The sequence below is a fragment of the Colossoma macropomum genome, unplaced genomic scaffold (assembly GCF_904425465.1).
Source record: "Colossoma macropomum unplaced genomic scaffold, Colossoma_macropomum, whole genome shotgun sequence".
NCBI classification, from domain to species: domain Eukaryota; kingdom Metazoa; phylum Chordata; class Actinopteri; order Characiformes; family Serrasalmidae; genus Colossoma; species Colossoma macropomum.
This window is the reverse complement of record NW_023494801.1, coordinates 16,237,508-16,356,119: the sequence shown is the minus strand read 5'-3', so window position 1 is coordinate 16,356,119 and position 118,612 is coordinate 16,237,508. Positions and strand designations below refer to the sequence as shown.

The following is a 118,612-nucleotide window of genomic DNA, read 5'->3' as shown; positions in this document are numbered from 1 at the left end:
AGACGTATTTTGGTGAATGTCCCTCAAAATGTCATGTTGTTGGCCTTATTATCAACATACTAATTACACATTCATTATTCCTTTGTCATTTTGGAAATAGGAGACCTTTGTCTATGTGGTTAGGAAGATAGGCAAAATGTGTTATCACATTTTGAAAATGTCATGCTCTCTGAATCTCGCGTGGCTCTCAACCCCAAACCCCTCCCGGCCTGCAACGGCCAGTGTTTCTCACCTCTCAGACACTTCCACACGTACACATACACATGTAGGTTAAACAAGTCTTCTGATCAGGAAAGCTAACAAAGACCACAGAGCAAAGCCACTGAAAAACAACGCTTAGTTATTAACAAGTGTTGATTTTATACGCCCCTCACGTATGATCAATCTGTTTACTTATGTTGGAGGTTTTGGAAGTTTGTTTGGTAGATTACTATGTACCAGTCCCACAGTACCCTGTCTCAGTTCAGCAATGTAAATTAAATTCTTACATAAAATGAACCCATTCATTTATGTGCAGATGTGCAGATTCACATCCTGCAATTAGTTGTTTTTTGGATGTACTATACTTACAAGGAACTTTATCAGTATGACGAAGTTACAGGGAGTATTCCACTGCTGGGCAGTACTGTTTATTTCATGAGAGTACCTTTTCACAGCCAAGATATATGCCATTCATTATTCTACTCTTTGTTGTAGATCATAGGCCTGTTTCCCAGACCCAGATTAAGCCTAAAATCAGATTAGATTAGACTAAATTAGATGTTTAATAGTGAATTACAATTGACATTGCAGTTTAGTCCAAGATTAGACTTAATCTGTATCCAAGAAATCATTCCCACAAGTGTATTTCTTTTATACTAATATATTAATTTACTCTGCAGTCCTATAGAAGCAGGGCCTTTTCTTGTTATAAACAGTGTTATCAGTTGTTTGTTTTTTTTTTAATACTGTTTCGTTGTTCATGATAATGGAAGGAAAAAATCTCATGAGGAACTCATCACTTTGCGTCATAAAGTTTATATTTCTTTTATTTCATTTATTATGTATGATAATGTGCAAAAGTCAGAGACCACCCTTTCCTTTATTTAATTTCCAGTCAGAACAGATGGTAAGTAAAGTTTTTTCAGTGTCAGGAAAAAAAGCTGGAAATATATTTAACAGAAAATTGAATTGAATTGAATTGAAAAGCCCCACAGAAGCCTCCAACAGTATTATAATAAATTCTAACAGTATTTAATTTGTTCACTCTCTCATTTGTGTCCTCCCAAAAAAAGCTGTCCCCAAAGGAGTTACTGAAAATATGTTCCTCTTCAGAGATAATCTAACATTCACACAAGCAACTACCCAAACACTGATTTTATTGAGTAATATGTGTTTAATGAATTCAAGAAAATCACACTAAAGTAATTTAAGTACATTCTAATTATTACATTCATTTCTAAATTTCCTTCAGAATCAATAAAGTATCTATCTATCTATCTATCTATCTATATTTATCTATAACTGTTTTTAGTAGCTTTTTAGATGCTCGGTAGAGTAATATGTACTCAATATGATTATGTTTCGCTAATTAAAGTAAAAAAGGACATAAAGTCAATGGGCCTCATTCACCAACCATTCTTAAGAAAAAAAATCTTATTTGGGATTTGTTCTTAGCTAAGACCAGAATCTAAGCACACTTAAGAGCACAAAGGTGCCAACAATTCTGCGCTTTACGAACACGTCAAGAATCTGATGTAGATTTTTTTTAAGACTTTTCTCAAGAACCCATTCAAGAAAAGACTTAGGAAGATATTGGTGAACGAGGCCCAATAAGTTTAAATCGGATCTTCATAATCTGTCTTACATGGATTTGTTAAGTAATATCAACGAGGGAAAACTGATTAAAACCAACAACTGAGCGATTTCATATTTTTGAGTACAGGAAAGTTGCTTTTAGTTTTTTAAAGAAACCTGCACAGATTTTTTTCCTCACATGTAAAGTTCAGTCATAAAATTTGCTTGCACTTTCTTCTGAAGTTCAGTCTTAGGTCTGGACTTTGGATCTGGACTCTGAGATGGCCAGTCCATTATTCTGAAAACATAAGCAGCTTCTATGTTTGATTTGCAATTTTTCTTCGTTTTTGTCTATTTTCTTTGCTTAGTAAGGGCTTCTTAACAGCTACACATCCTTTCAGACCCATAGTGTTGAGTTGTCTTCTCACAGTGGAAGGATGGACAGAAACAGCTGTGGATTTTTTCAGATCTGAAGCAAGAGTGGAGCTTGATTTTCTCCTCTCTCCTAAAGATGAAAGCTTTAAATTCTGTTTATCTGATAGTGATCAGCTCTTGCACGGTTGCTAGGAGCGCCATTTTCTCTGTAACTTGAACTCCTGTTTTAGAAACTCTTGATTTTTCACTTATTTTCTTTTGACCTTCCCCAAGCGAAAGGTCGCATACTAAGGCCTCCAAATGTTCAGAAAAAGCTTTGTATGGAGGCCAACATGTTTTATAGGGAACAAAAACCATCTAAAGCATCATATGAAAGTAACAGCTAATAAATAACGAAAGAGTAAAATAGCCGCCGTTGTTGGGGTACAGCAGTGGACAATAAGCTAGAAATAGAAAGAGAAAGACAAGGGATGCTTACGTAGACAAATGTCCCTTTCAATCAGATTGCCCTCTCATTTTTCATTTTGGATACCCTAGTTAATTATGCTTTTCCTGGTCACTGCTTTTGTCTATGGAAAGGTCTTTGGTTTTACCTCACTGGGTTATCTGTGACACCTCAGTCAGGCGGCACTGGAAGTCATGAGCGCAGAGTGTGTGCGTATGTGCTTTGAACTCCTTTATAAGGGAGATGAGAGTTTCAGAACAGACAGAAATCTTCACGGTCAAGAAACCAGACACAACAGCCAGCATAAGAAGACCAGAGACTGACCACTTGTCATTCATCTCAATCAGTTTTTCATCCATCCTCTTCTTGCTTTTTCTCTGCCTGCTCCGCGATGTGGAAAGCTGCAGTTCTGGCCGTGTGTCTGTTGCTGGCTGGAGTGAGGGCGATGGACGGGCCCACGTATGGGGTCAAACTGTGCGGCCGCGAGTTCATCCGTGCAGTCATCTTCACCTGCGGAGGCTCTCGCTGGAGACGCTCCATCACGAGCACAGGTAAAGATATCAACCCAATACTTTACACTCATTATGATCAGACTTTTCTTCCTGAAACCTTTTTGTTGATTCTGTGCTGGGATGATGAATTTGTTATGTGGAATTAAGTCTTCAAATTAATAAATGCTAGCAGCTCCATACATACTGTCAATCTCTGTTGAGGCAAATTGAATACAGGACTTTTTTAATACCAGTTGTAATGCAATTCAAATAATTAGCACTACAATGTCAAACGCTAATAACGAAGAGAAAATTACTGAGTCTAGAAGAGAGGCACATTTTGTTAAGGAGATATTAGGCATTCCGTGTTATAAAAAAGTAGCAAACTGTGTATTAATACATAAGATACAATATGACACTGTTATATATTTAAAAGGAAATACCACCAGTTCTTCAAAATTTTTGCATTATTCAATCACTGAGTTGTAAACAAAATCATTCAGTGTGTTTTGGTGTGAAAAGGCTCACTACAGATAATCGTGCTGATTTCTTTACAGCAGTGGTGATGAAAATTAGGGGTTTTGACATCTACAATGTAAATATAACCATTTTGTTTTCTTTCCTGAATATACACAGAGAAAATTCAGAAGACATATCTTCTGAGTTGTTATATGGAATGTTTATAATGGTGAAATAGTTGTAAATCTGAAAAAATAAAGTTCTTTTGTATACTATTTCTCCTCTCTGCCATGAATGGATTTTAAAAAGAACTCACAGCACACAGCAGTTTAGCCCTGCCCATTCACACTGAAGTTATAAGGAGTGTTTAAGCCCACATTGCTTTTAAAATGAGGCACAATACAGAACAGCCAATCAGAACAGAGCGTAATTACATACATCAGTCTTAAAGCTACAGTAATAAAAACAATATGCTTAATTCTAAGGGATAAAGAGAGGTTGAAATATGGGCAAGTAAAAATGAACTATGGTTGCTTTTGGTACATGAAAGCATACAAACATTTTAAGTGTGCTGCGAGAAAAAACAATAAATAGAAGGAAAAGACAGGATAGGGGCCCTTTAGTTAGTTCAGCTTTTTCTGTGGCTTTTTTTTTCTCTCTGTCAACATCTTTGTGGCTCTTTGTCTAGAGTTACATCCTCTTTTCTTTTGGATAAGTTTGCAGTGTGAAACAACTAACCTGATTTCTCTTGTGAGTTGTTTTGCATGAACAGTAAAAGATTTCATATTCATCAACTACATTTTGTATGTTTATTAGGAAAGATGCCATTTAACTCATTCTGATTGGTTTAAAGGGATGATTTTTTTAGATTATTATTCTTTAGATGGACATCTAACAGTACCTATTTGATTTTTTTATTTAATGTAATTGTCATACATTTATACACATTATCGTTTTATTAGAATCAGTGCTTCCTAGTGACTGAATCAAGACTGAATTGTGTTGAACACATGTTTTGTGCTCAGGCAAGCTCAGAGAAAAAAACAGACCAAAGGAAATGAAAAAGTTCAGATATGGACATTAACAAGTTAATTATTTTTGCTGGTTTATTTACAATAATAACTTTTACAGTGTAACAGTGTATATTTCCATGTCATAGACTAGACACAAAGAAGTGTTGGATATTTAATATTTTGTGTTCATTTTATTATAATGTCATCCTCAATATTATACAGCTTTTATAGAATCATTTAGAGCTTCCTTCATCATTCTGAACACATTAAAAAAAAAACACATTTCTCTGCGAATAAACTGGGATGGTACCAAAAAGAATTGCTTCCATGCTTTGTAAGAGTAGTGTATATTGTCTATAATATCCCATCCTCTGTTCTCTACAGATGATTTGACTCTGGACCCATTTAGCACAGAAGACAGAGATGCTGCAGACGGCTGGGTGCTGCCCTCAGACCCGGAGTTGTCTATCCAGCAGGCCGCTGAGTCCACCTCTTTGGGACTGACCCGCGCCAGTCAGGAGGGCGCAATGTTCAGCCGCCCCGCACGCTCCCTCATCTCAGAGGAGGTGCTGGAAGCCCTGCGCACGTCCAGCAGAAAGGGCCGTGATGTGGTGGTGGGACTTTCCAACGCCTGCTGCAAATGGGGCTGCAGCAAGAGCGAGATCAGCTCTCTGTGCTGAAAACTGCCTCATCTGAGCCTGTGTGTATGTGTGTGCGTATGCGTGTGTGTCTTCCTGTTTTTACTGAGAATTTGATTTTCTGTGCTGACACAGACACTTCAGGATCACTGCTTTTGTGAACTCTCGCTTTTAGGTGGCACACACTCATGTCTCAAAACGGCTTTCAGTTGAATTGTGTTCTTATGCTTGTCACCAAACACAAAATGTTCTATTTCTCAATCTACTGTATTTTACGTTTGTAATATAGTGAACTCTGGAATAAAGACATTGTTGAATCAGTCCTTATAGCTACACGATCATGTGTTTTGGTTGAGATCCTCATTTTACAGTCAAAGTTTTGACACATACAACAAGAAAGGCATTGTTGCTTCTCAAGAATGGGCAAAAATACATTTAAATGCATTTTGATAAGAAATGAAAAATACCTCAATGTGAAATGTAAACATAAACTACTAGATAGTATAACTACAAATGTATTAATGGGCGTGGAAGACTGAATTTTCTTCACTTTTTTTAAATAAGAGAGTTCAGTGTGGTATGTCAGCATAGTTACAAGCTATACTCAGTAATATTTTTGTTTAAAGGGAAAGAAGTAGCATTACTGAAGAGAAAAAAAACACATTATAATATGGCGTCTGTACGCTGCTGCAACTCGCCCTGTAAAGCTTGAAATAGTAATGTAAAAGTCAGAGGTGACGGGTTGGATTTTGTGGGAATAATTTGCACCACGTCTTTATGTATTAACATCACATGCATGTTTAGGTTTGAAATGCAAAATCAAAATTATGCACATATATGTATGTGTATATATATATATATATATATATATATATATATATATATATTTTCGCTGCTCTCGGAAGAAAACCTTGTAACTCCAAAATGATAACTAAACCTACTTTACTTTTAATTAACTTTTTTTTCCAAGTTATTTTGGACCGTTTCTTTTGGTCCATTCTTCATGAAGTTTACACACAATGTAAAGGGTGACAGACATTTTTAAAAATCATGTCAAAAACAACAAAAATGGAGATACAAAGTTTTCTTCCAACAGCAGCAAGATAGCAGCGTGTAGTAGAGCTGGCAATGTATTTCACAAGAGCAAAAACCTCTGATGAGTAGATTAGAAAGAATGCTCTGAACACAAGCTTCAATAGAAGGGATAAGATCTGAGCTTTTTGTACAAAGGCCTTAACATGGTCAATATCACAAATGTGCTTCAGTTTGCTTAGTGACCTAGAAATCTTGAATAGTTTTTCTCCCACTGTGTGTGTGTCTGTGTATATATACTGATGTCCATTCCTACATATTGTTCTGTTGTCCTGTCTAGTTAGCATCATGCATATTTATTGTCCTGCATGTTTATTGTCTGGTGTATTTATTGTATATTTGCATTCCGTGTAGTCCTGTTGACTATGTTTACAGTGTTTACAAGTTATATTGAGGAGTGACAATAAAGAACGCTTGACCACTTAAAGGCACAATAACAAAAACTTTTTTTTTTCTTTATTAAGTGCTTTTTGGACAGGATTAGTTTTACATAAAGATTAATTGTTGTCAGTGTTTCACAGTGTCTGTTTGACCTGAGTCATTTTTATAGACTGAGCACTTCTACACCCGTAAAGCTTCCAGCGCCTGTATAAAATGAACAGGTTTTATTAATCTTGTGTTTATTGCCATGTAGAGATGGGTGATGTGGCAAAAATATAATATTGTGATACTTTGAGAAATGTTCACGGTACAGGATATGTCATGATATTTATTTTTACAGATACCAGATCAGCTGAAACAGAGAAAAAACAGAACCATCAGTGTTGCAAAAAATTACTATCAAAAACTGTGAGCACAATGATTTTATTTCATATTTGGCATAATGTGATGCACTAAATCCAGTTAAACACAACTAATTTTGCTCTCTTTATTATCAAACATTCAGTTGGTCAGTGTTCTACAAGTAGTGACAATATGCAGGATATGTTAGAAAAAACATTTTGTATTGTGTCATAATTTGTCATGATAACAATACATATCAAATTGCTCAGTCGTACTGCCATGTCATTAAATATTCCATCATATTCTGTAGAAAAGGAGTTTTTCGCATTGTAGCTATGCAAAGTGTAAAAAAAAAGTTTTTACAAAAACATTTTATACTGATATTGAGTGTTGGCTGTAAATTCCCAAGCTTATGACAACAGCTAAATTTAAATGAAATGTGTGGATAAGTTTTCTACTTATGAGCAGCTGAAATATTGCACATTAAACTTTGATGTATAAGCAATACATGAATCGAGAAACCATTCACATCTCAATAATTTGTACAGAGATTTCTTACCCCATGCGAATCAATCATAAACATTAGAGAAGTCATGTGGTACAATTGTTTTACCTCACCTTCCCATGTAAAACTAATGCTAGTTGATTAGTACTTAAAGGAGAATTCCACCAATTTTTGAAAAACTTTGACATAATTAAATAGTTGAGAGGTAAACAGCCATTCAGAGTGGTTTGGTGTGAAATGCTCTGTTCTAGAGAAGCTTACAGAGTCAGAACTGTTCACAGTGGAGGTGATAGGAACCAGACGTTCACCTCTAACAGCTCCTTCACAGAAAGTTATTACAAGAAATGCTGCCTGATGTCTTGGGAATGTATTTTAATTCATTTCATCCATTCATGGCAGAGGAATACATGAAGGGCATTATAACGCAAGACAGTCCCCAGAGAAAACTTATTTTTTCAGATTTATGCATATTTTACCATCATCAACATAACAAAATAAAAATAAATAAATAAAATGGCTATATTTGTGTTGTAGTCATGGCGACCCTGGTTCCTATCACCTCCACTGTAAAGAAATCAGAGTCTCTACCATCAACCATTTCCTACCAAACCTCCCTGAATGCCTTATCATTTCAAGGACTGAAGTATTCAGAAATTTTGAAAAAAATAGTGGAATAGCTGGGAAATTGACATTTAAAAATGAATCAGGCTGTATTTGGTACATAAACCCACGCAAACTGCATAAGGGAACTCAGTAGAGGGAAAATAGGCCATTCAAAAACTAATAAACGTCATGTGAAAAGAAGAGTCAACATGCCTGGGCAACCAACATGAGTGCACTGCTGTACACCGCTCTCCACCACTGGGTGGTAATGAGTTTAAAATGCCCCAGATTGATTCCGTGCGTTAATTTCCTGACATGTGATGAGACCCTTTGGGGTTGAGTATTTTCAAACCACAAAATAATAGAACTCAAAAGGTTTTTGATACACAATGCTTACAGTTTTGTCCCTGGATCATCAAAAATAAATGATAAAACAGTATTTTTTATTTTAAATACGTGTTTCGAGGAAATGTATCAGAAATAGGCTACCGCCCACTGCGGGTTGCCCTCCGCTTTTTCTGAACGACTGATTATCGGTAAAGAAAGGCCACATGTCTTCCGGTAACACATAATGGGTGGAGCCTGTGACGACACATCGCAGACGACTTCCATGAAAGCTGAAATGGTTTGATCCAGAAGCGGGTTTTTACGTTCCAGGGGCAACCATTAAAACATTAAAGACGCCCCTTTATCCGCTTTTGAACCAGATATACGAATCAGAGATTTCACAAAAGACCTACAGCCAACGAAAAGGACAGAGCTGAATATGCGATATTTATGTAAACCTGTCGGAATCTGCAGTAACGCCCCCGAGACATGTTGTAATGGTACAGGCGGGGAAGTGACAGTGTAAACAAGCACGTACTGCAGAGAAAGTTTAGTTTGGCATCGCCCTCGGAGAGCTGTGTAGAGCTGGCGGGAGTTCAGTGGATTTAGGAAAAAAAAAACAAGTTATACCTCCTCCTATGTGTTCGTCGGGTAGGATAAGATGTTTGTAAAGACGTCTGTTTTGAAATTTCAACAACATTTATTTGTGAGTTGTCTAAGTTAGATAAACTGTACCAGCTCACGCTGTTCACGCTCGAAGGCGTTCCTGACTGGAAATGGGATTAAACTGAAATGATGTAAACTGGAAGGTTAGTCACTGGAGTGATGCAGTGAGTGATGGCATGGCAGAGTGGCACACTGGTCCTGCCTTTCTTCACTCTGTACTTCTTCGCCTGTCTTTGTTCTTACGGTGAGTGAAATTATTAATCCTGTTTCTGAAGTACTGAAGTGTTGAAATGGGTGGAAATTTGTTATACATTAGCATGTATTGCTGAGAGTCAGACTGGTCGCTAGTGTACCTTGCGGAGCTGCAACATGTTTAGCACTTGTCTGGGCTTCGCAGAAGAGTGTCTGAGTGGTTTTATGTCTAGGGCAGGTTGTTGGGAGGCGACATGGCAAAAATGTTATGATACTGTGAGACATTGTCACGATATGCATCACGATATTTAGTTTTTTTTTCTGAGATTTAATAAGTTGGAACACATAATAATAATAATAATATTATTATTATTATTATTATTATTATTATTATCAGGATAATGCTATTGGCCACCCCCACCCACCAGGACAGGGTATCGTTCAGCTTTTTCGATACTGTTATCTTGAAGGATACTTTTTAAATAGATCCTTTTAAATGCAAATAATTATGTATAAAAACATTAAGTGACGATATCTATAGTAAAAATCAAATTATACGAAATAATAGTACGTATGTTCCTTTTTTCTTAATTGCATTTAAACGAAAATACAAATCAAATTCTAAAAAGTACCAATCACAGTATAATGCTCAACATTCACGTCTTTTTTGTTTTTGCATTTTGAGATATTTACTCTGTATCACAGTATTAAACTTTTCTGAGGTTTGATAAGTTGAAAAGAACAAAAAAGAACCAGTAGTGGCACTTAAAAAACCAAAAAAACCAAAACAGAATACAGTGATTTTTATCACATACTGCTGAACTAAATCCAGTTAAACAGGCCTAACTTTGCTCTCCTTGTGATGAAACTCGGAGTTGGTCAATGTTCTTTATGTACAGATGATATTTATAGTATACTCTGAAAAGCATATTGTAACAATGTGACGTAATTGATCTCAGTAACAATAAATATAGTCATAATGCCCATGCTTGTATTGTAGTTTATTTTTAAGTAATGCCATAGTCTATTATATATACAAGTTATTGAGATACTTTTTTTGATACACTTGTTTCTCTATTTCATGTTTAACAAAATTCTTTCTGTTTATCTTTCTTTGTTTATCCAGCCTCCCTTGGGCAGGATGTAAGTTGCTGGTGGAATAAAGGCGTATCTGTCAACCGTAATGTGTCTATTGAGTGTCAAGCAGACCCACTGAGGTCCCTGCAGAAGTGTGATCGCTGTCAGCTTCGTCTTATCGCAGCTGAAAACTCAACACTGGCTGTGCCCCACCAGTGCACCCACAACACTGCAAATTTCACCGCCGTTTTGTCACCACAAGCCCTGCAGGACATAAGCTGTGAGCTTTTGTGTGGAGGGACACCTAAAGCCTGCACGATAAAAGAAGGCTGTGAGTATTACGCTGCAGAGATCTTATCATGTGCATATCACAAGTGGAAAAAATATCTGTATTAAGAGATAGCGAGCATCATGTAGACTTCACTGGACTGACCAAACTGTGTGGTTTCCATTGAAAATTAAACTCCATTACTGATACCGTTACTTATTTAATGTAAATGAAAAGTGGCTTATTCTTTAAATAAGACCAGGTTGACTGTGTTGGTTTGTGGGCAGGAGCATTTAGCCACGTGTATTTAAAAGAGCATGACTGTGTCCCAGTAAATGTGCTCTAATAAAAAGGCAGGCCAGGAATTGTGAAACACCTGATATAGTCTTCAGCCAGTAGGGTGAAATACGACCAAACTGGTTTTTGATCTAGCCCACTGTACGGTACAGCCTTTCAGAATTTTATACAGATGTGTGCCAGCATTTCTCAACTTTGAGGTAGTTTAGAGGTGAAAGGAAGAGCAACAACTTTTATACAGTACACTGATGGTATCAGTAATGTCTCTCTGTTGCAGCATCTGCACGTTACAAACAACGTGTGTAGGAAATATGCATTAGCAAATTAAATGTACGTGACTGATAGGCACCAATATATCACAGTAAGAGAGTCAAAAGTCATTTTTGAATGTCAGAAATGCATACTAACAATGTGTAGAGTTTTACATCCACTATTGAGGGATTTATGAGAGTGTTTAGAGAATTTTGTTTATCAGTACATGTGACTTTTTGGATTCATGCACAATCAACTTGACCGCGCTACTGCGAAGACTTCAAGATGTATAAAGGGCCTTCAATTCTTGAACATCAGGACAACAGTCCTGCATCTTATACACTTACAGCAGAATCAGACACATTATGTCTGTAGTGCTGTACCTTGCAGATGTACAGTTCTGTTATTTAATTTCCAGTCAAACACAAGTACAAGACCATTAAGTACAAGTTTTTCATTTTCAGGAGATATTTCTAAGGAGATAAGAAAAAATGGGACTAACAACCGTACAAGACCTCATAGACCACCAAAAATGTCACCATCAGATAGACAGTTATTAAAGCTTTTTTCTTTGAGAGAAAATCAAGCTCCACTCTTGCTTCAGATCTGAAAATCAACAGATGTTTCTGTCAACTTAACACCAAGGGTCTGAAAGGATGTGTAGATGTAAAGAAGCTGTTACAGCCAAATGGAAATAGACAGAAAAAGAGAGAAAATTTGCAAATCAAACAAAGGCAGTTGCTGGTGTTCTCGGAGCAATGGACTGAACACTCCAGTGTTTATTATAGGTGTTTGGGATTGCTTGGATTGTGAGAAGTAGAAAATGCAACCAACTTTTAAGACTGAACTTTGGAGGTGTGGAAAAATGTCCCTGCAGATTTCTTTGAAAACTGAAAGCAAGTCTCCTAAAAAGAGTGGAAGCTGTAATAAAGGCAAAGCGTGGACATAGTAAATAGTGAAAAAAATTTTAGTTATTGAGACTTCTGTGTATGTTTCTGTTATACATACATATTTTCGTTTTTTTCTATACACTGAAAAATGTGTACTGTATTGCTGTTTGGATCAGTAATTAAATAAACACAGGCTCTCTGCCTTCTGAACAGTGCTGTATATGTATTCACTCGCAGCAGTTACCATAGATTGAAGTATCTTTTTTGTACATTTGTACTTGCAATAAACTGCCAAGCTATCGGCAATGCAGTAGATTCGAGGACATTTTCAGCAGTGGACATCTTAGGGTTACCTGAAGTCACTAAAACCACCGGCATATGGTTAGATTATAAGTTCTTGATGATCAGTGTTATTATTGGATAGTAATATGATAATCCTGTTTTGATTTAGGCTTTCAGAGTGTGCTTATCAAAATGATTGGTGTTTGAGATTTGGAAGGAAAGAGCTAAATCTGGTGGGAAAAAGTTACTTTACAGTTAACGTCTAAGCAAGTGTATGATGCAATGTTTTTACCACTGAAAAAGTTAAATGTTGACAGTATCCAATAATGTATACTTGATGAGCACATGAACAGTATGCACAGGTAGGCGTTGGCAACACGATATTATTGTTATTTTGTTGAATTGCATCCTGAGTAAATCATGGGTTTCATCAGTACTTTTAAAACACTGAACTACTGTGTCAAAAAAGACAGATTTAGACCAAACGACTCGCAAAATAGTCCCAGCCACACACAATAGTTTCTGACTGCTACTTTCTCTGTCAAGTGAAGGCAAAACTCAAATCCAAAAAACTTGCAATGAGAGTGGTGTTGGCTATAAATTAGTCAGTATTATTAAGCCAAGAGAAGGTTATTGTAATTGTAATATACTCACTATTTTTATTTCATAAGCTGGAAAAAAATTAGATTAAACTGTGTGAAAGACCACACTCACAAATCAATGTCACAACAGGCTAGTCTCAGGCAACGTGGTACATTGACAATTTCTATTGTGTTTCTATTGTCAAACTCCTCTTTGGAAATAAGTAATTTATGCAATTAGTGCATTCCCATTATGTGTTGAAATGTATGTTTTAACATACTTCCCATAACATAGCCCTGTTATGAAAGACAGCAAAATCATCTGACAGTGTTCTTCTGGGGTCTGTGCAGCATTTGTGTATGTGTTTCAGCTCTTTGAGTTCCTAACAAAAGTAGGTATATTCAGTAACTGTAACCGAACTTGAATACACTTCAGCATATTTAAATGTAAAAGCTTTATGTTTCTCTCTCCATACGGCTTCAGTAGTGATGCCAACACAGAAGAAGTTGCTCATGTGAAATGCTGCTGTACTTTCAGCTGTGCTATACTCCCAGCAGTGGCTGATAAATCAATTACAGCTTTTTAGCGCTTCTTAGCTACTAATAGTAAAAACAAGAACAACACGGGATCGATTTCTATTACCTTTAATAAAATACGGATTTGACCTGATATTATTCTAATCCAGAGACGTTGTGTACTTTATTGATCCTACAAAGAAAAAAATTATTAATAGGTATCAGAACCAGCTAATATAAGCAGAAAATGCGTGATATTGAAGGGAAAAAAAGAAAGCATCTGATTCAATCCTGTAACAAATCTAGCCTGAAATAGCACACACTCACATTGTGTGATGTGTTGTTGGCTGTAGTCATTCCTGTGGGGTAGTACAGCATTTGAGTAGCTTGAGCATGATAATTTACTTTTTGATAGCAATGCTAGAAACTAGAAACAGAAAGAATACAATTTACTTTTAATATTACATGCTTAAAGTTTATTAAATATGAAAAGTTTATAATATGAAAAGTAAGCTTTATTTAATATTAAATATTAAAAGTAAAAAATAATATTTGATGGTTTCCATAAGGCTTCTAAACCCACATTTCAGAGCACCTGTGCTAAAGCAACAGAAAACACCTTGTTTTTTTTTTTACATGAAGAGCACATGGATGTGGATTTGGAACTCCCACCTAGCAGTCTGAAGTTTCTACAGCAGGGGGTGCTGTTTGTTTGCAAGTCATTTTAGTGTTCGTCATTTAGAGAAGAAACAGCCATAAATCTATGCATGATTTAACAGATGCACAAATTTGCAGTAACTAAGGTAAAAAAGAAAGTTTGTTGTCAAAAGCTATTGAGTAACTCAGAGTTATTTATCTGATTTCCATTAAATAATTTTTATAATAACAAATAATAACAAGGCGTGCAAGCATGTAAAACAGACCATTTAGCTGCTGCTGCTCAGTCTGTTTTAACTCATCTGTGCTAACCTACACAGAAAAGCAAGGGAAGAAACAGCATTGTTAATCATTATTACTCATTTTCGTTAAAGGTCAAATTATTTGTTAAATGTTAGATTTTGACACTTCAATGTAGGCCTATTTACATTTAGCAGACGCTCTTATCCAGAATGACTTACAAAAAGTGCTTTGTCTACCTAGAGAAAGTATCTTTGCTGAGCTCAGATATTGCCAGAGACAAAAGCCCATGTTGATACCTAGAGAGAAAGGAACAGAATTAAACACAGCACAGTGCAGTAGATTTCAATAATTGCAGTACAGGACATTACAATAAATAGTAGTTAAGATGATACTCAAAGTTTCGATGTTGGTATTGGAAAAGAAAAAAATTGTATCTTTAAAAGGAAAGGTTTCCTGAAAAATCTAATTTACACAATGTCACTCTTACCCTGGACATGGTGTTTGGTTAAGTTTGAACCTGAGCTTTGAGGCTAATTACTGGAAGACTGTGTGACTTATTTCGGAGCCCCAGTGTAAAACTTGAGAAGTATGGACACCAGTTAGGTCTTTGATGATCAGCTACAGTTTGGGTGCGTGAGACATTGTGTACTTCCTTTAAGTAACCTCTGAGCTAAGCTAAGTGTTCTGCGGTTCTGCTTTTGCTTTTCACTGTACTGCCATGTACTGAGGTCCTTGCATTTGTCCTTGTAGGGTGACTACATTTTTTGTCTCAGATGAATTAAAATGCCATCAGAGCTGACTGAGGAGTGTAACACTTGTGCATATGCAGAACTTAAGTGATTAAAAGAATATGGCTTTAGAGTAAGTTCATGTGGTGGGCTTGCTTTTTGCACACCAGCCGACAAGACTTCCTGTGTACATGCGGTCTCACATTTATTCACCCTCAAATTGTTGTGCAGGCACTTTTAGTGAGGCAGTAAAACAGCCTCGGTTTGTTGGGTAGGGTGGGTGATTGAACCAGAGTGACAAAGTCCAGCTTTTCTTTTACCTTTTTTTGTCCTTGTTTCTGTCCCCTGTCACTTTCGTTTGAATTCTTACTTAAATTCTCTTTGTCTCTACAGATCCACCTCCCACTTGCTTAATTCCATTGTATGATGTACAGCGAAATATCCACTGCCGCTGGACCAGCTTATATAATCTCCTCAACCCAGCCAACTTCACCCTACATTGGGAAGAGGAAGAGGAAGAGGCTGATGAAACAAAGTAATGTAACTCATACCATCTGAATCAATTAAGTGAACTTCTATTGGAAATCTTTATTAAAAAAGACATACAGCATCATCAAGTTCGATTATGAAGAGAGCATTATTGTAGTGTTTAATAGGAGTTAGTATGGTGCAGTGTGTGAAATATTGAATAAAAAGCATTGGATTCATAGTATTTGATAATATATATATATTTTTAAATGAGGCAATACTTTGTTTGTTCCAGTTTATCAGGTGTCAGAAAAAGTAAATATTGTGAAATATTGTATATCGTGAAAACCTCTTGTACTATTGTGATATTATATCTTTGCTATATCGCCCAGCTCTGCTTCCAGCAGATAGCCACCATTCTTCTCACACCAGTAGAATATGTTGAAGTTGAACAGGAAGTCTGAACTTGATTCTTGGTTTTCATATACATGAAAAGTACAAAATGTGTTTTTCTCCCTCATATATATGCACTTAAGGGAGGATTGTGCAAAGTCTAGAAGAGTATGGGTGAAAATATTGAGGATGTGCAGCTGAGTACATCTTTCTTTAGACACACTGTTTGGGTTAGATGGCTATCATAGAATTTTCTTTGCCTCTTAAAAGTAGTGATAGTGTCTGAATAGCGTGTAGCATTGCAGCTAGATGGAGGCATGGATGTTGAAAATGTGCTGAAAGAATGTCTTCCTACAGAATAGCATCAAAACTGTATTTTAAATGGGAATTCCACCAATTTTTCGAATCTCTGAATAATTCAGTCATTGCGATGTAAACAGTCATTTAGAGTAGTTTTGATGTGAAATGGTTCAACTTCCAAACTCTGGATTTCTGGATTTCTTTACAGTGTTGGTGATGGGAGCCAGGGATCACAATGTCTATAATGTAAATATAGGCATTTTATTTACAATCCAAAACCAACAGTGAACCTACATATGTCTGAGGTTGTATATGTAAAATAGCCATAAATCTGAAAAAATAAGTTTCTTTAGAGTCTGTTTTGCCTTACACTACCCTGTATGTACCCCTCTACCGTCAATGGATTAAAATATATGAATCAAAATTCATTTTAAGACAAAACTTATCATAAAACACACACAGCCCCCCCGCAGAATTTCTCTGAAGTCTCAGACATCAAGTGCTGTATGTCTAACCATTTATGGCCAATGTAATAGCTTTCTGTAAAGGGAGATTTCAGAGGCATTAAACTCTTCCGATATCTGGTTCCTGTCACCACCACTGTGAACTATTCTGACTTGGTAAGTTTCTTTGAAATGGAGCATTTCACAACAAACCGCTCCGAATGGTTTTGTTTACATCTCACTCATATGTAGAATTTTTAAAAAATATGATGAGTTTCCCTTTAACTCACAGGGTAGCTTGTACGTACATTACACAGCACAAATGAGCCTTGATGTGGTCACAATGTGTGCTCGTAGTGTTTGTTTCACAAATATTCTTTCTGTGCAGTGAACCTCTGTACAATGTTTTGGTGGGAAAGAACGGATGGGTTGTCCTACATCCATGGTTTTACGAATGAAGAGCGAGAGTTCTTACTATTCTATAGCGCTGTTTTCAGGCAGCACCACTGAATAAGTTTAAATCTTTCCACCACCAAAGTGACATCTTGGCCTCAGCCAGGCCGGGATTGGCCCACGGCAGGGTATCTCCCCAAGGTAATAATCTTGGGGAGATACACTGGATTGGGACATAGCGTAACATGTCTCTTGTCAGCATGAATCATGCCTGGAAAATTCTTAGGAAAATTCTTAGGATGGCATGCGGGGATTGCAGCCAAGTATACTTACGAAGTGGACAAAGATAGCCCTTTATCAAAAAGACTCCTTGCATCAGCGCTCAAATGCATTACACTCCTTGCATCAGAGCTCTGGTTGTAGGAGCTCTGGCTTTCTGTATAGTCTCCATCACTGATAAAGGAAGTCCATCTTTTAGAAGATGCTCCCGTTCAGGTTCCAAGCTACCAGCTATGTCTGAGAGGGCCAATGAGGGGCTATCAGAATAAGAATTCTAATTCTAACCTCTGCTCCCTACGGAGACCCGGAGGGGACGGAGGTAAAAAAAAATAATTAATTCGAGTCAACGTTTTTGCAGTTCGTATGCACATTTTCTTTTATTCGTGGTCACGTTTTCTTAAATCGTTCCCTTGTTTTTTTTAACGTGAGCACATTTTCTTTATTTCGTGGGTGTTTTTTTTTTTATTTGTGATCACGATTTTCTAATTTGTTCTCTCGTATCAAGTGCTGATATGGGAAACGGAATCCCATATGCAAACATGTTTAGACATATATGTTTAGACACCTTGCCAACTCAGATTGGAGTAAGTGTTACATATGAAGCCCTGAGTTGATTCATAAATATGTATTTTGCATCAAGTAGCTATTCAGTTTATTGGCCCGGGGATTTCAAATCAGAAAAAATAACTGTGTTTGACTTTCCAAAGTATAAGTCTCAACAGTGTATGTGTGGTTTTGTTTGTGTATAATTTATGCAGGAACCATGGCTCTCGTGTAATGGGGAATAGCGACTATGGCACAATCCGACGTGATAAATACACGAGGAGCTTTCACGTCAGAGTGTGGGTCTCTGCTGTGAGTGCGCTGGCCACTGTGCAGTCAGAAGCTGAAACCTTCAACACAGACAATATTGGTTGGTTTTTTTCTTCTCTTGCTTTTCTACTGCTGTGTAGCCCTTTCTCACCTCATACTTTGTTCTCTACCTTCACTCTTGAAGCCATTTTAGGTAATTTCACTGTTTTCACCATCCTTCACTTTATAACCCTTCATATCTTCAGAAGAGCCACTGTCTCCGTTATTCACCAGTCACACATGTGATCCCTTTGAGATCTTCTGGTATGTGGAGGAAGACGACTACGAGACAAGCTCACAACAAAGGATATGTGAGGTCCAATACAAGGATGAATGTGACCTGGACTGGACAGAGGTGAGACGCAAGGGGGGGGATAAAAGATGTTTAAGGGTTTTTCTTTGTATATTTTGCTTTTAAGTGATTGGAGAGCTGTGCCCTCCTCCAATGGAAAAAAGAAGTGCTCCCAAGCTGCACAACTGAGATTTTTGCTCATTGACTTTTCTGTTCTCTGCTCACAAATAATGTTCTTTCATAGCTGCTGTTGTGAAGTTGGACAAAGTTTACAGAATGTATTAGAGAATGCAAAAATTCCCATCAGTCTAGTTAGAAGAGTACAGCATGTTTCAGAATGTTTGTTGGGTATTAAGTTGTTGTCTCCAAATATGAATCATAAAATCTAAGTAGTTTTTTTTTCCATGTTACTTTTGCTTTAATGTCAGATATGTCTGTGTGAGTGCTGAGCAACTCTAAGAGAACTAAAATACAACTAGAAAGAGAAAGTCTGTGAAACCCGAAGACGATGCTATGAAATCCCAGGTGGTTGCTACATTGTTGCTAGGCTGTTGCTGTGCTATCCCAGTTGGTCAATAAGGTGTTGCAGGGCCACTGCTATGTGAAGCCAACTTAGTAATATATAATTTTCTGCTTTGGTCTGGAGAACTAGTTGCAAGTATTAGAATTTCTCATTAGGCTGAATGAGACCTTAGCTTGTCTAACCTCAGTGGCTATAAAAGAACACATTTGTAGCCAGAGTGTAGATAGGTCAGTGGTCTCCGTTCTCTGGGTGGGCATGCTGGCTTAGTGTCACAATGAGTGCAATAAAACACAAGAACAGTAGTGTGCTTGGATCATGGGCAGACTCTTTCAGTCAGTCTTCAACATGACATGCCATGTCTTTCATTTGAAAATATATTAGAAATTTGTTGCTGATTTTCTGTGTGTGTGCGTGTGTGTGTGTGGTGGGGGATATAGGTTGAAGAAACCTTTGACTCAAGCTTTGTGCTAGATCATCCTGTGCCATTTCCCAAGTTCCGTGTTCGCTGTGGTGTTCGTGGAGAAAGGATTATTATGAGTAACTGGAGTTTATACACCACCAGGACTCCTCCTAGAGGTAAGCGATTGTCATTTCTCCAACCACAAGGGAGTTCCTCAGTAACAACTGTTGTGAGGTTGCATACGTTTTACAGACCGCTGGCAATAATCCTATTCAACCTAATGAGCACACAAGTTTTGTCAAGATACCTACATTTTGTAGAACTTTGAAATGAAAAGATGTGAATACAACCAAAGTATTTTGAAAAAGAAATTGTTGTCTACCTTAGATTTACAAGCAGAATTGATAACTGTAATGTCCCTTTTACTGGGCATGCTAAGAAAACAGTCCATCTACAGCTTCTACAATATGCAGCAGCATGAATCCTAACAGCAGTCTTGGTCTAATCTCGGTCTCGACCTCATTTGGTTTCAGTCTTGTCTCAGTCTTGGGGTAAGGTGGACTCAGAAATTGTTGAGACCAGCCTAATATGTAGACTTCTCTGACTACAGTGCTACAACCAGTATGTTCTCCTTTGAAATTTCTGTTTAAGAGTGGAAAGGATGTTCCTTCCCCAGTCCTTCCCCAGTACAGTACACTGTTCATTCCCCAGTACCGTTTCAACTTCCCGGGTTGCTAGATATGAAACAAATTGGCATGCAAATACAGCGTGATGCAGCTATGGAAGCAAGCAAATGAACTGGATCCCGAATTTTCTGCATCCACCAGCAATATAATAAAATGCAAGTAAATATTGGTGATGCATTTGAAAGATGGAGACAGCTTAGAGCCCAGAAAGACTTTAAGGCTGATGCTGAGTTTGCAGATTTTCTCCTGGGCAGATAAGCATTGAGCTTCAGCTAAGGTTAGCTAACCAAAGCTAATTTATCATGCCTACTGGTAGGGATGGACATCTTAAGTAACTTTAACATTTCAGTACTCGCATTCATGCTCTGTGGTCCATGTGCTGAAGTTGGCTTCCTCTTTGCCAGCTTCTTGTTCACATTTTCCCTTCCTACCTTAAATGGTACAGCAGTTACAGTCTGACGCCTCAGGTTCCAGAATGTAACTGCTGCAACATTTAAGGTGGAATGGGAAAATTTGAACAAGAAGCTTTTACTACCGTACCTAACGCTAACACAGCTAAGCTAATAAAAAATCCATATGAGTTTTAATTTGGAACTAATAAAAACATTGCAAACATATACATTAGCTGCAGTCTGACTTGTCGTCGCTTGCTATTGTAAAAGTTCGGCGTAACACTTGTTCATATAGGTTCAGTGTCCTCAACCTGGCAACCATGTGGGCTTCGAGTCTGGGGAGGAGGGGACAGTGGCAAACAACCTTCTCCAGTATTTTGTAATTGGACTGCATTTTAAACGCTTGCTGTATGTTTTTTGCTGCTTTAAATTTTTACAGCTTTATAAACAAAAATAATTTGTTACATAAATAAAATGTTATTTGTTAGTTTTAATTAATTTTGGCCTTTTTGGACATATTCTGTAGGCAGGATGAATAGTGAGACAAGAATGTTCATTGCACTTGACCTGAAACAAATTAAAAATGGGTTATATCTGACATTGATTGGGCTAAGCTGGCCATGGAGCCATGAAGAGTGCAGAGTAACAATGTCTGTGTTGTTTTACTAGATCTGGCAATACCTGAGGTGCTACTCAACGTGACAGGCGGGAGCCAGTTTCTGGATGTGTCGTGGTCAGTACCCTCACAGTTCATTGAGAACATACAGGAGTATGTGGTGCAGCATAAGCCTATAGGACTACCTCACACACTTTGCCCAAACTGGGACAAAGTGGACAGAACCCAGAACTCGGTCACATTCGGAGGTAGGATGTGTATGTGTGTAATAGCAGTTTGCCTTATGTTAAAGTTGTTGCATCTCCAAACAACCATTGTTTGCTTTGACAGGAAACGAGTACATCATTTCCTCATAACACGTTTGAAAGCACAGTTATGACTCACAATGGTCACATGCTACTAAAGTTAAAACACTGCCCTAGCGTCAGTGTGTACTCCCTTCAGAAGTGAAACTGTGGGTTACATCAGTTTTCAATACCGTAGCTCCCCAACTCCTTTTACACCGCAGAGGTTTGTGTATTCCTTGCCCTAACATTCATTATTATTCTTGAGATTCAGCTCAAGAAGGGGTTAATAATAGCTAATGATATGATTCAGATGTACTGGGAAAACAAAACTATGCAAAGCAGGACTGGAAACAAAAACAGTGGAAAAACTAGGCCATAGATATTAGCATTGTTGTGCTCAGGGTGGGCAGAATTAAGAATAGGGTACTAAGAATATGCACAAAAGTATTTAATTGTTTTTAATGAGGGTTTCCACTGATATTTTGAAATGTCTGCACAATTAAATGGGTAAGATGTAAGCAGTGTCATTCAAAGTGGTTTGATGTGAAATGTGCTGTTCTAGGGAAACTAGTGTCAGAGTTGTCCACGGTGGTGATAGGAACCAGACGTCTGAAGAGTTTAATGACTCTAAAAGTTATTACACTAAATACTTCGGCTGATGCCTGAAACATTGTTTTATAATAGCTTTGTGAAGGTTTTGGCTTAAAACTTACATGTTGAAATATATTAATAGTTGAGAGGTACATACAGGGTGTTGTAAGGGAAAATAATCCAAAAAGAAGTTATTCTTTCATATTAATCACTATTTTACCATCATCACCATTACATATAAGAAATCAGAAGATGTAGGTTCGCTGGTGGTTTGGGATAGTAAATAAAATGGCTATATTTGTGTTGTAGATATTACAACCTCACCACCACTTTAAAGAAATCACTAAAGTCAGTAAATTTTTGTAATGTGAAATTTCACATCAAACTGCTTAGTTTTTGTTTACATCTCGACCACTGAATTATGCTGAAATGTTGAAAGATTTTATCCCTAAAAATGACTATAGAGCTGTCATGATTACTTGATTACTCACTTAAACAAAGAAGGAAAATGTACCTTTTTAGTGCAGTGATTAGTTTCATAATGATAATGCATATTTTAAGTTTTCCTACAGCTCTCTCTTACAGTATATATGTATAGATATATACTGTATAGGCAGTAAAGATGCGTGATGGACACACTTTTATATGAATTTTTTGCCACTTACTCTTTTTATATTTTTTGGTGACGTTTATATTTTTTTGCAGTAAAATATTGTGGAATCTTTGAAAGGTGCTGCATAGTTTGGTACTGTTCAGTTTTCAAAAGAGTCGTTCAGAGTGGTTTGATGTGTCAGAGTCAGAATTGTTCACAGTGGTGGTAATAGGATCCAGACAGCTGCAGAGTGTAATGCCGCTAAAAGCTCCTTTACAGAATGTTGTTGTCTGGAGTAGTTTTGAATATGCAGCTTTGTGCCTGAGACGTTGTTTTCTGAGAGTTCTGAGAGGAACTTTTAGCCTAAACATATTTTTTTAAAAATCCATTCATGGTAGATGTGTACATGTAGGGCATTGTAAGGCGAAGTAGTGCTCAAAAACATTACATATAAAATTTCAGAAGATACAGATTCACAGGTCATTAAGGATAGCAAATAAAATACATATTTGCAAAGGCTGTATAGATTTGTCAGTGGTCCCACTGTTGGTCATTGTATCCCTGTCCTTTCACACAGTTTCAAAAAGGCTTACTTCTGGTTGGCCTTCTCAAGACACTCATGACATGCGATGCCTTACTTCTGTCATTTGTCTCCATCTCCAGATCAGTCTTGGAACTACACAGCCTACAATGTATCTCTGTTCGCTGTGATCAACAACTGTAGCCATTTACTCCAGTCTGCTACTGCATACACAGTTCATGAAGGTATGCTGATAAGATTATTACTATTGTGATGTTCTGCTTTTAGATACATAATGATTTTGTTGAACTGAAACAAATCTTACTAGACAGCAAAGTACTCATGAGCCCAGTTCATCACATTTGTTCAGTTGAACATTTAGCAGTAACACTCTGCATGGAGTTACAAACTTAGTCATCATTGTAGTACTTCAGGCCAGAGTTCATTATTGAACTGCGTTTGTGTGGTTTACTTATCTCTCATTTTCTCTCTCGTCTCAGTGCCTCCAAAAGTCACAGACGTTCGTGTTACAGACATCTCTGCGTCTAGTGCAATTCTGACATGGGAGCCTCTTCCACTTGATAAGAGAGTTATTCTGAAGTACTTAGTGGGCCTCAGTGACCATAAAGGTAAGGATTCTACATAACAAAAGAATACATGATCATGCTTGTCCAAATGATTTTGGTAATTGTAATTTCAGTGTCTTTAGAAAGCTTACAGCAATAAACCTAAATCAAATGTTTCTGTACAAATAGGACATGTGGCCACTTATAACTGCTTATATTGTAATATTTACAGTTGTGAGAAAATGTTTGTGGACTTTCTGAAATTGTATGGGTCCCAAAATGTGATCTGGTCTTTATCCTATTCATAATAGTGAATAAGGACTTTTCAGAGTTAAAGAATTTTCAGAGCAAAAATAAAAGGTTATGAATGTAAATGTGGTTCTTTGAATTGCGAATGACCACAGTGACATGACCTAAGATGTAACAAGTAATATAAAAGCCCTCATCATGTGGAATCTTCTCATAGATTCCAAGTTCTTGCATATCTGACGGGTGCTCATAGGACCATAATTACATTCGCAGCTATCATTCTGTTTCATTTCTGCTGACTGCTAGAGCTGATGTGAAGTACAGTGCTTGACTAATAGGTACAAATTCCATAGGAAAAGGTCTCGGTGAGAATAAATCTGAGGTAGGTTTAGGTGCAAACCAATTAACACAGGAAGAGGGCTTTTCTTAAGTGTAACCTGCCATAATGGACTCCCTAGGAGGAACAGCAGCATTGACTGCATTACAAATCATGGTGTTGTAGTCAATTATAATAAAACATAGAATGTGAATCCTGTCTAATGTCTCCAAGATAAGGACAAGTGGAAGCATAAAGCAGCAGATGTAAAAAAGTCTTGGCCACTCTGTGTAAGGAGATATTTCTTAGTGGAACACCAGATAGGAGATAATGTTACATCTATGGCATCATATATTGATGTAAAATTGATGCTGAGCCTGTGTTGTGAGTCCACTGTGGTTGTAAAGCCACATTAGGAACCGGCAAAGCTGCAGTAAGTTCAGGGGAATGACTGCACAGGAGTGAAAGGTATGTCAGGCAGCTTGACGTAAGGCAGAGGATTGAGAGTGCTCTGAACTGGATGGTTTAAGACAGCGTAAAGTAACTCTTGTGCCGTTGACCATTAGACCCTGTACTCTGAGCCTGTGCCATACAAGCCTCCTCATGCTTCTTGACCTCAGCGGGGACAATACCTGCCCACACCTGGTGAATATCCTATGGATCAACAAATCTTGAGCTTGAAGTTGGTATGCAGGCCTTGGAGAGCAAACGGATGAAATCACTTGTGGCTGGGGGCAACAGGCTCATGAAAATCGCCATTCTTTAAGTGTACAACCTTGAATCATCTCTTTGGCCTAACAGTACGGAAAACCAAGGCCATGCATAATATGTGAAATTGTTTTCTTCCTGGGGAACCAAAAATAAATTGAGCAGAACCCCTCAGACTGAACAGTGATTGTGCATCTGTGGAGGAGAGATTGAACTTCGTAGGAGAGGTGCTGCCAAAGAATTTCTAATGAGGAGAATCACCACTCAGTATTGTTGTCCGGGTTGGACGAACACTATGAAATGAAAATGAATTAAATGAAATGAACCTTTTAGCCAACTGTGTCTGAACACATCGGAATTAGACCTCCGCATTTAACCCATCTGTGCAGTGAAACACCACATACACACTTGTGAACACACACACACACACACACACACACACACACAAGGGGCAGTGAGCACACTTGCCCGGAGCAGTGGGCAGCCCTATCCACGGCGCCCAGGGAGCAGTTAGGGGTTGGGTGCCTTGCTCAAGGGCACTTCAGTCACGTACTGTCAGCTGAGGGGATCAAGCCAGCGACCTTCCGGACACAAGGCTGGTTCCCTAACCTCCAGCCCACGACTGCCCCATCTAGACTAGAGGGTGCTCCCGAGATGGTACTAAATTGATAGGTTCTTATAGAGCTTTTGTACAAAATCATAGTTTGCAAATGCTTAATTATAATTAAGCATTTATAATTATAAATAATTTATAATTATAATTCATTTTTTGTAAACACAGAACAGCATAAAATATTTCAGCACAGCTATTATATTTGTGATCAGTTTTGAACACTAGTTATAAGACTTTCTAACAGTGCCTTATGTACATTTTTGATGTCAGTGACTGCAAACAGCTTCATTCACTGAGCAACCAATTAGCAGTCAGTAGCAGTAATGTTAACTTCCTCCAGCCCAAAACTTGTTTGCTGTAGAAAAACAGAGATACTGTTAGCGTCGCTTTTATTTTTTTAATAGAATACACCCTTCTGCTTTCCAAAATTAAAGGACATTCCTACATAATGGCTTGTGATTTTTTTCAATAACGTGTAATTTTTGGTTTGTAGTTGTTTAGCTTCATTCACCTCTTGTCATCAAGGACCCCTCCAGTGTTGTGCTGTCATTTTTCTGGTATGATGTGAGAACTAGGAAGTGACCAGGCTCCCCTTAAACGTACAGCGTCTGAAATCAGAACTTGCCTTTAGTTGAACCATTGCTTTAAAATTAAGGGCTTCAATGGGGGAAACCACCAAAAAAGCCTTTCTATGCCATAATATCCTTGGTCTGCCATATATGCCAGCATTCATGACTGGGCATATGGGCAAAAAGGAGGATTTCTACACAGTAGTAGGAAGTAGGCTAATCCCGGCAACCCAGAATACCAAACTCAGGATCTGCAGAAAGTCTAACATATTAACTACAGCAGTTTGCCAGAATGGGTCATCTAGGCACAAGGAAGCTAATTTCATAATGCCTAGCCGTACAGCTTCTCCACTAGACTCAGCAGAAAAAGAATGATGCAGTGTGACTGTGCTAAACCAGTGGTTAGCTACATGGCTAAAACAAAACTATTGTAAAATGCATGCTAAACTAATATGCATGCTAAACTAATAAGTCTGTTTTTGTAATATACTGGAAAACAAGTAGGATTTAATGCTTGCAAGGGAGATTAATGGACACCTGACATTACCATGATAAACAGAGCTTCACTATTCATCAATAGCAAGCTAGTATGTATTCCCAGATTCATGAAGAACAGGTTAACATCTTGGACTGTTTAGAAGCAAACACAACTGGTCCTATCTGTGGACCTGTGGAAAGAGAAAGAATGATATTTTCTGCATGAGCAGTATGAGCAATCGCTGTGCTTTGCACTGCCTCTGGTTGTCACTTGAGATGAAACGGCTTTCAGGCTAGTGGGCAGTGTCTTAGTCTGTGGTTTAAAGCTTTTTGTCTTTTGAACAGTGTTGAATGTGAGCAGTGATGAGAACAGCGTCCTTCTGCCTGAGCTGAACCCTGCACAGCAGTATGAAGTGTGGATCAGTGCAGTGACTTCTGGTGGGCAGGGAGAGAGTACAACTATCTTATTTACCACTAAAAGTGCCACTGTCATTTCTGGTATGGTATAGGTTTGTGTGTATGTATATATGTATGTATGTATGTATGTATGTGTATATAAAATCTTACAGCATATGTCCAGATGCTAAATTGTCAGGTGAAAGTCAGAATATTATTGGAGTCATCTTTTTTTCCTCTGATATACAATCTAGCATTTTGTGCTGTTATCAACCCTAACCTGATACTGGGGATCAGATTGGTGCAATAGTAATGACTCATTAAAATCATTATATGTACTCACCTGAACCAACCCTTCATATATTAGCATCGTTGGATTACTGCAGAAACATCACTAAACAAGCACACTTTAGAAAGCTGTTTGTACCCAAGGCTAATGAATAACGAGAACACAACTTGGACTTCTGAGCAGTGTGAAAAATATTAGTGCCTGATGAAGCCATAATGTTAAGCATGGCCAACTGTAATCATAGGAATGCACCAACATGAGAATTGTAGGATCTAATGTTTTTATTTATATATTTTCTGATATGTTTATAAAATGTGGAAACTGGAACAATATCCACCTGGATTAGTTAACTAGTCTACTATCTTAGTTAATTAGTCTACTAAAGGCCTATTAGGGAGTTTTAAAGACACAAATCTTGGTCTTTATCAGTGAAAAAGGATGTAATACCTGCTATTCTTTTAAAATAGGCAATTTATTCTCCAGAGTGCCATAACTAAAGACTTACACCTAATAGAATTCATGGAAACTGAGTTTTCTACAGTGTTGATGCTCCCTGTAGTACACCAGCAATATTTGAAGATATATATGTTTTAATAGACTTTTGTAGACTCCAGTAAGCAGCTTTCTTCATTTTAACATGAAATAGATGCCACTGTCCCATTACGCTGTGCCATATTTGAGCAGCTTTGTTCACTGGCTCATTTATTTTGGTCCCATATAGTGATTGTTTCTAAGGTAACCCGCCCAACAAGATTTGTCTGTGAAGCCAGACTACCTAATGGGATTTAGCAACTGTTAACAGGATAGCCCTCAGTCTGCTACTATTCAGAGGAGACGAGTTATTGCTCTGATCAATACACATACTTCATATCTGAATTTCTCTTTTATTTTTTATAATATGTCATCTGCTGCAGTAGATACTATATTGTGGATACTGAATAATGTTTGATGTCACTATATCTGTCGTTTTTGTTTTTCAGATTACACCATTACAGTAGTGGTGGTCACAGTTTTGGTGTGTCTCACATTCCTTATAATGATGATATTTGTTTTCATAATTTGGTGAGTGCTGTTAATAATGTTCTTTTATTTACCCTAATGCAAACAGATCTTCTATCCATCTGTAATAAAAATTCAAAAGACCTTGTCCTCAATTCAGATTTTATGGGATTGTAAGTTGTGCTGATTTCATTTATAATGTTAAATAAAATAAATGCTGGTCAGCATCGAAAGAATGCATGTCATGGCTGTATTTGAGCTGATATCTTATTTCCAACTATCTAGCTATTCCTCATGGCTCCAGGGCAAAGTATGGCTGAAGATTCCAGATCCTATCAACAGCAGCTTGTTTCAGCAGAGGAACAATCAGGTCAGTGTGGGTAGCAGTGTGGCAGGAGTAATCTAGTTCAGTTTAATCAACAGCCAGTGCTGCAGTAGTCATTTTTCCCTGCTCTAACATGCCTCGTTCAGCTCATGAAGAGTGTGTTAGTTATGTGATGAGTTGAATCATGTTGTGTGTACAGTAGGAATAAAAAATGACTTTAACTGCATTTAACTGTGTATTCTTCAGATTAAGCGTGCAGTTAATTCTATAAGTCAATTATATATTGAAATGCTGATTAGTTTAACAAGCATATGGCTTAATGAGATCATTAATTTACCACAACTCTTACATGATCTGTCCATGTGTGTCTTACAGTTCCAGCAATCATGGCTGGTACCTCACAGACCCTCAGAGCATGCTCTAATGATCTCTACGGTAGATGTGATCTTGATTTCTGACAGCCCCTTTGACCCAGAGGCTGAACTGATAGTGGAGTTACCTGAGGTGGAGCAGCAGCAGACTCGGCCAGAGGAAGACAGAGAACACGGAGAGGAGGGAGAAAAAGAGCTACAAGAGCCTGGAAGATTAGACAGGAATGATTCCATGCTACTTCAAAGAGCAAATGAGTACAGACAGGTGATTGACAGCAGTGAGGAAGAGGCAAGCAGAGAAAATGATGATGATGACTGGGATGAGCTGCCATCTCCTTCAGACTATGAGAAACATTTTTTGCCCTCTGTTCAAGATATGTAACTTTTTTTGTACTTGGGACCCTGATTTGTAATGGAAAGTTATTCCAAACTTCTTGATGTCCTTCATACTGTATGTTTTTCAAAGATTTTTGAACATTCAGGGAAAACTGAACATTTATTACCTTCAAAAGACATTTTTGTGACCAACTTTTTTGTATCTTGCATCTCGATTCATATAGTCATAATAATAACTGAAGCATACTCAGTAGTTCTCAATGTGCTATAGTTCTTTGTGCTGTGTTTTTTGTTTTTTTTTTTCGTTAAAAGACACTCGGGGTGCCTTAAGCACATTTATTAGTATCAGACTGACAAAATTTATCGACAAAAGTTATGCAAGCACGTTGGCCTTTATTCATCAAAGCTGTAGAAACTGTATGAATGCGTATTTGACCTCCCTGAATAATGTGCAAAGTACTCTGCATCTGATTTGTGAAACTGTTGTATGACATGAAAACAACCAATGGCTGCATACTAAATAGAGTAGTAGAACCACTAATAGTACTGTATTTAGAAACAGAGTGTAGAGAATCCAGAGGATCTGTGTGTTAGTGGACCCTTTGGTGGTCCTCGGGCCAATACTGAAGGGGGCAGAGGTTCATAGTGGGACAGTGATGGTACTTTGTCATAAAAATCAGCGAAAAAATAATTGACTTAACAATAAAAAAAATGTTTTTAAATGGTAAGCAATATTAATACAAGCCCTACAACAACACCACACAAAGCAGCTTTTTTCCCCCTCTGGTCCCTTGCCTCTAGAAACAAACTCCTGCACTAGTGAACTAGTAATTCATGAAGATGTTTCAATAGGGAGCCAGTGAAAGAAAAACATTCAGCAGAGTCATGAGCCAATGGTTGTCCTCAGGTGGAGTTTTGGGTCAAACAGGGAATGCGCTGCTCCCCCTACTGGCCAGAGGTTAAATAACTTTATGTTTTTTTAAATTACAATTGAAGAGAATCAATTGTGAAATGAATAAAATGTCATGGCTTTATTCAAGATGGTATAATGACAAGGTGTAGTATGATTATTTTATCCACTTTAGGATTGCCAAATGCTAAATTATTAGTAATATATTCTCTTTTTTTATTATTATTGTTTTTACTGATATTATGAATGATATTTTTAATAATGATGATTATCTAACTGTTTTTATGTATAGAAAATATTACGCTCAAATTTACCTGCCCTCCTACCAGACTTGAGTTTGACTGTACTTGTATACCAAACATGAAATAATCTGCTGGTCAGATTTGCATGCACTCGTTTTATGATTAGCTCAACTTTGATGAATAAGGGCCAAAGACTTGTACACATGGAATACTTAATGGTCAGTATAACTGATTATAGATATTCATGGATTGAACTGTTTGTGGTTTTGAAACCTTTTATAGATGCCCATGACAAGTGCTGAGATCAGAAGTATAACTTCATTGGATATCAGAGGCGCCTGTCCTACAAGCAGTCAGAGTAAATTTTCAATGTACGATATTAGTCCCAGCTTCTGGAACAAAGACTACAGCCAAGTGACTCAAACTGACTGCCAGCCACAGTTACTATGCAGAAATGATCCCAAAGTCCTTGATGCACAAGCAGTGTTTGATAGATATTTTGCATTCAGGGCATTTTACAGGGAAGTTTACATTTCACTGTTTACCTTTTTATCTAATAAATGTTCCTATATTTTCACAAATGTATAAGATCATTATTTTCTATTTCTTATGCTGTAATTGTTTTACTGTAAATCTCCTTAGAATTTACTAACCAATAGTGCAAACTGTATATTATTACACTATATAAATTAAATGCTGTTAATAATAAAGATGATATCCCTGTGTAAGCCTGGAGTTTCATCATGATATATAAAGCAGTACAGTGGAATGTGGAGAAGGCATAGAGTGCTTCAGAGGATTTTTTTAAACGAGTATTTTTTTTTTTTACAGCCTTTTTCATTTTCATGCACTATGCGCAATCATTCCCAGTGATGCTGCTCACTTCAGTACTGAATAAAGGATAGTGCTAGACAATCAAAGAAGAAAAACAGTGAGACAGATCTAAAAGGTTGTTTTAAATGTATTTACTGTTATTCATAAAGTATGGTGCAAGGCAAAATTTCAATTCTGCCATTGTTGTTATTGTCTGGCCTTGATAAGCAGTTTCTGAACAGTATCAGCTAAGATTGTAACTACTTCAATACAGTTTAGAAAAATCTAAAGAAAGACTGTATTGCTGATATGCTTCTGTCTCTTCCAACAATTTCTCATTTGCCATCTTTCATGGAAACCATCTCCAACAATAACCACTACTAGGCATTGGGGTGCATCTTGTCTATTTTTGTACTGTTCATAGTTCAGTTGTATTGTTACATTACATCACAGTTTCATAAGGATGTGCCACTTAGATTTGGTTCAGAACAAAACAGTATTTTATATCAGTGTTTCCCAAGCCTGGTCCTGGAGGCCTACATCCCAGTATGACGATATCGGAATCATATCGATATCAGCAGATAACTGCTTAAAAATGATCAGTCTCAGACATGTTTACATTTGACTGAGATTTCAAACCGATTTGATGGTATATCTATTGTGCTGCAGAAGAACCGAATATGTAGTAGCTGGGTTGCTGTGCTAAAATACCTGTATTTTTTTATTGTACTGCATTTGTAGCCCTATATGTGAATCTCTATAATGTTAATTTAAGCAGATTCAGTCTCAAGTTATATATTTTATAAACGTTTATGTATCTGCATTGGCAAAAAGGAGCATTAAAAATATTGGGTATCAGCTTCGGCCCATAATTCCCATATCAGTGCATGCTTACATTTTGTGTTTTTCTTACTCCCAATTCCACTTATAAAGCTAATCAGCTAATTAAAAACCCCTTACTGACATTAAGTGGGTGTGTCAAAAGCTCTAAAATGTGCAGGGCAGTGGCCTCCAGGATCAAGACTTGGAAACACTGTATTATATCAACTATATACTAACTAGTGCTATGAAATGGTTAACTGTAAAGAACCTCTATTAAAGCAGGGGTGTAGCCAAAATGTTAACAATGGGGTGGCCAGGTAAGGCCCAGTATTTTTAGTGAGGTGTCAAATTACTTGGAAAAAAACCCAAAATGAAACAGCAGATAAGATCATTGGGCCTCATTCACTAAATACGTACTAGTTTTTTTCTAAATTTTTTTCTTGAGAAACGTCCTCAGAAATAGATTCATGATGTGTTCTTAAACGCAGAATTGTTCATACCCGTTGTTCTGTTGAGTGTGCACTGATTCTTTTCTTACCTGAGAAAAAATCTCAAATAAGAAAACACTGGTGAATGTCAGAATCTTCGTAAAAACTGCGCAAGTCGGTTTTAAGAAGAAATTTCTTGTTAGGAACAGTTAGTGAATGAGGCTCATTCTTCTGTGCCCATATTGGGCCTACTTTACTAAAGTACATTTCTTTTTAACTGGTTAATCACATTTTTCAAACAGCTGAAACAGATTTTCTTCTTATTTTTGATTAGATTCTGAGAAACATACTGTCAGTTTTGACCCTTGCATCGTTTTTAATGCATATACTGTCGCTTATGAAAATTGTGATCCACAGCATGACGTATAACAAAACAAAAATAATCTACTATGCTGATGTAGAAATCTATTTAGGTGACTTTAATGCTGTTTCTCTAATGTAGAAGTTCACAATTTCCCTTCAGGATCAATAAAGTTCTATCTATCTATCTATTTTAGCTGCTTCTTTAAGCAAAATAAAGGAGGCTAACATTAAGGTTTTGACCAGTGTTCACTCGTCTGTTTTCTCAGCAAAGTAGCTTCTCAGAGCAATGACCAGATGATTGACCACATGACCAGTGCAGTATTATCTGAATATCAGTAACTGCCCTGACAGCAGGTTTTCATTGTAAAGTATAAAAATTCACACAGATTAGTTGGAACCTTTCGCTGGTGACTGCTTTATTAATGACGGCTGACTGTCTCACTTTGATAACAGCGGTGGCCAGAAGGGTGGCCATACCTCATGCTAGGTTAGCACTGGCCACCTTTTGGCTACACTCCTGTTTTAGACTCAGTCTTGAATCGATCTTGTCGTAGTCTTAGTCTTGTCATGGACTCGCAAAGGTGGTCTTGACTACAGCCCTATAGGAATACCTTTTATATTATATAATTGTGTATATATATATATATATATATATATATATATATATATATATATATACACAATTAGAGCTCTGTAGAATCAAAACATTAACACATAAATGATCAAAAATCAAAAATCTTGCCCTCTGTATTTAAAAATCTGAAAAGCTAATAAAACCTGAAATCATACGTGTCATAACACTTCTGGTATCAGCACAAAGGTTTAGTCCAAAGCATTAACAGTTCCTATTCATATAACTCATCCATTTCTGTGCCACTGCGAGCGTAGAAAATTAATATTCTTGTCTGGTGGGCTACCGTATGAGCTCCCATCCCCCCATGTGCGCTCTCAGCCTGCATTCCGCCCTGCAGTGAGGCTTCTACTAAGCATGCGCTGAGCCGCTGAGGCTGGTGGGGGAAGGGGGCGCTAGTGAAGCGCTTATGGTACCTTTACTGAACGCTGCAATAAGACAGGAGATGGGGGGGTGAGAGAGGGAAAAAAAGGAACAGGCTGAGCTGCTCTTTGTTTCTAGCTAGCTAGCTTAGCTGAAGAAAACGGGGGAGTCACCGGCGAAAGCGGAATTCACAGACTGTAAGTAATTTATAGACTTTTTATCAGCTCAGAACATCGACCCACAAAAGCGTCTTTAAAAGTAACCAAATAAGTTGTAAACGTGTAGCTCCTTTAATCAAAACGAAGTCGTTTAATGTCGGTTGGGAGTCGCGATGAAACCGACATTACAGCAGCCACGGCGGTGGCGACAGAGGGGAATGAATGAATGTTTTTTTGGAAATGTGGCTTCAGCGGGGGACTGAGCCAAAGGTACGGGAGGCGGGTTGGATCAATCAGCTTAAAAAGTAAAAGATGCTTCCAGTTTCACCTTTAGCTCACCGCTTTAAAGCGCAGTATTTGGTTCAGCCTCAAACATATCCACACACAGAAGTGGGGGGAGGAGAGCATGGCCGGCTGTGTAAAGCAGACCTCGCGCATTGACTTTATTTTAATTTTTTAAATGTATCTAGAATATGTTGTAAATGTGCGATGGTCGAAAACAACCCCAACTGTCTCCAAACAAACTAGGAAGGGTATAGTTGGGCAAAATCAAGAGAGAGGGGAAACTTATCTAGCTAGCTAACCCTAGTTGGTTTCGTGTGTTGTTTTCACTGCCACAGGGTTCGCTGATTTTCTCACACAGCGAGCTAACTTGGTGAAACACAGGCTAATGCTAGCCATTATAGCAAGATAGCTAGTTTGTTAGCTATATAGTATCTTACAGTAAGTTAGTTGCTACGCGATATATGTAAACTTAGTTATGAAATTGCCTTTTACCAAAATATTCACAAAAAATCCCTTTGTGTATATTTTTTGGTTTTATTCCTTTTCTAACGTCAAGTTAGTCAACTTGCCGGCGCGTTAACGCTGGCTGTTATCATAAACTAACGTTAGCTCCTAGTGTACTGAAAACTGCCAACATAACAAACATGTCCTTTACTAATTTTTATTATGCTGTCATTATAAGTTCAACTAATATCAACTGCATTACTTTATACTGTTTGGAAACTTTTAGTTACTTAAAAATGGCTAGCATTTTTGTCCACAAGGCAAATTATTTGGTTTAGTTGACTAGCAAGATGTGTACACTTACTTGTTAGCAGTAAGCTAACATATAATGGACGCTTAATCGTCGTTAGTTATCTTTGTCAATTTTAATACATTTACTCGGAAAATATTTGCGTGTGTTCTTATTTCGTCTGATAAACTCAGCCAAGCACCCCGTCATCTTCCTGCTACATTTGCCCACATGACTAACGTTAGTTACTTAGTAGATTCAGTCTGAACGTTAGTAGCTCTTTGTACCAAAGTCGCTCTTTTACTCTGTGTTCATGTTAGCCGATGTCTGAACTGACTGAGGGGGAAAAAGTATCCAAACCGAGTCTTCTGACCAGGTTTGAATCTTCAAGACTAACGAGATACAAAGAATTACTTTTGTGTGCGGTCGATTACACAGCTTTTTCCAGAAAAATCCCGTGATGAGTTAAAGCCCGCGTTGGTGTCCAGTGACAGTTCAGTTCTTGGCAGTGAATTACATTGAATTAATCGAAGACTTCAGTCTTGTCGCTTGTAACCGTGCCTGTGTTTGATTTTTCTGTTTTCCTTCTGAAGTTTAGTTGGTATTATTAAACGTCGTATGTGGCAATGCTAATATGTTCTATATAATTAGAGGAAAGCTCTTCGGTGAAATAGATGGAAACGGGACTATTTCTGAATGTGATCTTTTTTTCAAACTCGTTATGGTTGCCATGATGTTGTCGGGAAGGGCAGTACTGCAAAAATAGGACATACATGCCTTAAGACATTTTCACGATATGCAGTATGCATCATGGTATTTTGTGGTTTGTTAGAAGGGACAGAAAGGGCTGGTATGAAGTATACAGTTGGCCAGTGTTCTTTAAGTGCTAACAATATCTGGGATATGCCCAGAAAAGCGCATATATGTGACAGTTTATTGCAGTAACAAGTGTAGTCATATTGCTCACCCGTCATACTGGTGTGATTTTTAGGATGGACTGTGTTTTTAGTAGAACTAAGCTGCTTTGCCATTACCTTGTAATATCCCAACTTGAGGAAGTACAAATGAACCAGTATTAGAGCTTATTATTCATTTTCTATCATATCAGAAATCAAAATTAAGCATGGCCAGTATAATTTGTTGTTTTGTTCACCATTTTTTTTTTTTTTCTGTTGAGAAAAGCCCATAACGCATACTAAACAACTGCAAGGAGATGTTAGTTAACTTAAAGAGAAGGACATGGAGATGGTTAAATGCATCATTCAAAATGATGAAAACAAATGTATCTTTACCCTTTCTGTACAGAACAGTGCTTTACTTCTCTCACTCCTGTCGGATCTGCTGAGAGATGTCCACTCCGGACCCCCCCATGGGAGGGACCCCTCGGCCCGGCCCTTCTCCAGGCCCTGGGCCCTCTCCGGGGGCCCTGCTGGGTCCTAGTCCTGGACCTTCACCTGGCTCCGCTCATGGAATGATGGGTCCCAGCCCAGGGCCACCATCAGCAGGTCATCCCCTACCTCCTCAGGGACCCTCCGGCTACCCTCAGGACAACATGCATCAGATGCACAAGGTGAGTGTATACAAATATGATGTAGACAAGAAGTACCCAATCTGGTTTGTGGGAATTGTTTCAGGCATGGAAGATAAACTAGTGTTTTAATTTGACATCAAATTTGACATTCACCACTAGTAAATATGTAGGTGTGACTTTATGGTTTGATTTAACATTAAGGCTGCGTGATATGGACAAAATGTTACATAACATACCAGATTATGATTGTATCACTACATATCACTGTATGCCTTGCAGTGTTTTAAATAATAATGTGGTAGTTAAAGATTGCTTGCATTACTTTGAACAAAATGATTTACTTCTGTTAGATGTGTGAATGTGCTAATTCACCTAAATTCTGACAAACATCTGTGACTGGTCGGGATGCTCACAACACACACGAAACGTTCTTTGATTTGCATATTGCAGACCTCTCACAACAGATTTGCAAAGGCAGATATAGTGATAAAAATAGCAGTGAAAATATCATTTTACGAGCAACGTATGGTGTTTATCAGGAAAGAAGTACATTTAGGGTGGAATTTTTTTAAACCATTTTATTTTAGTCTGTTCTAGCTGTACATTGATAAACAAACATTAAACTGATATCCTGCTCTTCCTTCCTATAGCCTATGGAGGGCATGCATGAGAAGGGCATGCCAGACGACCCTCGCTATGGCCAGATGAAGGGCATGGGCATGAGACAGGCTGCTCACAGTGGAATGGGGCCACCACCCAGCCCCATGGATCAACATTCCCAAGGTATATACTTGGCATAGCATGAGTTACACTAATAAACACTATAAAAATAAGCTAATGCAATTTTCTCACCTAACAGGCACAGTGCTTATTTTTCTTTTGCGCATTATAATACAGAAGGTATTCAGTGGGGACTGTACACAAATTCAGTGTAATCACTTATGTATCTCCACATATGAAAAGTCAAATGTTAAAATTGACAGATTAGAAACCTGCAACGTCAGGTATCTTATTCTTGCAGCGGCTGTTTTAACACTTTTTGTGAAACTGTGGCAGTTTGAATATGCTCACCTAGGAAAAGTACATTTTCCCCATCCAGACCCCTTAGATGCATGTACAGTGAACATTGTATTACTGACGAGTATTCTTTAGCTTATTGCCATTTGAGCCTGCATTTAAAAGATAGCTTCAACAAATTTATCTTCAGAACTCACTTTTACGCTCCTAGGCCCGTTCCTGAAGATGTGGGTCTCAAATTACTTGTGTGGGATTGTGTTCCATTTTGCCTAATCTGATACCATTTTATCTTCTTTGAGATGATTTCTTCCTGGATATAACAAACATGTCTACATTCTTATATGAAGTTTGGTCAATTTTTGATAAAATTACAGTGGACCAGTTTCCCATCTTTGAAAGCTGTTGAATAAATGCCACCAGTGTACCTGTGTCACACTGGCTTTTTATTCAGCAGAATCAGTGTTTTTGATGCAGCCATTAAGTTTTATTTATTTGGCAGCATTTTAAACTTAATTATCCTTAATTGGTAAGAAAAAGTCATGTTATGTTTGTTAAAGTGTTTTATTAATTTAAAAGCTTGAATCTGCTCTGGGGTATAGCTGTAAATGGTGGTTGTTACTTTAAAAGTTTTTTGCAGTTTGTGTTAAGAGGTTTATTTTGTTATTTCCTATTCCTATCCCCACCATTATTTAACTCAATACAAGTACAATATTTGAAACAAAGGTTGTTTTATAGTCTTTTTAACGTTCTAGCCAAAAGCTAATATGTTAGCACCAAGCTAACATGCTAGTCACAGTACAGCAATACAGTGTGAAGCACTGTGAAACAGTTTGATGCAGTGTGGTAAGTTGTTTTGTTACATCCCTGTTTACAAGCCAAGTAATATTGTGTATAAGACCCAACTGGGACAGTGATGTGAAACTTGTTGGACTGTACTGTAGGTGTCTGTTTGCAGCGCTTGTGTAGTATGTCGCGGTGTATATAATGATTTCAAGGGTTCGTTTTCTTTTCTATCTTAAATGTTGTCTTCAAAGGCCAATTCTTGTGTGATGAATTTTTTTGTGGATAATAATATGCCTGTAGTTACAGTGCAAAGAGAAGCAGCAAAGATTAACATGATGTGAAGGTTGTTGAATGTCATGGTTATAAGAATTCGGCCATACTTTTTTCTCTCAATGTGTGATGAGTCTTCCACGCTTGCCTACTAGAGTTCTTTAGCAGATTACTGTATATTTACATCATTACATTGCCTGACTGTCTACATTTTGATTTGACTTTAGGATTTAGCCAAATCTAGATTTGATTTTAAGATTTTAGTGTAATATTTTTTTTTTTGTGTGTGTCTCCAGCCTCTTCGGTTTTGTTTCTCTCTCTTTATTTACCTCTTCTTTTTACTCTCTGCAGGTTACCCCTCTCCACTTGGTGGTTCTGAACATGCTCCTAGCCCTGTGCCAGCTAACGGACCACCCTCAGGCCCTATGATGCCTTCAGGCCCTGGTGGTGTCCCCATGGAGGGCAGTGACCCTCAGGCCATGGGCCAGCAGAACCGTGGAGGCGGTCCTCCTTCCGGGCCAGGCTCCGGGCCCGGTGGAGGACCTGCAGGTGCTGGTGGACCAGGTGGTGCTGGAGGACCCACGCCCTTCAACCAGAACCAGCTTCACCAACTCCGTGCACAGATCATGGCCTATAAGATGCTGGCCCGTGGGCAGCCCCTGCCTGACCACCTGCAGATGGCGGTGCAGGGTAAAAGGCCCATGCCAGGCATGCAGCAGGGAATGCCCAACATGCCACCAGCATCAGGACCTGGAGCGGGCCCCCCTGGACCTGGAGGACCTGGAGGCCCTGGACCAGCAGGCCCAAACTACAACAGACCACATGGTAAGGATGTGGTAGTGTTGCTTATGTTTTTCAGGCTTTTTATTTCCATAATTTTTGTTCACATTATTGCGTTACTGCATGAAGGTAGGATATTTGCACTTTAGTGATGCTTGCTGGTTGAAGCTAATATTGAGCATGTATTTTGTCAGCATGGATGAAAGTGCTGGACCAATAGTCACCAACCCTGATCCTGAAGATCTGTTTTCCCGCGGAGTCTAGTTCTAACTGCCATATGCCTGACATATATCGCCGCTGTCCCAGCTAATGAACTTCTTCAGAAGTCCTTGATTGGCTGGATCACTGTTTAGACTTTAGTGTTGGACAAAGGGGGAGTGGCATGCTAGATGCTGGTTGTAACAAATGTCTGCAGGAAAGTAGATCTCCAGGAGGAGGGTGGGTGATGACTGCACCAGACACAAACCTTACCTGTATAAATGCACATGCCGCTCCAAATGGGTTGTTAGGTTTTCAAGTTTGAGTGAACCTGTGAAAATATTGGAATGTACCAAAGAACAGAATGTGTAGTTGGAGCCAGTGGGGTTAATCATCTGACCACTTCTTACAGGAATGGTAGGACCAAACATGCCTCCTCCAGGACCCTCAGGTGTCCCCCCAGGCATGCAGGGACAGCCCCCCAATGGACCACCTAAATCATGGCCTGAAGGTGAGACCGTAAGCTGCTGTATGTTTGAAGCAAACAATTTATAAAATAGCTTTTGCTTATACCCAGTTTTCTGTGCCATCTTCATGAATTTCACTTTTAATAGCGCTCATTTTCCATGTGTAGTTATTGTGGAATCAAAACACTGAATATTTTGGCTCATGTTGTTCACAAACATTTCAGTAAACTGTGCGGGCACTTGTTCTTGCTAAACGATACTAAGTCTAACCCTATAGGCACTAGTAGGCTAATGTCCTGTTTGGTATTTGTTTTTTTTTTTGTTTGTTTTTTAAGGACCCATGGTTAACGCTGCTGCTCCAGCCAGTGCTCCTCAGAAGTTAATCCCTCCCCAGCCTACAGGTCGGCCCTCCCCTGCCCCACCCTCTGTACCCCCTGCTGCTTCTCCTGTCATGCCACCTCAAACCCAGTCTCCTGGGCAACCGGCCCAGCCTCCGCCCATGATGCTGCATCCAAAACAGAACCGCATTACGCCGATTCAGAAGCCCCGTGGCCTTGACCCTGTAGAGATTCTACAGGAGAGAGAGTACAGGTGAGGGGTGGAGGGAGTGCTGCGGTTGTATGTGAGAGATAGAAATGTCACTGCCAACTTTTTTGGTATTGACCGATACTCTTTTCAATGCTGTCCTTTGTTAGACTGCAAGCGCGTATAGCTCATCGCATCCAGGAACTGGAAAACCTGCCAGGTTCACTGGCAGGAGACCTGAAGACCAAAGCTACGATTGAATTGAAGGCACTGAGACTTCTCAACTTCCAGAGACAGGTAGGATTTTAAGCTTCAGCCACAACAGTCCTTCTTTGACTTCAAGAAATTAAAAATACTTGTGTTCCATGGTTACTCATGCTAAACTGCAAACATGTAATATTTGCCTAATACTGTCTGTTTATTACAAATCTGTTATGTTAACGTTTATTTTCACTTATAGCTACGTCAGGAGGTGGTAGTGTGCATGCGGCGTGACACAGCCCTGGAGACGGCACTCAATGCCAAGGCCTACAAGCGCAGCAAGAGACAGTCTCTGCGTGAGGCTCGCATTACTGAGAAACTGGAGAAGCAGCAGAAGATTGAACAGGAGCGCAAGCGTCGTCAGAAACATCAGGTACTGATGAAGCGGTCACTGACAGATGATACAGATGGGGTTGTTTCAGTAATTTTGATTGTAGTTTTTTTTTAATGTACATTTATTATGTTGTCCAATGTTATATTTACACACGTGATGTTGGATAAATTAAAACACCTGTTGTTTTTTTTTTTTTTGTTTTTTTTTGTTTTTTTGTACTCCAGGAATATCTAAACAGTATCCTCCAGCATGCCAAGGACTTTAAGGAGTACCATCGCTCCATCACAGGAAAGATCCAGAAACTGACCAAAGCTGTGGCCACCTACCATGCCAACACAGAGCGGGAGCAGAAGAAGGAGAATGAGCGCATTGAGAAGGAGAGAATGAGGAGGCTAATGGTGAGGAAACATGCACACAAAAATAATGCCCATATGTAGCCACAAAATGAGACTCTCCTGTACTGTATTGTGTACACTTCTAAGTAACAATAATTGTGTTTCTTATAGGCAGAAGATGAAGAGGGTTACAGGAAGCTGATTGATCAGAAGAAGGACAAGCGTTTGGCCTACTTGCTGCAGCAGACGGACGAGTATGTGGCCAACCTCACTGAACTTGTGCGTGCCCACAAGGCTGCACAAGCACTCAAGGAGAAAAAGAAAAAGAAGAAAAAGAAGGTAGCACTAATTTGTGACACAGTTGTTTGGTTGGTTAATTCGATTCTGGATTTTTTTTTTTCCTTGGTTGATGTTTCATTTTTGTTTGCATAGAAGACGGAGAATGGCGAAGGTGGAGCTGCTGCTTTGGGTCCAGATGGAGAGGTAAAACTTAAAACACATGCATGCCTTCCCTGAAACATATGGGTATGTGAAATAGGTCCAGTACTTTGCTGTGGGTGGATGAAGTTTGTAAATCTGCTTTTTTCTGCTTTATTTGCATTTACGTATGAGTGCTAAAGTTTGAAGCCATTCTAACGTCTGTTTCTTCCTGTGTGGTAGCCTCTGGATGAGACCAGTCAGATGAGTGACCTTCCAGTTAAAGTCATTCATGTGGACAGTGGCAAGATCCTGACGGGTGTGGACGCTCCCAAAGCAGGCCAACTGGAGGCCTGGCTAGAGATGAACCCTGGGTGTGTGTGGGGGGGAGACAAGGGAGAGACATCACTTCTCTTCTACATTGCAAGCATAGACATGAGTTTAAATATTGTTACATCAGTATTTTGTTTAGTGTCCTGGTAAAGGTCAGAAAATGAAGTGCTGTTGCATCAAAGTATTCCTTAGGAGTCTGTAATCATGTCCACTCCTGTTTTTATTGGACCTATCTTGGACTAAGTACAGTGCACAGTTGTATGCAAAGGTTTGGGCGTTCCTGTTAAATGACATGTTTTGTTGAATATGTAATTTTTTTTTTATTTTTTTATTTTTAGGTAAAGTAAGTTAATGTCCTCTACAGAGAACACATTTCTATACATATTAATGCACAATTACTGTTTATTTGTTGAATTTAACATTCTGAAGAAAAAAATTAAAATGTACTGTTATAAAACTATTCTTCCAGTATGTTAAACTTTTTGCAGTAAAATTAGCAGGAAATGCCATATTTAAGTTTGTTCCCTATAGAGGATGTTAATTTATTTTTACTTAGAAAATCAACATATGTAATTTGGGAGTGTAATTTGGGGAGACTTTGTGTATGACTGTGTATAAATACATTATTTCCTTACGAGGTGTACTGTATGTCATTTTTAAAGAAATTTGAAATGATGTCTTTCTGTAGGTATGAAGTGGCTCCACGTTCTGATAGTGAAGACAGTGGCTCAGAGGACGAAGAGGTACTTTCTCTCTCTCACTCCTGTTTCTCTAGGGGATGTGTGAAGAGAAAACCATGCAATGGCAAACTGTGTCTGAGAGTCTGTTCTGCATCAGTTTACTTTGTCTAGCCTAGAATATTGGAAACAAAGCTGTTGGAAAGTAGACCATTATCAGAATGGACCATGTCTACCCTTGTGCTAGCATGCTGCTTGATATAGACTGCAGAACACATACTCATAAAAGATCTTATTTCCACCTCTCTTTTTCTGCAGGAGGAGGAGGATGAGGAACAACAGCCTGCTCAGGCCTCTTCATCAGAAGAGAAGAAGAAAATTCCAGACCCTGACAGCGAGGACGTGTCTGAGGTGGATGCCCGCCACATTATTGAGTTAGTATCATTTATAAAATCTCTGTGTGTGTGTGTGTGTGTGTGTGTGTGTGTGTGTGTGTCTGTCTGTCCCTTTCAGTCATTAGCTATTACCTTTGGCCCCTCTTTATTTGGATAGTCCTCTATAGATGATGTACGTATGCTAAATTATTGTGTGAACATCAGTCTTATGATATTCAATTTCAGTAGAATTAGAGTCGAGGTTGAATTTGGTTGAGGTGAGGGTTGCCATTATAGATGTCAAGGTGATGGATATTAAGTCAACTTAAGATGTCAACTTAAAAGGGCACTCTGCATGAAAATTGGTTGTGAACATGTCTTCTAAATTCCTCCAGTGGTGCCACAGAGTGAGTTTTTGCCTCATTTAAAGACTAGGAAACCCCCTTCAGATGTATTTTGAGGCTGGAGGAACCTCTGAAAAACTATCAGCGCTTTGGGGCAGATACATGAGGCCAGGCTGTTTTTGAACTGTGGGTTTTGTGTTTTTTTTGTTTTGTTTTTTTTTTTCTCTCCCCCTTCCCCCCCCCTTCGCCCCAGTAGCTGTCTGATGCAGGAAGCCAGATTCACATTAGTGGCTATATTAGCAATCAGGATTTTTTTATTGCAGAGGGTGGGAGGCATGCCCAATGGTTGTATGGTGTATTTGCATTATGTATGCGGGGTATTGTAGTGAGAGAATGTTGATGAGAGCAAATACAGAAAAAATATGAAGGATACAAATTGTGCTTAACACAACATAAAACAATTATAACACAACAAATTAAATGCTACTTTTTAGGGGCAGAATGCAAAGCACATCTGCAAAGCACCAGACCCAAATCCAGATAATGGTACTTTTTGTTTTAAAGTTTAGTGCTGTTGATGCTGCTGGTAACTCTAGACTAGAGCTGCCCAACTCCTTCAGTCTTTGAGGGCCAGAGTCCAGCTCAGTTTAGGGACCTTTCCCTGCTCTAACTCACTCACCTAATTAACTGATGAGTTGAGTCATTTGGTGTCAAATATGTGTGCTAGCGTCACCAAACAATCTAATTGGACTGAGATTCTAACTGTTCATCTGTCACATCTTTTGCAGGCATGCTAAGCAGGATGTTGATGATGAGTATGGCAGTGCGGCATTTGCTGTGGGCCTGCAGTCTTACTACTCCGTGGCTCATGCAGTCACTGAGAAAGTGGACAAACAGTCCTCTCTCATGGTCAATGGAACACTCAAACAGTACCAGGTATATTACATACAACAGTAAATAGACCATAAGCTGTTCTAACATACTAGTTAAAGTACTAAACTACTGCTCCTGCTCTCTCTGACAGATTAAGGGTCTGGAGTGGCTGGTCTCTCTGTACAACAATAATCTGAATGGCATTCTAGCTGATGAGATGGGCTTGGGGAAGACCATCCAGACCATTGCACTCATTACTTACCTCATGGAGTTCAAACGGATTAATGGACCCTTTCTTATCATCGTACCTCTCTCGTAGGTCTTATTTTGTTTCTTGTGCATCATGTGCCTAAGTGTCTATTTACATGCACCTTTTAAAGCAGGAAGCAAACTGTTGAGCAAAACGGGGTATGCAGTGCTGTAAGCTGGAGAGCTATGGAAATCAAGTTCCCAGTTTAATTTTGTTGTAGGACTGGGCGATATTGTAAAAAATGTCATATGGACTTGGACATTTTCACAATGTGATACATGTTATGATCTTTTAACACAGACACAATGCATTAGTAGTGCCACAGTTTAAAAACCACCATTCAAAAATCCAGGTATATTGATATGTATTCAACTTCTCTCATACAGTATTGCACTAGTTTTAATTGAGCAGGACTAAATATGCTCTCTTTATATTGAAACATGAAGTTAACCTGTGTTCTTTGAAGCTACACTTTGTAATTTAACAATGTGTAGCGTTGGTTAGCTTTAGACCCCTTTCCTAGAGTGGGTGATTCTGATGATTGCGTGTTGAAATTGTATTCAAACAGAGCTCAATCAAAACTTGAACTTTCGAGGATGCAAGTAAATTATGTACTTTTGCCATCATATCTTCCTCTTTGCAAAGATGATTTTTACATTTGAGACCTAAAAATTGAGCCAGATCTTCTTGTTGAGCCTGTGCATGTGATGTTAATATGTAAAGACATTTTTTTGCAATGGTCCAAAAACCTCAGACGCAATGCATTAATCATTGCACACGTTTTCATTAAGATGATCTGATATTTGGAGCATTTTAACAGATATTTAGTTTTGAAATTTTATTTTGAAAATTAAAAAAAGATAAAAGAACATGTTTGTCAATTACTTTTAAACTCTGCTGTTTGTTAGTTTATATTAAGCACATGGTGCAGCAGAAAAGGCTCCTGAACCAGTCATCAGTTTAAGCTAACAGTGTGTTCTCTCTACAGGACTCTGTCAAACTGGGTGTTGGAGTTTGATAAGTGGGCTCCATCTGTGGTAAAAGTATCCTACAAGGTAATTAAAGCTGTTTTTTCATTTTTCAAAATGAATAAAGCTGAAATAGTTTGTAATAAAAGAAGCATTTATGCAACTCTGAAGTTCTGTTGACATGGTCTTTTGCTTTCTCTCAGGGGTCTCCTGCTGCCCGACGCTCTTTTGTCCCTATTCTACGTAGTGGCAAGTTCAACGTGCTCCTCACTACTTATGAGTACATCATCAAAGACAAGCAAGTGCTAGCCAAGGTATAGCACTTTTAAACTTAAAACCTAATTGTATACCATTGGTGTTGGGTTTGTACCAAGCTCTGGAATTGTGCTTGTGTAATAGAAGTGATGTTTCCTTTTCACTTCAGGATTCTGAGTTTTTATTAAATTTGGAGTCCAATGCAAACCGTTTCATTTTTATCCATTTTTGGTTAAATGGATTTGCATTTGTGTTGTATGTGCTCTCTGCTTTTATCCTAAATGATGAATTGTTCTGTCTAATTGTCCCTCTTTCTCCCAGATCCGCTGGAAGTACATGATTGTGGATGAAGGCCACCGTATGAAAAACCATCACTGTAAACTGACTCAGGTTCTCAACACACACTACCTGGCCCCTAGACGCCTGCTGCTCACAGGGACACCCCTGCAGAATAAGCTGCCTGAGCTGTGGGCTCTGCTGAACTTCCTCCTACCCACCATCTTCAAAAGCTGCAGCACATTTGAGCAGTGGTTCAATGCGCCATTCGCAATGACTGGTGAAAAGGTAGCCTTATTCACTGCTTGTTTGGAATATTTAGATTATTTAGATTATTTATTTATTTATTTATTTATTTATTTATAATTTTACATTGTTCAGAGAGGAACCCTTGGTAAATAGGGGTGAATGATATAGTAAAAATATATCATGATACTTTAAGTTTCCTTTATACGTCACAATATTTTGTTTTTAAAAGTTAGAACAGATAAAGAGCCCAAATTGCCACTTTAAGAAAAATACTACTAAAACTTGAATGATTTTTATTTAAAATTTCTCCTACTGCGCTATAAGATCGTTATATTGCCCAGCTTAATTTGTAAGTAAGGAAAAATGGTTTGCTGAGTTTTGATGAAATACATAGGATTAATATTGGTCCTGCAAAATTATGTTTATACATCTTGATTCTCACCGCTTGCTGTCACCTTTTCTCTTGTTGCACAGGTGGACCTCAATGAGGAGGAGACCATTCTGATCATTCGCCGTCTCCACAAAGTACTCCGCCCCTTCCTGCTCAGGAGGCTTAAGAAAGAAGTAGAAGCACAGCTGCCTGAGAAGGTCTGTTGCTTACATACATACATTCACACTCATTAATGCGTTCTGTCTTACACTCTCCTTTTGCCAAAACTCATTTTCACTCCCATCAGTGCTTTACCAGTGAGGAGCACACACATATAATGCTACATATTTTGTACATGACATTTTTGACATTCAAGTCTTTGTACATGCTGTTTCTACAACTTGAGGTGCTGCTGTTGACCTGTGCTGAATGCTCTATCTGTAGGTGGAGTATGTGATTAAGTGTGACATGTCAGCGCTGCAGAGAGTACTATACAGGCACATGCAGGCTAAAGGAGTCCTGCTCACTGATGGTTCTGAGAAAGACAAGAAGGTAATGACTACAGTTCCACCTGTTTATATTCTTCTGCATACTGAGTGTTATGCAAGTATGAATTAATAATATGTGTATAATTTGCAGGGTAAAGGAGGTACGAAAACACTGATGAATACCATCATGCAGCTCAGGAAGATCTGTAACCACCCATACATGTTCCAGCACATTGAAGTAATGCACGCACTTTTAAGTTCTGTCAGTATTTGTTAATCATATGAGCGAGTGCATGAATTTTATTTATTTGTTTTAAATTCTCTTTCACTCTTTGTGTTTTGGTTTTTAGGAGTCTTTCTCTGAGCACTTGGGCTTTACAGGGGGAATTGTTCAGGGGTAAGTATTCTAATGTTGCTCTTAAAACATATAACAGGCCTGCTTATGGATTTGCACAAAGGCTCTGTCGTAAGAGATCTGTAAATAGACCTTTCTATAAGCTATGTTCTGGCCATCCCCCAGGCCGGACCTTTATCGTGCTTCAGGGAAGTTTGAGCTGCTGGACCGTATTCTGCCCAAGCTGCGTGCCACCAACCACAAAGTGCTGCTTTTCTGTCAGATGACCTCCCTCATGACCATTATGGAGGACTACTTTGCGTACCGCAATTACAAATACCTGCGTCTGGACGGTGAGTGCACTGCTTTTCCAGCCCTGTGTCCCTCATTACCTGTCTAAATATAGCCAAATCAAGTGTATCTACTTCCTCATAAACCAGAAGGTTCTAATTTTAAGTGAAGTTAGAAACTTTTATTTTATTTTGTTCTTTTAAACTATCTTGGCCTGTAGGAACCACTAAGGCTGAGGACCGTGGTATGCTGCTGAATAACTTTAATGACCCAGCTTCTCAGTACTTTGTGTTCTTGCTGAGTACCAGAGCTGGCGGCCTGGGGCTCAATCTGCAGTCTGCCGATACTGTCGTCATTTTTGACAGTGACTGGAACCCCCATCAGGTACACTAATGTAACCCAGAGAGGTTCCCCTCTTTTCATTCACATTTGTTCTGTCTGGTTTACCTATTTATTACATACTGTAATTATCACGCTCAATTTTTTTCCTCCATTAATTGTTTCACTTAAGTCCTTTTCTTTTTCCTATGCATTTCCTTTCATAACTAATTCCTCTTTGTTTTTCCTTTTCTTCAACAGGACTTGCAGGCTCAGGACCGTGCCCATCGTATTGGGCAGCAGAATGAGGTGCGTGTGCTGCGTCTTTGCACAGTCAACAGCGTAGAGGAGAAGATCTTGGCCGCAGCCAAGTACAAACTCAATGTTGATCAGAAGGTGATCCAAGCCGGCATGTTCGACCAGAAGTCCTCTAGCCATGAGCGCAGAGCCTTCTTGCAGGCCATCCTGGAGCACGAGGAACAGGATGAGGTGAAATGTCAATTCTGATTCCATAGTTTTAGCAGTAACACAATGAAAAATGCATTTGTGTCTGTTTACTGTTTGGATTCACCTTTTCTAGGTACTTGGATAAACAGTGTTTTCTGATGTTTCTGTTCTTCATGTTTCATTTTAGGAGGAGGATGAGGTACCTGATGATGAAACGGTTAATCAGATGATTGCCAGAAGTGAGGAGGAGTTTGATCTCTTTATGGTAATTGGCCTCTGCTCATTAATACTGTCAGTAAACACATACTACTTTTTTAAATTGTGTACTATTGTAACCACATTCTCACTGTCTCTAATTTAACTTTTGCCTCTTCTGGTGTCACTTCCACTCTTTCTTCATCTTCCCCCACCCTCTGTATCTGTTACCTTTTGCTCTTCGACCTGACCTACTCCTCTTCAGCGGATGGATCTGGACCGCCGCCGCGAAGAGGCACGGAACCCAAAACGTAAGCCTCGTCTGATGGAGGAAGACGAGCTACCCACCTGGATCATGAAGGATGATGCAGAAGTGGAGCGTCTGACCTGTGAGGAAGAAGAGGAGAAGATGTTTGGTCGTGGCTCACGCCAGAGAAAGGAAGTGGACTACAGTGATTCACTCACAGAGAAACAGTGGCTAAAGGTGAGATGACAGGATATGCTGTGCTTACATTCTAGACACCATTAAGTCTAATTTAAACCACAAAAATATGAATCTGTATTGAATAATTAATTGTTGAATCATTTTAGTAATAATTTTATTACCATCATAATTTTAAATACCGACATTTATGTAACAGCTTACTTAACAGTCCTAACATTTCTAACATGTAAGTTACATTAGCATAGGTATGCTCTGTTGCTGTAAGCAAGTTTCCTGTTGGCACGTTGTAATCTTCCCATTGGCCTGTTTTAGTATATTGGACCATAATAGATTCAAGCCCATTTATGACACACACAACTAAACTGCACCATAGCAATCCACAATTTGCCTTAGATGTCCTGAGAAGGCCTGTGTTTTTCAATGGAAAAAATGAACTCTCTGCTATGGTAACATCCAAAAAAAGTTGAACCATTTAAAAACCTTATTTTTGACTGCTGGAGTTTCTGCAGTTCCTTTGGTGCTTTCAGTTCTAGTGCTTCTTAAAATTTGTTGTGTGTTGTATTTTGCAGGTTTTGAGTGTTTAATTTTTAGTTTTTTAAATACCTGTTTACAATGTACAGCTTTTTATTTCTCTCAGGCCATAGAAGAGGGCACGCTGGAAGAGATTGAGGAGGAGGTGCGTCACAAGAAGACGACCCGCAAGAGAAAGCGTGATCGTGATCTTGACCTCCCAGGCCCAGCCACGCCTAGCTCCAGTGGTGGACGAAGCAGAGATAAGGATGAGGACAGTAAGAAGCAAAAGAAGCGGGGCCGGCCTCCTGCTGAGAAGCTCTCCCCCAACCCCTCTTCCCTTACTAAGAAAATGAAGAAAATTGTTGATGCTGTCATCAAGTATAAAGACAGGTAAGCCATATAACTTTCTCTACAGTCACTGGTGGCCTCTGCTGTTCCCTTACAGTTTGGAGTGTTAAACTGCTGCAGAGGTTCCCTTAAAGTTTTGAGTTACTTTAATTTTCTTATAAAACAACTGGTGCTGTCAAATGCATTAATACTGGTTAACGTGGTAAATTTTCGACTCCAGTGTTTAACGCTGTTCACACACTTATGAACCATCTGTTTTAGTCCAGCCCAACTGTTTGCATGCTGCTGCTATGACTCCGTGATTGTAGCCCTCTGTCATTCAAATACAGCTTTTAAAAAGCTTGTTTCATTGATGGCTCTGTTCCAAGTTAGAAGTATCATTTACAAGCAAAGCATGCAGAAAACCTGTGGATAAATCAGAGCACTGAACTGTGCAACAAAGGTGGAAGGAGGAAGCTACAGTTGCCCTCATTTGACTGTATAGTGTGTGTGTGTGTGTGTGTGTGTGTGTGTGTGTGTGTGTGTGTGTGTGTGTGTGTACAGAAAATAATACACATTATCATAAAGGACTACCCATTGGCATTAATTATTTGAATCCTTTGATAGCCTTAAATAAATATAGTAGTTGCTGTAATCAGTATACTGATAATGCTTTGGGGTTTTTGTTTGACATCCATGACTCACCACTAATCTCTTTGTTTTCTGTTGTATATTTGCTTTTTTGTTTTATCTTATGTGGTGTGCTGTATCTGTCTTCTTTCATTGTAGCAATGGCAGGCAGCTGAGCGAGGTCTTTATTCAGCTGCCCTCACGCAAGGAGTTGCCTGAGTACTATGAACTCATCCGCAAACCTGTGGACTTCCGCAAGATTAAGGTAATTTTATAGGACTATTCAGTCGACCTGATTTTGCTAGGTGATTTTATTTTTGGATTTCTGTTTTTTACTATGTGGGATTGCATTGATTTTACTCTGTAAAGTCATCTGTAGACCTACACTTCATTTCCTCTCTCATAACTACAGAACTTGCATATGAATTTCATAGCAGTTACTGAATAATGATGCTTAATGTTAGTAATTGAATAAAAGCCTGCAGTTTAAGGGGTTAACTGGTTAATGCCTCTTTTTTGATAGATCACACTTTGATAGTTTTAGTGAACAGTATTATCTGGAAGTCATCGATTTCCATGCATGAAATGTAAAGAAATATGGTGGATGAAATCATTCACACAGTTGTCTGTTGCTGTGCAGGAGCGCATTAGGATTCATAAATACCGCAGTTTGAATGATCTTGAGAAGGACGTCATGCTGCTGTGCCAGAACGCTCAGACCTTCAACCTGGAGGGATCACTGGTGAGATCCTGTGCTGCTGTATGAAAGAAACTAAAATAGCACTTGTGACCTCAAGCCAGTATCCCATTTTGAAATATTCCAAGAAAATCACGTTTTGGCGGTTAGAGTTCTGTCAGCTCGTTCACTTAACTATGATTGTGTTGCAGATCTATGAAGACTCCATTGTGCTGCAGTCTGTGTTCACCAGCGTGAGGCAGAAGATAGAAAAGGAAGAAGACAGTGAGGGGGAGGACAGTGAAGAAGAAGAGGAAGAGGCAGAGGAAGGCTCAGAGTCTGAGTGTAAGCATTGTCTTATTGTAAGCTTAGGAATGTAACCATATACATGAGAGAATGGTAGAAAATAAATTGTGAATGTTCCAGCACGTTCAGTGAAGGTGAAGATCAAGCTGAGCCGGAAGGAAAAGGCAGAGCGCGGTAAAGGCAGGCGGCGCACTGGACGAGGCTCACGTCCCAAACCTGTGGTCAGTGATGACGACAGCGAAGAAGAGCAGGAAGAGGTAATACACAGTAAAACACATACTATAAAGCTAGAGTAAACCAATATAGCACTTGTGGGCTCAGTACGATTATGGATAATTAACACCTTATTGTGGCTGATACTGATAACATAAACCATTAACTGAAAATATTTACATTTTATGTTCATATTTTACGTTACTTTATATACAAAAACCATGATGAATTCCTTTGTTTAAAAAACAGGCTGAAATACATAAACCTCAGAGGGTTAAATGAGATATGAAAGGTAAATTGACTGTCCTAATAAAGGGCAGTAAAACGGAGAATTTTGTTTCATTAGACTTATGATGGTGCCTGCGCACAGTTTGTCTGCCATATTTAATATTCTAAAATCTCCTTCACCACATGTATACATTAGTTACCTAAAGACTAAGAGAGTGGACTTTGGGCCTGTTTGTACCTTGCATTAGCATGCGTTTTTAGTGATGGGATCACATTCAAATTAACCCTGGGGAAGTCTGAACGGAATTCGGCCAAAGTTTATCCAGACATGGTCCAGACACCAAACACATGTTAATGCAAGGTGTAAGTAAACAGGCTCTTTGTGGAGTAATTTGGTATATATTAAGCTAAATTTGGGTTCATTTAGAGTAGTTAGTGCAGTATTATTTACTGGCTTACCAGCTGCTCAGAGTAAGCATTGGAAATTGTATGCAAAATGTGCAGATGTACATACTAGAAGTCCTAATTCTCATCTCCTGTCTTATCATAGGAGCGTTCTGCCAGTGGCAGTGAGGAAGATTAAGCCATCTGCTGGACCAAGCCCCCTTCTCTCAGATCCCTTCGCAGATTCTGATCCAAGCATCATTTTCACTTTACTTTCACCAGACCAACCCAGTGTGGGGGCCTAGTTTTACCCTAAATAAATTAAACTTTTTTTTTAATTGTATCCATAATGATTAAGTTAAACGTCTAGTGTGGGTTTTTGCAGACACAGATTAGGCCCCGGGTAATGAAATGGTTTTAAATGGAGAATCCCAATACATTGTAATGCAGTCCAGCCTTAATCTGTGTCTAGAAAACCAGACTGTACAATTTAAAACATAAGAAAAAAAATCTCCTCCATATTTAAGCAGGCATTCCCGGTTTATATATAGTATGATTATTTTTGTCTTTGTTTATTTTATTTCCTTTTGAAGTTGATGACAGTGGCATTGCTAGCTGAGCGGACTGTGGACCATAGGGAGAGTTTCTTTGACTGTTTTTAGGTGAATTTGTTGGGCTTTTTCTGTAACCTCATTGTCATTTCGAGCAGTGTATGAGTTGCCGGTGTGAGGTTTTTTTTTTGAAGCCGCTCCAGAGTGCATGTCGTGAGAGTCTGTAGAAAAGCAATGTGGATGGGTTCTTCTGTCTGTTATTCTCTTTTGCTTCACTTTTTTCTGTCTCCCCATTTCTTCCCTGAGGTTAATTTAAGAATATTAGCAGGATCAAGGTACTTCTTCCCTTGTTGAGCTCCAGTCAGTGAAAAAGGGGGAGTAGCGCTTAGGACTCAGTACTGTGTCGGTGTCACTGGATTTCCAAAAGTATAATAAAGGCATCTCACAAATATTCACCGTCTACATGTTACTAATTCAGGTGACTGGAAGAGACATAATTCACAAACACTTGGACATTAATTTTGACTGCCATGAACCAAATTTCTAGAGTTTAATGTCTCTAAAACTACCTCTCAGAAATAGTTATGAATACACTGCATGATTAATGAAACATTTATGATAGTTATTATATTGGGTTTCTGGCCTAAAATTTACCACTGTTTTTGCCATCATCAACATTACATATACTCTGAAAATGTGGTAGTAAATAAATGGCTCTATTTGTATTCCTTGGATCTTATCACCACACACTGTAAAGAATTTGCAGTTGGTAAACTTCTCTACAATTTACCTTAAACTCCTATGTATGAGTACATCTCCATGACTGAATTATGCAGACATTTTTTTTCCCTGCACTTTAGTGTTTCCCTGATGGATTGCAGTCATTACACAATGTCTTATTTGTGAATATCAGCACATGGTTGCCCTGACATTATTAAGAAGGGGAGAGATGAAGGGGAGGTCATTCCAGTGGCCTATCTGTACATGTCTTTAGATAACACGCAGCAAAACACAGCATTTGGGCATTTAATGAATTGAAGAGCAGCCTTACACAATTTGATCATTTTTATTATAAAATACTTTTTACGTATGTTTTATGTTTTTCAGTTAAAAATAACTAAATACCAACATCACCGCTATTCAACCCATAATCGGATCCACAGTGACCTAAACGGGCCATTAATTTTAAAATTCATCTTCTCAAGTCGGTCACTAGATGTCGCACTTAGTCCAAAGGAGAAACAGTGGACTACACTGCGGAGCTAAATTCCTCACGGAGATAATTTACTCTCACCGTTAATTTTCCTGTTAGAAATGCCTTAAATGTAGCTGCTAGTCCGTGTTATCTGAACTTTAAACCTCATTCTTCTTAAACTGAACACATCCGTTTTGATGACTTTCCAGTTTTACGCTCGCGCTGATACTAACTGACCTGCCGTCGCCTCAAGATCTCTGCTCTCCACTTTCACTGCAAACTGCGCCTCTGAAACTTGTCACTTCCGTCCACTCGCTCATCTGAATTCACCATTAAGAGTATAATACTAGTATTATATAACGCAGCGGCTCTTACTCAGCTGACCACATCATCTCAGGAAAACACTCTGACACATCTCAAATGGAGAACCTCGAACGAGGATCGTACACTTAAAAAGATGGTTCTTCAAAGGCTCTTTAGTAAATGGTTCTATTTAGAACCACGAGTTGTATATAGAACCATATCATGCTTAAATGATTCTTTGGATGGTTAAGTGGTTCTTCAGACTGACGGAGAATGGTTCTGTATAGGACCTTATAGCACCAAAAGTGTTCTTTTATTGTCACAAGCTTGTCATCGTAGCAGAACCAGAACTCTTTTGGCTCTGTATAGAACCAAATTCAAAAAGGTCCTGTATTCATCTAGAGCACATTCTCCATCAATCGGAAGAATCATTTTACCATGCTAAGAACCATTTAAGCAAGAAATGGTTCTACATACAACTCACGGTTCTAAATCAAACGTTTCCCTTTACTCAAGAGCCCTTGAAGAAGCATCTTTTTTAAGTCTGGATATGTTTCACTTACAGCATCATCTGGCTGAATGGGCTAATGCTGCTCTGATATTATGTGTCCTCTGTGTGTTGAATGACCACCCGTTGTTTCAATGCATCTCTCTCTCTCTCTCTCTCTCTCTCTCTCTCTCTCTCTCTCTCTCTCTCTCTCTCTCTCTCTGCTCCTTAGATGTGCCAATAAACAGGACAAGAATGGGCATTTTGAGAGATTATTGTTGATCAAAACTTGGGCGAGTTTATTAGACATTTCCTCTATATTTATAGTTTCATGTTGACATTTGCAGACCACTGCAGAAAGCAGATTAAATTTTGCTTTGCAGACGCGTCACTGATACACTAAACTGACATGCATCATGAAGCCTCCTTCACCTTCTTGCTTTTCACAGCCAGGCCTCATCAGCAGTTCTTCCTAGTCAACACTGAACAAACTGAAGGGGTCCATTAGAACAATCATTGCCCATTTCAAACACACTAATTAGCTCATTAGGCTTGATGAGTCTCAAAAACGTATATGGCCTCCTGAAACACTGTGATTGTTCTACAATTCTACAAGTTAAGATGAGTTCTTGAGAACTTCATCAACCTGATCAACGGAAACAATGGAGCATAACATCTCAAAAGAGTAAGAACGCTGATTTGGGATCAGCTTGAGTCTTTCATATAACACTGCAGAGAATTACATGAACTGATGGCACATGATTGCACGTCATTGTTCTTACTCTGAGATGCTTGATAAATATGGGGGTAAAATATTCACAGTATGACCAACAAATATGTCACATCTTTTCAGTGCTGAAAAAGAAACTTACCACACCATCCTTTTAGCTCCACTGAAGGTCAGTGAAGGTCATGATGAAAGCAATAAGTGGCGAGAAGCAACATCTCAAAATTTGAGGCTGTTGAAAGGGTTTCATCTGGTCACATGCCGCTTGATAAGAAGAAGATCATCCCACTGCCACTTTAAAGATGCATTACGTTCTTATCCAGGTTGTTTCCAAATCATTTCTGACGAATGTAAGCTTCTTCCAGAAAAGTGATGCTCTGGTTTCACCTCAGGAACCACATTTTTTATAAAGTCACAACCCAAAAAAGCAAATTTAACTTTAACACCTGTTTGGTAATGCCTTGCCACACAAAGCATGCTGGTCCTGGTAAGATCTTCTGGCCTGTAAGAAAAACAAGGATCCTTATCCTACTTTCTTTCATCTCCTGAAGTGACCTCTATTTATCCTTTAGAATTAAATTGGCTGTTTTCTGTTACTGTGCCTTTAAAAGTGGTATATGTAAATGAGCTCTGTTCTAATTGGCTGCCCTGTAATGTGACTCATTCAGAAGGCAGTCCACCAGTCCTTTTCCTCTGCCTCCCTTCCTCTGCATCAGTCCTCATCCTCTTGCTCTTAATTCTCTAACCTGCTTTTCAGATGTCATCCTAGAGCTACTGAGATCCAGCTTTCCAACCGCCTGCACACTGGACCCCATCCCGTCCACACTGCTCCAATCTGTCTCCCTGGACCTGCTTCCCTTCATCACTTCCATCATAAACAGCTCCTTGTCATCAGGTCATGTTCCATCAGCATACAAGACTACCAGGGTGGTACCTGTCCTGAAGCAGCTCGATCAATGATACTTCCACACTTTTATTCTGTTCTGCACTTTTGTGATCCAAGGATTTTACTCTTTGAAATCCAGCTACTTCAGCAGGTGTTTTCTTAACGTATCAGCTAGAAACTTGTTTTTATGAGGCCTCTTCTTTAGACTTTCATAAAAACTGTACCTTTTAGGGTACATATGCTGTCACTGGGATGGTACCCTCAAGTGTATATCTCCAGTACCTTTAATTGGGGAACATAATTGTACAATACTGTACTATACTTGGTTTCATGTGAAATGATCCATTAAAGAAAAATGTATTTTTTTACAGTGGTGATGACAGAAGCCAGGGCTCTCTATGTCTCCAACACAAATACAGCCATTTTATTTTCCATAACCTACACACAAGAGTTTTTATATGGAATGTTAATAAAGGTAAAATCTTGGTTAGTCTCAAAAAAATAAGTTTGTGGAAGGACTTTTTGCTTACGTCACACTTATGAAACCTCTGAATAGATTTTATCTCAAACTTTTTACATCTCTACAAAAAACAATGTCTCAGATTTCAGGCAACCTTCATTTCATAATCATTTGATGTAAGAACTTTCTTAGAGGTAGCTTTTAGAGGCTTGGTAAGTTTCTCGAACATCAAACCACTCTGAATGACTTTGTTCACCTCTTGATCAATTTTTATTCAATTTTGGAAAAAATTTCCTTGAAGTTGTACTGTCCCCATACACCATTCCTTGCATCCAGGCCTTTGTTTTAATATTTTAAAAAGAAAAGTAAAACTTGCACCTTCTGCAGGGAAAGTGAATATTCTGTATATTTAAAACAAATTTAAGGTATCCAATTGGACCTTAAAAAACACTGTTGTTTGTATCTTTAGAGATTACAATTACCTAGACAGTACCCTTTTCTCTAACAGTCTACATTAGATTAGATTTCCTGTCATGTCACAATTTACACAGTATACATTTTTTGTGAAAGCTCCCAACAACACTTTAAAATAATAATAATAATAATAATAATAATAATAATAACAAAAAAAGAAGATGAGGAAGAAGGAGAACAATGCTAGATCAAATACCCATGATGCCTCCTCCTCACTTGTTTTTGTGGCGAAACATGTATGTTTTGCAAAGTGCTCAGCGTTTTATTGGAGAGCATGTGCTGAAAGCTGGATGTAAATGTATGGGAGGCACTCAGTTTGTTATTAATTTGTTCATCTCTGATCAATATGGGCTTCCCACAGCAGAGGTGAACAAATACGTTACGCAGGTACAAAGGGGCAGTGTGTACAAATATTATGCATCCTGACCTGACATGTTTTCTTGATAAGTTGGAGAGGAGTGATGAAATTCTCACTTCTTATTAGAGTCTTTTTGGAGTGACGTAGAAATCTAATGACTTTGATCTGTTCCTGCATGTTTGTTGTGAAGTGTTGCTACATTCACAGAAATGTTATAGTAAGCTAAGACTAAAATTAGGACGTAAAACAATGTTTTGGTAACTCAGTGTCCTTGTTCAAGAAGACTCTGTTCTTACGATGTTTTCAAGCCACTGAAGAGATTGGACACATATGAAGAATCAAACATTAGGACTCTAAGTGGTAGTTGTCTTACTTGTAGGCCTAAAATATGTATTTGTATGACCTGGGTGATGCCCTTTTTTCTAAGAAATGTCTTTGTTTTCCTTATCATTAATGGTCATGTGTTGTTTGTCACTGTAGTAACTCTGGCCTTAGGATCATAAAACCTCAACTATGTTTCCCAGATAAATTCTACTGATAACTGAAATAAATAGGATAATACGGTGTCTAGTATGTTTATGACTTTGGGCTTCTGTTTTCCTTCGTTCAACAGAGTAGGCACTTCAAGCCAAGGACGCTAGGCTGAGATGCCATTAAATGTGGTATATCAGTGCTTAGATATGATTTAGAGACCATTACAGTACTTTAAGAAGGTGATTAGAAAACATTTTTCCTCTGCTGAGCAGGAAGATTTGTGATCATAGCTATTGCTATCATTTAATTCATGAACATGTCGTAATTAATTAAAAAAGATGCTTCTTCATGGTTTCTTTAGTAAAGGGAATGATAATAGCAGAACGCTTTTTGGTGCTATATAGAACCATTTTTCAAAAAGGTTCTATATAGAACCATATACAACACATTCTTGATCAATCTGAAGAACAATTTCACCATACAAAGAACTATTTAAGCATAAAGTGGTTCTATATAGAACTCATGGTTCTAAACAGAACCATTCTCCTTACTAAAGAACCCTGTTTCAAACTAATTTGATTTGATCAGATTGTCCTTCTTTTTCTACCCAGCACAGAGGAGAAAGTGCAGGTGTGTGGGCGCTCCTCGTCCTTGTCTCCATCCTCCACACCTTTCCAGAAACGCTTTTGGAGGGAAAGTGTGGCTTCACTGTGTGGGTGTTCCTCAAGCCCCGCCCCCTCACACCACCCAGCGACCAGGCCCCGCCCACTTCACAAACCCATTCAAATTGAACTGGTTCATCATAAACACAAAGTTTTTCACCGGCGCTGGCGAGCAGCCTCACAGACCCTCTTCAGTCTCCACAAAAGTCACGTTGGAATAGTTTTGTTCAGCCTAAAAATTGAACGAAAGTGGTTTAAAAGCGTTGTAGGGTTAATAGAGTCCCGGTAAAAACAGTCTTCACAACACCAGGAGCAACGCGCTGCTGACACTTCGGTCTGAAGATATGGGAAAGGCGTTATTTCTACTCTTCGTGGTATTTGTATTATCTCCTGTTCAAACAGGTAAGAGCCAGCAGGCTGTGACTATTTACATATATATTTTGGTCTATATAGAACAAAATATACTTGACGTTTTAAGTTTTCATTAAACTAACTTTAGCTCGCAGAAAAAAACGAAAAAGAAGAAGAAAAAAGACGGTAAATTTGTGTGAAATTTGTTAGCTCATTAACCTAGCTATCTTTGCAGGGAAACCAGTACAGAAGTAATGGGTGTTTTTTTATAGATAACAGCTGCAGGAACAGGTTTAGGTGTCTTGACACTTTTGGCAAAAGCTCATTTATCTGTTAAGCCACTGCTAAACTGCAAAAGGTTTCTATTGCATCACTCGGCAGCATCCTCCCATTCACTGTTATAGGCTATAGGCCAGTGGAGGCTGCCTGAGTACAGGAGCTCCACAGCTCTCTCGCCCCCTAACGCTTTTCCTGGAACTGTTCAGTCTCTGTCTGTGAGCGGGGCCGCATGGCTTTGTCTAAGTGTGACACCACAAACGTGTCGAGACTGGCCTCCTCTTCCCTGATTTATTCACCGTAACAGAGAGGCCTCTTCCCCTGTCTCCATAAAGCAGGAAAGGTACTCCTGTACACAGTACAGACTGTCCATTGGTTTAACACCGGTTTTTGGTACCAGTGTATCTACTGTATGGTTCCACTCACTGTCGGAGACTGCTGTGGAAATGTTAATTTAAATGTTACATAGCCAGTGGTCAGAGCCAAATTAAGATCCTGTGGTTCCCCTGGGCATTAGGTCTATAGTACCCTATCCCCACGAACCCACTGATAATAACCCAAGGTCATTTGCATGAAAGGTCTTGGTTTTACAGAAAAATTATATTGATTTTTATTGAAACAAAAACAACAAAAAAAATCTAATCTGAACCAGAGTAAACTCTTCAGCTAAGACCTTGTTGAGGTCTGTCAGGTATCACTATACAAAATAAGATGCTAAAATGATCCTATCTATGTTTTACCCACATCTGCCAAATTTACACAACAGTGATGCTGGATGTTTATGGCTAGATTGTCAGGCTGGCTGTCGTGGTCAAAAAGGGTTAACAGATTCAAATAATTTGAAACCATGCACTTTTTTGGAGCAACCTTTTGGTGCCCCTGGGCGGGCACCCAGGGCACCCATATGGTAGATGTTGCTACTTTTGATGGTCATCTGGTGCTTCTTGGATGTTTTCCTTATGTCCTGGACTGATCTGAGGACAGCTGGGTTGAAAATGTTCAAGTCACTTTTTGTAATCCAGCCTGTTCTTGCCTTCAGTGATAGATAAGTGCTCTGTATGCCGTTGACTGGAATGCAGGGTGGGGCATTTCTGAAGCTTTGGATTGTCTTTGTTATTAGGGGTGGACGGTATGGCAACAACATCACAATACTTTAGTATTTTCATGCCACACGATATGTAACATGATATTTAGTCTTTCTGAGGATTAATAGGTTGGAACAGACAAAAAAGAATCAGTAGTGGCACGTTTTAAAAATACCATCAAAACTATGAAGACAATGATTTTCATTCGTTCAGTGCTCCATTTACTGCGCTAAATCTAAATACACAGGCTTGATTATGCTCTCTTTGTGATGAAACATTGTAGATTGTGTTGTCTAAGGTATCTCTCCATGAGAATGTAGCCTTGCCTGAGTGGATTTCAGACGCATAGATGTTATGTATTAATGGCCACTGATGGATCGATTAAACACACTGAAGCTCTTTTGCATGACGCTTCTGCTTTACTTGCTGAGTTAATGTGTAAGTGATGTCAGAGAGACTCTGGCTTCTTGCCCACAGTCTCTTTTTAGGTAAATGCTTCAGTAAAATGGTAATTTAATTAGTTGTCACCGAGCATGTGTTATGATCTGCCATAAAGTCGATGTTAAAACAGTCTTGCTGGTGTGAAGCTTTCCTCTCCTGAGAGCAGATGAAAATAAAGGATTTTTACTCTTGGCTGGAGTGTAGCCTTCTGTCAGTTACACTGTAGTTTCCTCAGAGAAAGATATACTATCCCTGAAGATTTCTCCTCATGTTTTTCTTCTCTTGACTGCTTTACTTTGTACAAACCCAAAGATTTTGTGGTTCCAAGAATAGACTGTTTTGATTGTAAATCATAGAGAAAATAGCACAGAAGACTTGACATGGACAGGTTTTGAAAACCAGGCAGTTGGGATGGCTACTTAGGCAGTCTTCATATAACTCTGTTAGCTCTGCAGAGGTGATAAATGACACTGTCATTCAAAAGAAAACCTCTAACTCTGATTTTTTTTACACCATTTGGAAATTCCTGCTGTCCTTTATATTGTATGAATGATGAATGGACCAGTAAAAGCTTTGAAAAGCAAATCATTCAAGGCTTTTGAGTTATACTAACATATTATTCATTCTTATTTATACTTATTACTTATTCATTCTTATTCATACTTTCACTGGTCATTTTGGATAGTATATATATTTGTGTTTTTCATGTCAAGACCCCTGGTTCCTGTCACCATCACTGTAAAGAAATCTGTGTTGGCACGTTTCTCTACATTTCAAATCAAAACTCAGAATGATTTTGTTTAGATCTCCAATCATTGAATTAAACAGAAATTTTGAAAAATCTGTGGAATTCACCTTTAACATTGTTTTAGGCTATGTAGAATTCATACTGGCACACAGTGTACAAAATCTGACTGTCCCTTAAACATTGATAAGACATGACAGAAAATCAATACTAATCAATTACGCATATGTCTCTCTCCACAGATGTGTTTTAGTAGTTTGATCATACGTTGGTTCCAGTTAGCCTAATCGTCAAAAAGTGGTGTGATCCATTAGCCCCACCTCCTCAGTTCCTATCAGAAACAGGTGACCATGTCACTGACCGTACTGTCAGAAGGCACATCCCAAAGCTCCCCTGGCGCTTGTACGAATTACAGACGGTAATTTGCTCAGCTGAGTGAGAGTTGAGGGTTGAGTCTTTATTTACTGAACAAGCAGACTGAGGTCGTTTCAAGGAGATTTAATAGACTGCAATTACAGTGTGGTTGAGGGTTGTTTATGCCAGCTATGGTGGCAGGTTTCCCCTGTTTATCTCCAGTGTTTCAATACAGCTTTATTGTAGAACAGGATGCCACAAGAGTAGTTTCTTCTCAAAAAAGAGTAAATGATAATTGGTGATGAAAAACATTATCATCAGTGTTTTCCCAGCATAAAGCATTGGTGTGCCTTCCCAGCATAAACAATACAGATTAGATTAAATAAGATTATCACAACACAATTCACACAATATAAATAGTGAGTAAAATTGTTATGTAGGTAACACCATAAAACGTTTTTTTTTTGTTTACCCTTTTAAATCCCAGGCTTATAACATACTAAAGCTTATTCAGTAACTTTAGGGACTTCAGTGCAAACTGGCTGAGCTATTCTTGAAATATAGAAGTGTGTAATAAAACTTTGGGCCTGCCGGTGGACCCTGGCCAATTAAGGGGTTAATATTAATATATTAATTTAATAAATAAAGATTTTTGTCAAAAAGTAGTATTACTGAATCAGGAGAAAAACACACCAACATATTGTGTCTGTGTGCTGCTACGAGTCACTCTGTACTAATAATTCAGTCAGATTTGGAGGGAGTTTTTTGGACAACGTTGTGCGTCTTTACGTGTTAGCACTACATGCACAGGCTCAAAAAAAGGATCCACATGTGTTCTCAGATTCCCCAAATCTTACAAAGTGTAGCTTTAAAAGTTTTAATTAAAAAAAATAAATAAAAAAATAAATAATAGTGAAAAAAGTATGAAAACTGATTTTATCTGCATGCTTCTAACAAGACTACCATAGTAAATAAATAATTTTAAATTAATAATGCAACATCAAATACTGCATCTAAGAATAACTGCTGTTTCTATAGTGATAACAATAATAGTAAGTAAAATAAGATGGCAGTAACTGTGCAGCAAATAACACACTGTTTATTACAGTTAGCATGTAACTGTAATGTTACACACCCTAATTTCTTCTCCTACCACAAAACAGGACAAACCTGATGCAACCTTTCCACACTGATCAAACCAGTTATAATAAGACACTATCTTTCCCTACCGCTCTGAAATTCAATAGGCTTCCTGTCAGATTTTGTATTTGTGTGTGTTCATGATTCATGCTGGTTTTGAAGGATGATGAGGTAACAGGGTTCAACCGTTCAACTAACTAACTGCTTTTAACGGTCGGTTCCTGATCTGTTGGAAGCTGGCACGCAATAACGAGGATGACTGTATGTTTGATGTGTTCATCTCCTTGCGTTTTTCTGTTTGGGAACGCTTGCTAAATGTGTGCTAAAGGCTAGTTATCTGTACTTTCAGTCCTTTCAGTTCTGGCTTTCTGTCCTGATCCCACATTAGATCACACTGACGTTATTGTTGCCACAGTGTTCCGATAATCTGTGACAAGGCACTGGTTGAAAAACTCTGTGTGAGACAATTAAAACGAATATTAAATGTGCACATATTCTGCAGATGCTGCTGCATGTGACTCCAGGAATTTCCAGTGTGGCAATGGGAAGTGTATTACAATGAGGTGGATGTGTGACGGTACAGATGACTGTGGTGATGGCACTGATGAGCTCCCTGCTGCCTGCTGTGAGTATGTCTTTACATGCAAAAGACCCCATTAAAGGATCAGTTGTCACAAATATTGCTAGAGTAATATTTCAATTAAAAAATCACCTTTGCACAGATTTCCCCTTTACCCCAAATATCGTCACTCAGCAGGCATGTTAGGTGTCCTAAACTTGCCTCTTTAGGTTTCCACTATAGCTATGAAGTAAAAAACAGCCTGTTTAATTCTTAAAGCTAAAGAGAGGTTGGTAAATGATGATGTAAAAGGAATTACAAGTGTTTTTGGTACACAAAAACATACAAATGTTATAAGTTAAACTCGGGGAAAAAAACAAATACAAGAAGAATGAGGAAATGGACCCTTTAATTACCACATAAATAACTGCTAATAATAATTTAATCATTGTATGCAGTTATTAAAGCCTAAAGATGGCAAATTGACTGATTGTGTATCTTGCTTTCCAGCTGTCAATACTTAGTAGCCCCCAACAGGAACAGCTCAAGCTCAAATTAACAAATACTACTCACCGCTGCCTTCTGAAAATGTTACAGCGACGAGTCAGAAGCTAGAACCTTGGTTGTTTTCGAAAGATGCAGACATGCTTTAATAAATGTGGTTTCTGCTTTCTTATATTTACACTAATTTGCCTCAATTCATCTTGAGCACCCAGTTCACATTGCTGTGACATAAACATGCGATTGTGGAACTGTGGGTAATAATTGCAATCAGCTCAAATAATTGCCTTGAGGTGATTATGTAATAATTGTGACAGAACTACTATCGCTTTAACATCTAGAAGTGTGACACACTCTGCTTTTGTTAATACTGAGTAGTGCTGTGAGATGCCACATGCTCCAATGTTAAGTGTTAAACAAGTACATCTTAATCTCAGTCTGTATTCTGTCATTTCCCTCTCAGTGTCAAAGACATGCAGGCCGAGCGAGTTCAGCTGTGGTGGACGACTAAACCAATGTGTGCCTAACAGCTGGAAATGTGATGGCAATGCAGACTGTGAGAACGGTGCAGATGAGGCTAGCTGTGGTGAGCAGCATTTGACAATATCCTGCATTAGAACAGCTAATTATTATAACATATAAATAATGAGGGTCTGTGCCGTTGGACTTAGTATGTCTAAATGTACTACACTCTTCTTACAGGTCCCAGACAGTGTCTCAGTGCTGAATTCCGCTGTGCCAATGGCCAGTGTGTGTCTCGTGCATTTGTGTGTGACGAAGAGGCAGACTGTGATGATGGCAGCGATGAAGTTCACTGCCTGCCCAGCACCTGCGGCTCATCTTCCTTCCGCTGCAACAACTCAGCGTGTCTTCCTCGCCTGTGGGCCTGTGACGGAGATATGGACTGTCCTGATGGTTCGGATGAGTGGCCGCAGAACTGTGGAGTCCGGCCTTCAGTACCTCCCAGCAGGAGTAGACCCTGCTCCATTCTGGAGTTCCACTGTGGCAGTGGAGAATGCATCCACAGCAGCTGGAGATGCGACGGAGAGGCTGACTGTCTGGATCGATCAGATGAGAAAAACTGCTGTAAGTCATAATTCCTAAAAGATCTTTTAACTAGTGTATGATCAATGTAAAATATTTTGCGATACTGATTTTAAGGAGGTTAAAATTCTAATTTTCATAATATCGGCCAGTACAATTTAAAGTCATCAAAAATTAACCCCTTAACAAGTTTTATTACACACTTCTATTACCTAAGAATATCTAAATAGTAAATATCAAATAGTTTGCTTTGAAGTCCCTGTAGTTACTGAATAATCAGCCTTTGTATGAAATAAACCTGGAATGTTAATCACCATTAATTAGTTAAACAGTGCTTTACTAACTGACATGATTGGAGGCTGTCACTTGAATTGTCAGATATGATTAGCAGTCAACTGTCACATTTCTTAAACTCAAGCTTCCCAGAATTATTTGTCATTGTGTTGGTTTCTGTTGGCTTTTATTTTTCATGAGTTATCGCCATAGGAAAGCTTTTTTTGGTGATTCTCAGCCATTAAATCCTCAAAAGCAAATGGTTCATCCTATGCAAGAGGTGTCTTTTCATTACAATATAAATCAAGCCCTTAAATATTGTCCGAATTTTTACAGATACTGATAAATCTGTAGCACCCCAATATTGACTGACATCTGTCGTCCAATATATTCGCTGGGCCCTATTGTAACCCTTAAACTCTAAGAACCTTTTAGCAGCCTCAGGCTATCTTTCCTCACTACATGCACAATATATGCTCCAGATGCTCCAGTTACATTTTGGTCAAAAATAACACGGATAAATCTTCTACCACATCAAGGATTCACTAATGTGTTTTAATGTATTTTAAAGCTACACTATGTAAGATTTTTTGTTAAAATGAAATGAAATAGCATTATTGAATCAGGGGGAAAAAGAAAACGGTAAAGTATGGTATGTTGAAAGATGCTTAAGTAACTTGTATTCTTTGAACAGCTTTATCCACATGCCGACCAGATGAGTTTCAGTGTGGTGATGGATCATGTGTTCATGGCAGCCGCCAGTGCAATCAGGTCTATGACTGTAAAGACATGACTGATGAACTGGGTTGTGTCAATGGTGAGTTGTGTCAGTGTGTGTTAATAACTATTCTTTTTAAATGAGCTCTGTAATTGCAGCTGCAGTACAAGCACAGTAGGTAAAATAGCCTTCCTTGACATTTATTACCTATTTTTTTCAGCATCCCATTGCGAAGCTCCATCCAAGTTTAAATGCCGCAGCGGTGAATGTATTAGCATGGACAAAGTTTGCAACAAGCAGCGTGACTGTAGGGACTGGTCTGATGAACCACTGCGTGAGTGTGGTAAGTACAAAAGTAACTAAACATGAAAAGCATTGCAGTTTAGATCCCTTTCTTTAGACCTAAAATTTCTTTAGGATTTGGTTTTTCAGTGTATAACCATGACTTTCAAACCAACAGATTCTAACGAGTGTCTGTACAACAATGGTGGCTGCTCTCATATCTGTAACGACCTAAAGATTGGCTACGAGTGCTTGTGCTCCAGTGGATTCCGCTTAGTGGACAAGAAGCACTGTGAAGGTGAGATAATGATGATGCAGAAATAGATAAAGAAAGCAAAGTAGCTTTCATGCCAAAACATGACATATGAGATTCCTGGCTGAAGCTTCTGTTTAAACGGTGGTTTATATCAATTTCCAGTGCTGGAGACAGATAGCAGTCCAAACTCAAATTTGATCCATATATTAAATTTGCTATAATCTACTAGAAACGGTCTGTAGGTTCAGTGGTGGAAGTCATAAGTTGTCTGTAAATTATGTGCAACCCAGCTAGGATGTAAGAATTACCTACTTTATGTACAATTTACTATACATGGCAAGTTACTTTAATAGATAGCACATTTTATAGCATGTTCATAATAATAAAATAAAGGAAAAACTCTGTTCTTTAAAAGTTATTCCTTTACAACTATTCTTATCAAACCTTCAGAAATTGTACACTGCTGTCTTTTCTTGTTAGTCCTTGACATTATTCAGAGGATACAAATATGACATGAGGTTTATGGCCTTGTTATGTCAACTCAGTATTGTAATGGGTGCAAAAAGGAAAAAAAAAATTCATAAGTATTTGAGCTTCGAACATATGTAAAATTCAGCTTCATCACAAAATCTCATTTATATTTCAGGGCGATTACACCTGTATTGAGTAAGCAAAAGGATGGTTCAACTGATTCTGGTTCAGCCTAACATGACATGTCTTTCTTTACGCTACACTGACATTTGATGGCCACTTATATACTATATATATTATAATATAAGAGTCTGATTTATAATTTTCCCCACACAGACATTGACGAATGTGCTAATCCAGACACTTGCAGCCAAATCTGTGTAAACCAGGTGGGCAGCTACAAGTGTGAGTGTGAGGAAGGCTACCAGTTAGACCCAGCAACCAAAGCCTGCAAAGCTATTGGTGTGTATTAAAAGTCAGAAGTGCACTTACTTTAAAGTATTGTTTATTTCAGATGGCTTTATTACTCCTTCTTCTTTCTCTCCTTATCCTCCTGTTCTGTTTATTGTGTTCAGGAACTATAGCCTACCTGTTCTTCACCAACCGCCATGAGGTGAGAAAGATGACTCTGGATCGCAGTGAATACACACGTGTCATTTCTCGCCTGAAGAACGTAGTTGCACTGGACGTGAACATTGCCACCAAGGAGATCTTCTGGTGTGACCTGTCTCTTAAAAAGATTTACAGGTATTAAGAAAGCCCTTTTTACCTATGTGGATTCTCTCATAGCAAATACTGACCTTCTCTTTATATCTCTATATATGTTCTCTATATCCAGTATGACAAACAGTTTTGAATGTTGACACTTTGTTGCATTTCTAACAGGCAATTTTTGTGGTTTTGACTTGCACTCTAGTAAAAATAACATGTGGATATGAAATGAAATGTTGACAAGGGGGCAGAGTGCATAATATTTATTATAAAGGGTATAAGGGTAGTGAATGATAATACTGAATGATATAGGAATCACAGACTTTTTATATGTGGGCCCCCATTCCAGTGTCCAAAAGTAGCTGGACATATCTTAAAAATAAATGGTCATATTTGGTATTTGGTTGCAAGTCCTTTGCAGCTGATGACTGGCTGAAGTTTCTGACCCAGAGACATCAAGAGATACTAGATACAAATCCAATCGTGCCACTGTCTAATCACTTCCAGACTGCTGTGTTTTTCCTAGAGCTCCCATGGACTCAGCATCAGACTCCTCCCAGCACAGTGTTGTTATTGGCAGTGGCGTGGAAGCACCTGAGGGGATCGCTATAGACTGGATCCATGGTAACATCTACTGGACAGACAGTATTCGTGGCACAATCTCTGTAGCAACAGCTGATGGGAAGAAGCATAAGACACTGTTTGCAAAAGACCTGGCCAAGCCAAGAGCAATTGTGGTTGACCCAATTAAGAAGTAAGTCATGTTCCAAGGTTGACGTTAACACTAATTAGAAGTGTCTGAATACTAATGCATACTGACCACTTTACCTAGTCTTGTAACACAAGGTCTGTGTTGTATTTTCTAGCTTTGTATACTGGACAGACTGGGGAACACCAGCTAAGATTGAGAGGGGTGGATTGAATGGAGTTGACCGCAGTGCACTAGTGACTGATAACATTATCTGGCCCAATGGGATAACTCTGGGTAAGAACCTGTCAGTCTGCTTCATTGTCCTTTAGTGACAGGTGTCTTGAATGGCTGTATTGAAATCTTTCCTCATAGAGCTTTGTGAGTCAGTGTGTTGGATCAGTTTGGTTTGACCTGTTTTCCTGTCCTCTCCTCTGTTCAGATCTGTTGAACCAGCGCCTGTACTGGGTGGACTCCAAACTGCACACTCTCTCCAGCATTGATGTACAGGGCGGCAGTCGCCGTACACTCATTATAGACCATGGCAGATTGGCCCACCCACTGAGCGTCACTGTTTTTGAGGTGAGCACACCTTTTAGAAGCCCATTCAAAGTCCAAATTACCCTTAGAAGTCTACAGTTAGTACTTTTGCTTTGCGAAAGATTTAATTTACATTACGTGGTTATTCATATGTAGTTACGTATTTTGTTAGTTAAGTAATGAATGAAACTGCTGAAAAAATGATATCCTATGAATGAAACTACTGAAAAAATGATATCCTAGCAAGTAAAAATATCTGAAATCTAGTCAAATTATCTAACATTTCTCATTATGAGATTGCTATAAGAATATTATCTAACTAGATTTTAGATGTTTATTACATGTTTTGTCTCAGTGATACACAAATTTTATCTTATATATAACTGTATTTTACTGTTGGCAGAAAATTTTGCTTGCTTAAGGTCATTTTGGTTGTTTCAAAATAGATTGCTTTCCACTGATAGAATAAAACCATTTCACTAGATAATAACAACAATTTCACTAGACTTAAAACAAGTAAAAATGTTTTTTGCAGTGTACATTTTAATTTAATTTGCATTCTTTGTTGTAATGTTTCACTTTATTGTTTCCACAAACCTGATGTTTTTCAATTTGTCAGAATAACAAAATGTGATGAAAATATACCAAATGGGTTTTCTTTCTGCAAAACAAGACAGTATTTGTACTTAGAACAACTGTCATCATAATCAAATAGATTTTTGTCACAAGCATAAATGTGGTGTTGATGGAAAGTTTAGAATCTACACTTTCAACAGAGTTTCTCCACTTGTTTTCAAATCTTGTATAATGTTCTGAAGTTGTAAGGGTCTGCATTGTGGATGTGTAAAAAGTAGAAGGTTTTAATACGCATTGGTGAAGCTTTGCAGAAATAGGGCACATTTCATAGATTCATTCCCTGTCTTCAGGAGAAAGTATTCTGGACTGATGTTAGCAACAATGCTATCCTGAGCGCAAACCGTGTGACAGGAGGAGACATCACAAAAGTGGCAGAGCACCTCTCATCTCCCGAGGACATTGTGCTGTTCCACAACCTCAAGCAACCCCGAGGTGTGTTGGCCAGGGGAAGGTTTTGGTAGGAGAAGGTTACAAGTTACAGTACTGTGCAAAAGTCAGAGACCACCCTTTATTTATTTAAATTTCAGTCAAAATGGCCGTAAAGTACACCAGAACCCCACCTCCTTGACCTCAACAGACCTTGAATGTGTTTATTAATTCTTGAGTTGTGAGAAGCAGAAAATGCAACAAAGACTGAACTTTGGAGGTGTGAAAAAATTTCCCTATAGATTTCTTTGAAAACCTGAAAGCAAGTTTCCTGAAAAAAGTGGAAGCTGTAATAAAGGCTCACACTAAATACTGAAAAACTTTTTATTCTATTTAGCTGAGGCTACTGTGTAATTTTCTGTGAAATATATGTTTCCTGTTTGTTTTCATAGCACAAAAAAATGAATAATTGTGACTTCAGCAGTTGTGGGCTTATTTACTTAATTAATTACTTAATGGCCGTTTTGATTGAAAATTAAATAAATAAAGGGTGGTCTCTGACTTTTGCGTAGTATTGTATATTTTAGTTTCATTACAGTTGATGTGTAATTGTGTAATTATTTAAATTACAAATTCAGTTCTATATATTAGTGTTCCATATAGTACTCTGGATTTTACAATGAGTACAGAGACAACCCTTTAGAAAGTGTATATTTCCTTAGCATTCAGTGTCCATTTAATGATACAGAAACAAAAACCATGAGCCTACCTCTTATGTACGGGTTTGCTCACCAGTCTTATTTCACACTGTTGTCTTCTTTCAGCTGTAAACTGGTGCATGGTTGGCAACGGCGGATGCGAGTTCCTGTGTTTGGCTGCCCCGCAAGTTAGCAGATTCTCACCAAAGTACACGTGTGCCTGCCCTGACAATATGATGCTGGACACGGATATGAGGAAATGTGTCCCTGGTAAGATCAACGTGCTATAATTATTTATAATATATTCTAGGATAAATGTTGAGAGTTTAATGTTAAAGTCAATGTCAAGCTTTGTTCAAGATACATTGTGCGCAGATAATCATTTAAGCACACATCATTTACATTCTTTTCTGTGTGCTGTATTTTTGTTTTGGACAGCTGTGCCAACAACAGTGCCACCAGTCCAGCCCAAGACTTCTGCTACAGCTCAGCCTAAAAAACCTACAACCACTGTACCTCCTACTACCAAAGCATCAGCTCTGAGCACCACCACTCCTATGCCTGTTCACACCCAGCCCAAAGATGGTGTTGCGGAAACCCTGTCAACCAACACTCCTTCTGAGGTGTCCACACAGACGAGTAAGGGTCAGTTTAAACTCAAATCAGATGTTTTTGGGTGCATGAGTGTGTCATTATAAAGTAGCAGGGATAGAGACTCTGTTTTACCTGAGTTGCACATTGACTGACTCACACCCTGACTCAGAGTTGCCCTTAATTGCCCGACAACTCAACTCAGTCTCTAGACTCACGGAATTTCAGCCTGAGAAAAGAAAACACATGAGCAAAACTTAACATGGTACATAAAACCTTTCACTTCTGACCTTAGGGGTGCATCTTTGCCTGTCAGTATTTACTGTGATGCCATTCTCTCATAGCTCACAGTGGTGTCAGGTTTGGTATAGCTTCAAATAACAAGCATTTTAAACTGAAATGGACATAGCCAAAGTGCTACATGCAATAAGGTTGTTTTAGCAGCTATCAGGATGTGAATGTTACAAGAATTTAATGAAAAACACCCAATAGGTTGGTTAGACAGTAGTTTGGATACTATGCTAGCTAGTATGTGAAAAATAGCGTTTGTTTATGGAATGTCTGTGTTTATCTTAATTGCTAAATACAGTTTGAGACTCAACTAAGGTTAATGACTAAAACTTTGAGAGTTGACTCACACCTCAAAGGCTCAAGACTTGACTCAGACTCACATCTCAGAGACTTGAGACTTAGCTTGAACTCGCATCTTAAAGACTCTGACTTTGCTTCAGACTTACCCCTCAGACCCTTGAGATTTCTCAAAATGGTGCATCTAAGACTTAAGTCTTAACTCAGATTTCCATAACGTACCTTGTTAACATCACTGTAAAGTAGCGTCTAATAAGTCATGATTGGAGGGACTTTGACAGTAATCCTGGTACATACCATTTCTGCGTTAATTCCACCTCGAATATAATTGTGCGAATTGGGAATATTTTACATGTTTCTTTGCAATGTAGAATATATATGCAGTCCTCTGAGGTTTGATATTGTTTTATTCTCTTAGATGACCACAGTGGTGTTGCTGCAGCCGTGAACAAGACATCTCCAACATCAGTTACTCTTTATATTGCATTGCCCTTGGGTCAGTATAACTAACTAAATGATACCACATTATCAATATCAAAGAGAAAGACTTTGACTGTCTCTATAAGGTCCTCAAATGCAGTTTAACTGATGTGAAATCCCCAGCACACTTCATAAGAAATTTTTTTTCATTTTTCATAAAGGCATGTTATGTCTTCTTGGAATTGGAGCTGTTTTGCTGTGGAGGACCTGGAAGCTGAAAAACACCAACAGCATTCACTTTGACAACCCAGTCTACCAGAAGACCACAGAGGACAAAGTTCACATATGCAGAAATTTCAACTCTGATGGCTACTCCTACCCACCTGTAAGGCACAAAATCACTCTTCACTTATTCATCAGCATAACATTTGCATCTCTAGCATCTCTTTTGGGAAGTCAGTTAGTATTTCCACTGGACATTTTTAGTATTACCTCCAAAAAACTCTTGAAATGGTTAGCAAAGTTTAATGTGACCGAATAGAGAGCTGTAACTAAATGACAGCTAAACTGCAAAAAGCAAGAATTTAATTTAATGCAATGCTCATCTTGATTGTTGACATATGACAGTGGTTCTCAATCCTGGTCTATGATGTGTTGGGCAGCGGTACTCCATGACTAGAAAGAAAGTGTAGTGCATGGCATCTCCTAATTGCTCTTTACTTTTTTCCAGCGGCAAATTGTCAGTCTTGAAGATGAGATATGAACTAATGTCAAGGCTAAGACTGGATACTGCTTCAAAACCAGAGGACTTCAGGGCTTGGAGACCCTCTTTTTCCATACAACCTCAGCAAACGGACATGTAGAGATTGGTGGAGAATGAAGAACACCAAACCACTTTGTTCCTGGCACAAAACAGGGTCATCCTTCTAGGAGCCCTAGAAGCTTCTAGTAAGCACAGAAAAACATAATAACCTCAAACAACGTCAACCTCTCTTGTAGTTAGCACGTTTGAGTGTCTGTCTTTTTTGACCTTTTGTAATTAGCTGTAAATCTTAGCTTCAATAATAATGTGCCTTGTGAAATTATTTTTTTAAGAATAATGAAATTATAGAGATGATTATGTTTTTAGTTTGTAACCAAAATCATGCAAATACACAATATTGTAAGGTAGATTTTTGTCAGCTGTGAGATACTGTAAATATATTTTTTGGGGGGTTTACTTTTTTCATGACTGGTGAGTGCTGTTTTCCATACTACAGCGATATAGCAGAACCTCAGGACTTCCAGCAAAAGCTTAATAAGTAGATTCACATTAAAGATAACCTTAGATGTAGTCTACTAAAGGAGTTTTGCTTAACCTTGATGATCAATAAACCAAAGTCTATGAAAAGCAAAAAAAAAAAAGATGATGCAAGGTAGTTTATGACGTGCTTTGAAACAGTTGGACACAAACCAGTGTCAATATGTTTTAACAGACAAGGTTCTATAAAGAAGGTTCTTAATGTTTTTTCTATGGCATCTTTCCAAAGAAGCCTAGAAGATGTCTAGTCTGTCACATAATTGCTCAAATAAGCGTTTTTTTTTTTTTCCAGTCTCTGCTTCTGATATCTTGTTCAGTGACTGTTAAAAGAGTAGCTATAAGCAGGGTTATCTTAGTGTGGAAGAGTGTGAGTTCAGTTTCTATCAGGGACGAAGAAATAACTAAAGGGTTAAAACATTGTTACTTGAAAGTTACAAGACAAAGTTATTGCTCATTTGAAGCTGTGTAAAGTATATAAATATTGTACAGATTCTTTGCTCTGCAGTTCTGGTGCGCTTCATAACTTCTCCAATAGTCATATGGTTGTGTGCAAAAGTTTGGGCACCTCTGGTCAAATAATTGAAGTGAAACTAAGTTAACACAGTCTCTACAGAGAACACACTTCTACACATTTTAATGCATGATTATTGTTTATTTGTTGCATTTAACATTTTTGGGAAAAGTAAAATGTAAACTAAAATGTAGCCTGTGCAAAAGCTATGGTACATTTTATATTTGCTGCTTTTTTAACGAAACAATTAAGTAAAAACTCTGCACTAAAATTAGCAGAAAATGCCATATTTAAGCTGTTTTTTATAGAGGATGTGTTAACTTACGTTCATGTAGAAAATCAACAAAATGGCTGTTCAAACTTTTGCATACAACTGTATCTGTCCTTCTTCAGATGGGATTCTTTTAGGTTCTTTTGTCTCAACAAATGACCTTTTGAACCACCAGCCTTCACAAATATGCAAACACAGTGATTTAGATACGTATGTGTTTTTCATAGCAGCTGGCTTTTTGGTCTGATTTTGGGTCACTGACAGTAAGAGGGAGAACGAGGTGTTTGCTTTTTCAACAAAGAGCAAAGATCAAAAGTGACAGGCAGAATTGGGCAGAAGGCTTTTTGACTGGCTTGCTGTAGGACCTAGTTTTAGAGAAGGATATTTATTCATGTTTTGTTTTCTACCATGCGGGACATTTATGAGGTGCTATGGATTGGTTTAGTAGACGAGGAACAGTGTAAGATAAAGTGCATTGTATCATTCTCCCATCACTGGTTAAAGTGAAGATGTGTGTAAATCTTTTATTTGTGTATGTAAATATACTTTCATGTCTTGTGATTATTGTTCCTAGTTTGTACATTTGAAGTTCTTTAATGTATATAAACTTTATTTATTGTAGAATCTACATGTCTTGATTGATATTTGGAATCTTGTGCATAATGTCTGATTAAAAGTGTGTAATAAAGTTCCCTACCTAAAGAATTCCGTAATAGAATCTAAAGTTATGAATGTGTTGTACCACTATGTGTGATGCTGTATATTCTGGCTGAAGTAGTTGTACACACAGTGCTCATGTATTAAACAGTCATGAACTGTTTTTTGGAACGTGACTCGTAGAACTTTTTTGTTAAAGTTTTAGAATATTTCTTACCATGTGCATATTGCTGACTTTAAAAATATAAATAAATGTTATTTTTCATTTGTCTTTCATTAGAGTTTGTATTATGTACAGTAAATGACACAATACTGTGATGTCTCAATACAATACATTTTCTGATACAGCAAAAATGAGTGCCTGAATATGTGCCTTCTGTTCATATATTAATTTTTGCACTATGCGCATAGCTTATATGCATAATGCATTAGGGGCATAATGCACACATTTATGTTCCCCACAGATATAAATTTGATTATTTAATACTATGTCCTCTGGTGTGTTGGAGTTTGAATGGCTTTTTAAATTTTTTTTTTGTTTTTTAATTAATTAACCATCATCTGTACCTGACCTCACTAAAGCTCTTATAACTGAATGGAATCAAATCCTCATAGCAATGTTCCATCTAGTGTAAATCCTTCCCAGAAGAGTAGGGGCTGTTACTGCAGCAAAAAGGGGGCAAACTCTATTAGTACCCTTATTTTCAAAAGATAACTCTGGATGAACAGATTCTAGGCAATTTTGGACATATAGAGTCAGTGTTGATAAATGATTGAAAAGGAGAATGTCCAAAAGATATTCTGTACATTCACTTTAGCTTTAACCTTTTATTCATCAAGTACAGGTACAAAACCAACATATACATTTTTTGTATTAATCTACATCATGTAAATATAACTTTTCAGCATTCAGTGTTTCAAAACTCAGTACAGATCCTGAGATACCCAGTCTAGACATATTTCTGAGGTTTATAGTTTACGGCAATACAGTTCTTTCTGGAAACCTCACTGTGTAAACAAAGCAAAAATGAATACCACAGGATCACTTTCAGGACATCAGGGCCCGTATTCACACAGCTTCTCAAAATGGGAGTGCCGATCTTAGATCAGATTCCTCTGTTATTTACTACGACTTTACTGACAGGAGCTCAACCCAAGTCAGCACTTCTACTCTGAGGTGCTTCATGAATATGGGCCCTGATTTTTAAATTGATCTGCTTTATTGGCTCCATATGGGCCTACAATTCTATTTCCTCCTGAGAAGCTGCTGAATCCATCACCACTGTGAGGCCCCTCATCAACTGTCATCTTTAAACCTTGAGCTTCTCAAGAATTTTAATGGCATCTGTAACTGTCAGAGATTAAGGGAAAGGTTGAGAGGCCATGTGTTAACCTGTGGGGTTATGACAAAACCTTGTTTTTCTCTTTCCTGCATGTTATGTTGGCTTCTGTCTGGTCCTGCAAAATTAAGTATTGTCTGGTTGGAGTCTGTTAGAGTAAATAACAGCATAAAACAATAGAAATAGAAACAGTTGTACTTCATTGAACTACAGTTATACTCCACTGAACTACAGTGAAATTCACTTAACCTCAGTTATACTCTACTGAACAAGTTACAGACCAGCTGAGGCCTTTCAATGAAAAATAGTACATGTAACATGTTTAGTAAAAATTATGTAAGCATGGTATGGCATTGTTTGATTGTATTTAAAATAAAGGGGTCAATGAAATGTAGATAAAGCAGTATGTCTTTTTAATGTAAAGGTTTACAAAACAAAACAGAACTCAGATAACTCAAAAAAGCATGGAATGGTTAATAATTTTTTTGGTTGGAGAGCCTTAGTTATACTTCACTGAACTACAGTTATAATCCACTGAACTACAGTGATACTCCATTTAACTGCAGGTGTGCTGTATGTAAATTGCAGTTACACTGCAGTTTGTGTGCTGTTCTTTTTTGCAAGGATAGTTTGGGACAAACAGTAATTATGTACCAGTTGGTGGAAAACAGCTGAAAGAAGCAATCAGGAGGCAAAGCTCCATCACTTGTATCTTACTTTCTCAAACAAATCTAGCCCACCAGATGACCCCCTGGTTCTAAACAGTCATGGAAAAAGGGGCCAACACTTAGATCTGGCCAATGAGAGGAGAGGATTTCTCTCAGCCAAGTTTGTTTTAGTCCAACGTGATTGGGCATGCGGCTCCACTTCAAATGGAGTGCTTATCTCAGCGTCACGTTTCTGGCACTCCCACATGTATTATTATGCGGAGCTCCTGGAAAACCGCTACAGAGAGAAATGTGCGAAAGGGGGGATATTGGGGCTCTTTCCCAGTAAATGTTAGTGACACCATGTGTGCAGCTGGCAGGCAAAGTTCAAGTTCAAGGCTGTGGAGAAGTATGGGTGATAGCGCTGTAAAAAAGACGCTTTTAGAATGAATAGAATGCTCTTTTGTTTTCTTTTCTCTCAGTCCTTTTCTATGTGTTTCACTTTTTCTATGGGATCTCTTTATTACTTGACGCTAGGGCTCTTTCTAGCTACAGCCAGTATAAGCAGTATAAGCAACCAGGGGGCCCTATGAATTTATTTATTTTTTATTTCATTTAATATTATTTGTCAAAAACACAATAATTCCAGAGATTTCTTACAGTGTTTCTTTATCAAAGTTAATTAAATATTAGTTCTTGTTTGGGGTGTGGGCTCTCAGGTGGGATGCTGCTTAGGGACCCCAACTGTTGAGAAACAGCTATCCAAGGTGAGACTAATTATAATTATATTCAGCATTATAATAAATAAATTATAATAAAATTTACCTTCTGTTATTATTTTTGGAGTTTCCTGTTATAAACGTTCATCGTGTACTTGTGACATGTTCATAAACATTATGTCATGCCAGTACAGCGTGTTTTCCTGGCATGAAATAGAAGCAGCTTGTTCCAAATGGCATCACTAATGATTAACCATTAGGAAAAGAAGTGTAATGTCTTTTTTGTATTTTTATAGGAAGATGTACTGCTTCTGTCTGAAAGTGAAATATCAATCATATTTGATTTAAAACTGATTAACGAATCCATTAATTTACAATTGCAAGAAAACTCCACTTTATTGTTTACTCTCTATTCTGGTACATTCCTGTGAACCAAGCCAAAACCAAGTGTTGAGCAATAAACTTCTGGTGACCAATAAGAAGACCATGTTCTTGTACCAGTACCAAATGTGCAGTGGTCATTATTATGGGCTGGGTATTCAACTAGCTGCCATTTCCTGTGTTATGATACACATACTGAGTTCATGTTTATGCTCTGAAACTCCCACTGACTTTGACCATGGATTACTGTTACTGCCACTGATTCGGCAGACTAGTGTAACACAGCTGCTTCCCAGAAGAAGAGAAGGGGCCCCAGATAAGAAAGCTGGAAACTGGACTATGAGGCCTGGCTTGGGTTAATATGGGGCAGTTAACAGGTCATTATGAAGCTATGGCAATATAGTGAGGTCAATACAGAGACCAAATCACAGGCCTATGACAAATCTAGGCCTGTGATTTGGTCTGACGTCACAGTATTCATAGTCTATGTAGCCCACTCATATCCACAACTAAAGCACACAATAAAGCAACTTTATATGATTCTAAGCCAATTATGGCCTCTTAAATCTCAATGTGTAAAGCAGGGCTGTTTCACTGCTGTTTACAACCACCTTTGTGTGCTATCGCTGTATTTTACAGGGACACATCTCTATGCAGTATCAATACAAAACAGTGGTGGTAAAGATGAAAGCAATAATTAATAGGACGGCGCTGCACTCTGAACAGATCCTTATGGTTTTTTTTTGTAGCTTGGCATCCTGCCAGGCCCATATAGCGAGGCGGGACTTATTTACATTTCCAAGAGATGTGGGTCAGTTCGGCGTAGAGAGGGAACCCAGGACAGGGGCCTGGATGGGATAGGCTGCGGAAACTCCTCCAGATGTTTATGTAACTCCTGAAACTATTCTTTGAAAGAGTAAAGGACAGATCTGAATGAGATGTTTAACCCTTAGAAGCTGTGGTTACTGCTGGCAATAATAAAAGCATAGTGTGCATTTCATTGAAAGTGTTGAAAGTATTTGTGTTTATAAGAGGAAAAGGAGATGTTTTACTACAATTTTAAGTTGATGAAAAGTTTAAAGAATCTCTTGAGTATCTTTCAAGAGGCATTACTGAGAAAAGGAAAGAACAAAATTTGCAAATCAAACAAAGAAGCTGTTGATGGTCTCAGAAAAATGGACCAGCCACTCCAACGTTAACATCACATCCAGGACTCAGCGTCACTGAATGTGTTCAGGATAACTGGGATTGAGAAAAGTGGAAAATGCAACCAACTTCTGAGACTGACCAACTATATGACAAATGGTAATATATAATCAATGTGACAAATTCATGCATTATTTTGTATACATACTTTCATCTGATAACCTAGTGTCAAGGCTAATGTTCTATGGCTGTTGAAGTGTGAGTCCACGGTTAAGTGCTTACAGGTGCAGTTCTTTCACACACACACACACACACTGATATAAACAAGAACTTACTACAGAACTCTCCCTAAGCCTTTCCCCCGCCTGCATGTAAAGCCGGAAATTTCTTCCAAGAATTAAGGATGAACGGAAATGAGGGGAATTTAGGTTTTAAATTGTTTAATATGACAATAAAATGTGTTTGCAGTTCATTCTTTACCAGATCTACACAATCATAGAGAGGATATTGAAGAGAGATGGCCTTCAGTTGATTTGTGAAAATTCGGTTGATTCACGAAAATCAACAATGTAGGTAGTGGACATTCAAGTTTACAGGGTGAGGCAGGTTCCTGAGTGTCTAAAGATATGCACTGCAAATCACTGTCAGTACAGAAACTGATTTTGACTGACTGACTGATTCTAACAAAAATATTCTGGAGCCAGTGCTGAAATAAGCCTCAAACAGTGAATGTAAAAGAGATGAGAAATGGTTCATTGTAGAGAAATTTACAGACTCGGTCACAGTGGTAGTGATAGGAACCAGACATCTGAAGAATCAAATATAAGAATATATTGAAATATATAGTTGTGTTGTAGACGTTGAGACCACCATTGTAAAGAAAATGGTAAGTTTCTCCACAATTACCCTTTTCATATCAAACCACTTTGAATTACTTTGTTGACAACTCAACAACTAACTTATGCAGAAAATTTGAAAGAAATATGAAATTCCTCTTCAATGATACCACAACCAACCTCAGGAATGAAATCGACAATGAAATCACCAACACGTTTTCTGTAAAGGTTTCTGAAAAATAACAAGGACAAGAAAATAAAGGTTTGCATGCACTATGTACAACAGAAAACTGCTGCTCCAGACTGCACGCTAAGCAAAAAGGGTTCTACACAGAACCAAAAAAAAAGATTCTATGATTTTTGTGTTATAGGAGCATTGTTAAAAGATTCTTTAAATAACCATTTTTTTTACCTTTTCGTGTAGCAAGAAAAGGCCAAGATTAACCTGACATTATTCAACTGGATTACTGAAAGTAAAATGTGAGTAGTTATTGTGAAAAGACTGGAACCTGATCTACGCAGACAGAACTGAATAAATGGTAAAACTGGACAAACATCTTAACTGCTGATCAGGTGAGGCGCCTTCAGAGAGTTAATGCTGTGCTACAGCACCGCCAAGTGGTGCTTTCATGTATCATGTATTTCTTCAATATCCTTGACAACATATTAATTTTATCAGCATTTATATACTGATCCTGGCGTTTCGTTTTGAAAATTGATATATATCAATTTTCAAATTAAAATACTGATACCATGTTTTGAAATGCCCTTCTGCAACATGGTCTCAGCATATGTGTATCTATACCAGTCCATTTCGCAAAGCACGCCAAAAACTACAAATATAAATACACATAAACATAAATGGGTTATTCTCTGAACAGGTTGCTCTTTGTGAGAATGTATCAACTTGAAAGCTTTAAAATGGCACTTCTCCAAGGTAAATCGAAAATAAACAAATAAAAAATAAACAACAACAACAACAATAATAATAATGATAATGATTGGGACAAAAATGGTTTTAATAAAAAAATATTTTTTACAATGTTTATGAAAACCTTTATTTAGAAATAATTCTAACTAGATATTTCACTAAAAATGTAAATTTGGTTGCATGACAGCTTTTTCATACTCAGACCAGACAGAAAATCAAAAAATTCAAAACACACAATCCATGTGAGTGATTGATTTATTTATTACTAAATATTTTTCAGTAATACATTTTTGCATTTAAAGCATGTTTTTCACTTGAGGAGCACCTGAGACGCAATTTACCAGATAATGACCCAAATACAGGCAAACCTAACATGAATATTTTGCTTTTAAAACTGTATTAAGACCTTGGTTAGAAGAATACAATTAGAAGAACGAAAAGTTTGGTTTCTGACTTCTCGCTGAAAATTGAAAATCATTGAATTGATTGGTGCTAAAATTACTGTACAAAATTATACTAAAATTAGTATCGATAACTCAAATAAATGAATAAATCTCGGGGCAGATAACGTCGCCAAAATCATATAATTAGGTTTTGTTATTTAACCTTGAATAACGTTTTGTTAATACAGAATAAAACACATAAAAGTCCTTGTTGTCTCGTAAATATTTTCCTCTTTTCCGTCTCAGTGTTTAGGTTCCCGCGCTGATCCCTGATTGGACGTCGCTCCACGTCGCCAAAACGTGTGACGTAGAGGTCACATGGTGGGCTCTCCGCTCTCAGTCTGGCCATGCTGCTTCAGGAAAGCGTGATAGCGTTCGTGCAGTAACTAAGATTTACTGTTTGGATCGTTTAATATCTGTTCCCAGTGGTTATGTCGGAGCTAAAGATTAACAAGAAGTTCGCGGAAAAATACGACAAATACAGACAGAAGGAGGAGCTGCAGAAATGTAAGTGTTTTAGCAACAGTTAGTTTGGCTAATACGTTAGCTTGTTAGCTAACTCACAGCAGCTTTAGGGCTTTTTCTCCGTATGATTTGCGAGTTTACAACGTTGTTGGCCGCGTTTAGCCGTGTGATTGTGATCAGAAAGGTTAATTTGAGCTTTACTTACTGCCTTAATGATATAACATATATGTATCTTCTTTTGTCTTGAATATTTCAGTGAAAGACCGCTTTGGGGACCAAGATGTAGAAAGTTCTTCTGGCTCTTCAGACTCTGATGAGGAAAGTGAAGTGGTAAGAACTTGTTTTGCTCATAATGAAGAGCTGATTCATGTGGTTGGGCTTTGTCACATCTGTCTTCAAACAGTGCTGAAGGACTGTGGAATTTATTTCCAGGAACTTCATCCTAAACTCGAGAGGGATTTTTACAGAACGCTGTCTCTGCTGAAGAAGAAAGACCCGAAGATCTATCAGAAAGATGCAAAGTTCTATGCAGAGGAAGGTGTGTGAAGCAGCATTTCTGTAACTAATAAGGCACAAAACACTTTTGTTGTACATATTCAGTGTTATTTCACAACGTCTCTCTTCCAACAGCTTCCAGCTCAGGAAGTGATGAGAAACCCTCCACGTCTAAAAAGGCTGAGAAACCAATGTTCCTGAAGGACTATGAGCGGAAAGTCATTTTGGAGAGGGAAGGGTAAGCTGTCTTTCATTTTAAAGAAAGATATTGTAGATCCTGGGCCTCAACAGAATTGTGTGGTATGTACTGTGCACTTATCCTGCATTTGTATATTGGCACTGGGGTGGGGGTGGGGGTGGTCTAGTGGCATTCCTACTAGAGGTCTGCATGGATATGAAATTAAAGCTCTACAACTTCGAGAACTTACAAGGGGCTCGATGACCGACTACCATCCACAGTGGTTTAAAAACATATGTCTAGCTCTACTCTGTATGTGACCAGCGTGCTTTTTGTCTGATTTTAATAATGTTATCATTGTGAATGTAACACTGATTTATTTGGAATTTTTAAGCAATTCCCTTTACGAAGTTTTCTTTTCATTTTATATATGGCAAACTGTTAGGAACACAATGTACATGAAGACTATACTAGAGAGAAAGAGTGCATGGCACATGAAAAAATATGAGTCTTCAAAATTTCTGTTGGCACATTCTTTAAAATAAAAACAAATCTACTGCATAAAAACGAACACAACCTGAGCCTGATGTTGCATTTGAAAGGTGCCCCTGGTCCAAAACCCTATGTTTTTATGGGTTGGGTTGGGTAGCAGACCTCAAATTCCTACCCATGTGTGCGCTGATGGTATTTGGTGTTCATAACCATGTGAGAGCTGCGAGAAAGATCAACATCTGGTCTGTTCCAGCTCTACATTTTGGCAGCAAAAGTTGGGAAATTAAACTCCTGATTGTGTGTTTCACTGATCTTTTTCAATTGTTGATCTACTGGAAAAATAGGGAAAACCTGGTTTGCTAGTTTGCCATCATTTGCCTTTGTTACAGTGTAGCAAAGTGTACTTTTTGTAAAAGGTTTTGGTTGTTTTGTGTCATTACATATCCAAAAATTCCTTTGGTTTCCAATAAATGTGTGTCCGTATTTACCCTAAGTAGGAAAAACTTTATTTACTAAAGCAAAACCTGTTTTAATTTGAAAGAGTTCTTAAAATTGACCACTTTTGCTCTCTTTAGAAAATTCGATGATGACGATAGTGAAGATGAAGAGGCTGCCAGGCAGATGCAGGAGGTAATGGAACTCATGATGTCAGTATGTTTAATGTTAGCACTGCAATACAAAGACTCTGATATTACCAAATCTTTCTATGTGTTTTTCACAGAGAGCTGCATCTCCCAGCTACATTCAGGAGCAGAAGCAACTGAAGGAGAGGTAGGAACATGGCTGTAGGGTGGAATTAGTTATGACTTTGGGCATTCTGATTACAGAGCTTCCCCCCCTCTGTTTTATTACTTTAATTGCCCACAAAGCTCATAATTGGCCACAATGTTGTTTTTTAGCTTTCGAAAGTTTGTGCAAGATAGTGACGATGAAGTTAGTGATGAAGGGCAGCTGTTAACACGCAGGACCAAAACACAAGAGGAGAAGGTATGTCTAGAGATTTGCATCTATGGATGGATAAATGAGTTTATAATTCATGAACCTCTGTTGTTTGGGTATGTTTGTAAATGTGTTAAATGTTTTGAATTCCTTTTCTCTCTTTGTCTCCATCTCTTATTCTCTTATTGTCAGGACAAAGAGGAGGCTGACTATGTGGAATGGCTGAAAGGGCAGGCAGAGCTGGAAGGAACAGATGAAGTTCAGGACATGGTAAGTTTAGGTTCTGACCCTTGTGAGGTTTGCAGTTGTGTGTGGATTTGGTGTAGTGAACTAGATAATTAGGCTGAGAAACCGTACGTTTTGGCTACAAATTACCAGTCAAATCCCATATCTCATCTTTAGGATGTGACAAAGTTTCTTTTCTTTGGTTTCTTGATATTATCAGTTCTGAATTTGGTTCTGTCCATGTTCTTGCAGGAATACCTGAAAGATTACTGGAATGATCCGAAACTGGATGAGAAGGAATCTTTTCTACGAGACTACATCCTCAACAAAGGATATCTAGACGAAGATGAGGAGAGGTAGGATTTTCCTTGATTTCGTGGCAGAATACTTTTGTGTTTGATGGTGCTCTTGGGCATGTTTCTGGATTAATTTCCCAATTGAACATTATCTGTACAAGCATGTTCTCTGATATTTCCTGCCAAAGCCCTTTGAAATCTTTGGTGATTGAGGGCAAGATAATTTTTTGTTTTTGTTATTAATTGGTATGTCCAGTATAATAATGCTATTCTGTGCATCCTAATCAAGTTGCGCTAGTATTAGAGTAAATTTTGTGTATGTGGCTGGTATTCAGAATTCCGACCTATGACGAGCTCATGCAGGAGGATGTGGAAGACTCTGAGGAGGAGGGCGAATCATTTCTGCAGAAGCAAGAGGACTTTGAGAGGCACTACAACTTCCGCTTTGAAGAGCCTGGAGCTCAACAGGCATGTTTTTGTTTAGAAAGTTTGTATTGGTGTTGGTGTTTGTTTTGGTTGTTAGGCAGCAAAATGTTTGTGTGTTCATGTTACTTTGTCACTCTCTTCTTTACTAAATTCCCATTCAGGGATTACTGGTGACTCTCTGGCTAATTTTACAACTGCATAAGCAGAGGCTTTTAGTAACAATACAGATAATATCTGTATTGGCAGTTAATTGCTTTTATTGTAATCCGCCAGATCTGAACATCTGTCGCATATTTCAAAGTAGTATTTGATCGCGTTTTTATTGTACTTTAGGAGAGCAGGACATTTAGGTGGCACTTGGCTACTGTGGTAAAATATCTTCATTGCATTCACTGTACTGGATTTGTAACCATTTAGAAAAAAATATTGTTTCTCCATCATTGTAATTTATGTGAGTTTAGTTCCAACTTCTACATTTTTGTAAATGTTTATATATCAGCATCGACATGAGTGGATATGTGCATATCAGAGATCAGCATCAGCCTAAAATCCCCACATCATTGCTCACTGTATTTACTGTAGACTTACTGAATTCTCTCCTGTACACCCACTATGAATCCACAGATCAAGACCTACCCTCGCAAAATCGCCACTTCAGTCCGAAGTAAAGATGACCGGAGGAAGAAAAAGAGGGAAGAAGTGAGGGAGAGAAAGGAAAAGGTAAGTGTTTCCTGGTACTGTTTTCAACACTGGGGGGAAAAAAAAACGTCTAAAGGTAGCTTAGTGTCAGATCTTAGAAACAGTAATGTAAATAATGGAGATTGAGCTCTTTTGTCCCACTTACCTTTCACAGGCTGTAGTTTAACCTCATTGACATTTTCAGCTGTGTTATCACTTGCTGGCTGTTGCATATTTGATTGTTGTGTAGTGGACTATAATGGAGAGAGGCTCTAATGATCCAGACTCACAAATATTAAATGTGGAAGAAGTCTTTTATTGGTTAGTAAGTTTGTTACCTCAGTTATTTATTGAGTTTGTGGTTTGAAACCCACAGAATTTTCACAAAGTATTAGCATTAAAACTAGTTATTTTTTTCTCTCCACAAGATGCACCAAAAATCATTCTAAGGTACATGCCAGAGTTGTTAACCACTGGTCCGTTCACTGTTCTCTTGAGTAGGAGAAGGAGCGGAAGCGGCAGCAGCTAAAGGAGCTGAAGAACCTGAAGCGAGCGGAGATCATGGAGAAACTAAAGACACTGCAGAAAGTAACAGGGAATGAACAGCTGGCCTTTAGTGAAATGGACCTGGAGGGGGACTTCGATCCTCAGCAGCACGACCAGCTGATGCAGGTGGGACTGGCAAAGGATGGGAGAATCAATAAATTAAGAGCATTGTGCCCACCAAACGTGTTGGAGTTTCATAAAGAGAAAAGTGATGACCAGTTTTTTCTTAAGTTAAATGCTTGTTTATAGCAAGTGGTTCACAAAAAACTGAGCTGTTAATATGTTCTTTATTATACAGTTAAGAGAATCTACTGTAACTTAAATGACCAACTTTTTTTTTTTTCTTCTTACACCTGTAGAAATGTTTTGGCGATGAATACTATGGCGAGAATGAGGAGGAGAAACCTCAGTTTGATGATGAGGATGATGAAGAGTTGGAGGGTAAGTTATTATCTCTCAATTGCTTTCTTTTGGAGAGATGTTTGACCAGCAATAGGCTTGGGTGGAATCTGTGGGTTTTTTTTTTTCTTCTCGTTTCATTTTTCCTGACATTTCACCAGGGTATACAATATGATGACTGTATTTGTATAAATAAATAAAAAAAGGTAAAAGCTGAGCTGCTGGTGATAGCCACTTATAAGGCTTTTCACTGTCTTGTCTAGCATTATTTCAAATTGGAATAAAAACGTTTGCTTCACACACTTTACGTGGTTACCAAAGTGAACGCAGTGCATGATTTCCAAGCCATCGTTCAATAAATGTCAAACCTTTTAAACGATTGATGCTTGTTAAACAGTTCTGCTAACTTGGAGAGAGGAGCTCTCTTTATCCATTCAGACGTGGAATAGAACTTTGACACATCATTTTGAAAAACGGTCATCATTTTTAAGTATTTATCATTTTTGCATAGCGTGATGTACTGTATTAGTGTCATACTGCCCAGCCCAATCCCACAGTGTTGTGTGTAAATCCAGTGCAGCAAGAGTTTTGAACGTTTTCTTTGCCAGGGCACTGGAATTGGGACACATGGACAGGTGAGGTTAAGGAAGAATTTGAGGATGAGGAGGGAGAGTATGAAGAGGAAGAGTATGAGGGTGAACAGGAGAGCTTCCAGCCAAACTGTGAGGATCCTGACTTCATTGTAAGAGCAACCTAAACTACTTCTGTTCTTGTATTTTATTGCGGATTGTCCTTAAATATTGTAAAGGTTGTTGTTTTGCAAGTTTACAGTAGAGGATGTTCATGTTAAAATGGGTATAAATTCTGTTTCTTTGACAGATGGACGCTGACTATGATCCAAGTCAGCAGCCTCTATCTAAGAAAAAGAAGCGGAAAGAGCTGAGGAAGAAAAAAAACAAAGACGATGCCCCTCTCATGGGCAAGAAGAGGAAGAAACCTCACTTTGCTGAAGTCCTCACCAAAAGTAAACCAGCGTTTGACCCACGTATGTGAACTCCAATAAGAGGAGTGTTTTCATATATATGTATGTGTGTTTTTGTTTGTGTGTGTGTATTGATCAGTGTATATAATGTCATTTACAACAAATTAGTATACTCATTAGTGCACAGATAAGTATTTTGTTTTCTGAGAAACGGAGTAAAAATGGTCCAGTCATGCAAAAATTTACATCTACAGCCAGTTACATGAAACATGAGGAGGGTTTGAGTGGCTTATTTTTCAATGACAGAAAAAACTATGTAAATATGTAGAAAGTAAAACACTTATAAGGGTAATAAACAGTGCTCTCGTCATTCCTATGTTGTTGGTGCTTATCAGAGTAATAATTGCTTTATTTTCTAAATTCTTCATGTGACTGACACCACAAACATTATGGAGAAAGAATAGGAGGGGGGCCAGCTCTATTAGGTGTCACTGATTGGTCCAAATACTGTTTATAATCCAAAATCCTGAACTTTTGTGATGGTGTGATGCAGTTGTTGCCATGGTGATGTTGCATGGTAAAAATCCATGAGTAGATCAAACTAAGCTTAGTCAGCTGGCTAGCTAACTACTTTGAGATGAGACTCAGATCAGAACTGTTTTGTTTAGAAAAAAAACTCTTGTTGTGGATTTTAGAGGAGAAGACATTTGAGCAGTACTTGGACGAGTACTACAAACTGGATTATGAGGACATCGTAGATGATCTGCCCTGCAGGTTCCGCTACAGACAAGTGGTGCCCAATGACTTTGGTCTGACCACTGATGAGGTGAGTCAGTAGAATCTTTTCTGTAGAATTAACTCTATCCTCATATGTGATCATTGGCTAGGTGAGTAGGGCAGTGAGTTAAATTGGACAAACCTGTCTTGCGTTGATGAGCTGTGATTGTGTCTGACCTGGTATTGCTATTCCTCCGGGAATAGCTCTGACCAAAGCCTGGAGACTTAATCTTCTCTCTGAGCAGACCATAGAGTAAGACCCTACCGAAACTTCTGCTGGTCACTTTGTGATAGATTGCTAACTGTTTGTCTCGTGGTAGGTCCTGCAAGCAGATGAGAAGGAGCTAAATCGCTGGTGCTCGCTGAGGAAGACCTGCATGTTCAGGTAAAGGGTTTATATGAATGGAGCGATTGTGTTTAGAGGGGAAAAATATTCTGGAAGATGAGGTTATTTTATTTGACTTTAGAGTGGATAATATGGGGTGGGTAAAAAATATCACCACACACAATATGGACTATATTAAAACATTTAAACAAACTGTGTTTTGCAAACAAGTTTGACAAAATGCAGCAACAGAACTGTAGTGCCAAATTTTAAAATGTACAGTGAGATAAACAAAATAATAAAATAAGATTATGGCAAAATGGACTGACCATCCACCCAGATACTTGTTACCATGCAGTATTAGTCTTTTTTTGGTATGCAGATGTTCTGTGTTCTAGAAGTACTGACAATACAAATGATATACTCAGGAAAGTATAGAGTGATGTGATTTATCATGATAATGTCATCCAATCGTCCTTTCTTAATTTGCTGTTCCTGTGTCTGGATATTTGTGTCAGGACTGAGAGAGAGGAGGTCCGTGATGTGAAGAATTATCAGATCAAAGCTCAGAACGTCCGGAAGAAGAAACAAGTATTCACTTCCTTGTATACTGAGTGAGTATTCAGGCTTCAGGTTCAACTAATTTCTGAAGTGAAAAAGATGAAAAATGTCTTCATGGCTGTCATAACTGTCAAAAAGACAGAACAGTTTTGATGGCAGATATGTTTGTTTGGCTGTTAGTTTTGTTTTATATAGAAGTCTTGTGTGGGCACAAGGCATATTTTGTGAAATATAAAATATGCCTAGTGGCTGCAACGTCCCAACACCTTCATTCAGCTGGCGACACTATCCCCAGTCTGGGAGAAGCACAGTTAGCGAAATGACAAATTTCACACTACTTTTCCCACTACTGTGTGTAAGGTCATGCATGTACATACATGCCTCTGAATGCCATTTTTAATAGCAGTAGTATGTTGGTGGTTATTAGGGATGTATGTGGGTGCTTAAGTACTCGGTTATCCATTTGAAGTGCCAGTATTTGAAAATTTATGTCACTGTTTGGGTACTTGTTCTGTTTCATCACAGGAAGATGGAAAAAATATACAGGCTAAGAATTCAGTTACACACTGTTTTAACAGGCCTGTAAAAGCTTACAGTTGTGCTAGTATTTGTATGTATTTTACACTGTGCCGCTATGAAACACGAGTGCTGTAACATGAACATGTTGCCAACAACGCATTAAGGACTTGACTGAGAAGGCAGCGTGGCTTGATTGCTAACTATGTTAACTGCTCTAGCTGGTGTTAGCAAGGTCCATGAATAGTGAAAATATTTCATCTGCTGAGGAGAAAATACCTCGTCTGATGCTAACCATACACTAGATGACTTTGAAAAGACTTTTGAAAGACTAAAATCTGACACCTTCTCACATCTAAAGACAGTTTCGCGTTTTTTTTGTCAGAGACTATGATTTTGCAAAGACTAGGAATCTTGCAGTGTCACTATTTACAAGACTGCAACTAGATTTTTGAGATTATTCTCCATCATGTACTTGGTGGAAATTTACAAGCAGATAAACACTTCCTTCCACTATATAGTGGTACAGATGGGAAGATACGTTGGCTGGGCATATAAAGATCTGGGACTAAGAGCAGTTCACTTTAGAACTGTATACTCTGACAGATCATCACCCAGAATTGTATTAATTAACCTGAAAAATGTGCAGTTAATTTTTGTAATTTGATATTAAGATTTACACAAAAACAAAACATGCAGCAATTCAGCATTGTCGATTGGGTGTCATGAACTAAACCATAATAAACAAACAAAATAAGAAACCAGTGTAACAGAAAACATAAAAAAATAGACAAAAATGGATGATTCTTCAATAATGGCATTCTTAAAGTCCTCTGCACATTTCCTTATGTGTTACAGGCTCAGTGAAAATGAAATATTAAAACAGTCAGTTTACATTTTAAGTTATGATTATTGTATTGATTTGCCGTTTTTTACAGAGATTTCAGGCAGACACGGCTGCATTCACTCTCGCTCTCTTGCACTGCGCGCCTGCGCTCGCCAACAAGCACTCGCGCGCGCCCCTGGCACGTCACTGTTTGCATGAGCCAAGACTTAAAACTTACGATAATATTAAACATGGTTGATTTTGTCGCAGTGTCGAGACGAGAAAAAGACTGACTTAAGACCACCATCTTGACCACCTTATACCAATTGATCGAGATATCACGAGAATCTTGTTAGTCATGTCGCGCTTTTATTCTGAAATGGATATTTGTCTGCGACAGTGAAATCGCTTGAAAAGTCGTTTGGTGTAAGGCTGGCATAAGACAACAAGTCCTCTTCAGCATCCAGTGTTGTACCAGTTAGTTGTAGTTTTAGGTCACAGGCAGCTCCTGTTGCTCATCCAATAGAAACACTGCTGATCTCCATCAGCTTTTTTAAATAATAAAACATTTTAAAATTTATTCCCCTGCCTTCTTTTAAATTTTTGTTCTACTGGTGGCCTCTTAACACCATTACTATGACCTCAGTAGGCCTCCAGCTGAATGTTAATTTTAGTCAAAGTTCTTTTTTATTTATTTATGTATTTTACACTGTATTAATGGGTCTCATCTTTGCTGTTCTTTTTTTGGGTGGTAGACCCTATAGCTAGCACAGAGTTTAAAATTAAAGCACTACAACTTTTACTATTAGCTGTGATGGTATTCAGTCCAGTAATATACTAAAACAGCTGTATAAACTAATAATAAAACAAAAATCACAATTGGACGGCGTAGCGAGAGCTTGTGAAACCAAAGCTATGCTGCCCAGCTAAAGAATCTTTGGTGAAACTGCAACTTATTTGACTAAAAAGCAGTTATGGTATTTGATAGCTTCCACAATAATATTGTGTCTTGAGTTTGGAGGTGTACCTTTCTATTGAATATCACAGTGTGTTTAGTTGCCATTAATTGTATCACCCGTATTTGTCCCATGAACGAAGGTATCTTATTAAATATTGCATTTTCTTCTGCAGGAATGATGAGCTCCATAGGCAGTCAGACGCTAAGGCGAAAGTGGGTAAGAAGAGGAGGGATCGGCTGAAGAAGGCAGAGATGGAGAACAAAGAACTGAAGCAAGAGGAAAACGAAGAAGCGGAGTCTAATCAGGAAGCTTCAGCAGCTGACATGGCAGATCGCATAGCAGCCGAAGCCTTGAGAGAGACTTTGGTTGAGGAGGAAGAGGATAATGAAGAGTTCCTGGTCCCTAAGAAAAAGATGAAGGTGGAGAGGGGCACTGTTAAAGATGAAAGCGCAGAGGCTCCCAAAGAGGAGCCCAGGACTGAAAATCCAAAATGGCGAAAGAAGAAAAACAGGCACCCAGGCGGACGATTACTTTCTAGCTCTCTGAAGGTGAAGATGGGAGGCAGAGAGTTTAGTGGACAGAGACTGAGAGCCTATGGCCTGAATCCGAAGAGGATGCATTTCAGAGAATTCTACAGGCAGAAACGAAAAGAAAGAGAAAAGAAAGAAAAGCTGAAAAACAAAGCCAAGAGTGATTGAAACTAATATATTAGACCAATGAGGTCGATAAGAGACTAACACCAGTTGGTGCACAGATTAAAGAGTGGTTTGACTGCCAATTAAGAATCAGTGCATACTGATGTCCAGTTACTAAATAAAATGTATGGTTTTATAGGGGGAAAAAAATGGTACACTGCTGGCCATTTGTGAAGTTTCAGTATTGCATATTGCCAGATCAGTCGGTGATGTGTATTTGTTAATATATAAAATCTTTTATTTGAAATTTTATTTCAGAGAGTTGGGACCTGTGTTTTTTTCTAAACATGGACAAGCATGCCAAAGTTTAAATATCTTGGGTCAAGTAACATGTTTTGTTGATTTTCTAGGTGAAAACACGTTAACACATTCTCTGCAGAGAACAGTTTAACATAATGAAAAAAAAAACTTGAAATATAAGGGTCCATAACTTTAGCACCATTTGTTAATTTTAACAAAAACTGAAATTGTGTCCTAAAATGTGTTTAAGGTATACTTTGTAGAGGATGTTATTTCACTTTTTTACCGAAAGTCAACTAAACCTGTTATTTGACCAGGGGAGCTAAAACTTTCATATGACTGCATCTGTTGTGACAAATAGATCATAAACCTAGTGACTATAAACTTTACAGGAGTAGGTGCGGTCCCTAATTAACTTGTAAACTAATGCCTAAACACTCTGTTGAAACTGAGTCATCTTATCAACTAATCCAGAATAGTCTACCGACCAAAAATATCCAGTCAACAGCGGCCCTGTGGTTCAAACTGCTGATGATGGACAACAGAGCTGATCAAGTCAAACACACTTAAAAAGACAAAAACACATATGCATGTTATTTCAACCAATCAAATAAATAAGAGTAAAATATATAATGTATGCCATATTTGATTGTGTTGTACAGTGAAAATGGTCTCTGTCTTGCTATTTTTTGACGTCTTTGAATTTAATTTTAAAAATTGTGTAGCAACCCAGTAAAATCAGGTGTTTAATTCTGGGCTGGTCAGTCAAGGGCAGTACCTCACAACTAGAGGGATACAAACATCTCAACTAACTAGAGCTTTCTACATTGCACAGCTCAAGAACACATTTTCTGAAAGTATTAAAATAATGGCCTGCAAAAACCCAGAAATCATTTCAAATATTTCACTTTTGTTTTAAAATAACCATCAATATACCCATTGTCACCAAATTGAGGTAGCCCTTTATTACTGTTGAAATCAAGAGCTCAATAATATCGGCAATATGCCAGTGCACCCTGAAATGCTTTCTTTACCTCATTTCTAAGAGTCAGTTTAAACAAAAAACCCTTTAGTGATGAACTGGTTTTATTGTATGTACTTTTATGGTATTATGAAACAAAGTATTGAATGCAACCATATTATGTAAATTAGGACCTAACAGAACTAAACAGGAACAAAATGAACATAATTAAATTCCCTCCATTTCATCAGTCTTACACCTGTTATTTTACTTAGGAATACAAAGTTGGAAAAGTTCAGCATGACAACCTACATGTCTCTGCTGTGATGACTCCACAAGACGTGATCATGAGACTGATTATGTAATAAACTTAATCTCTATGCAGAAAATAATTAAGCAACTGGATTGAGGAATTGGCAGTACTTGTGGATTTGTACTTTCAAATGGTAATACTTTTAAGTCTGTTTCTGAGAAAAAATTGCATTTAAGCTACGAATTCATTTTTGTGTTTACATGGGTGACGGCATGTGTACTGATTTGTGATGTTACTTCTCTTCAATCTGCTGATAGATTCTGAATTTACTGCTGTAATAGAAGTTACGGCCTTATTTAGTGCATACTGGGCCCACAGCTCCTTCACTGCCACTGTCTCTTTCAGAAGGTGTACTGAGCTTTTTCACGATTTTTTGATACTGAAAAAATGAAAAGTCATTTCTCTACAATTAACTATTTGACCAAACACTCGAAATGACTTTGCATATATCTCAATTATTGAATTATGTGGACATCGGAAAAAATAGGAATTACCCTTTAAGAAATTGAGGGGAAAAAACTTTGCCTGCATCCGGAACCACATTCTACTACACAACACAAACTACATTAATTAATAGACGTCTATAGGTGATGTACGGTTTTTGACATACTATTTATCGTGGTAGTATCGGAGCCGGTTTGTGAGGAGGCAGCCACTTTATTTGAGCTGGAGAGGGGAGGGGCTGGGTAGCGCAGAAAACGAGGCGTCCAGCTCATTTGCCTGACAGTAAATTATAACAGAATAGGAACCCATTGAAAATAAGTACTGATTGCTGATTTATAGTACATCATATATTATCGCTCTTTAATATACAAACTTTTCCACGCAGAATTTTACATGTATTCATTTTGATTGTTAATTTATCGAGCCAAGCCGTTGTTCAGGCACACTTCGCAAAGGGCGGCAATGAGCGGCTCAGTTTGAAAACAAAACGTCAGGCGAGGTGAGTGTAAAGTTTTCAGCGGAGAGCAGTTTAAAAAGAAATGAAAGAAAGCACACTTAAATAAAACACACCTGTAGCCGTAGTTTGAAGATATAACTATACGAGTAGACATGTCACTGTCGAGCTTCCAAAAAAAGACGCAGATTTTGTAGAAGTAATTAGCACGAGAGCTAACGGCAGTTACAACGTTAACGTCACTGAAGCTCAGTAGCCAATGTGACCGTAAAGCTCGGTTTTGTCTGTTTATCCTAAAACATTAAATATTTAATGTTATGAAGCACTGCATTACACTTTATACCAAATAAAACAATTTTACACTTATTTCGCCTGTATTTTTATATTTGTGTTGTCGGTCGGGCTTCTCTCTGTGGGTAACGTTAACGTTAATGTTTTTCCTCCCTGTTCTGGTCGTGTGTCCCATTCGGTGGTTTTACAGTATGTTATTATAAATTAAATACCGTTTTAACTAAGCGAGATGCTTTCGAGAATAAGGTATCTCAAAGACTGGTCAACTCCTTCCCAGATTTTCCAGTCACATGGCGAATTGTTAACGTCGTGTTTTACATTATTACATGTTTAAATTTTTCTCCTCACAGGAATACTACAAATTCATCTGGACGAAGACATGTCGACAAACGATGCCTTACATTATGTTGATCTGGAGAACGCAGGAGAGGCGCTCATCGAGCTCATTGAGAGCAGTAAAGCTGAAAATGCGCTGAGGGCAGCGAGAAATAAACAGCAAGCACTGTTTGACCACCACATGGAGGCGAAGAGAACAGTCACTCAGCTCTTAAATAGTAGGAAATGATGCAGCTGGACGATCACCTCTACAAACATCGCTTGTAGCACTATCAAATTTTATGCATTTTACCATTTTACCATATTACCAGTGGTGTAATGTCAGCTCAGCCTCATATTTTAGTTTGAAGATTGAAACCATAGGAAAGGTGAAGAGTTGTATATGAAAGACTTTTTTGTTGGTCTCTCTCTCTGCTTATAGGCCTGGTGCATTCCGAAGAACTGGTTGGCCAGAAGCTCCTGGATCTGGAGAGTCAGAAGAACCGGATGATGCGGGATCTGGAGAGCGTGGAGCAGGAGGTGCAGCAGAGTCTGGCCAAAAGTCACATTCTGGATTCAGAGATACAGTATCCTTCACTAATGCTGCATGTATATGGTGCCCTTTGCTGCATTGCAACTTCTACTATGCCATAACCTGAACATACTGATCCTATGTGCGACAGCTGTGGGACAGAGTTAGAATAGCATGTGCAGGCTTTACATATTAAAGTGGCAGAAACTTGATGGACTGAATAAAGTGCAGCATGTTGAGATTTGTTGTCACATTATAAACAATCCCATTTCTCAGGCCAAGTTGACCAAAATTTATGAATCAACTCACAACCATTGTAAACAGTACAGTCTTGGTGAGTGCATGAGTATTTGCTATTATTGGAGAGGTGGGAGAGGTCTGGAGAGGAGTATTAATGGAGATTTTTTTTTTTTAATTACAGGATATTTGAAGGTTTTTCATTAGACCGAGTTTTTCGTATTAGCTTGCTCATTTCCCCTTTGCTATCTAGGTCTCTCCTATCATACGTAGCACCAAACATGATTTGTCTGAAATATCTGTAGCTTGGCATTGCATATATACACTGCTGCTAATGTTGGCCTGCCTTTTTCTGGTGTTGCTTCCTTGATTTAATGTGTCAGATTCCTGCAGAGAGAGCTGGAGAAGCTAAGGGAGAATGAGCAGGAAATTCAGGCTCTGCAACAGGAAGTAGATGAGGACACTACTGAAGTCATTCCATCAGCCATGTAAGGAAAACTAGCAGACACCTGCAAATTATAATTAATAATAAAAACAACAGTAATGCGTTTATGTAGCAGCTTACTCAAACCCATTTTAACATTTTAAATCAGCATCACAACCACGGCATATTACTGCCATTTCTAAAGTTCAGACGTAAGTTCGTCAGCTGTATTCAGCTTTATTCACAATTTCATGTAGAGGTTACACAATAACATTTTTTCTTTTTCAATACCAGTAATCTTCATATTTTTTAAACTACTAGTTTCAAAATGAACTATTTTAATGGAGCTTCACTTAAAATGAGCATCTAAATGAACACTTCACAACCTCGCAGGGATGTGTAACATTACCTCACATCATACAATGTGGGTGTGTGCTATTTCAGGCTGGATTTATTACAATATTGGATCAGATTCATTCTTCTTTTTTCTGATATCAAATCCAGAATTTTTATTGCTGATATCAACCCAATACCAATTCCTGGTATTCAGGTATTGCCATCTCTAATTTCATGCCATGCTTTGTCATCCCCCAACATTTAACTGGTGAATAGCTGTGTATTTAGCTGATGAGTTGAATATGATATAAATGTATTTATAAATGTATTTATAAGTATAAATGTATTTATTGCCTCCTAGTTATGCTCTGTCCGTTCTGTCTTGACTGTAGTTACACTAAGTTTTCCACCCTTTTTGTTGCAGATACTTGGCTCAGCTCTACTTTAAGGTTACCAAAATCAAGCTGGAGTTGGACACGGAGCCACACATATTGAGGGGAGGTAAACCACTCAAACTTATTTTATGTAGCTTAAATATTACATACATTTATTTCAATGCTCTGTGTTTCTAGTTACATTTACTGAGAAAGTGTATTTAACTACTCTTTTATAGGGTTATGTTGGGAAAACACTTTAAGACATGTCAGGCATTATTGCTGTATGTTAAAATTATAATTAGCATAGTAATATTTAAAAAATAACTAAAACAATGAGTCTTCCCCTGAAGAAATACTGATCTTCATAATCATATGATGGAAATCAGTTGTTATGAACACAGTCTTGAGTAATTAGATGTATTCTTGCAAAAATTGGTCACTAGAGGGCAGCCTTTACCGAGATATATGGTTGGCCAACCCTACTCCTTAAGATTTATTGTCCCCCAGAATTTAGTTCCACTACTTATCCTCTATACTTCATTTTGAGTCTAATATGCTTCTATGATCTTGATTAACTGTATAGAAGAGCTGGGATTAAACTTTGTAGGAAGGACCAGAACATGGCAACTTTGCAGCGTTTGCAATGTTGGTGGTTCCCTTCAGTCATCAGTACTATGGTCTGCTTATTTCATTTAATATTGGTTAAATATCCAGTATACTGTTTTAACTTAGCTATGCTAAAACGTATGAAGCTGCTTGTATGTGCACCTTTAAGATTGAACTAAAATGTTTTGAACTATATTACGGCAGCATATGTGTGGTTTATGACTTATGTATTTATAAGCCAACAATCGCACTGTGTTAATAATCATGCTGTATTTTGTTCTTTTTTACGCCTCCAGCCCACTATGGTACAGATCTGGCAACCCCCATAAACATAGACACATCCAGCCGATCTCCCTGTGAGGTCAGTAATGAGCTGTGGAGCCTTGTCAGCACAGACTGGTAGAATTCCATTGGACCATGGGATAGTCCTTTGTAAATTTTCTCTTTATTCCACCATTTAGTACTGTTCTATTCTCATTTGTGTGTGTGTGTTTTTTTTTAATAAATTTTGTATAATAACCTAAAACCTACTGTACTAAGTTCAAATATATGTTTTGTTGACTGTTACAGATTTTGTGTCATTTTTCTGTCTGTCTCAACTTACAGTTTTGTGCTTGTACATTGAGGGCAGTGAGCGTTATCTCTTGGACAGTTCTTCAGATTTTATTCTCCAAAAGTAGCCCCTTTGTTACTTTCTTAGGGTGAAGCTTTACTCCTCACATTATTGTAATTGCTCACTTTAGTGAATCTGCTACACATTGCCTTCTCAATGAACACATTGCTATCTCAGTAATAAGAATAACCTGAAAGTTCTCACCATACTGAAAAAAATCTCTGCGTTCTCCTGTATTTGCCAGTGCCAGTGACAGTTATAGCTAAAGAGAGACGCAGCTAGACTAGAACCTTTCCACCACCGTGGTGTCCTTTTGCATGAAGTGCTGTCATTCTGTAGCTTAGCACAAACTCACTGTGAATCTTGTAAGCCTTCACTTTGCTCTGCAAGTGTCTCTAAGTCTTGCATTCCTCTATTAGTGAGTCATTAATACATTTAGGTGTACAGCACAGAGATCTTCACTGTTACGGTGTCGTCTTTAGTTTCTATTTCCTTTGTTTGCTATTTTAGTAGCTGTTGTCTGCATGAGCTGTTCCATGCTGATCGGTCACACTGAAAATGGCTGGAGAAATGACTCTTGGTTAGAGTCATTTCAGCCTGAATCTGTGTAACAGAACAAAGTGAAAGTTTGTGTTGTGTACTTTTTGTGTTGTGTACTTCAGCTCATGACCTTCATGAAATGAGTGCAGTGTGTTAGAGTAGGAAGAAAAAAACGGAGACTGCAAAGAGAGAACCAAGAAAGGCTATTTATTCCTCATGCAAATTACCAGTGTGCTGATAAAAAAAGGTTAGCTTAAAAAAGTTGTTCAAGTATAGATCTGTCGTAAGCAGTGCTGTTCTAAAATGTAACATTTAAAACTGTATACATTCATCTCAATTAGGCATTTATCTCTGACATGCTTTTCGTGAAAGGAGAACGTTTAAGGATACTCTTTCATTTCATTTACATTGTTCTTTATGGTTTGTATCATTAGTGGACATAACGTGTAATAGTTTATGATTGAAAAACATTTGCACACTTAAATAGTCTTGGTTGCGTGACTGGCTGGCGTTTTGGTTGCCCAATGTCGCTACAAAATGACTCAGGCTGCAGCTCTACTTTGTGGTGAAGTGGGCATGTAGCGGGGCGGCAGACATTCACACTTCGGGTATATTCAGTCTTCGTACCACACAATAACCTTGTTTTGAAGTTTCCTGCTGAGGCAGCAGTGGCAGATTAGGCACACGTCTTATACCGCCATCAAACCACACTGAATGTAGTGCAGCTTTGTGACTCGCCAGATAATGTGTGGTGCTGTAACAAAGCGCACGTAGGAGATGACAGTCATGGGAAATCGCCTCTAGGAGCAAATTTCTGAATTTAAGTTTTAAATGTTGGAATTCAAAGATTTCTCAAAACTTTAAGAACTTTAATTTGTTAAATATATTCTCGAGAATGTTATTATTTTCAGGGGAAAACAGAAATTAAACATGATATTTTTTAAATAGATTGTAGTCTTGTCTTTTTGATCATTACTGTTGATACATTTATCTGAAATCAGTTTTTGACCACCTCTTTATTCTTTTCTGTATGATAAAATCAACTAGTAGCCCATTCATCAACCATGGGACAGCATTAAATGATGCAAAGAGAATTAGATGTGCTAACAACACAAAGTACACCATTTGCTTCCTTATCCCAGTATCACTAAGTCACAAGACCTTTAAATCGCTGCCAGTTTGAGGCTGGCAAAAAGCCCCAAGCCTCAATATTGGTTCCTGTATGTCTGATAATGTGATTACACAAAACAGGTTGTTTGTCTTGGGATTAGTGAAAGACCATAGCTCTATCCATGCAGATGTAGATCCATCAGCAACCCTAAACAGAAGTCTCATAGAACCCATTTGTGTAGTGGAAGTTTCCATAGGTGGAAAAGTGGAAAGGAAAATGAAATGCAAAAGACTGAATATAAACACTCGTATATATTTATTATCAATGTACATATATACACTTGAGTAAAATGTCATAATTTAGTTCTTGAAAACAACTTTTTTAATAAACAAATATTGCTTACTTTATTCACAATACATAGTTTCTTTTACAACTGAACAACAAATAAGGCTACAAACACTGGACCAATCACTTTCCAGACTGCTACAAAAGCAAAGCATTATTCCATACAGATAGTTTGTAATGTTAAAAATGAGTTTGTTTTCATGACTTGTCAAGTAATCTAACATCCTTTTAGTCTGCTGAGACTGTATCTGCCTTTGAAAACATGCTTTATTGTGTAAGATCTGGAGTTACTCCAAAAAAGGGAGTGCTGAACTCCTTTGTTAGCATGATATTGAAACTGGCAGAATTTCTGAAAGTGCACGCTCATAAAACGGGAGGGAGACATTTAGCAAGTCACCTTCTGCCTGTTTTGCTGCCTCCATAGCTTGGGTTCATTTGATCACTCTTGTGCAGCACCGTCTGTAGAGCACCGTATGGTGCTAGAACCATACTATTTTACGACGCACAAACTGTACTTGCTTTCAGGCCATGGGGGATTGTTTTTGGTTGTTTCAAACTGAAAGATAACAGATCTTGTTAAGTGTGCCAAGTAATCTCAAAAGGCCCTAGTCACAGTAATGCTGCCACCTTCTCGCTCACAGTTGTTTTTCGTCTTAAGTGCATGTTGCTTCAAGCTCTATTTGATTTAAATAGAAAACAGGCCCTGCTTTGCTGTTACAAGTCCTCACCTATCAGTTTGATCCTTGGCAGCAGTTACAGAAGATCACTTAACAAGAAAGTCTGACAGGTTGCTTATGCCCGTAGTTTTAATGCCATTGACGGTTACTGAGTCCGGTACTTCTTTAGGTATCAAATAACAAGAGCTATGTAATCAGTTCTGTTATTAGGAAGCACTTTCAGTCCAGTCTGGGCTGGCCAACAGTCACGACTGTACCAGTCCACAGTAAAGCCAAGCTGTGACACAAAATGTCCCAAAAACTCAAGTTTTTGAAATTCTGGGATAAATAGTTTTTATAGTTGTTGGTGTGAAGTTTCCAGAGGACACTGTTGTCTCCAGGCCCTCTAGTCTGTGTGATGGCACCTCTGTCTTACTTGTGCTGCACTCCAAGAAGGGTATTCCAAACTTCTTCATATGTCCATCCTTGGTCAGCAGGCAGTAGCTGCAGAGCAGTCTCAGTATGGCCCTACGCATATCTTTACTGGTTAATGTGTAGATGATGGGGTTGAGCAGTGAGTTAATCATAGCAATACCCAGGAAGTACTCTGCCTTGAAGAGAACCTGGCAGCTTTGTGCTGGGCAGCAAAAGTCCAACAAAAGGAGTATAAATAGGGGCAGCCAGCAGGCGATGAAGACACCCAGCACTATGGTGACTGTCTTCAGCAGAGCCATGTACTTCTGGGACTTCCTTGCCAAACCTTTGCGCTGTGGACCGCAGCCTAGCCGCTGTGTATTGGACTTCACGATGCGGAAGATGCGTACGTAGAGCACCACAATAGCCAGCAGTATTGCGGAAAAGACCGTAATGCAGCAGAGAATGAAGCTCTTGGAATAGAGCGGCAGAACAGTAGAGCACTGTTCCAGGATGCCCATGCAGTTCCAGCCCATAATAGGCAGGATGCCCAGAAAAACTGACAGCACCCAGCTTGCACCAATCAAAACGAACATACGTCCACGCTTGGCCCCCTGGTATGGCTTCATTCGCACCATGGTAACATGACGTTCAATAGCGATGGCCAGGAGGCTGATGATGGATGCAGCCAGTGTGATGAAGACACCACCTTCTCTTAGGAACCACTGGACAGGCGTCATTTTGAGCGTGTTGGCTCCTGATGTTATGATGTTCACCATGTATGTGAAGCCTGCCAACAAGTCTGAGAAAGTCAAGTTGCCCAACAGGTAGTACATGGGCAGGTGGAACTTTTTATTCTTCCAGATCGCCACAAGAACCACAGCATTCTCCAGCACAATGAGCAGACAGATGATGAGGAACACGATGGCTTCAGGTTTCAGTCCGTCCCTGTTCTTGTTTAACTTTCCTGTGAAGTTGTAATGGGCTACGATAACCTCGTTGCTCTGGTACTCCCGGAACATTCTGAACAGGTATCCTGCGGCCGGTGTCATGGGAACAGGGGTCGGAGGTACAGCGACATAGGCAGCATGTGAAGCTTCCATTGTTTTAGCAAAGCTTTGAGTTCTCTGCTCACAAACTAGTCCTTTGAGGACTCATAATTCCACCACACGATTGTAGAAATAAATCCACAAGATGTTGAGGTTTTCTATGGTCAGATCTGTTGCGAAAAACTCAGGAAGCTCCACCTGATGACGCTCTGCTCACTGCCGGCTCAGATAACTTGGGCTGGAGCTTCTTATGTCCAGAGAACTGTGCTATGAGTTTTTAGAAGAACCTGGAAGAATTAACATAAGAGAATAACTAGTTCAGCAAAGACTTAAAAAACAAAATTCAAACTGCATTATAAACAAATAAAACTACTCACAAATATATTTTAAAGTTTGAAATTGTAGTATTATGTGGGGTATAGGAAAAACATATAATGATACATCAATACACAATGCATTATGATATTTAACTTTTCTGAGGTTTGATAAGTTGGAACAGACAAAAAAGAAGCAGTAGTGCTACATTTTAAGCTACTATCAAATACGGAGTACAATGATTTTTTGTTTCACATACTACACTGCACTAAATCCATTTAAACAGGATTAATTATGCACTCTTTGTAATAAAACATAGGTTAATTAATACAACGAACATTTTTGGTTATACCTCAGATGTTACCTTACATGTACATAGAGAACAAGTTGAGATTTAAAGAGAAAAATGAAAGAGCAAAGGTAAAGAAACGCCTGCTGGGCAGGTAGAGGCGACCAAGCAAAACTATCAGTTTGATTAAGAGAAAAGAAGACGGGCGTGTTTGCCATCTCAGCAGGTAAAGCCCTCGAGCAAAACAATGAAAAACTTTCTCACCATTCAACACGAGCTACTGACGCAGCTGGGTTACTTCATCACCCAGCACTGCGTTACTTTTCTAAAGCAGCGCAGTTCTTTAACACTAACTTCACGCCGAAAATGAGTTGAAAATGTGTTGAAGTCAATAAAACTGTGACTCGAATTAGGAATCTGAGGCAAAAGATTCAACCAACCGTTAGTTGCGTGCAGGAGAAACGCTTAAAATAAGCCCTAAAATAAGACTTTTACGTGCATGCTAACTTTACGAGCATTAGTCAGTAAACCGGCTAAAAATAAAGCTAAACGTAAAGAAACGATGAAAATATGATGAATAACTAAAATTTTGAGTACGAACTGAACAACTTATTATATAGTTCAAACCTGTTTAATACAACACGAGTATTCAGTTATTCTTATAAAGTGTCACAGTTTATTGTATAGATTAGCAAGTAGCTAGCCGTCATTTTTCCCACTTAAAACCTAGTGTACTCGGAAACTACAGTACTGTATGGGCTGTACGTACCGTGGTGGGTTAGAGCGCGTGGGTCCTCATGCTGTGCTTGCAGTGACAAACTGAGCGGAGGAAAGGTGATGAGGAGGGAGTCGCTGACAGGATTAGACTTGAAGTGGGCTGGCCCTGGTCTTTACCCCTTCAGCTTTTCCTTCTCTCTCCCTCCTCTCTCTTGCTTGGCTGTTCATGAGGAGGTGAAAATGAATTGCCCCAGGGTGGGGGAACTTATACCCTCCTAAGTAATCATTACTACAGCGGCGAAGGTAAGGTGAACTGTACAGTAAATGCTTTCTGTGAAAATGAAGTTAATCAGTGGCTAATGTTAAAAAAAAACCTGACAAGGAATGTGTGTGTGTATATATATATATATATATATATATATATATATATATATATATATATACTGTATACTGTATAAATATATATATATATATATATATATATATATATATATATACTGTATACTGTATAAATATATATATATATATATATATATATATATATATATATATATATATATATACTGTATACTGTATACTGTATAAATATATATATATATATATATATATATATACATACAGTCCGTGGTTGTCTTCATAATGTGCCATACAGTTTCAAAATGATACAGATCTGGACTGCAGGCAGGTCAGTCAAGATGTCGTCTTAATGGCAGCATATGTCTCTGTAAAAGCCCAATATATGCCTCCATGTCAATGGTACCTTCACACATATGCAAGTCACACATGCCATGACAGATGTTGGCTTTTGCACCTTTTTGCAAAAGTCTGGATGGTACCTTTTGTCTTTGGCATGGAGAACTTGATGTCCGTTTTTCCGAAACACAAGCTGAAATATTGACTCATCTGACCACAACACACATTTCCGCTGTCTTTTGGACCCTCTGAGATGAGCTTGGGCCCAGAGAACTCGGCAGCGCTTCTGCACAGAATTGATATATGGCTTTCTTCTTGTGTAATAGAGTTTCAAGTTTCATTTCTTGATGCAGCGCCAGACTGTGTTAAGTAACAACGGTTTTCCGAAGTACTTCCAAGCTGCTGTGGCTATATTTAACACAGTAGCATGATGTCAGTGCCATAGAGGTGTGCGATATGGCAAAAATATAATATTGCAACACTTCAAGAAATTTTTACAATACACAATAATGTTTATTTTTTCAGACATCTGATCAGTTGAAATTGTGAAAAAACAGTAGTGCTACATTTAAAAAAAATATCAAATACTGTGAATACAATGATTTTTATTCAATATTTGGCATACTGTGTTGCACTACATCCAATTAAACAGGACTAACAGGGTCTTACTCTCTTTATAATAAAACATACAATCGGGTAGTTTTTTTACAATTACTGACAATATACACAATATGTCAGTAAAACATTGTATTGTGACATAATTTATCACAAATTGATAGGGCGGCACTGACTCATCATTGTCCCTGTATACAGCTTATAGAGAGCTAATGCTATAATAATAATCTATTTGTAATGTGCTTTCATTGCCCCGGTATACAGCTTACACAGAGCTAATACAGGAATAACGATAATCTTTATTTGTATTGTTCTTTTAAGTACATTTTACTTTTAATAAGTAGAAAGGTAGCTTAAAGGGCAGCTCAAAAAGCAAAGACTAATTGAAAGCTAAAGTGTAAAAAATGAGTTCCAGAGTTCTTGTTTACACTGCAAAGCCAAAAGCTTGATTTGAAGCACAAAAGACTGCTCTACCACTTTTTAACATTTTAATCCATGAATATCCAAAACTCCAACATTTGATGATCTTTCGGTCTGATTTGGTATATAGTCTGTCAGACATAATGTATGAAGGTATAAATGTGACCCATGTGCTGTTTGGGGAGTTTTCTTGACCCCTACACTTTTAAAGTTGAAGCTTGCCAAGTACAAAACAACAGCTTGGATGTTGATTATGAGTAATAGTGAATATAGGAATTACGTAGGCAGAGGGCAAATTTACACTGGTTGGTAGGTGGACTGCTTTCTTTAAACAGGAACCTCTGTCATTGTGCCTGGAAGGGAGAGGGATTTCCTTGAGAAACACCTATGAGGTCATACTAGACTGGGCTAGACACTGCACTCGCTCCGTGGGGAACAGGCTGTCCTCTCAGTTTGACTGACCACCAATCTTTCCGTCAATAGAGCAGCTTACAAGACAATGGAAATGCACGACAACTCTCAAGGCTGCATTCCAAACATTTTTCAAGTTTAGTTGAAATTCCTTTGGAAATTTATACTGGCAATTACTTTTGCCAGAATCAGCAATTGCTTTCATTATGGCTCTCTGGCACTCTCTGATGGCTTTTGACGCCTTGTATGGCGGTCTGCTATTCACCTGTCCTTGAAGGGTCACACTTTTTAAAGCTGTCTGCACATTCCATTGACTTCCAGTTGGTGGTCAATTTGCCACCAGTGGGCTGAGATCTGCCCTTATGTCCTGTTCGTCCACTGCCTTAGGCCCACCCACTGACCATTAGAGGACTAATGAAAACCAAAAGATGGTCCTCCTCTCCCCGTCTGAGTGTTATAGACATACCCTCATTAACACACAAAGGCCTGACAGCTCTGCTTCGACTGCCTCCTGAAGAGGCCTATAGGCACATAGCCGAGCACCTCTATCATTTCCAGGCCTTGGCACTTCATGCTTTTACTGTAATGACCATCAGTTTATACAATTCCCCTCCAACTCTCCTGATGATTTAGCGCTGTGACGTGAATGCTCTTCAGATGAGGAAGTTGCTAAGAGCACCCATTAAAGATGGACATTTGTAAACAATTTTCTTGTTTATGATTATCCATCCGGTGGTCTCCTGCAGACCGTGGGACCACGCCCCGGCTGAAGGCTTCCTGACTTTGTAACTCTGGAGAGTGCTGGCAGTGGTTTTCGCTGCAAGTTCAGCAAATCTGTTCAAGAGGATTTCTGTTTTTAAGGTATACACAGGAATTTGTACTGTCAAACAGAACTGATAACATCAGCTAACGTGTCAGTATATCTGATATCACAAACACTTTTTGTGGCATAAAATCCAGTCTTGCCACTCCATATTTAAATGAATTAATATGCATACTGTAAAGTCACTAACAGGCACACTGTATTCAGTGTTAGCACTGGGCTGGTGTTTTGAATGGTTTATATGTCTAGCCTCACTGATTAAGCTGATATTAAGTCAGACTTTTGGTGTTGCCTTCTTTTGTGTTAACTGATCACCCATTCATTTGCATGGATTGTGGTGGACCACCCTATTATACAATGATTGAACGACCCACCCCTCATTGCACATTGAATGAATTAGGCTTAAATGAAAGGCTTGTGTTAAAACACAGCATGTGAACACAAGCAGTAGCATTATGAACCTAAATAACTATTGATGTGCTCTGCATTGCCTGGGAAAATAGGAGTCATTTGGGCTGGTAGATGTTAATCCACTTGAAGTACAACATTCTCGCCATTTGTTTGCCTTGTCAAAATGACATACAGCCCAGCTTTTGAATAAACAAACTATAAAAAAATTTCCTAATCCCTCCTCTCACCCATTTTTATTCAAGTTTAATTGGCAAGAGCTGGAAAGGAACTGTCTTAATTGTAAACATTCGTTAAAAACCAGACTACAGTGGTGTGGGAAAAATACTATAAAAGTTTCAGGAGTTAAACTTTTATTTTATTTCATTGTTATGCAAGGTGGCTTTGGCCACTGGGATTAATGTTTTGTGCTTTGACGCGATGCAATGCTGATTCAACTTTAAATTTGCCTTAAGTAGCATTTCAGCAGCATACGCTCTCAAAACATAACGGTGCCAGAGGGGTTATTTGGAATGATACCACAGACAAACCACAAAAGGACCTTTAAGTGGAGGATTCCTTAAAAAAGCTTTTGTCAATGACCTGCAAGTGTTGAGAAGTGTGAGGAATCTCCACATAACCTATGTCCAAGCCAAGAACCATTTAGAACCCTTTATTTTTAGGAGCGTAGGCCTTATTTGTCCCTCTATATTCCTGCCTTCAGGCTTTTTTCCAACAACATGCACCAACAGAGTTCCCACACTTTGTGTATCCCACTAGCCTTAAACTCTAAAATATAGTTTTAATCAGTTTAATCAGCTGCTGTGTGTAGTTTCTTGTTAATGTTGCTAATGTTTTCTGCTTGGCTTATTTTGATCTTGAAATCTTGAAATGGCAGTCTGTTTTTTTAGGTGCCTTGTCTGCGAGAGAGAGTTGTACCCTAAGACCGAAAAAGAGGTTACTCTAATATTCCTGGCTGGTCTTCCTCAGCTGAGCGGAAAGGCTGGACCCTGAGGTCATGGGATTTCCTCCCCCGTATGAAGGGGGCTGGCCATGACCCTGGCAGTCAGTCACAAGCCTTTAGCTACCTAAAGTAACGAGAGAGTTCTCACATGTCGACTCGACTGTGAGGTGACATTTTCACTCCTTCCTATAACTCACGCGCAGTGTGACATTTAAGATCAATGGAGACTGTAAAAGGACACTGAGTGAAGTGTGAGAAGATCAAATGTGACACTTCGGTGTGAATATGAGCTTGTGTGGGTCCATTGTGTGTAAAAAAGTTGGGTTGTGCATGAGAGAGTTACTAAATCACATTATGACTATTTTCCACCATGTGAGAACTGATGTTGCTTTAATGAAGTGCTGCTTTTGGCTTTTGTATTTGACTTTGCAGGACGTGTTGCCTTGTCTGTCCCCCGTCCCTAAGGGATACTTTTCCACACCTCTAAAGTTCAGTCTTGGAAGTTTGTCTGATTTTTTGCTTCTCACAATCCAAGTAATGAGTGACCAGTCCATTATTCTGAGAACACCAGCATTTCTTTGTTGATTTTTTGTCTGTTCTCTTTTCACAGTAATACATTTTTGACTGTAGTATTGAGTTATCTTCTCACAGTGGAAGATGGACAGACTTTTTTCAGGTGCAAGAAGGTCAGATGTGACACTTCAGTGCGAATGTGAGCTTGTGTAGGTCCATTGTGTTAAAGAAGATTAGTTGTGAATGGAAGAGTTACTAAATCACATATTCACATACTCTATATTCCACCATGTGAAAATTGATGTTGCTTTAATGAAGTGCTGCTTTTGGCTTTTGTATTTGACGTCCAGGAATGACCTCAGCACATGTGTCTAGCTAATGAAAGGAACTTCTGAAAGTCTGGAGTCATTTTCCTTCCATTACGTCTTGGCCTGGTGGCCTCAGGAAATGTCTCTTATTCAGGCTACACTTTGCAGGACGTGTTGCACGTCTGTCCCCCTGTCCCTAAGGTGTCTTAGCCATTTAACTTCGCTCGGCAGCCTTTGGGCAAAATGCCTCTATAACACAATATGCCTAAAACCACCAACTTGATTGATGGATCCATTGTTTTCCTGACAAATGTCCCCTCCTCCTCACACTCACTTGTCTGACCTTTGAGGGCCTAATTCTGTTTCTCTCAGCAACACTGCATTATGCAAAAACAGGCCCTGTATTTATGGGAATGCTCTGGTTTCTTTCTCCTCTCTTTTTTTCTAATCTTTTAAAAGCTCGGCTGCTTTAGTATGTGCAGACTGTCAGATAGCTTTGTGGAGCTCAACTCGAGAGCGTTTCTTTTAATGAGGAGACTTTCTCTTGAAGTTTGTCTTTGCGTGTAAACCAGACAGCGTTTATTGAGAGACACTGAGCTGTAAAATGCAGATTATAGAGGAATGCATCCATGTGCCGTGCTGGATAAAACACATTGTTGCCGTTTTAATCTCTTTCCAAATCGGAATTTCCTTCTTTTTTCCCTGTGTGAGAGGGAGGGAGAGGGAGAGTGAAGAGGCAGCGCTTTGTCGAGATCTGCGCTGCTGTAGTCAGCAGAGATTTCTGGTGCAAATAAACACAGGAAGAGACTGCCATTTGGGACCATTTGATTATACTGAAACTTGCCATATATGAAGACACACTTGTATAGAATTGCAAACATCCTTGTCTCTCGCATAAACTGTTCAACAAACTTTCTGCCTGATTGTGATCTGAATTTCCTCAGAGCGAACCGTGTCCTAGATATTTCCTGGAAACCAAAAGTTACAGTTAGCTTAGAAACTCTGCCGAACATTAGAAATGTGTACTATGAAAGGTTTTACAGATATAACTAACACACCATCCTGTGCAAAAGAGACAGCCCCCTTAATTTATTTAATTTCTAGTCAAAACAGCCTTTGAGTACAAGTTATTACTTTTTCTGCATCAGGAAAAAAAAAACACACCTAAATATTAAACACAAAATTTTCAGTATTTAGTGAGGCCTTAATTACAGTTCCATTCATTCCAGGTTTTTCAAAGAAATCTGCAGGGATATTTTTCCACACCGCATTTTCTGCCTGTCATGACCCAGTTAATCCCAAACATATTCAGTGATAAGGTCTGGGCTCTGGGGCCCCAGCAGCTTCTTTGTTGATTTTCTCCTTTTTTGTCTGTTCCCTTTTCCCAGTAATACATTTTTGACTGTAGTGTTGAGTTGTCTTCTCACAGTGGAAGGCTGGACAGATGTTTTTCAGATCTAAAGCAAGAGTGGAGCTGGATTTTCTCCTACATCTCAAAAATGAAAGCTTCAAATACTGTTTATCTGATTGTTGGTGGTCTACCAGGTCCTTGATTTTCTTGTTTTTTGTTTTTTTCACTGTCATGTGTTTCATGTGTTTTCCCCTTTTTTATGTCTAATGTCCTCAGAAATGTGTCCTGAAAACAAATAACATAAGTGCTTAATGTCCAATTTGACTGGAAAATGAAAACGAAAAGTGATCTCTGACTTTGCAGTACTGTACGTCTTCTAGTTTTCTTCAATGAAGTTTCCAGTAAAGGCCCTTAGGGTTGTTACATCACAACTTCTCAGACTGTCAAGATGAAAAGGTCTGATGGTTAAAGCTATGATATCCATGATGTTCCCCACAGTTTGTCCCATCAACGTGTTGGCATTCTCAGCATTCTGGATGATTTTTTCAACATTTTTTCCCCACTAACTTAGAGTCTCACGCCCCAATCGATAACCCCTTCCCCTTTGACTCTCTCTCTGTCTCTCTCTCTCTCTCTCTCTCTCTCTCAGCCCCCATATCCCACCCCACATTCTGTCTGATAAGCCCTCAGGGTTGTGGAGGTCAGTGGAGATAAAGAGAAATTCCTTCCCAGAGTGTTATTGTTACTGGTGTATTACCAGAGCAGCGACTATCGAGTGCAAGCCTTTCATGGCCCCACAACCACATTACTGTCACTTCTGAACGCTCATGACATCATGCTGTATGACGTCAGATTCTGGTGTGGTGCCACCCAGATATTTTCGCATCTATAGCTGGGAAATGACATTGTATGACTTCCAAATATAATGAAACCTTGTGTCCTTGGTAAGCCTGGAATCTGGTTAGGTATGAATTCACCTGTGGGAATGGGGGGAAATGTTGTTTTCCCACATTAAATAAGGGGCAGATGAAAAGGAGTGTGCTAGTGAATCATGAATCATAAGAAGAAATTAATTCAGACCACTCTGAATACTGAAAAAAGCCCCTTATGTGGCTGCACTATATCACTCACTCTCGGCCTCCATTGGGGGGGATGATGCATAGCAGCTTTCAGAATGAGAAATAGCCCTATTTCGTACATCTGTGTGGGAAAAAATCCTCTATTTGGAATGTTCTTGAAGTAATTGCCAGGTTTGGGCCTCCACATGATGCGGAATATGGGCAAAGCACTGAAAGGTTGTAGAGCTGTTTTTCCTCCTCATCTTGAGAAATGAGACTTTCAAATGAGACTTTCATTTCATAATTGATTAAGACATTGATGATTTCTAGGACTGTGCTTGTTTTCTTAAGACTTGAGACATCTCTTAAAACAACACCCGTGATTAGGTAGAGCTTAATTTATGAAAGTAATTTGGGCAAGAATGTTGAAAATTTATAAGAGCAGCTGGCGAGTCGCATAACTCATTGTACAGCAGAGAGGAGAGCCATAAACCATTTAAGTCAGTAAATATTTACTATGCAGACTTTGCTGAGAAAAATGCAGAGAAATGGGAAAATGGTTTGCTGGAAAAAAAGTGGAATCGTCAAATAGATTCTTTGAACAGAAACTTATCCAGCCCTATGGAAGTGTTATATAGGGGTAAAAGATATAGGCCATAGTTTGATGAAAGTATGACTGATATAGAGATGCCGGTTGATCTTATATCTGCGTGGGCTCTAGTTTCATTTCTCATGTTGAGTTCAAAAGGTGACTTATAGATGAAAAGCATTCTTGTTTGAACAATCTGGCTTGTTTATTATGACTATCTCATCTCATTCAGCATCTTCCCCACATCTTCACTACTTTTTATGATGAAGTGTACCCAACATGACTGTTTTGCTTTTATTACTATGCTTTATCTATAATTAATGAGACATAAACACTGATTAAAACAAGGCCAGTGCAGAGTTCTCACCGGCTCTCAAGCTATTGTTTTTGGATGAGGTTGTTTCAGCCATCAAGATGGTTGATATAGCCAAGCTGCAGCCAAGCCAAAGCCAGTGTTGCATGACAGCTGACTGACTTTTGACAGCCTAGTATTTCGCTATTCCCTCTGCACGTTTTGCTTCGCAACAGCCTTTTATGGTATTTGATATTTGATTTGTTCATATGAGTGCAGCCTCTTTTTCTGTGGTGCCTGTTTTGTGAGACAATATAGGTTGTTTTGACAGATCATTATTATCAAGCTCAAGACAAAACACATCAGTGACACTTGAGCTTTGATAGAATTCACAGATCCATGCTCCACCCACAAATGCATTCTTTCGGACATTTAATAGAATAAATTTGTAAAATGAACTTAATTTTAATTTCACGTTTCCAAACAACCAACCAAGTTGGGTCAGGATGTATAGACTTTGGTACATCAACATAACTGCAGTTAATGTTCACATGTTTCTGTTTGTAAGTCAAACAACACCCGGCCAGGTCGCTACATAACGTTGAGTGTTCAGTTTAAAATGCTACACTAGCTGACCCAGATTGGAAATAATGAAATTTGCCACCTTGTTGACATGAGCTCAAATATTACTTTGTTTATACTAACCGTGTGGCTTTCACAAACATACAAAAGTGACAAAAACTCAGTTCCCTACAACTTCTCATTAGGTTGAATGCTATGTAAAGCTTGTCCAACCTCAAAACACTTTTAACAAAAGAACTCATTTGTGGGCGGGGCATGGATAGCTCAATTGTAGCGAAAAGTCATGTAGATAAGGTCTACACCAGCCAAACTTGCTTTGGCCTCTTCCTGTTCCTTTTCCTAGGCCCTGTGTGTTGCAGCCTCAAAAACAGAACGTTAAACCCAAATTACAAGCGTGCTCTTTTAGCATGGGCTAACTATGCAGGAACAGCTGGCCTCATTCACTGTTTTCTCGTACCATTCTTGGGTTCTGCCATGCATGTGCTGCTGCTGTACTTACAGAAGCCAAAACAATTGTTTTTCATTCTTCTGGTTTCTTGCCTTCTTACATAAAGATGAATGTTTGGACCTCCACTGTCTAAACTTTGCAAAACTTTGTTTGGATATGCAGAGCCAAAGTGCTTTAATTGTTCTAATAATGTCTCTCTTCCAGCTCATCTATACTGGACTCTTTGCTAAGCATCTGCTCTCCTATTGCATGTTTCTTTGGCAGGAAAGATAATGGAAATACTCGTTTATCACGACTTTCCCTAAAGACTAAAGTGAGGCTTAGGAATGTTTTCAGACACTAGTAGTAGAGTGGAGTTGTAAAACATAATCTCACGGCAAACCCCGCCTTGTATTTGTATGTATAACCTTCGTACGATGGACAGAATGCAGGCTGCTTTTTAAAAAGCTGTGTATATACAAGACCTCGGGTGTAGGGCTAAAACTGGACTGTACATGAGGGCTTTTTGTGGACACAGCAGTCTGCTGTGACAGGAACGGAACTACTCTGCCTTTTGTGGCTTTGTTGTTATTGGCTGACTTATGCAGCCACTACAAGTGCCTCTGGAACTCATTAAAGCTGTTTTTTTGTCTTTTTTTCTTTTTTTTTCCAAAAAAAAAGACTTTCTTATCCATGGTCTGAATGTTTAAGCTCACTGCCTGGGCCTAAGGCCTTGTACTCAAACTTCTGGTGTCCTTTTAAACTTGATTGAGGCTCAGTTGAGGCCTGTATGACCCGGGTCCAGTTACATTACTTTCACTGGACAAACATGGCTCCATTGGTAATGTATGGCAGTCCAGTTTCAGTCATACACTTTAAAAAAAAAAAAGGTGCCAAAGAGGGGGATTTTAGAGCGATTTTTATAGAGGAACAACTTTTGGTTACCTGAGGCCATTTCTCTTAAAGAACTACTTTTGTAAATCAGCTGTGCTGGTGTGAACTTCCACATAATCTAAAGATTCTATTATCAAGAGTTTCTATAAATGTTTTTTATATAAGAAACAAGAGCCATTTAGTAATGCTTGTTCTTAAGAGTGTAGGTATGGTGTCAATGCACACAAGCTGAACATAGGCTTTCTTCAAATATAAGAAACAGCTGTGGGGGCCCAGTTTGATGGCCAGTAGGGGTCTGTCTTGTAAATCTGAGCACTGTAATGCTGATGGGGCCCAACACATGGCCGCAAAGGCACTTCAGCTCCCTGCTGCTTTAGCATTCTTACAGTAAATCTATAGAACACAGAGCTATGTGAGGCATTTCACTGTAAAATATACTGACGACACTAGAGGTTTACTCTTTCCAAACTCCTGTCTGGTCTGCTTATTCCTGGAAAGTATTCCTGGAAAATGGATGATTCAGACATGTACAGAGATTTTCTCAGATTTCACTGTCCTGTTCACACAGTAGTGTGCAAATGTAAGAGACCACCCTTCATGTATTTAGTTTCCAATCAAAATAACCATTAAGTACCAGTTATTCATTCTTAGTGACAGGAAAAAAACTACACAGACGTTTCAACGGCTAAATATCATATAAAATATTTTGGTATTTAGTCCACCTTTACCTTTATTATAACTTCCATTGTTTTTAGGAGATTTGCTTCAAAGAATTCTGCAGGGATATTTTTCACACCTCAGTTAGTCTTAGAAGTTGGTTGCATTTTCTATTTCTCATGACCCAAGTAATCCCAAACACAATGATATTGGGGTCTGGGCTCTATCTTTCTTTGCATTTTCTTTGGCTTTGCCTTTGCTTATGCAATATGATTGTCTTATACCTGGGCTTATCAGAAACATCTCATAGAAAATGAACTTGTACATAATGGCTATTTTGATTGTTAATTAAATAAATGAAGGATGGTCTTTTGTTCAGTACTGTACTTTATTTTATGGATGCACTTGTACAATTATGTATGTTGGCATAAGAGTGAGACACTTGCATTGGCCTAAAGAAAGGATTTGCATTGAAAGCACCTGGAAGTTCTTAAATAACTGGCAACATCTTGTAAATTCCCTTACGTAATTGGTGTTAACATTGATTTAAAACAGAATACAGTGTATGTATTTTGCTCAGAGCTGGAACATCGAACATCTGCTTCCCCTGTTTTAAAATAATATTCATGACATGTTACAATAACAAAATTTACCACTTGCCATACTGGAATGTTGCTAATATGGGGCATAGTCTGCCACAGATGGAGAGAATTGTGGTGTAGGCTGTGGCTACTGAGGATAGTGGCTGTCCATATCCTATATCGGTATCTTCCCCTTCGACAAAAGAAACATGCAGTTGTGTAACATACCACTTGAAGGACAGACACTGGCTAAAATGGCAAAAGCATTAAGACTTTGAATGTTAAAATGTTGCATTATGCGATGACAAAGCAGCAATGGTGCATGAATGCTTTAGAATTGTCTTTTGCTGTCTCTTTGCCATTAGTTGGTGTGTTTTTGATCTTGTTTTGTATTATTGATTATTTATTTTCAGATTTGAATCACAGTTTTCATTGAATGCTATAGATATTCTAAAAATATGCTATTTATAATTTAGCATTATGAATGTTCCTGATAAGTTTCTGTGGATGTTTTGATGAACCAAAGGATTCACATGATCCAACAATAAGCCTTGCTACATCAAGGTGTTATTTAATCCCATAAAATCTCAGGCTTATTTCATACTAAGGCTAATTATTCAGTAACTATAGGGACTTCAGTGCAAACTGGCTGAGCTATTCTTAGGATATAGAAGTGCGTAATAAAACTTTGGGCCCTGGCCATTTAAGGGGTTAAGATATCGCAAGGCATATTGCAATTGCAATATGTAGTGTTACAATCGCAATATAGAATATTGCTCATATAATACAGCCCAAAGCTTTTTTTCTCTTGCAGTCAGGAATTTAATTTGGTTCATTCTTTGACCAAATGGCACACCAATTAAATTTAGTTTACACAATGGTGTGTTCACCCTATGATGAAGCTTTACACTTTAAAATGTTTTCTGTTAATGAAAAATAAGATGTATTTTATTAACTCATTTTTAAGGGTTCAAGCTCTTTAGACATAAAGTCTAAAGTGTTGTTGGTAGAAAAGATCAGATCACTCTAGTCTGTGTGGAAGGCAGTGTCACCTGGAAGATGTGACAAAATCAACATAGCCGAGAATGAAAAAGTTGTTATAAAACCAGTTTTATTATGCCTACGTAGCAAATGAAACTGAAAGAGTGCATTTACTTACAGATATTCTCCAGCAAAGTTTCTCATCCCAACCTTTATCCACTGGATTTCACTAAGAGTGTTACAGAAATTTTACTGTATATTAGTGATTTAATAGATTTGGGCCATGACTTAAAAAGAGACTGCCTCTATGTACGCGTTCAGCACATTTCTGCGAAAGTTCCCACTCTAGACTCTTTGGAGCGATGCCATAGATATGACATAGAAGGACCACTTTTGGGTTTCTAAAGAATCATTTAAAAACATTTATTTTTAAGAATATAAGCAAATACTAATAATGACATCTAGGCAGATATCTGTTAACACTGTTCATGAAGTACTTAAGAAACTGTTCAGTGTCCTGGACTCCTACCATATTAGACACTGTAGGAAACACACACATGCCTGATGAAGTTTCCGCTGCATATTTTTGTCCATAATCGCTGCCCCCAGGTTTGGGCACCCAACACTTTGACCTAGGAGGTTTTCCTGAGGAAATGCACAGCGTTAGAGTCACTGAGTTTATAGCCTTGTCTCGCAGTCGGTGGCAGCTATTGGAAGGAAGTGAAGCTTTTTAGTTCTTAAAGCACACAAGCATTAACGTTTAACTGTCATCCATTGAATACTGAATACTGTCTTCTTGTCAGTGCTGACAGATGTGCTGAAAACCCATCTCATGTTCACTCAATATTAGGAATGTCATGATTACTTGGGTGAAAAAAATCCTTTACAGCTGATCTTCTTGATGAATAGGCAGTGATTTGTTTGGAGTTCACATAATAGTAATGCATGGAGTCTTCAGATGCAATAGACTAGCTAGCGTGAAGTAAACAAGGGTCGGCTGCATTTTGATTTTCATTTGAAGCGTGACTAAAACATCCATAAATGGGCTCACTTTAGCATGGGTTTTATTATTTGAAAGTCACTTCACCTGTGCTTATTTGTGGCATAATGATTATGAGAAAACACATATGCTATATTGAAAAAATGTTGGGACAACTACATATACCTACAGGAGCTTTTATGACGTCTAATTCTAAATCCATAGGCATTAATATGGAGCTGGTCCTCCTTTCGCAGCTATAACAGCTTCCACTCTTCTGGGAAGCTTTCTACAAGATTTTGGAGTGTCTGTGGGAATTTATGTCCATTCATTCAGAAGAGCATTTGTGAGGTCAGACACTGATGTTGGATGAAAGGGCCTCCATTCTAGTTCATACCAAAGGTGTTTGATGGGGTTGAGGTCAGGGCTCTCTGTGGGCCAGTCAAGTTCTTCCAGACCAAACTCACC

At 38.4% G+C, this 118,612-nt stretch overlaps 7 protein-coding genes and 1 non-coding gene across 11 annotated transcripts; 7 read left to right on the top strand and 1 right to left on the bottom strand.

Moving 5' to 3' along the window:
• The first annotated feature begins 2,847 nt into the window (after window positions 1-2,847).
• rln3a (relaxin 3a) lies at window positions 2,848-5,258 on the top strand. Its single transcript, XM_036590030.1, has 2 exons — window positions 2,848-3,147; window positions 4,944-5,258. The coding sequence occupies exons 1-2, from the start codon at window positions 2,988-2,990 to the stop codon at window positions 5,237-5,239; spliced, it is 456 nt and encodes a 151-aa protein (XP_036445923.1). The 5' UTR covers window positions 2,848-2,987; the 3' UTR covers window positions 5,240-5,258.
• Window positions 5,259-8,995: 3,737 nt separating this feature from the next.
• On the top strand, window positions 8,996-31,217 carry il12rb2l (interleukin 12 receptor, beta 2a, like). Of its 2 annotated transcripts, XM_036589515.1 has the most exons (13): window positions 8,996-9,357; window positions 10,432-10,713; window positions 15,490-15,631; window positions 18,131-18,285; window positions 18,431-18,579; window positions 19,477-19,615; window positions 21,187-21,381; window positions 23,267-23,368; window positions 23,624-23,752; window positions 26,967-27,119; window positions 28,287-28,368; window positions 28,591-28,675; window positions 29,006-31,217. In XM_036589515.1, the coding sequence occupies exons 1-13, from the start codon at window positions 9,285-9,287 to the stop codon at window positions 29,381-29,383; spliced, it is 2,064 nt and encodes a 687-aa protein (XP_036445408.1). In that variant the 5' UTR covers window positions 8,996-9,284; the 3' UTR covers window positions 29,384-31,217. The 2 variants fall into 2 exon arrangements, with proteins under 2 accessions (XP_036445408.1, XP_036445409.1); XM_036589516.1 differs by lacking the exon at window positions 26,967-27,119.
• A 2,718-nt stretch (window positions 31,218-33,935) lies between these two features.
• Window positions 33,936-53,769, top strand: smarca4a (SWI/SNF related, matrix associated, actin dependent regulator of chromatin, subfamily a, member 4a). 2 transcript variants are annotated; one of them, XM_036589727.1, is made up of 34 exons: window positions 33,936-34,106; window positions 36,391-36,655; window positions 37,267-37,399; window positions 39,038-39,511; window positions 40,077-40,175; window positions 40,467-40,722; window positions 40,827-40,953; window positions 41,117-41,290; window positions 41,476-41,649; window positions 41,758-41,925; window positions 42,019-42,069; window positions 42,247-42,377; window positions 43,025-43,079; window positions 43,332-43,447; window positions 44,520-44,667; window positions 44,756-44,919; window positions 45,843-45,909; window positions 46,026-46,136; window positions 46,399-46,641; window positions 47,077-47,190; window positions 47,417-47,524; window positions 47,612-47,698; window positions 47,811-47,857; window positions 47,981-48,147; window positions 48,306-48,469; window positions 48,665-48,892; window positions 49,038-49,115; window positions 49,311-49,529; window positions 50,128-50,393; window positions 51,120-51,225; window positions 51,601-51,702; window positions 51,849-51,981; window positions 52,063-52,199; window positions 52,934-53,769. In XM_036589727.1, the coding sequence occupies exons 2-34, from the start codon at window positions 36,434-36,436 to the stop codon at window positions 52,964-52,966; spliced, it is 4,902 nt and encodes a 1,633-aa protein (XP_036445620.1). In that variant the 5' UTR covers window positions 33,936-34,106; window positions 36,391-36,433; the 3' UTR covers window positions 52,967-53,769. The 2 variants fall into 2 exon arrangements, with proteins under 2 accessions (XP_036445620.1, XP_036445621.1); XM_036589728.1 differs by having other exon boundaries at window positions 42,022-42,069; window positions 52,934-52,966.
• Window positions 53,770-59,480: 5,711 nt separating this feature from the next.
• ldlra (low density lipoprotein receptor a) lies at window positions 59,481-76,132 on the top strand. 2 transcript variants are annotated; one of them, XM_036590165.1, is made up of 18 exons: window positions 59,481-59,746; window positions 64,239-64,361; window positions 65,260-65,382; window positions 65,499-65,882; window positions 66,808-66,930; window positions 67,052-67,174; window positions 67,292-67,411; window positions 68,177-68,302; window positions 68,416-68,587; window positions 69,078-69,305; window positions 69,418-69,536; window positions 69,682-69,821; window positions 70,706-70,847; window positions 71,606-71,749; window positions 71,918-72,118; window positions 73,077-73,154; window positions 73,300-73,463; window positions 73,809-76,132. In XM_036590165.1, exons 1-18 carry the CDS (start codon window positions 59,689-59,691, stop codon window positions 73,839-73,841), a joined length of 2,601 nt encoding a protein of 866 aa, XP_036446058.1. In that variant the 5' UTR covers window positions 59,481-59,688; the 3' UTR covers window positions 73,842-76,132. The 2 variants fall into 2 exon arrangements, with proteins under 2 accessions (XP_036446058.1, XP_036446057.1); XM_036590164.1 differs by having other exon boundaries at window positions 71,918-72,124.
• A 6,455-nt stretch (window positions 76,133-82,587) lies between these two features.
• kri1 (KRI1 homolog) lies at window positions 82,588-93,292 on the top strand. The gene is made up of 19 exons (XM_036590229.1): window positions 82,588-82,767; window positions 82,982-83,055; window positions 83,158-83,263; window positions 83,356-83,458; window positions 84,466-84,520; window positions 84,612-84,661; window positions 84,790-84,877; window positions 85,022-85,099; window positions 85,307-85,410; window positions 85,686-85,818; window positions 86,401-86,496; window positions 86,956-87,126; window positions 87,360-87,441; window positions 88,008-88,141; window positions 88,279-88,444; window positions 89,077-89,207; window positions 89,479-89,543; window positions 90,002-90,097; window positions 92,518-93,292. The coding sequence occupies exons 1-19, from the start codon at window positions 82,692-82,694 to the stop codon at window positions 93,041-93,043; spliced, it is 2,334 nt and encodes a 777-aa protein (XP_036446122.1). The 5' UTR covers window positions 82,588-82,691; the 3' UTR covers window positions 93,044-93,292.
• On the top strand, window positions 89,306-89,403 carry LOC118821866. The gene has a single exon (XR_005008372.1). It is a non-coding gene; the product is annotated as a Z30 small nucleolar RNA (small nucleolar RNA).
• Window positions 93,293-95,453: 2,161 nt separating the features above from the next.
• spc24 (SPC24 component of NDC80 kinetochore complex) lies at window positions 95,454-99,137 on the top strand. The gene is made up of 6 exons (XM_036590302.1): window positions 95,454-95,497; window positions 96,094-96,297; window positions 96,501-96,645; window positions 97,211-97,315; window positions 98,012-98,088; window positions 98,867-99,137. The coding sequence occupies exons 2-6, from the start codon at window positions 96,123-96,125 to the stop codon at window positions 98,971-98,973; spliced, it is 609 nt and encodes a 202-aa protein (XP_036446195.1). The 5' UTR covers window positions 95,454-95,497; window positions 96,094-96,122; the 3' UTR covers window positions 98,974-99,137.
• A 1,989-nt stretch (window positions 99,138-101,126) lies between these two features.
• s1pr5a (sphingosine-1-phosphate receptor 5a) lies at window positions 101,127-104,759 on the bottom strand. The gene is made up of 2 exons (XM_036590300.1): window positions 104,672-104,759; window positions 101,127-103,585 (listed from the first exon to the last, which is right to left on the bottom strand). The coding sequence occupies exon 2, from the start codon at window positions 103,350-103,352 to the stop codon at window positions 102,159-102,161; it is 1,194 nt and encodes a 397-aa protein (XP_036446193.1). The 5' UTR covers window positions 103,353-103,585; window positions 104,672-104,759; the 3' UTR covers window positions 101,127-102,158.
• Window positions 104,760-118,612: the final 13,853 nt, after the last annotated feature.

Bases quoted from the DNA above. Each gene is read 5' to 3' on its own strand.
- spc24 (XM_036590302.1), top strand. From the start codon at position 96,123: ATGTCGACAAACGATGCCTTACATTATGTTGATCTGGAGAACGCAGGA. The intron at 96,298-96,500 runs GTAGGAAATGAT...CTCTGCTTATAG, and splicing joins AGTCACTCAGCTCTTAAATA to GCCTGGTGCATTCCGAAGAA. The intron at 96,646-97,210 runs GTATCCTTCACT...TTAATGTGTCAG, and splicing joins ATTCTGGATTCAGAGATACA to ATTCCTGCAGAGAGAGCTGG.
- s1pr5a (XM_036590300.1), bottom strand. From the start codon at position 103,352: ATGGAAGCTTCACATGCTGCCTATGTCGCTGTACCTCCGACCCCTGTT.
- kri1 (XM_036590229.1), top strand. From the start codon at position 82,692: ATGTCGGAGCTAAAGATTAACAAGAAGTTCGCGGAAAAATACGACAAA. The intron at 82,768-82,981 runs GTAAGTGTTTTA...TGAATATTTCAG, and splicing joins GAAGGAGGAGCTGCAGAAAT to TGAAAGACCGCTTTGGGGAC. The intron at 84,878-85,021 runs GTATGTCTAGAG...TCTTATTGTCAG, and splicing joins CCAAAACACAAGAGGAGAAG to GACAAAGAGGAGGCTGACTA.
- smarca4a (XM_036589727.1), top strand. From the start codon at position 36,434: ATGTCCACTCCGGACCCCCCCATGGGAGGGACCCCTCGGCCCGGCCCT. The intron at 47,191-47,416 runs GTCTGTTGCTTA...CTCTATCTGTAG, and splicing joins AAGCACAGCTGCCTGAGAAG to GTGGAGTATGTGATTAAGTG. The intron at 47,525-47,611 runs GTAATGACTACA...TATAATTTGCAG, and splicing joins GTTCTGAGAAAGACAAGAAG to GGTAAAGGAGGTACGAAAAC.
- rln3a (XM_036590030.1), top strand. From the start codon at position 2,988: ATGTGGAAAGCTGCAGTTCTGGCCGTGTGTCTGTTGCTGGCTGGAGTG. The intron at 3,148-4,943 runs GTAAAGATATCA...TGTTCTCTACAG, and splicing joins ACGCTCCATCACGAGCACAG to ATGATTTGACTCTGGACCCA.
- ldlra (XM_036590164.1), top strand. From the start codon at position 59,689: ATGGGAAAGGCGTTATTTCTACTCTTCGTGGTATTTGTATTATCTCCT. The intron at 64,362-65,259 runs GTGAGTATGTCT...TTTCCCTCTCAG, and splicing joins TGAGCTCCCTGCTGCCTGCT to TGTCAAAGACATGCAGGCCG. The intron at 68,303-68,415 runs GTGTGTATTAAA...TATTGTGTTCAG, and splicing joins CAAAGCCTGCAAAGCTATTG to GAACTATAGCCTACCTGTTC.
- il12rb2l (XM_036589515.1), top strand. From the start codon at position 9,285: ATGGCATGGCAGAGTGGCACACTGGTCCTGCCTTTCTTCACTCTGTAC. The intron at 23,753-26,966 runs GTAAGGATTCTA...TCTTTTGAACAG, and splicing joins GGGCCTCAGTGACCATAAAG to TGTTGAATGTGAGCAGTGAT. The intron at 27,120-28,286 runs GTATGGTATAGG...TTTGTTTTTCAG, and splicing joins AAGTGCCACTGTCATTTCTG to ATTACACCATTACAGTAGTG.